The sequence below is a fragment of the Manis pentadactyla genome, chromosome X, assembly GCF_030020395.1.
Source record: "Manis pentadactyla isolate mManPen7 chromosome X, mManPen7.hap1, whole genome shotgun sequence".
Classification (NCBI taxonomy): Eukaryota; Metazoa; Chordata; class Mammalia; order Pholidota; family Manidae; genus Manis; species Manis pentadactyla.
Window position 1 is genome coordinate 10,259,738 of NC_080038.1, and position 115,659 is coordinate 10,375,396.

Consider the following 115,659-nt stretch of genomic DNA (forward strand, 5'->3'; position numbering starts at 1 on the left):
GTAGAGTATGAAACCATTTAAAATAGGATATTACTCTGTACATTTTTATTGCTTTTTGAGAAATGCATCTGGCTGTGACACGTTCAAGAATCTAATAAAACCTTTAATCACTGAATATGGAAATCTTTTATAAGATTAAAAGCCCTGCACTTTTAAAACTAGCATCTCAATTTTATTTAATACCACTCACTAATTTTGTAGAAGTCGTACATTTTTAATGAAATGTGATCCTTCACGGTTCAATTGGAATGAACTTGGTATATCTATGTAATAAACAATTTCAAGAGGTTTATAATAATTACCCCAATATCTTCAGATTAATTAGAGAGGTAACAAACTGATTCTACTCTCCTGTATGCTATCATCAGGTAAAGATACATATGGGGATAAAAGATTTTTGCCTCTGTGCAAGCCTATTGTATGTTAACCCAGTGGTTCACAATCAGGGCAATTTTGCCCCCCAGAGAACTTTTGGAAATAATCTGGGGGCATTTTATTACAACTGTAGGGGGTAGGCATAGGGGTCCCATGGCATGGAATAGATTGATAAGCAGAGATGAGGGAGGCAGCTAAACATCTTGCAGCACACAGGACAGCCCCTTACAACAAAGAGTTATCCAACCCCAAATGTCAGTAGTGCTGAGGCCGAGGACCCCTGTCTAACCTAACGGTGCCACCTCCCTTGTGCAGGTGCTTTTAGGCAATGGACCATGCGTTTCTTCCTAGTTTCCCAATACCCGAAACAGCAACTTTGGATCTAGCACATTGGAGACAATTATTTGGCACTGACACCTTGATAAATTTGCATCAGTACTTACATGTAAAAATAAGTGAGTCGGATGTCATATTCTGAGGCAAACCTCCCAGCTGTATGTGTAGTGGTTTTCTCGTTAAATGTTGAGGTACTGACGATCAGGTTCAGTCTCAACTGCTGTGTAGAAGCTTCTTCTTAGGGGTGCACAGTGGACTGTGAGGAGTTCTCGACCTGGACACGTCAGTCTTAGACTGAAAGGAACAGTTTGCATTTACCTTTGTACAGTGCTGGTGCAAATGAGATTTATTTGGACTTGAGCCTTTCCTCTTCTAAAGCTGTTTTCCTCTTTGGTGACCACAGCATTCTGGTATACTCTAAGGAAGGACCCTCCCCCCCACCTTATTGTCACCATCAGCCTAACTTGTCAATTTTGTTCTCCTCTCTCTGTTTTCCTTTATTACTCCCATTCTTCTTATTTGGGGTTGTTTCCATTAACACAACTGATAAGTAAGAAGAAAGGACCATTTAAAGGCTTAAATAATGTTCCTCTAAAGAATACCATTTGATAAACTTGTGGGATACTGGTGAAATGACAGATCAGTCTGTTACAGAAAACCAGTCCCTGTCACCAAAGTCGAATCACAAAACAAAATGACAAGGTTTTGAGGGAAGGAAAGGAATAGTTTATTAATCAGCCAGCAAATGAGGGAGTGTCAGGCTGGTGCCTTAAAAGGCCTAAAACCACTGTCCTCCCAAAGCACAAGCAGTCGGGGCTTTTACAGGGAAGTCGAGGGAGAGAGGCTGTGCTTTTTACAGACACAGAGAGTAGCAAATTGCAAGGATCTAAGCTGACATTCTTGAACCGATTCAATTGCTTTTTGTGTCTCTTATAGGTTCCTCCTCAGATCCGATGAAGGGTTGACATCCAAAATATATAAAGAGCTCACACACCTCAACAAACAAAAAGCAAATAATCCAATTAAAAAATGGACAGAGGAGTTGAACCATTCTCCAAAGAAGAAATTCAGATGGCCAACAGACACATGAAAAGATGCTCCACATCGCTAGTCATCAGAGAAATGCAAATTAAAACCACAATGAGATATCACCTCACACCAGTAAGGATTGCCACCATCCAAAAGACAAACAACAACAAATGCTGGTGAGGTCGTGGAGGAAGGGGAACCCTCCTACGCTGCTGGTGGGAATGTAAATGAGTTCAACCACTGTGGAAAGCAGTATAGAGGTTCCTCAAAAAGCTCAAAATAGACTTACCATTTGACCCAGAAATTCCACTTCCAGGAATTTACCCTAAGAATGCAGCAGCCTAGTTTGAAAAAGGCAGATGCACCCCTATGTTTATCGCAGCACTATTTACAATAGCCAAGAAATGGAAGCAACTTAAGTGTCCATCAGTAGATGAATGGATAAAGAAGATGTGGTACATATACACAGTGGAATATTATTCAGCCATAAGAAGAAAACAAATCCTATCACTTGCAACAACATGGATGGACCTAGAGGGTATTATGCTCAGTGAAATAAGCTAGGTGGAGAAAGACAAGTACCAAATGATTTCACTCATCTGTGGAGTATAAGAGCAAAGAAAAACTGAAGGAACAAAACAGCAGCAGAATCACAGAACCCAAGAATGGACTAACAGTTACCAGAGGGAAAGGGACTGGGGAGGATGGGTGGGAAGGGAGGGATAAGGGCAAAAAGGGGCATTACGATTAGCACACTTAATGTAAGGGGTGGGCACAGGGAGGGCAGTATAGCACTGAGAAGACAAGTAGTGACTCTATAGCATCTTACTATGCTAATGGACAGTGACAGTAATGGGGTATGTGGTGGGGACTTGATGATGGGGGAATCTAGTAACCACAATGTTGCTCATATAAGTGTATATTAATGATACCAAAATAAAAAAAAAAGAGCAGAATGCTCTGATTAAAAAACAAGGAGAGGTTGTCATGTAATAAGAGGGTAGTCAGAATTTCACTAAAGAGGTGATAGCTGGGCCCCAGACCTAAAGATAATCGGAGCCAGCCTGAGCCCAGTGAGGGGAACTGACTTCTGAGGAGGAGCCAGGGCGGAGGGGCTAAGGCCGGAACGCACTTCCCACATTGCAGGGCTGAATGACGCACCCCGCGGGCTGGAGGCAGAGGGCGGCACAAGCACACAGCCAAAGCCGGGTGGGTCCTGGGAATGAAAGCTCACAGCGAGCACATCCTCCCTCTGGCTTCCGCAGGGGTAGTGCTGCTCATCAGCCAGGGGTCCGCGACGCCGCATGTTCAGTACACATGGTGTGGGGGGTCACGGGGAGAACAGTGGAGCCCAGAGAAGGCACATAGTGGATCTGCAGCATCTTGCATGCATAACACTGTGCATAGACCACATATTAATGTACTCCCAGCAGGATCTGGGGCAGCATCCTTACCACCAAACACCCGAATGTGTCTGCATTCAATAACATGAAGGACAATAAATAAAGAGCATTAAGTAAAATACATAAAGATCACAAAGAGCATCATGTCTGTTCAGGTCAGAAATTGCCATCACGTGGCATTGAGAGGTTTTCAAATTTGAGAGTTGTAGACGAGGGACTGTGGATGTGCACTGCTCCAGTCCTGGTGCTCTCTGCCACGGTGTGGAGCAACTGATCATTGAATATACAATGACTACTTGAACATCTTTTCTCTTTCTTCCCAGGGCTTCTCTGGATAGCAGCAAACCTACTGGTCATCAGCAGACAGAACCATTAACCCCAAGTATTTTCTCCACCACCTCCATGATGCACTTCAAGATGCAATTCTCTTCTTCCATCACTACTAAGAGAGCTCAACTACACTTTACACAAATCACTCAGTCTTTCACCTGCTTATTTCTTTCTCTTTCAACTTCTTCTCTGGCTTCTTTAGGAGTGGTCGGAGAGAGGAAGAGGTGTAAAAGGATAGGGCCATATCACAGGAAAGTCAAGAAGGGACAGTGTGTCAAGAGCGGAGCAGGGTGCCCCACACAGGAAAATGAGTCCAGAGATTTAGGAGGGGAAGAACCAAGAAGCTGTGACCTTGACAACCAGAAATTCACTAGCGACTGCCCAGGGAGCAGCTTCCTCAGAGTCAGGGGAATGGAAGCCAGATGCAAAGCTGGAAAATGAGGAGAGGGTGGTGAAGCCATGACAGTGAATACAGACCTCATTTGTACACATCCTAGTTAGCTAAGATCAGTGACCTTTAAAGCTCTTCAGGAGTGTCTAGAAATTCTTTTTACTAATTCTATGTACTTCTTTATTCTTCCATTAAAACCTGCTTTCCTCAAGTACTGACAACAAAATACAGTCAAAGCTGGTTCTTATTCAATTGTGTTTGTTTTTGTTTGTTTTCATTAAATTGCTGGCATTATAACAGTTTGTCTTCTAATATTTTACATCATGAATATACAATATTTCAACTATATTATGGGTTAATGAACTCCTGTGAGCTGGCCTGAAGGCTGTCTTAACATGTATGATGCATTTCTATGGGGAACATCTTTCCTGAACTCCGAAGAATTCACTAGCAAACTAACAGCTTGAACCATTGGAAAAACTGGCCATTACTGTAGGTCAAAAATGAATGCATAGCATCAGTTTCATCTGGTCCAACCTCATCAGTTTTCAAATGCAACCTTGGTACAAACTGAATGTGGCCACAATACTTCAAAGCTCACTAACTACAGTGAGCTATGAACTAATGGTTTAGGATGACAGATGGAGTCCAGGTGCAGTTAAGACCTGAGTCTTAATTGAACTTTTGCTAAATTTGGCACATGAGGGCCACTGGTTCACTGTAGCAAGGCACGTGACCACAGCACCTTCTAGGTTTGCCAGCCCATTGTGGCCAGTGCACACCTTTGTTCTTCACCATGCTGGGGGGTTCTTGCTCCCCAATTTCCCATGGTCTTGGCTATGACCTAGCCCTGTTGTTCTGGGAACTTACTCTCAGGTTGGGTCAAAAAGAAATCAGACACTTGGAAAAAACTAGGATCACTCTTTCTCGGTCTGATTCAAAGTGTCTCCCTTCATCCAACACTCCAGACCCATATTATTGTCATATAATCACTAATTTTCAAAAACTACAAGCGACAGCAAGGAGTAACTATGGAAAAATTACACCTAGGCACACAGCTGTCATTTCTTTACTGGCCAAACTGTCTGTGACTGCCCAGTACCACCAACTATTGTACCCCCGGTACCCTAATGTGTCCTCATAAAGAGGAGTCTAATCCTCTACTTTATGAATTAGTTCTGACCATGTACCCATAACTGATATAAAATGCTTTTTCAAACAATATTGTGAAAATAAAGAGCAAAATGACTCAATAAATAACCAGAAATTTTCCATTCATTCATTCAAACCAAAATCCCGTCGAAGGGAATGATATTCTTAGTGACCATCTGAATCTTGTCATAAAAATAATGAATACGCCCTTTCTAGGACATTCTTTCTCTGTTTCTATTTCCTGAACCTAGCATGATAGCTTGCACAGAGTGGACATTCAATCAGTTCTTGAAACAGATAGGAAGAAAGGAAGGACAGATCTAGGAAGGGTAGTCGGGAAGAAGGGGGAAAAACTGCTGTGCATTTGCTTATGTAATTGAGGTAACTAGGCATGTGATTTCTATGAAGGAGAACATTTTTTATGAAATGAAATATTATGTTAAGGCGCTCCGTGAATTTAAAATAACTGGGGATTTGACCTCTGAGGGATTTTTTTACTCTTTTTGGTTCTTAATTTGTGTTCTCTCCTATTTATTCCTTACGCAGGAATGGTAAATGTGCACCTTTCACTTGGTAACATTCACATCTGGAATCTGATCATGGATCATTCTAAATGCAAGAACTCACTGCATTCTTTTATATAGCGATGTTTTGTATCTGTTAGTTCTTGTGGGAAGCGTGGAAGTTGAAACTACAACAAACAACCCAAAGGCTCCCTGCATTTACATTTCCTCTGTGAAACAAGTCCAGATGTCACCATCCCCGATCATTTCTTCTGTCGTGACTGGGTTTTCAGATGCTTCTGTGTTTCCAGCTTCATTGTAGTTTTGCTAAGGACTAGGAGACGGGAATGACGTCTATATTTCCACTGGCTGTACACCATTCTATTTCCAGTACATATCACCTCACAATGTATTCCCTTGCAGCACATTATGGGATCATCAAATTGATGATTGACTGTTCTCTATGTACCCAGAGTGTTTGTCAAAGGCAGTAGGCAGGAGACATAAGCACCATTTTGCTGTTATAGTGAATGTCAAGTTTATGGCACATCTCTGCTAGCGTAGACAACCTCCCCAACAAGGATATTCAGTGAAGCAGATTTTAAAAAGTGGAATAAATGCCCTCTGCATCTGAATAAACAGGCAGTGAAGAAAATGATCTGGTGATCAAATTGGTTCACCCCCTGCCTTCCAAATAAGCCAACGTAGGAACAGTGTTTCTCAGCCTGCTTTACCCCAGTACTGAGACTTCTCAGACATCTTTTCCTAGTAGCTCACCCAGGAGATTTTAATGTCATGGATATGCTTTCTATCTGCTCAGGTCCTATATAAACCATTTGGGTGGACCATAAGCCACGGTAATACCCTGGCTTTTTTCTGTCTACCAAGAACAATGTTCACCCTCTTACACGTGTGTACCTTGGATCATGCTTGCTCACACTCAGACAAGGCTTCACCGTGCCTACGTGCAAAGCTATTCCAGAGGACACAACTCAGCAGAATGTAAGATAGGAAGCGGTTCTTCACTAAACCATACGTTGCCAACTGAGAAGGCAAATGTCATTCCTCTCCTGAAAATAACAAAGTCCTAGTAATATTAATAAAGCATCTGGTTCTAAAGTCAAAATGGTGTCCAAGCAAAAAAATCTCATCCTCACAAATTCAAACTCCTCCGTGTACAGGGACAGATACAGGCTTTGCTCTCAGAAGGGATAAGACTAGGCATTTGCAAGAGCTACCGTGACGTATTCTTGACTGTAGCCCACGTTTATTGAGCATTTATTATGTAAACTTTCAGCTCTGTGAAGTCAGGGATTGTGTTCAAGTCTGCTCATCAGTGTAGTAAAGGAAAGAAAGAAGAAAGGGAGAAAAGAAGGGAAGGAAAGAGGAAGACAAGGCACTATTCTAAGGGACCTGAACACTGCCTCTAAGAATATTGTATGTAGTGTGAAGACACAGATGTGTAAACAAATGAAATAGTATAATCATCGTCAATGCTAAAAGATGCATAGATACGGTGAGGTTACAAAGCTGCAGTTGATTCTATCTGGTTAGAGGTGGGACCCAAGTGAAGTGGGTTCTGAAAATATGTATGGAGACAAGGCTGTCTGAGGACTTCCGTGGGCCCTAGGGTGCCTTGCCTTTATGGTCTCCTGCCTCCACAGAAACACACTGAGATGCAATGATAGTGCACCGGCAAATGACAGCAGTATCTGGGCAGTCTAGGAGCACATAGCTGGGAGGTCCAGCAAGGACCTCCAGGAGGGCAAGGTGTTTAAGGGAGAGAAACCCTAAGGACAAGCTAGAAGAGTGGCTGAGAGGTTGGGAGCAGTGTGCCAGGCAGAAGACACAGCGTGTTCAAAGGCCTGGAAGTGAGAGATCTATCATGACTGGCAAAAAGGGAGAGAAAGGGGAGAACGGCTGAGAGAGGAAGTGAGGATCATACTACAGTGGACCCTGTGTTAAGGAGTCTGCCTTCATCCTAAAAAGAATAGGAAACCATTTAGAAGCTTCTATGTTAGGAACCAACTGGATCAGGTTTGCATTTTGGATGTTTATTCAGGTTGTGTTGCAGCCAATGGGCTAGGGAGGATGCGGTGGACATTCTGGGGCTCCACCGGGCTCCCTCTTCAGGGCCCATGTACCCAACCCCGGCTGCTGGGAATACCGGCTTCTGAAGGCTCACAGCCGAGCCCTTCAGTGGGCATTGCCCCCAGCCATAGGGCACTGCCTTTCCTGAGATCAAAGCCTGCTACAGAGAGCACCCGTGGCCATGACCAACTAACGTGGGGGTGCAAAGGCCCAGCTACTTTACCTCAGTCAGGGACAGGCCCAGCTCCTAAGCTCCCTGTAGGATCAGCGGGGCCCTCTGGTCATCCAGTTGCTGCTGACTTCTCCCTTCGTCTATCCTCTTAGTTTCTTGTTGCTGCATATTATCACACTCTTCATGGCTTAAAACACACACACACACTTATCCTGTCTCACAATGTCCATGGGCCAGGAGTCTGGGCACAGCTTCACTGGGTCCTCTGCTCAGGCTGCAATCAAAGTGTTGGCCAGACTGCATTCTCATCTGGAGACTTGACTGGGCAAAAATCTGATTCCAAGCTCACTCCAAATGTCAACAGAATTCATTTCCTTGTGGTTGTAGGACCGAGGAGCGCAGTTTCTTGCTCACCGTTGGTTGGAGGCCGTCTTCAGTGATGAGAACCCACCAGCGATTCCTAGAGGCTGTTCATGGTTTCTTTCCTGTGGGCTTTCCCAGCATGGCCACTTATGTAATCAAGCCAGCAGGGAGCATCTCTAGAAGTCTGCTGGCAAGAGAGACTCAGACAGACTATAAAGTAATAACAGGCGTGACATTTCTCCCCTTTGCGTATTCTGTTCATTAGAAGAAGTCACAGGTCCCGCCCTCTCTCAGTGGAGAGGGGATTACACAAAGACAGGAACATCAGGCGATGGCAGACACCTGAGTGTCTGTCTAGCTCAGTTGCCTTCCTCACTGCTTAGAGGTGTATCTCCTGAGAGCCCCCCCAATAAGCCTTCTGCATGCCACTACCCATCTTAGAGTCTGTGTCCAGGGAGAGGGCTGGAGGCAGGGAAATGAGTTAGAGACTGTTGCTACAACATCAACGTTGAGTGACAGCCCTGGAAGATGGGGCAGTAAACTTTCTTTTTGTTAATAAATGTATAATAATTAATGCGAGAATTTAGAATGACACATGGTCTACCTGGAAGTAAAATCCAGTCTAAACACTACAAGGTATCCTGAAGCAAGGATACACCCAGAAGAAAATCATTCATTTCTAGGGCTATAGAGCAGAATAAACATAACCAGGAAAAATTAGGTTTACTATGTTCCACAGTGTGAAAATAAATCTCAGACCACCATCAGTCACATAATCAAAAAGAGATGATTAGCACTTTATTAGGTTAGCAGAGGTTGTACTTTTACAGATTGCAGAAATAGTCAACAAACAGAGCTGCCCTAGAAGAGACGGATGGATAAGTTATATAATAACTATTGGTAATAACAGGATCAAATTCCACCTTGTGCATCAACATGCTCATTTTCATCCATCCTGTTCACAATGATTACTTTTCAGTCTTGCTTACTTAGTCATGTACAGAGTGCTATAAATGATATTCAAAAGGATTCATTTTCAGTAATTTATACACCATATTATAGGTATTTTCTACTAGAAAAATGTTTTTCCTTAGGTCTTCCAAATGTGAAACATATATATATATGCTTTATATATATATTATATATAGATATAATATATATATATTATATCGTAGCCTGGCCTTATCTCTGGAAATGCTGAAATACTAATGCATTTTTAAATCAATAACTATAAACACCACATGACTACATTTACACACTGTGTTCTCAGAGAAATATTTTAGACTATTTTGAGTGGATTATGGTTCCAAGGGTCTTCACGGGTGTAAAGGATTGCCTTTCATTGTCATACCCATTGAAAATTTCTTAAGAAAGAAGGATGATGAAACTAAAAGTATAATCTGCCCTCGATAACGTGTGATGCTCAGCAGTTGTAAAGAACAAGTGTTGAGTGTCTTGGGGAAGCGGAACAGCAGCCCTTCAGAGAGGGGTGAGCCGCTCATCCTCTGTCATGAAGGCATCATTCCTGTGGCCTCCCTTCATGTCCAGGGAATCGCAGGGCATGCCATTTTCAATTGTGATCGTGTTTTCACACTTATCTTCAGTGTCATGCACTTCAGTTGGTCCTTTGTTCTTCCTGAATGCACACAGAAAGAATGATTGGGATCTAGTGGAGAAAGCATGATCTTGGGTACAAACACGGAGAGCAGAAAAGGGAGAGAAATCTTAGAATGGTGAAATAATTGATGATGACGTGTGTTTTCAAATACATGTTAAAGATCATAAAGAGCTGATGAGGTGAAAAGATGCTCTCAAGATAAGAAATCTGCATGGATGATATATACATATTTATCAGAACAAGTCATCTTATTTGGAATACTAAAATAAATACATATAAATATGTATTTGAATGCATATACACGTGTATAGATATGAATATGTTTGTCTACACACACATACATTCACAAACAAACTGTATGAAGGAATATAAAGAAAATATATGGTAAATTGGCAAATTAAAAAGTTTAGCTCTAGAACTTTATAATGGTAAGAAATTTCTCTCATAGGGTATGACATCTAGTAGTCTGCCTATTTCTTAAAAATTTGAGAATCAGGTTGAAATAAGATATCAAGAAGCAAACTCACCACTTTGCAGAAAGGGAGTGACCATTCTAAATTACAGATATCACCGCTTCGCTCTACTCATTACAAAGTAGTTGTTTTCATTTATAAGTCAGGTTTTTGGGACTCAGAAAACATTTTACTAATTACAACTCACAGCTGTAATTCCAGATCATTCCAAAAACTCTATATGACAGGATATATTTTTGTGTTTCTCATTCTCAGTCCCTTTGTAGATCCTGCTACCCAAGTGGTAACCAGATCCTTAATATTTCCTTGGGGTGAGGAAATCTGAAACCTTGAATTCAAAGGTTCCGCCTGCCTTGTGAAAGACCAAGACACTGAGCCAATGATTCCTGACATCACAGGGGGAGGGGGAGAAAAGACAGGTGGGTGCCTCTAGGCAACCGGAGGAAGAGTTTCCCTGAGGCTTATCACAAGTTAGATGTTGGGGCACCATGGAAGCAGGATGGTGGGCACTGAGGCTCCCAGACTTGCCTAAGATTCTCTTGTCCCAGGAATCTGTGGAAACTCCAAAGAGGCAGGCCTGAACAGATCATGTGGCTGGAGTGGTGGGCATTGGAGTGGTGAACAGGATGGCCCCCCAGTGCTGTGGATGTCCCTTAGAACCTTGCTGGGTCTCTTGCAGGTAAGGAGGTAGGGAAGAGGCCCAGTGATGCCCGAGGTAGTTTCCTACTTGTCCCACATGAGAGTGCATCTGAATGTGCCTTAAAGAATACAGTGGAGAAGGCAGGGAAAGGAGAGCGCTCTTGTCTGCACAAAATGACAACTAACATGGAGGGAGTAACAGAAACAGAAAATCACCACTGCAGTAATAATTGATTTTGATGAGGCTCATCAGTGGATCCTCAACCACTGAGTGAGGGAACAGCACAGTCCCATGATCTCAGGGTAGCTCCCCCACAAGCAAAGCAATGGACTAGTTTTAAAAATACATTTGTATTTTGTCAAGGGAGAATTTGGTGAACATCACCAACAATTAGAAAAACTGACAAGTGCCTCTGGATGTGATACACTGATATTGTGTGTGTGTGTGTGTGTGTGTGTGTATTTAATTCATTTATTTATAAAATTCTGTGTCCCTGCCCTGTCACATTCTTACCTGAATGTCTCAAGAGCAACTAATGAGAAAAATCCAAATTTAAAGACATTTTGTAAAATAGTTGATCAGGACTCAGCACAGAGTAGACGACACTCAACTACTGTGCATAGCTGGAGGGACAGACACATGGGTGACTGACTAGCTGGTTAGACAGAAAGATGTACGTATGGATGGACAGATCAATGAATGCACATCAGCGGCTGCCTGGCTGGATGATAAATTAATGGACTAGTGGACAGATGGTAGTTAGGTGACTGGACAAACAATTGGGTGGATGGACTGATGCTGTAGGCAAAGTTCCTCAGACAGTAGCTCAAGGTAGACCTTGAATGAGACCCACCACAAGAAAAGGAAGGAAAGGAAGGAAGGAGGGAAGGAAGGAGGGAAGGAAGGAAAGAAACATATATATATATACATATGCACACACACGTGCACACACACACACACGATACTTCTTATCTCCTATAATGTTACTTTTTCAAATGGAAGGAAGGGAGTACTCATTTTCCTACCTTATGAATTATGGGTTAGTGAGTTAGTATAGATTTTGCCAGGCTTCACTGATGGGTGATTAGATAATTTCTAATGGTTAGAGTTCCCAAAGAAAGGCCAAGTAGCATTCCAATACTGGAGACCCCACTGTCATCATTTGAAAGTATTTTGCCATTGCATATGCCAGTCTCAAATGTCACAGTGTGTCACTACAGGCCCAATGCTGGGTTGGAAGTTGGGGATGACAGTCCCAGAGACCTAGGGAAAGACAGGCTTCTGTGATTTTCCAACCTCAGGGAGAAGACTCTGCACTGGCCATTCCAAGCCCTGGCCAGCAGCCAGCAGCACAGGCTGGGGTGGGCACTGGAGCCTCGGGGGGTGAGGATCAGAGTACTTGGGCCCCTCCTCCTGGGGGCAGGGCTAGCGTTCCCTTCCATGTCCTCCAGAAAGCAAAAGCAGTTGACAGTCTCTAACCAGCAGTCACATCACTTCCATTCTTAGCAGGCAACATTCCTTCAATAACTGTGTTTTGAGAGCCTACAATAGTTTAGAAGAGACACAGTTCTTGTCCTAAAGTGAAAAGAAACGGTTCAATAAAAGGGAAAACCTCCAAATTCCCCTCATCCTTCCTCCCCTATTTGTATGGATTATGAAAGGGGAGTGCTGTTTCAGTGGGGATAAAGCCCTAGTAACAAATGTATAAATTATCATTAAAAAATGTCTAGCTCATGCAATTTCCCCCCAGTCATGCCTCAGTGGGCTTGGAGTGGATAAGAATTCTCCGTAACAGTAAGCAGATTTTGTAAACAGTCCAATCGTACCCTGAAATTTGTGTATATGAGTATGAAACACATATTAGAAAAATCTCAGTGAGTGACGCATTCTGAAGGAGGCACTGAAACGGTGGTCTTCTGAGTAATGATGGCCAGCGTGTTTTTGCCAGCGTCTGCAGTTAAGAAAAAAACATTTCTACAGAGTTAGAAGAAAAGCTGCAGAGTGCTGGCCACATACAGGTCACTGCGAGGGATCCTGCCTGCCCCGCGCCCACCACAAAGGAAAAGACACCCGTTGGGCAGCACAAGGGAAGGTGGGAGAACTAAACGGGAAGGTGCCCATGGCTGAGGACAAGTCTCTCTTCTCTAGGAGGGTTCCTCAACCAACAAGATTCTGAACAAGACGGCTTGGAAACTTAGCAAGCCCAACGGTGTCAGTGGCAAATCAGGGGCATACTGTTATTCTGTGACCTTGCATCCGGTCGTTCACAGTCTTGGCATTGCCGGGCTTCCCAAACTGCAGCGTCAGGAACTCGCTGGCTGATGGACACGATATGCAGATCACAGGTTACCTGACAGTAGTACAGCACTTTGGCACATTTCTCAGTGTGTCATAAACTGCAATCAACTGAGTCACTGCCTGCACATGGCTGTCACTAAGAATAATAAAACCTAACTATCTTTCTGGATCATTCTGACTTGATATTCTGCTACAAATAGACATTATTTTCCCTGAAAAATAAAAATAAGTATTAATGACTTCCGCTCTTTCTGCGACGTCAGGCGATTCACTTCAGGAAAAGGACTTTTGCAAAGTGACTGGAGTGTTGAGGGTGGATATCTCTCATCAATCCAGAGAAAAGAATGGCAGAAGAAGGCAGAAAAGGGGTAGCAGGAGGCCCTCAGAGTGAGAGGCTGTTGAGCACCAGGGTTTGCACAAGAAAAGGTAGTGTTGGCTGAAAGCAGAAAGAGCATTGCTCTCTCCCTTCAAACTAGATGGGGCTGAAGAGCCAAGGCCCAAGAATAAACCAAACAGCAGCAGAGGACAGGCAAATGTGATTTTAAAACAGGACAGAATCATTTGCAACAACATGGATGGAGCTAGAGGGTATTATGCTCAGTGAAATAAGCCCGGCGGAGAAAGACAAGTATCAAATGATTTCACTCATATGTGGAGTATAAGAACAAAGGAAAACTGAAGGAGCAAAACAGCAGCAGAATCACAGAACCCAAGAATGGACTAACAGTTACTAAAGGGAAAGGGATTGGGGAGGATGGGTGGGAAGGGAGGGATAAGGGGGGAAAAAGAAAGGGGGCATTACGATTAGCATGTATAGTGTGGGGGGGGGCATGGGGAGGGCTGTGCAACACAGAGAAGACAAGTAGTGATTTTACAGCATTTTACTATGCTGATGGACAGTGACTGTGAAGGGGTATATGGGGGGGACTTGGTGAGGGGGGCAGCCTAGTAAACATAATGTTCTTCATGTAATTGTAGATTAATGATACCAAATAAAAAAACAGGAAAGAATGAATTATCAGGGATTGGGACTGCCCTTCTCCTCAGTAGGGACACCTGGGGAAAACGGCAGTCTTGCTGGAATGATCTCAGGGAAAGTGGCAGCACACTGAGACCAGTGGGCTTTGGCATCAAACCTCCCTGGTTTTAAATACCGGTACCACTATCTTCTAACCATAAGATTACAGGCACATCACTTTTTATCTGCCATGTAGCAGCAATAATAATAATCAGTATGTATTACATGGCAGAAACCAGACTAAGGGCTTTGTATACATCATCTCATTTAATTGCCATTGCAGTATTATGTATACGATATTATTATCCCTGCTTTTCAAATGAAGGAGCTGAGATATAAATTATATAGAGCAACTTGTCTTTCAGAATGGAACGAGATTGATGGAAGGAGTGGACCTAGAACTCTATTTAATCGCCCCAGGCTTCATTCAGAAAACGTGTTTGATTCCTACTGAGCATGTACATTAAAGAACAGCAAAGAAAAACGGCTATTTGGTGTAACATTTCTGATTTCATTTACACTGCAATTTTTGAGACAATTCACTTAATTAAGATTTTATAAGAATGCAAAGTTTCCGTATATAAAAATATTGGCTGAGCCCCATCCCCTTGTATGAAAAGCAAGATCTGCAGAAATCTAGTGCATTTCTACTTACTACTGACCTTTTAGGAATAGAATATAACCAGGGTTCTGTGTCCTGAGTCCCTGACCTGTCTTTGATTACTACAAGATCACAATCTCCTTGCAGGCAAGGACCAATCATGTTATCCCCGTATGTGTCCTCCATGGTACACACTACAGCTCCTACCACAGAGTGGATGGTCAATAAAGGAATAAGATATTTTTAGCTCTCGGAGCCTTGGCTTCTGGGAAGATGGATTTAGATCATTGTTAAGGTTCCTTCCTAAGATCCTGATATTATAACAGTCTCTTTATATGCAGTATTCATAAATCAATTATATGTACATGCAGGTCTGAAATGGTGCTGTGTCTGTGACTCCTTTTATAGAACAAAGTGCCACGTGACACAGAATTAGCACTTTGTAACTGCTTTCTGATGGTAGTGCTATTAGCTCGTATTGATAAAGCACTTTCCAGTGTAGAAAGCACTTGTGTATATTCTCTCCTTTGTCTTCTCATCATCATAACTATATAAGAAAATATGATCTTCATTTGCCACACACGACCTGCTCAAGATCACTCAGCTGATAAATGCCAGGGCCTGAGACTAGACCCCAAAACCAAGAGTATTCATTGTACTAAAACACACATCATGTCAAAAACATCACCGTCGTGACCATCACGGCCGCTATCGTGCACCATCACCAGCATCATCAAGCTGACCAAAGGGCTAGAACATCCACTTCCAGGCTGGGGCTGGACACAGACCTGACACAGACATCGCCGCGAACTATACACAGCTCTTCGTGGTGGCCTTCCTATCCAGTCAGCACCCTAACTGTTGCTCAAAAGTTCAAAAAAATAGCACTTTCCCAACTTTTTCCCTTCAGCAAATCTCTCATTTCCCCAAACTGCTATTCTCAACTAGATGGTGATAGAGAAGCAACCTTCTCAAATTCTTACACAAGGAGGGGGCAGTTATAAAGGTGTACTGAAGCTGGCCGGCACTAGCTTTCAAGTGAGCGTTAAGTACTCAGAAATTTCATACTTGAGAGGAAATTGGCAAATGCTACAATTGGGGTATATAAATTTTTTATTTTTTAGAGAGCTGGTTAACCAGTTGACCACTATTGTAGTAAACAGTAGGCCTAGTAAGATAATTTGCCTTATAAAATGGGTGCTTGTTAACTAATAAAATCCAAAGCAATGAGACACTGAACTGGAAAATTTTCTACAGTATGATAGCAACATCTGGATGGAAAAGAGACCCTTCCTCAGCATCCCTTAATCACAGAAATGACTTAAGCTGATCTTGGATAATAATAATAATTACTGTTTCTTTAGTGCATATTATATTCCAGGTACTTTATACACATTTATCTCATCCAATCTTCACGGAAGCCCTGTGAGATATTATCTCCCTATTACAGATGGAGAAACAGAACCGTGGAAATTAGATGACTCAACCAAGGTCATTCAGCTAAAGGGGATATAGGCGGTATTTGAGTTCACCTAGTTTGGGCTACAATGACTTCATGCTTGAACCTAGTGGCTCTGAGTAATCAATGCAATGCTGCTGTTGACACAGCTAACAGAACTGTTCAAGCTTTACTTAAGAAATCTCCTCAATAGTAGGTTTAACCATGGATATGTCTTAGATGACATTGGCATCTTCTCCATAGAAGCAGAATGCTTACTTAGATGACCCCATGGTCCCTCCTGGTCTTCTAAGTTTAAGATTTCCTATCACACAACACTATGTCTATTATTATCTAACGTATGGATCAGACTGTTGAACAAATCTTTGTCTTCCTGAAGACTAAGGCCTTTAGAGGCAACACCTATCTCTCCCATGATTAGAAAGGTCTTCGCCACAATGATCAGGCTCCCCCCAGTTCAAACTGCACCCTCTCCTCCCCTTTGAATATTTTGCCCAAGAGAAACCCAACACAGGCTGTATCAAACTTAAAACACAACAAATCAATTTATCTTCAGAAGGTTGTCATAACTGTCCTGACTATATTTGCTAATTATTGATGCTCTTTAGGTTTACACAAGAGATTTGTCCATCTGTGTTCCTCATGTGAACATGAGATGAATTTGAAAGTGAGATTGTGACAATAGCCTCATTTCTCCCAGGCAACAGATGATGATGCCACACGACCAGTTATTATATTACTGTAGAATCTGCTCAGCAGGAGAAAGGTAGCTGATCCCAGCGCAGGCTTGCTCAAAGACCAGAAAGGGGCAGGACAATAAAGTAACAGTAACAGCTAACACTTACTGAGTGCTCACTGTGGACCAGGCTCCACTCTGAGTACTCCACTGAATTAACTCTTTTTATCCCACCACGTTCATTATTTCCAGTACACTTAGATGTCACTCCAGCAAAGTTATCTATGCCCAGACAGCAAAGACTTAACCAACTTGACTCTAGCACCACAAACCATATTTTCCTGGGCTTGGCTTCCTGACTCATGACCGACCTGTGCTTCCTGATGTGCACACAGTTGACGGGTTATATACAAGAGCAGAATCTAGGAGAAAAAGACTTTGAATCTAAGCAGTCTATCTCGAGAGTCCACTCTCCTAACTCCTACTCCATCTATATCATACTAGTGAGAAAACTGGGAACCAAGGAGATGAAGTGTATTTATAAAGGTTACCATCATTAGAAGCCACAGAATCAGAGCACTTTTGGAGTGATACAGAACTTAAAAGTCTAAGGAGGTGAAAGACCTGCACTCTGAAAACTATAAGACACTCATGAGAGAAATTAAGGAAGACACACAGAAATGGAAATCTAAAAAAACGTTGAAAATCTTTAATGTTGGTATTCAAATATTACAGGAGAATATTTTCTAATATTCAAAAAACAAAACAAATTATCAACTGGTATGAACAGTCTTTACATTATATGTCATGCCAAGATGAAGAAAATCAAGCAAGTACGACTTGAACTTGATCTTAAACTTAGTGTTTAATTTTTTTTTTGAGAGGGCATCTCTCATATTTATTGATCAAATGGTTGTTAACAACAATAGAATTCTGTATAGGGGAGTCAATGCTCAATGCACAATCATTAATCCACCCCAAGCCTAATTCTCATCAGTCAAAAATCTTCTGAAGCATAACGAACAAGTTCTTACATGGTGAACAAATTCTTACATAGTGAATAAGTTCTTACATGGTGAACAGTACAAGGGCAGCCATCACAGAAACTTTCAGTTTTGATCACGCATTATGAACTATAAACAATCAGGTCAAATATAAATATTCGTTTGATTTTTATACCTGATTTATATGTGGATCCCACATTTCTCCCTTTATTATTATTATTATTTTTAATAAAATGCTGAAGTGGTAGGTAGATGTAACATAAAGGTAGAAAACTTAGTTTAGTGTTGTAAGAGAGAAAATGTAGATGATCAGGTGTGTGCCTGTAGACTATGTGTTAATCCAAGCTAGACAAGGGCAATAAAACATCCACGGATGCAGAAGATTTCTCTCAGAACGGGGGGGTGAGGTTCTAAGCCTCACCTCAGTTGATACCCAATTTCTCACCTGATGGCCCCCCTGCGACTGTGCCTGTCTTAGGTTGTTCCTCCCTTGAGGAATCTTACCCGTCTCTGGCTAACCAGTCATCTTCCGGGGCCATACAGGGAAATGTAAAGTTGGTAAGTGAGAGAGAAGCCATATTGTTTGAAAAGGTTAGCTTTTTACTTCTTTGCAGATTTATGCCCTGTGGCTTCTATGCCCAGCATTTGTCTTGAGGTATCTTTAGCACTTGCAGGAATTATGATACTCGGTAAATTTGATATGAGGCACGAATTCTATTTAAGGGTTGTAATTAGGAAGGAAGAAGAAAGCTATAGAGGTAGCAGATGGAAGAAAACATGGGAAGATTGATTATTTCTTTGACATATATTCTTGTAGAGTAACTTAAGCATGTATAGGTTTTAAACTACTAATTAAATTGCACACACACATTAACATAATAGGAATACAGTAACATAACCAAAGCAGATCTATAATTACCAGCCATCTCCAGTGAAGTCAAGACAACCAGTTAGGCACCCTATGCATTTGTGAAAATTTGTCTATGATATGATGGATATTGTCCAACTGTACTTGAATAGTCTGAGAGAAATCAGACAAATTAAAACAGCCCATTCCTGGGGACTGTTTACATCCCATATGTTCTTTTAACAGTAGGTAGTCTGTAGTAGTAAGATTTTGGAGCGCTACAACTTGCATTTCTCCTAATTCTTGGTTGAGTTCCAACAGTGCAGATCCTGTCAAATTTGTTGTTTTACTGTATGCACAGGCCAGCTTAGATATCTCCTTCTTCATTCCAATGTTAAGTCCAGGAACCGATGGGATGAATGCAGCTACACCTGCAGCATCGCCTGGATCTTTGTTGGGGTTTTTTGATGATCATCTTCTGGTATGACTCTTCCAGAGAGTGCTGATGTTGGAAGTTCTTCTTCATATCGTATCTTAGTTCATTTTCTGGGTAGCCCAATTAGGCTTTGATCCTCTGTATAAACACAAACAGACCCTTTGCCCACACTTTGATCTGCCCTTTATACCATTGTGTAGAACTCATTGGAGGTCACCACACAGGAACTGCTTTTTTTTTTTTTTAAGAGAAAGGAATATTATCAGAAAAGTGTACCTCCATAGCTGATCAACTGACACCCTTTAAGTGTTCAAAATTAAGGATATTTAAAGCATGCATTAATCGTTGATTTACAGTTAGTTTTATCCTATCATGGAGTAATCCACCTTTTCTTTCTTTTTTCTTTTTCTTTTTTTTTTTGTTATCTTTAATCTACACTTACATGAAGAATATTATGTTTACTAGGCTCTCCCCTATACCAGGTCCCCCCCTATAAACCCCTTTACAGTCACTGTCCATCAGCATAGCTAAATGTTATAGAGTCACTACTTGTATTCTCTGTGTTGTACAGCCCTCCCCTTTCTCCCACCCCCCCATGCATGCTGATCTTAATAACCCCCATCTTCCTCCCCCCCTTATCCCTCCCTACCCCCCATCCTCCCCAGTCCCTTTCCCTTTGGTACCTGTTAGTCCATTCTTGGGTTCTGTGATTCTGCTGCTGTTTTGTTCCTCCAGTTTTTCCTTTGTTCTTATATTCCACAGATGAGTGAAATCATTTGGTATTTCTCTTTCTCCGCTTGGCTTATTTCACTGAGCATAATACCCTTCAGCTCCATCCATGTTGCTGCAAATGGTAGGATTTTCCCTCTTCTTATGGCTGAGTAGTATTCCATTGTGTATATGTACCACATCTTCTTTATCCATTCATCTACCGATGGACATTTAGGTTGTTTCCAATTCTTGGCTATTATAAATAGTGCTGCGATAAACATAGGGGTGCATCTGTCTTTCTCAAACTTGATTGCTGCATTCTTAGGGTAAATTCCTAGGAGTGCAATTCCTGGGTCAAATGGTAAGTCTGTTTTGAGCATTTTGAGGAACCTCCATACTGCTTTAAACAGTGGTTGAACTAATTCACATTCCCACCAGCAGTGTAGGAGGGTTCCCCTTTCTCCACAGCCTCGCCAACATTTGTTGTTGTTTGTCTTTTGGATGGTAGCCATCCTTACTAGTGTGAGGTGATACCTCATTGTAGTTTTAATTTGCATTTCTCTCATAATTAGCGATGTGGAGCATCTTTTCATGTGTCTGTTGGCCATCTGTATTTCTTTTTTGGAGAACTGTCTGTTCATTTCCTCTGCTCATTTTTTAATTGGGTTATTTGATTTTTGTTTGTTGAGGTGTGTGAGCTCTTTATATATTTTGGACGCCAAGCTTTTATCGGATCTGTCATTTACAAATATATTCTCCCATACTGTAGGGTTCCCTTTTGTTCTATTGATGGTGTCTTTAGCTGTACAGAAGCTTTTCAGCTTAATATAGTCCCACTTGTTCATTTTTGCTGTTGTTTTCCTTGCCCGGGGAGATATGTTCAAGAAGAGGTCACTCATGTTTATGTCTAAGAGGTTTTTGCCTATGTTTTTTTCCATGAGTTTAATGGTTTCATGGCTTACATTCAGGTCTTTGATCCATTTTGAATTTACTTTTGTATATGGGGTTAGACAATGGTCCAGTTTCATTCTCCTACATGTAGCTGTCCAGTTTTGCCAGGACCATCTGTTGAAGAGATTGTCATTTCCCTATTGTATGTCCATGGCTCCTTTATCAAATATTAATTGACCATATATGTTTGGGTTAATGTCTGGATTCTCTAGTCTTTTCCACTTGTCTGTGGCTCTGTTCTTGTGTCAGTAACAAATTGTCTTGATTACTATGGCTTTATAGTAGAGCTTGAAATTGGGGAGTGAGATCCCCCCTACTTTATTCTTCTTTCTCAGAATTGCTTTGGCTATTCATGGTCTTTGGTGTTTCCATATGGATTTTTGAATTATTTGTTCCAGTTCATTGAAGAATGTTGCTGGTAATTTGATAGGGATTGCATCAAATCTGTATATTGCTTTGGGCAGGATGGCCATTTTGACAATATTAATTCTTCCTAGCCACGAGCATGGGATGAGTTTCCATTTGTTAGTGTCCCCTTTAATTTCTCTTAAGAGTGACTTGTAGTTTTCAGAGTATAGGTCATTCACTTGTTTGGTTAGATTTATTCCTAGGTATTTTATTCTTTTTGATGCAATTGTGAATGGAATTGTTTTCCTGGTTTCTCTTTCTAGTGGTTCATTGTTAGTGTATAGGAAAGCTACAGATTTCTGTGTGTTAATTTTGTATCCTGCAACTTTGCTGTACTCCAATATCAGTTCTAGTAGTTATGGGGTGGAGTCTTTAGAGTTTTTTATGTACAATATCATGTCATCTGCAAATAGTGACAGTTTAACTTCTTCTTTACCAATCTGGATTCCTTGTATTTCTTTGTTTTGTCTGATTGCCATGGCTAGGACCTCAAGTACTATGTTAAATAGCAGTGGGGAGAGTGGGCATCCCTGTCTAGTTCCTGATCTCAGAGGAAAAGCTTTCAGCTTCTCGGTGTTCAGTATAAGGTTGGCTGTGTGTTTATGATATATGGCCTTTACTATGTTGAGGTACTTGCCCTCTATTTCCATTTTGCTGAGAGTTTTTATCATGAATGGATGTTGAATTTTTTCAAATGCTTTTTCAGCATCTATGGAGATGATCATGTGGTTTTTGTCCTTCTTTTTGTTTATGTGGTAGAAGATGTTGATGATTTTCGTATGTTGTACCATCCTTGGATCCCTGGGATGAATCCCACTTGGTCATGGTGTATGATCCTTTTGTTGTATTTTTGAATTTGGTTTGCTAATATTTTATTGAGCATTTTTGCATCTATGTTCATCATGGATATTGGTCTGTAATTTTCTTTTTTGGTGGTGTCTTTGCCTGGTTTTGGTACTAGGGTGATGTAGGCTTCATAGAATGAGTTTGGGAGTATTCCCTCCTCTTCTATATTTTGGAAAACTTTAAGGAAGGGGAATGGGTATTATGTCTTCCCTGTATGTCTGATAAAATTCTGAGGTAAATCCATCTGGCACTGGTAGTTTTGTTCTTGGGTAGGTTTTTTATTACCACTTCTATTTTTTGCTTGTAATTGTTTTTTATAACTTTCATGTGTCTTCCTTGGTCAGTCATGGAAGGTTGTATTTTTCTAGGAAGTTGTTCATTTCTCCTAGATTTTCCAGCTTGTTAGCATATAGGTTTTCATAGTAGTCTTTAGTAATTCTTTGTATTTCTGTGGGGTCTGTCGTGATTTTTCCATTCTCATTTTTGATTCTGTTGATGTGTGTTGATTCTCTTTTTCTCTTAATAAGTTTAGCTAGAGCCTTATTTATTTTCTTTATTTTCTCAAAGAACCAGCTCTTGGTTTCATTGATTTTTTCTATTGTTTTATTCTTCTAATTTTGTTTATTTCTTCTCTGATCTTCATTATGTCCCTCCTTCTGCTGACTTTAGGCTTCATTTGTTCTTTTTTTCCCAGTTTCTATAATTGTGATGTTAGACTATTCATTGGGGACTGTTCTTCCTTCTTTATGTATGTGTGGATTGCTATAGACTTTTCTGTTAAGACTGCTTTTGCTGCATCCCTCAAAAGTTGGGGCTTAGTGTTGTTTTTATTTGTTTCCATATATTCCTTGATCTCTATTTTAATTTGGTCATTGATCCATTGGTTATTTAGGGGCATGTTGTTAAGCCTCCATGTGTTTGTGAGCCTTTTTGTTTTCTTTGTAGAATTTATTACTTGTTTTATACATTTGTGGTCTGAAAAGTTGGTTGGTAGAATTTAAATCTTTTTGAGTTTACTGAGGCTCTTTTTGTGGCTTAGTATGTGGTCTATTGTGGAGAATGTTCCATGTGCACTTGAGAAGAATGTGTATCTGGTTGATTATGGATGTAGAGTTCTATAGATGTCTATTAGGTCCATCTGTTCTAGTGTGTTGTTCAGTGCCCCCGTGTCCTTACTTATTTTCTGTCTGGTGAATCTATCCATTGTGGTTAGTGGTATGTTGAAGTCTCCTAAAATGAATGCATTGCATTCTATTTCCTCCTTTAGTTCTGTTAGTATTTGTTTCACATATGCTTGTGCTCCTGTGTTGGATGCATATATATTTGTAATGTTTATATCTTCTTGTTGGACTGACCCCTTTATCATTATGTAGTGTCCTTCTTTATCTCTTGTTACTTTCTTTTTTTGAAGTCTATTTTGTCTGATACTAGTACTGCAACACCTGCTTTTTTCTCCCAGTTCTTTGCATGAAATATCATTTTCCATCCCTTGACTTTTAGTTTGTGCATGTCTTTGGGTTTGAGGTGAGTTTCTTGTAAGCAGCATATAGATGAGTCTTGCTTTTTAATTCATTCTATTACTATGTCTTTTGATTGGTGCATTCAGTCCATTTACATTTAGGGTGATTATTGAAAAATATGTACTTATTGCCATTGCAGGCTTTAGATTCATGGTTACCAAAGGTTCAAGGTTAGCTTCTTTAGTATCTTACTGTCTATCTTAACTCGCTTATTGAGCTGTTATAAACATTGTCTGGTGATTCTTTATTTCTCTCCCTTGTTATTCCTCCTACTGCATTCTGTATATGTTGGTTGTCTTATTCTGTGCACTTTTGTGTTTCCTTTAACTGCTTTTGTGGGTAGTTGATTTTATTTTTTGTCTTTAGTTACTATTTGGTTGGTCTGCTTTCTTTATTGTGATTTTATTTTCTCTGGTGACATCTGTTAATCTTAGGAGTGCTCCCATCTAGAGCATTACCTTAAGATACCCTGTAGAGGTGGTTTGTGGGAGAGAAATTCCCTCAACTTTTGCTTGTCTGGGAATTGTTTAAACCCTCCTTCATATTTAAATGATAATCGTGCTGGATACAGTATTCTTGGTTCAAGGCCCTTCTGTTTCATTGCGTTAAATATATCATGCCATTCTCTTATGGCCTGTAAGACTTCTGTTGAGAAGTCTGATGATCGCCTGATGGGTTTTCCTTTGTAGGTGAACTTTTCCCTCTCTCTGGCTGCCTTTAAATCTCTGTCCTTGTCCTTGACCTTTGCCATTTTAATAATTATGTGTCTTGGTGTTGTTCTCCTTGGCTTCCTTCTGTTGGGAGTTCTGTGTACTTCCGTGATCTGATTGATTATTTCCTCCCCAAGTTTGGGGAAGTTTTCAGCCATTATTTCTTCAAAGATACTTTCTATCCCTTTTTATCTCTCTTCTTCGTCTGGTATCCCTATAATGGGGATATTGTTCCTTTTGGATTGGTCACACAGTTCTCTTAATATTGATTCATTCCTGGAGATCCTTCTATCTCTCTCTTAGTCACCTTCTATGCGTTCCTGTTCTCTGGTTTCTATTCCATCAATCGCCTCTTGCATCTTATCCATTCTGCTTATAAACCGTTCCAGAGATAAGTTGCATTTCTGTACTCTCCCTCTGGACGTCATCCCCTAGCTCTTGTATATTTCTCTACAGCTATGTCAGTATGGTTATGACCTTTATTTTGAATTCATTTTCTGGAAGACTGGTTAGGTCTATCTCCTTCTCAGGGGTTGACTCTGTGATTTTGGTCTGTATGTGATTCTTCTGCCTTTTCATCGCGATAGAAATAGTTTGCGTACCTGGTGCATGTGACGGCTGGGAGAACGTCCCTTCTTGCTGGTTTGTGGCCTTCCTCTCCTGGGAGAACAGCGACCTCCAGTGGCTTGTGCTGGGAAGCTGCATGCAGAGGGGGCTTCTGAATCTTGCCTGGCCACTATGAAATTTAGCTCCGCATTTGCTCTGGGCGTGGCCTGCCTCAGGCTGCTGATCCAATTTGGCTAACCTGTTTCGGAGGGGGAACAGCCAGGAGGCTGATTATCTCCATGAGGGGCCTCGGAGCTGCGCTGCTGCCCAGGGGGTTAGGGCACCTGGAGTTCCCAGGGATTCCCAGCTGCTGGGATAAGTTTCCCAGGACACTCCTGTCCAGCTGTGGGGTCACTGTAACTTTAAGAGTTTCAAAAAGCACTAGCTTTTCTTTGTCCCAGGGGCGCCAGCTGTGGGGACCCACTCACAGGACTCCGTGTCCTGTTTCCCTAGTTTCCAGCACCGCACGCACACACTGTGTGTCTGTGCTCCCGTGTGGATGGCTATGGCCAGCTATTTAGCAGTCCTGGGCTCCCTCTCTCTCCCCGCTCCGACTCCTCTCCTCCTGCTGGGGATCTGGGTTGGGGGGTGCTCGGGTCCCGCTGGGCTGCAGCTTTTATCTTACCTCCTTCGCGAGGCGCTGGGTTCTGGCAGGTGTGGATGTAGTCTGGCTGATGTCCTGTGTCTTCTGGTATCTCTTTTAGGAAGAGTTATATTTGTAGTTTTAAAAATATACACGGTTTTGGGAGGAGATTTCCACTGCTCTACTCACACAGCCATCTTGGCTCCACCATCCTCCATTACTTCTTTTTTTTTTTTAATTTTATTTTTTTATTGAAGGGTAATTGACAACAGTATTACATTACATTAGTTTCAGGTGTACAACACAGTGATTCAACATTTATATACATGATAATTCTAGGTACCAGCTATCACCATACCAAGTTGTTACAATATTTTGACTATATTCCTTATGCTATACATTACATCCCGGTTACTTATTTATTTTACAATTGGAAGTGTGTTTATATATATATATATATATATATATATATATATATATATATATATATATATATTTTGTGAGGGCATCTCTCATATTTATTGATCAAATGGTTGTTAACCACAATAAATTTCTGTATAGGGGGGTCAATACTCAATGCACAATCATTAATCCACCCCAAGCCTAATTTTCATCAGTCTCCAATCTTCTGATGCATAACGAACAAATTCTTACATGGAGTACAAATTCTTACATAGTGAATAAGTTACATGGTGAACAGTGCAAGGGCAGTCATCACAGAAGCTTTCGGTTTTGCTCATGCATTATGAACTATACACAGTCAGTTCAAATATGAATATTCATTTGATTTTTAAACTTGATTTATATGTGGATACCACATTTCTCTATTATTATTATTTTAAATAAAATGCTGAAGTGGTACGTAGATACGAGATAAAGGTAGAAAACAGAGTTTAGTGTTGTAAGAGAGCAAATGTAGATGATCAGGTGTGTGCCTGTAGACTATGTGTTAATCCGAGGTAGACGAGGGCAATAAACATCCATGTATGCAGAAGATTTCTCTCAGAACATGAGGGGGGAGGTTCTAAGCCTCACCACTGTTGACCACCATTTTCTCACCAGATGGCCCCCTGCGACTGTGCCTGTCTTAGGTTGTCCCTCCCTTGAGGAATCTTACCCGTCTCTGGCTAACCAGTCATCTTCCGGGGCCATACAGGGAAATGTGAAGTTGGTAAGTGAGAGAGAAGCCTTATTGTTTGAAAAGGTTAGCTTTTTACTTCTTTGCATATTTATGCCCTGTGACTTCTATGCCCAGCATTTGTCTTGAGGTGTCTTTACCACTTGGAAGAATTATGATACTCGGTAAATTCGACATGTGGCACGAGTTCTATTTAAAGGTTGTGATTAGTTAGGAAGAAGAAAAGCTATAGAAGTAGCAGGCAGAAGAAAACCTGGGAAGATTGATTATTTCTTTGACATATCTTCTTGTAGAGTAACTTCAGCATGTATAGGTTTTAAGCTACTACTTAAATTGCACACACACATTAACATAATAGGAATATAGTTACCTAACCAAAGCATACCTGTAATTACCAGCCATCTCCAGTGAAACCAAGAAAACCAGTTAGGCACCTTAGGCATTTGTGAAAACTTATCTATGATATGGTGGATATTGTCCGACTGAACTTAAACAGTCTGAGAGAATTCAGATAAACTAGAACAACCCATTCCTGGGGACTGTTCATATCCCATATGTTCTTTTAACGATAAATAGTCTGTGGTTGTAAGATTTTGGAGTGCTACAATTTGCACTTCTCCTAATTCTTGGTTGAGTTCCAACAGTATAGATCCAGTCCAATTTTTTGTTTTACTGTATGCACAGGCCAGCTTAGATATCTCCTTCATCATTCCCATGGCAAGTCCAGGAACTGGTGGGATGAGTGAATCTACACCTGTGACAGTGCGTGGATCTTTGTTGGGGTTTTTTTTTTGCTCATCATCTTCTGTCATGAGTCTTCCCGAGAGTGCTGATGTTGGAAGTTCTTTTTCATATCGTATCTTAGTTCATTTTCGGGGTAGCCAAATTAGGTCACTGTCCATCACATAGCAAACTGTTGCAGAATCACTACTTGTCTTCTCTGTGTTGTACAGCCCTCTCCTTTCTCCCACCCCGCTATGGATGCTGATCTTAATACCCCTCTTTTTCTGCCCCACCTTATCCCTCCCTACCCACCCATCCTCCCCAGTCCCTTTCCCTTTGGTACCTTTTAGTCCATTCTTGAGTTCTGTGATTCTGTTGCTGTTTTGTTCCTTCAGTTTTTCCTTTGTTCTTATATTCCACAGATGAGTGAAATCATTTGGTATTTCTCTTTCTCTGCTTGGCTTGTTTCACTGAGCATAATACCCTCCAGCTCCATCCATGTAGCTGCAAATGGTTGGATTTGCCCTTTTCTTATGGCTGAGTAGTATTCCACTGTGTATATGTACCACATCTTCTTTATCCATTCATCTATTGATGGACATTTAGGTTCCTTCCAATTCTTGGCTATTGTAAATAGTGCTGCGATAAACATAGGGGTACATTGGTCTTTCTCATACTTGATTGCTGCATTCTTAGGGTAAATTCCTAGGAGTGCAATTCCTGGGTCAAATGGTAAGTCTGTTTTGAGCATTTTGAGGAACCTCCATACTGCTTTAAACAGTGGTTGAACTAACTCACATTCCCACCAGCAGTGTAGGAGGGTTCCCCTTTCTCCACAGCCTCGCCAACATTTGTTGTTGTTTGTCTTTTGGATGGCAGCCATCCTTACTGGTGTGAGGTGATACCTCATTGTAGATTTAATTTGCATTTCTCTGATAATTAGCGATGTGGAGCATCTTTTCATGTGTCTGTTGGCCATCTGTATTTCTTTTTTGGAGAACCGTCTGTTCAGTTCCTTTGCCCATTTTTTAATTGGGTTATTTGTTTTTTGTTTGTTGAGGCATGTGAGCTCTTTATATATTCTGGACGTCAAGCCTTTATTGGATGTGTCATTTTCAAATATATTCTCCCATACTGTAGGGTTCCTTTTTGTTCTATTGATGGTGTCTTTTGCTGTACAGAAGCTTTTCAGCTTAATGTAGTCCCACTTGTTCATTTTTGCTGTTGTTCTCCTTCCCGGGGAGATATGTTCAAGAAGAGGTCACTCATGTTTATGTCTAAGAGGTTTGTGCCTATGTTTTCTTCCAAGAGTTTAATGGTTTCGTGACTTACATTCAGGTCTTTGATCCATTTTGAGTTTACTTTTGTATATGGGGTTAGACAATGGTCCAGTTTCATTCTCCTACATGTAGCTGTCCAGTTTTGCCAGCATCATCTGTTGAAGAGACTGTCATTTCGCCATTGTAAGTCCATGGCTCCTTTATCAAATATTAATTGACCATATATGTCTGGGTTAATGTCTAGATTCTCTAGTTTGTTCCATTGGTCTGTGGCTCTGTTCTTGTGCCAGTACCAAATTGTCTTGATTACTATGGCTTTATAATAGAGCTTGAACTTGGGGAGTGAGATCCCCCCTACTTTATTCTTCTTTCTCAGGATTGCTTTGGCTCTTCGGGGTCTTTGGTGGTTCCATATGAATTTTTGAATTATTTGTTCCAGTTCATTGAAGAATGTTGCTGGTAGTTTCATAGGGATTGCATCAAATCTGTATATTGCATTGGGCAGGATGGCCATTTTGATGATATTAATTCTTCCTAGCCATGAGCCTGGGATGCGTTTCCATCTGTTAGTGTCCCCTTTAATTTCTCTTAAGAGTGACTTGTAGTTTTCAGAATATAAGTCTTTCACTTCTTTGGTTAGGTTTATTCCTAGGTATTTTATTTTTTTGATGCAATTGTGAATGGAGTTGTTTTCCTGATTTCTCTTTCTGTTGGTTCATTGTTGGTATATAGGAAAGCCACAGATTTCTGTGTGTTTATTTTATTTTATTTTATTTTATTTTATTTTATTTTATTTATTTTTTTTTTTGTGAGGGAATCTCTCATATTTATTGATCAAATGGTTGTTAACAACAATAAAATTCTGTATAGGGGAGTCAATGCTCAATGCACAATCATTAATCCACCCCAAGCCTAATTTTCGTCAGTCTCCAATCTTCTGAGGCATAACAAACAAGTTCTTACATGGAGAACAAATTCTTACATAATGAATAAGTTACATGGTGAACAGTACAAGGGCAGTCATCACAGAAACTTTCGGTTTTGCTCATGCATTATGAACTATAAACAGTCAGTTCAAATATGAATACTCATTTGGTTTTTATACTTGATTTATATGTGGATACCACATTTCTCTCTTTATTATTATTATTTTTAATAAAATGCTGAAGTGGTAGGTAGATACAAGATAAAGGTAGAAAACATAGCTTAGTGTTGTAAGAGAGCAAATGTAGATGATCAGGTGTGTGCCTGTAGACTATGTGTTAATCCAAGCTAGACCAGGGCAATAAAACATCCACGTATGCAGAAGATTTCTCTCAGAACGGGGGGGTGAGGTTCTAAGCCTCACCTCTGTTGATCCCCAATTTCTCACCTGATGGCCCCCCTGTGACTGTGCCTGTCTTAGGTTGTTCCTCCCTTGAGGAATCTTACCCGTCTCTGGCTAACCAGTCATCTTCCGGGGCCATACAGGGAAATGTGAAGTTGGTAAGTGAGAGGGAAGCCTTATTGTTTGAAAAGGTTAGCTTTTTACTTCTTTGCATATTTATGCCCTGTGGCTTCTATGCCCAGCATTTGTCTTGAGGTATCTTTACCACTTGGAAGAATTATGATACTCGGTAAATTTGATGTGAGGCACGAATTCTATTTAAGGGTTGTAATTAGGAAGGAAGAAGAAAAGCTATAGAAGTAGCAGGCGGAAGAAAACAAGGGAAGATTGATTATTTCTTTGACATATCTTCTTGTAGAGTAACTTCAGCATGTATAGGTTTTAAGCTACTACTTAAATTGCGCACACACATTAACATAATAGGAGTATAGTTACATAACCAAAGCATATCTGTAATTACCAGCCATCTCCAGTGAAACCAAGAAAACCAGTTAGGCACCTTAGGCATTTGTGAAAACTTATCTATGATATGGTGGATATTGTCCAACTGAACTTGAACAGTCTGAGAGAAATCAGACAAATTAAAACAACCCATTCCTGGGGACTGTTCACATGCCATATGTTCTTTTAACAGTAAATAGTCTGTAGTTGTAAGATTTTGGAGTGCTACAATTTGCACTTCTCCTAATTCTTGGTTGAGTTCCAACAGTATAGATCCAGTCAAATTTGTTGTTTTACTGTATGCACAGGTCAGCTTAGATATCTCCTTCCTCATTCCCATGGCAAGTCCAGGAACTGGTGGGATGAGTGCATCTACAGCTGTAGCAGTGCGTGGATCTTTGTTGGGGTTTTTTGATGATCATCTTCTGGCATGAGTCTTCCAGAAAGTGCAGATGTTGGAAGTTCTTTTTCATATCGTATCTTAGGTCATTTTCTGGGTAGCCCAATTAGGCTTTGATCCTCTGTATAAACACAAACAGACCCTTTGCCTACACTTTTATATGCCCTTTATACCCTTGTGTAGAACTTGTTGGTGGTTACCACACAGGAACTGCCCTTTTATTTTTGCTTTGTTTTTGGTGTCACTAATCTACACTTACATGACGAATATTATGTTTACTAGGCTCTCCCCTATACCAGGTCTCCCCTATAAACCCCTTTACAGTCACTATCCATCAGCATAGCAAAATGTTGTAGAATCACTACTTGCCTTCTCTGTGTTGTATAGCCCTCCCTTTTCTCCTATCCCCCCATGCATTTAAATCTTAATACCCCCCTACTTCTCCCCACCTTATCCCTCCCTACCCTCCCATCCTCCCCAGTCCCTTTCCCTTTGGTACCTGTTAGTCCATTCTTGAGTTCTGTGATTCTGCTGCTGTTTTGTTCCTTCAGTTTTCCTTTGTTCTTATATTCCACAGATAAGTGAAATCATTTGGTATTTCTCTTTCTCCGCTTGGCTTATTTCATTGAGCATAATACCCTCCAGCTCCATCCATGTTGCTGCAAATGATTGGATTTGCCCTTTTCTTATGGCTGAGTAGTATTCCATTGTGTATATGTACCACATCTTCTTTATCCATTCATCTATCGATGGACATTTAGGTTGCTTCCAATTCTTGGCTATTATAAATAGTGCTGCGATAAACATAGGGGTGCACTGATCTTTCTCATACTTCATTACTGCATTCTTAGGGTAAATTCCTAGGAGTGCAATTCCTGGGTGAAATGGTAAGTTTGCTTAGAGCATTTTGATGTACCTCCATACTGCTTTCCACAATGGTTGAACTAGTTTACATTCCCACCAGCAGTGTAGGAGGGTTCCCCTTTCTCCACAGCCTCGCCAACATTTGTTGTTGTTTGTCTTTTGGATGGCAGCCATCCTTACTGGTGTGAGGTGATACCTCATTGTAGTTTTAATTTGCATTTCTCTGATAATTAGCGATGTGGAGCATCTTTTCATGTGTCTGTTGGCCATCTGTATTTCTTTTTTGGAGAACTGTCTGTTCAGTTCCTCTGCCCATTTTTTAATTGGGTTATTTGTTTTTTGTTTGTTGAGGCGTGTGTGCTCTTTATATATTCTGGACGTCAAGCCTTTATCGGATGTGTCATTTTCAAATATATTCTCCCATACTGTAGGGTTCCTTTTTGTTCTATTGATGGTGTCTTTTGCTGTACAGAAGCTTTTCAGCTTAATATAGTCCCACTTACTCATTTTTGCTGTTGTTTTCCTTGCCCGGGGAGATATGTTCAAGAAGAGGTCACTCATGTTTATGTCTAAGAGGTTTGTGCCTATGTTTTCTTCCAAGAGTTTAATGGTTTCATGGCTTACATTTTTGGTCTTTGATCCATTTTGAGTTTACTTTTGTATATGGGGTTAGACAATGGTCCAGTTTCATTCTCCTACATGTAGCTGTCCAGTTTTGCCAGCACCACCTGTTGAAGAGACTGTCATTTCACCATTGTATGTCCATGGCTCCTTTATCAAATATTAATTGACCATATATGTCTGGGTTAATGTCTGGATTCTCTAGTCTGTTCCATTGGTCCGTGGCTCTGCTCTTGTGCCAGTACCAAATTGTCTTGATTACTATGGCTTTATAGTAGAGCTTGAAGTTGGGGAGTGAGATCCCCCCTACTTTATTCTTCTTTCTCAGGATTGCTTTGGCTATTCGGGGTCTTTGGTTTTTCCATATGAATTTTTGAATTATTTGTTCCAGTTCATTGAAGAATGTTGCTGGTAGTTTCATAGGGATTGCATCAAATCTGTATATTGCTTTGGGCAGGATGGCCATTTTGACGATATTAATTCTTCCTAGCCACGAGCATGGGATGAGTTTCCATCTGTTAGTGTCCCCTTTAATTTCTCTTAAGAGTGACTTGTAGTTTTCAGAGTATAAGTCTTTCACTTCTTTGGTTAGGTTTATTCCTAGGTATTTTATTTTTTTTGATGCAATTGTGAATGGAGTTGTTTTCCTGATTTCTCTTTCTGTTGGTTCATTGTTAGTATATAGGAAAGCCACAGATTTCTGTGTGTTGATATTGTATCCTGCAACTTTGCTGTATTCCGATATCAGTTCTAGTAGTTTTGGGGTGGAGTCTTTAGGGTTTTTTATGTACAGTATCATGTCATCTGCAAATAGTGACAGTTTAACTTCTTCTTTACCAATCTGGATTCCTTGTATTTCTTTATTTTGTCTGATTGCCGTGGCTAGGACCTCCAGTACTATGTTAAATAACAGTGGAGAGAGTGGGCATCCCTCCCTAGTTCCCAATCTCAGTGGAAATGCTTTCAGCTTCTCGCTATTCAATATAATGTTGGCTGTGGGTTTTTCATAGATGGCCTTTATTATGTTGAGGTACTTGCCCTCTATTCCCATTTTGCTGAGAGTTTTTATCATGAATGGATGTTGAACTTTGTCAAATGATTTTTCAGCATCTATGGAGATGATCATGTGGTTTTTGTCTTTCTTTTTGTTGATGTGGTGGATGATATTGATGGACTTTCGAATGTTGTGCCATCCTTGCATCCCTGGGATGAATCCCTCTTGGTCATGGTGTATGATGGTTTTGATGTATTTTTGAATTCGGTTTGCTAAAATTTTGTTGAGTGTTTTTGTGTCTACGTTCATCAGGGATATTGGTCTGTAGTTTTCTTTTTTGGTGGGGTCTTTGCCTGGTTTTGGTATTAGGGTGATGTTAGCTTCATAGAATGAGTTTGGGAATATCCCCTCCTCTTCTATTTCTTGGAAAACTTTAAGGAGAATGGGTATTATGTCTTCCCTGTATGTCTGATAAAATTCTGAGGTAAATCCATCTGGCCCGGGGGTTTTGTTCTTTGGTAGTTTTTGATTACCACTTCAATTTCGTTGCTGGTAATTGGTCTGTTTAGATTTTCTGTTTCTTTTTTGGTCAGTCTTGGAAGGTTGTATTTTTCTATGAAGTTGTCCATTTCTCCTAGGTTTCCCAGCTTGTTAGCATATAGGTTTTCATAGTAGTCTCTAATAATTCTTTGTATTTCAGCGGGGTCCGTCGTGATTTTTCCTTTCTTGTTTCTGATACTGTTGATTTGTGTTGACTATCTTTTCCTCTTAATAAGTCTGGCTAGAGGCTTATCTATTTTGTTTATTTTCTCGAAGAACCAGCTCTTGGTTTCATTGATTTTTGCTATTGTTTTATTCTTCTCAATTTTATTTATTTCTTCTCTGATCTTTATTATGTCCCTCCTTCTGCTGACCTTAGGCCTCATTTGTTCTTCTTTTTCCAATTTTGATAGTTGTGACATTAGACCGTTCATTTGGGATTGCTCTTCCTTTTTAAAATATGCTTGGATTGCTATATACTTTCCTCTTAAGACTGCTTTTGCTGTGTCCCACAGAAGTTGGGGCTTAGTGTTGTTGTTGTCATTTGTTTCCATATATTGCTGGATCTCCATTTTGATTTGGTCATTGATCCATTGATTATTTAGGAGCGTGTTGTTTAGCCTCCATGTGTTTGTGAGCCTTTTTGTTTTCTTTGAACAGTTTGTTTCTAGTTTAATGCCTTTGTGGTCTGAAAAGTTGGTTGGTAGGGTTTCAATCTTTTGGAATTTACTGAGGCTCTTTTTGTGTACTAGTATGTGGTCTATTCTGGAGAATGTTCCATGTGCACTTGAGAAGAATGTGTATCCTGTTGCTTTTGGATGTAGAGTTCTGTAGATGTCTATTAGGTCCATCTGTTCTAGTGTGTTGTTCAGTGCCTCTGTGTTCTTACTTATTTTCTGTCTGGTGGATCTGTCCTTTGGAGTGAGTGGTGTGTTGAAGTCTCCTAGAATGAATGCATTGCATTCTATTTCCTCCTTTAGTTCTATTAATATTTGTTTCAGGTATGTTGGTGCTCCTGTATTGGGTGCATATATATTTATAATGGTTGTATCCTCTTGATGGACTGAGCCCTTTATCATTATGTAATGTCCTTCTTTGTCTTTTGTTACTTTCTTTATTTTGAAGTCTGTTTTGTCTGATACCAGAATTGCAACACCTGCTTTCTTCTCTCTGTTGTTTGCTTGAAATATCTTTTTCCATCCCTTGACTTTAAGTCTGTGCGCGTCTTTGGGTTTGAGGTGAGTCTCTTGTAAGCAGCATATGGATGGATCTTGCTTTTTTATCCATTCTATTACTCTGTGTCTTTTGATTGGTGCATTCAGTCCATTTACATTTAGGGTGATTATTGAAAGGTATGAATTTATTGCCATTGCAGGCTTTAAGTTTGTGGTTACCAAAGGTTTAGGGTTAGCTTCTTTACTATCTTACTGTCTAACTTAACTCGCTTGTTGAGCTATTATAAACACAGTCTGATGATTCTTTATTTCTCTCCCTTCTTATTCCTCTTCCTCCCTTCTTCATATGTTGGGTGTTTTGTTGTGTGCTCTTTTTAGGAGTGCTCCCATCTAGAGCAGTCCCTGTAGGATGCCCTGTAGAGGTGGTTTGTGGGAGGCAAATTCCCTCAACTTTTGCTTGTCTGGGAATTGTTTAATCCCTCCTTCATATTTAAATGATATTCATGCTGGATACAGTAGTCTTGGTTCGAGGCCCTTCTGTTTCATTGCATTAACTATATCATGCCATTCTCTACTGGCCTGTAGGGTTTCTGTTGAGAAGTCTGATGATAGCCTGATGGGTTTTCCTTTGTAGGTAACCTTTTTTTTCTCTCTGGCTGCCTGTAATACTTTGTCCTTGTCTTTGATCTTTGCCATTTTAATTATTATGTGTCTTGGTGTTGCCCTCCTTGGATCCCTTGTCATGGGAGTTCTGTGTACCTCTGTGGTCTGAGAGGCCATTTCTTCCCCTAGTTTGGGGAAATTTTCAGCAATTATTTCTTCAAAGACATTTTCTATCCCTTTTTCTCTCTCTACTTCTTCTGGAGTACCTATAATTCTTATATTGTTCCTTTTCGATTGATCACTCAGCTCTTTTAAAATTCTTTCCTTCCTGGAGATCCTTTTATCTCTCTCTGCATCAGTTTCTCTGCGTTCCTGTTCTCTGTTTTCTAGTCCATTAATGGTCACTTGCATCTCGTCCATTCTGTTTTGAAGTCCTTCCAGAGCTTGTTTTATTTCTGAATTCTCCTTCCTTAGTTCTTGCATATTTCTCTGCAAATCCATCAGCATGGTTATGACTTTTGTTTTGAATTCTTTTTCAGGTAGACTGGCTAAATCTATCTCCCCAGATTCCTTCTCAGGGGAAGATGTAGCAGATGCTGAAGCTGTCTGGGTTAGTCTTGTCTGGATCATATTTTTTTGCCTTTTCATGTTGACAGGTGCTATTGACTGTCAGCTGGGAGGGCCAAAATTTTCACTTGCTACTGGCCTTTCTTTACTGGGACAACTGCGACCCCTAGTGGCTTGTGTTGGGTAATTGCGTGTAGAGTGGGTCTTTGTGTCTTGCCTGGCCGGAAGGGAGAAATTTCCCTTTCTGTGGGCGGAATTTGTCTCAGGCTGCTTCTCTGCTTTCGCAGCGCCCGGTGGGGTAATGGATTGGGGGGCTGCTTGACTGTTTGCCTCCGTGAGGGGTCTCAGAGCTGTTGCCCAGGGGGTTAGTGCACCCGGTTTTCCCTGTAATTTCCAGCTGCTGTACTGTGACCTGGGTTGTTTCCGTCAAGCTGTTAAGTCCCTGTCCCTTAAGACTTTCAAAAAGCCCCCGCTTTTCTTTGTCACAGGGGCATCCGCTTCAGCACCTGCTCAGAGGTCTTACTCCCTGTTCCCCCAGTATCCAGGGCCCCCTGGGCACGTACTGTGTCTGTGCTCTGGCCCGGATGGCTGGGGCTGGGTGCTCGGCAGTCCTGGGCTCCGTCTCCCTCCCGCTCTGCCTGCTCTTCTCCCGCCAGGAGCTGGGGGGAGGGGCGCTCGGCTCCCGCCGGGCCGGGGCTTGTATCTCACCCCTTTCACCAGGCGCTGGGTTCTCGCTGGTGTAGCTGCAGTCTGGCCACTGTCCTTCGTCTTCTGGTCTCTCTTTTAGGGCTAGTTGTGTTTGTTGTATTTTCAAAAGTATCTATGTTTTTGGGAGGAGATTCCCACTGTCCTACTCACGCCGCCATGTTGGCTCCCTCCATTACTTCTTGATCTCATCTCCTACTACCCTCCTCGGGGTTTATATTGGCTTCCATACCATCCTATATATGTGCCAGACACACTCCCACCTCAGAGTCTTTGCACACGCAATTCCCTGCCTGGAACACTCTTCCTTCCGAAAGCCATATAATTGATACTTTCAAATCCTTCATCCCTTTGTTTCAGATTCCATTTTCTCAATAAGGTCTTCCCTCAACAACTTATTTAAAAATTTAATGCCAGCTTCCCAGGGGCACTCCAAATTCACGTTATCCTGCTCTACTTTTCACTGAACTTATTCCAGTTTTTAATATAATTTGCTCACTTATGTGCTTGCTTTTTATTGTCTGTCTCCCCTAACTCTAGCATAGCTCCCACAAGGATAAGGGCTTTATTTTACTCCCCTGACGACCCCAGAACAGTTCCTGACATTGACTAGATGTTTGATTGATGTCCTGAAGGGTGAAAGAATTAAAGAGTGATGGATCTGATGAAGGGTGGTTGGAGGAAATCACTTTGTCAATGACCTTCCCAACATCTCTTCTGCCCACTCCAATCCATCCTGCACTGTGCTTATAGCATCATGAGAAATCTTCTGTGCTTCCTCCTATATATACAGAAGAGTCTCTGAAAGCCTTCCAGTCTCTTGGAAATGCATATTCTTCAAACTAATCTCAAATTATCATCCAGCCCCCCTGGGCATCTTCTTAGCCAACAAATATGCACAGCAGACTTGGGATGATAGGGAATTCAGAAACACTTGTTTTCATGAAAAACAAAACAGGATTTTGCTTCTGTTCTGTTTCTTACTGTTTACAAACAAAAGGTAGTCTTTGGTGTCCCCTGCAGTGAGATCAGCAGTATTCTTAGGAGACAGACAGAGCTTCTGTCTTCCAGACAACTATGTGAAACACACCATATAGTGGGTTTTGTGGAGGAAGAAAACAGAGTGTGAGGGTGATGGCAGGCCCTCTGGAACTCATGTCCCCCATAGCTCTGGGCAGGAAAGTGGGCAGGACACACTTCCTCTGGGCCAGGTGTCATTGGACGATAGCCTTGGTGTTCTGCAGACAGCATGCAGGACATTCCCCAAGGCATGGCCCTGGCCCTGGTGGTCAGCCCCAGCTTACCAGTGCAGCTCTGCCTTGCCTCTGCTTCCCTGATGGCTCTTTGTGGCGCTAGAACAAGGAACAGATATGCAGAGTTCTCTGGGCACCATGCTAACAGCACTCCCACCCCCACCTTGCCCCTTGTGCTGGACGAGGTTCATGTCCACTTGTCTGTACAACTCCCTGGGTAGTCAGGCATTCTCTTGGCCTTGTTGCAACCTTCTCTTTGAAAGACAAACCAGATTGCTCTTTCTCTTGAACAGACATTGTAGTTGGCATTGTCTTTCTGGGAATTATTGTCTTTTTTTTTTTCATCTAGATCATAAAAAAGAACGGAGCCCTTTTTCACATGTTTGCCCCACTTCCCCTGACCCTGGGATTGATTATTGAAAAAAGCCAACACTCTTCCCCTTTCATCCTCTCTGGCCTTGGCTCCTAAGCTCCCCTTCCAGCCCCCCAAAATAATTGTCCTCCTCATCCCTGACATTATCCCTTCCGTCTCTCCACCCCTGTCCTTCCTGTTAAAACTGTCTCTCTGCTCTGACACATGGTTCAGATGACACTCCTTCCTGAAAATTAGAGCCTCTGCCTTCTAGGCTCCCATTAGGTCAGGGCTGTGATCATATCTGGCTTTGATTAAGTATTTGTTTAATTTTTCTAAGTGAAATAAGCCAGAGTTGGGAAAAATATATGACTCGCCTTATATGAAGTCTCTAGAATAGGCAAATATGTAGTGATGGAAAGCAGAATAGAGGTTCCTGGGAGCTGGGGGTGTGTGTGTGCAGGGAGTTTCTTTTGATGTGAATACAGCTGATATTGGGATGTTGAAGATGTTTTGTATACGATGGTGATGTTTGTGGTGATGGTTATACAACATTGTGAATGCATTTGGTGTTACTCAGTTGTACACTTAGAAGAGGTTAAAATGATAAATATTATGTATATTTTACCACAGTAGAAAAAAAGTAACTTAAAAACCAGAGAAGTTGTTTGTTTAAATAGTTTTTCCTTGTAGATTGCAAGCTTGTGGGGATGGGGAGAAAACAGGCCTTTCCATCTTTACTCAGCACATGATGCATCAGATTATCACTTCAATTCAAGAATGGAAGTCAATGCAAAGCAGCACAGAATTAAGGCAAGGCTTCCCCATACCTCTTAGCAATTTTGAAATTTAATTGTACTGTATAATTGATTTTATCAGAGAATCCTCTTTAGTTAGAATTCCTTGCTGAGACTATCTTAATGTTTAATGACATTAAAAAGCATTCAAAACTGCTTTCTATTTTATTTTTTAGATTTATATTATAGGCAGCATTCTAGCAAATTCAACTTGAATAATAACTGTCATTTCTATAACAACTAAGAGCTGATTCTGAGGTTTCTCTCAGGCCCTGTACCATTTGAAGTCACAGGAAGAGTCAGCTTCTTATGCAGTGTCACTGCACAACTGGTATTCCTGCTCCTTGACTTCTGGATTCTTTCTTGCATAAGTTGAAGGGTGTACATTAAACCATAATCATAAACATTTCAGTTCATATAATCCTTGTACTCTGCTGGTCTGCCATTGTAAATTATGTGGTTTCATGCTAGACATAGTCTTACAACTTAGAAAGGAGCATAAAGTTCTTCACCTGAGCTCCTGACCAAGAGAAGGGTAGAGATACCGAGAGAGAAGTGAAGCATTTATGTGGAGGAATACATAGGCACTGAGAAAGTGTCAGGTTACTGGACTTCTTGGCTTTGCTTCTAATTTTGAAAAATTGGTAGTTTTCATATTCTGTCAATAAACTATTGCCCGAGGCTATTTCATATAGTTAATTATTATAGAGAAGAAACTATGAATTTAGAGGCTATTTTCTTATGTAAAATAAAATCATGGATCAGTTTCTAAGATATCTAGGATTTGCTTAAAGTACTCCAGGGAGGAATATAAATAAAACATGGTGGGGAGCTAACAGATAGGTGTTGAAATGAAGTATTGGGTGCCTAGGTGATGGTATGACAGTATTTTCAGTGTTTGTGTAAGTTTGAAGTTTGCCAAAATAAAAAAATGAAGGAAAACAGAAATAGATTCTGAATTGAGGTGGCCAGTGGGCAATTATTCTTTAAGCCTGCTCAGTTAATTCAACTAATGAAGGTACTTGAAAACAAGGTTCTCTTACTTGGCTTAAGGCGCTATCAAGATAATATCTTGAGAATTTATTACAAGTCTGTATTTGAAATCCAGACTCAGACTTTTACATGTCTTAAACAAGGTACATTTTGATACACCCACACCCTCCAAAAATGTATGTATACAAACACCCACATAAAACTGTAAAGAAAATAGATTATAAGTTGGTTTGAGAATTTCAAATATCTTCAGATATACTAGAGGTGCCACTGGCCTGAAGATCCATGTAGAAAATTAGGCCTGCAGGTGAGGAGCCCCCACAGGACTCATGAACATCCTGCCAGTCCTGTCGTAAAGTGACTGTGCAACTCTGCTGAGTTCAGTGTGTTCACGGGCTAAGCAGTGCCTACAATGCAGGGTATGGCACCAGGCTGAAAGGCTGGCTATCTGACACACTTCATTTTACAATACTTGTCTGACCACATGGCTTGTCAATAGCTAGGTATAAGGGGTTCTGCCTGGAGCGCTCAGTTGATACTTACAGGCTAGTCATAGAAGGAACTGCTTCCTGCATTCACTTGACACTCCCCAGGTGTAATTTTTCTCTGCTTTCCCTTAGGTCTGGCCTTCTGTCCTCTAGCTCAGATCTAGCAGGGTCAAGGGCACAAGTAGAGGGGTGAAAAGCTACTCCACAGTCTGGTAAAACCCATGAAGTACCTGAAGAGAGGAGAGGATGAATCAACATGTGTGCCTCCTGGTTCAGTGTGGCTGGGTTCAAAGATTTCTCTTGGAATACACACTTTCTTGGAAAGATGGTATAAATGGGTACAAATGAGTGAATTTCCAGTTGGTAGTGACTTGAGTCCTTCATGCCCCATAAGTTTCTCATTCAGTGCCTTTTGGTACCTGTCCTCTCCCCACCTTTGCCAAACTGTTGAGAGGCCTCCAGTAGGCCAAAGACAGACTCTGAGGAGGCACTATGGCCTGCAGAGAACTGGACTGTTGTGTTTCCCTTCCCATATGGTGTGTGTTTCAAGCAGCTCTGGGGAGGAGAAACTGCACACCCAGAAGGTGGAGTTCATGCCTTATTCAGCTTTGCATCCCAGCACCCAGCACAGTGCCTGGAGCAAAGGAAGTGACCCTAAATGTTGCAATGGAAATGTCGACTGGCAGAATTCCCATGCCTGTGAGCCTAGGTTAGGATCATATTCAGGTAGGTGCATCTTTGAAATCAGACAGGACTTTGGGGGTCCTTCAGCTCTTTTAGGTAGGGCATAGTAGGAGACACTCCTGTTAAAAGACAAGCATTTAAATGTATTTCCAAAGTATAAATGACCCTACAAATGGGTGATGGTGGTATCTAGGATAAGGAAAATCCTTCACATGTCTGAGAAATGGGTGATGGAGACATTTAGGAAAAGGAAAAAACCCTTCACATGCTGGAAGTCACTTGAAATAAGAATGAACTTCTCCATCACAAGGAAACCTACTGAGGGTGTCAAGCAGCCACGTGCCAGGTACTGTGTCCCTAAGGGATGTAACTGTGAGACAGACACGGTCCCTACCCACATGGAGCTTAGATGTTGGGGAGTTGGATTCCTACAGTACATTCCTGATCAGGTATTTCACTCAACCGTGACAAGCACCATGGCCAAGAAGAGGGAGCTGGGCTCACCTGCTGAGTGCATGGCCAGGGGAGGCTTCGGGGAAGTGCAGTTGGATGTGATCATCACAGAGTGGAGAGGGCCTACCCCGCACAGATGGAGGGGTGTCAGGGAAAGGCGGAGCATCTGCATGAGCCCTGAGGCTAGATGGAGCATCAGGAGGCAGTAGAACCAAGTCCATGTGGCTGGTGTGCAGACAGGATGGTGAAGTGGGTGTGAGGCTGAGAGGTCAGCAGGTCCAGGGCACATGGCTCTGCCACTGAACCACGCTCATGGTTGCTCAAATGGCACCCCAATCAGCTGTCTGAATGCAGCTCCTGTAATCATGACAAACACTTCAAAATCTACAGTGGAGTGAAAGTGCAATCAAGGGAAAACCTATTCTCAATTCTGGCCTTAATTGCTCACTAGGTTAGGGATAGGAGTTTTGGGGAGAAGTGTATCAAGCCACATGGGGGCAGGGTGTCAGCAAAGAAGCAGTCAGAGTCAATATTACCATAATTTGGGAACACTATGGTGAATACCTTGGGAAGTGTGGTCTTCTGAGACTTTCACTGAGAGTTAGAGATCATCATGTAGTCACAAATGCATATACAAATGGAATCTACCTGTAGATTAGCTCAGGATTAACCTCCATTTTCCCCATGATCAAGGGACATAGTGTTAACTCATGACTGGCAGTCAGATTATATTTATGGTTAGAGTTCAAAGCTGCCCAGGACTGTTTTGGCAGCATGTGTCCTTATGGGGGGAAGGAGGCTGAGAGTTGGGGGTGTTAAGCAATCCAAGTGCAGACTGAACTTTCCGATCCAGGCTGCTTGGAAGAAGCATTAATCTTTGGTTACTCCTTATGTGTAAATACCGTGCTGGAAAATTAATTACATAGTGTTTTAATTCTTGTGGGTAAAGAGTCATTTCTCGGGACCTCTAATATTTGCCAACCCTAAGGGAAAGGCAAGGTGCCTTAGTCAGGCACCCCATCCTTCCAGGGAGGTGACCTGTGAATGTGAGGAATGAGTGGGTGAACTGTTGCCTCTCACTTGGGCCCCCACCACATGCTGTGCACTGACAGTCTGCATGTTATCCTACTGAGAGGTTTCCACACAGTCCATAGTCTCTGCTGTTCACAGCTTTTCTTCCTCTGTCATCCTGACTCTAGGTTATTAGGTTCCTGCAAGTTATCTGGGAACTGATCCAGGTTTCAAGCTGAAGATGGTGCTGATGAATAGCCTGCAGGTCATTCTTCAAGCCTCTGCATGCAAATCACTGGGGAGAAAGTTCCAGATTTCAAGGTCTGTGCCAGTGAGGACCTGCAGCCTCTACACCTGCACTTACAGAACCCGGAAGCGAACCTGTGATTACAGTACACAGCTGGCTGCCTTAAACACAGTGACAGGTTTGTTGTGCAACAATCACTGCCTTGCGTAGCTGTGATGTCAGTGGTAGTCCAGAGTGCAGTTATGTGCCTTAAGATCTGTGAGAATAAGTCCATTTCTCTGTCTTCTAAAAGGCATGTGGAGAGTGCTTTCTCCCCCAGCTTCACTGAGATATAACTGACATCTAGGATTGTGTAAGTCTAAGGTGTATATACAATGTGGTGATTTGATACAGGTATATATTGCAAAACGACTACCACAATAAGCTTTGAAAAGTTGTTTATTGACCAATTTTAACCTGTTAAAATGATATCATGCAAAAATAGGACAAGGGGGACGACCCAGTTTCGAACACTTTGGAACCTGTTGTTTATTCTTTCTTGTTAGTGATAGCCTTTTTACTAAGGTTGATCCACACACTGCAAATTATTTCTGTTGTCTCTTAACATTCTGGAAGTTGCCTATGAATGATTATAACCAGGTTGGTGGTGTCACACTCTGGAGTACTCTTTCCCAAGTTACTAGTTGCAGTGTTATTTCTAGCTGACCAGCTTGCCAATGTGTGTTCTGCTGTAAACAGAACACACAGGTGCAGCAATGTTTAGCAGCATTTCTATCCTCTAGCCAGTAGGAATCATTGTTGCCCAACCATCCTTCTCCATCCCCCCGTCCCCACCCACCAAGGCTGCAACCACCAAAAGTAATCTCTTCAGGACAAAATTGCTCCCAGTTAGGAACCATTTATATGATGAGATAGGAAATGTATCTATTTCTGGAGAAATGTTTGAGTTTGTGGAGAGATGAAATGGATGAGTACACGCTGGTCTGGGTGGAGGGGGTTCCCCGCTGAGCAAGTTCCCTGTGAAATTGGTGAGACTGAATTAAGGCTAGGGCAAGAAACTGGGGGCTCAAGGGTGTTTTACTCCCACAGCAGTAGGTCTCAGTCTCCCCTCCAGTCTGGGCTCCATCCTAGTTCTCCCGTGAGGCTTCCCGCCTCTGCTATCCAAGCTCCCTGCTCCCATGCTCGGGCTTCATTCTCTGGGAGCACAGGGGCTCCATGGCTCTGACCGCCCTCTCCCTGCTCCCCCTGTGGCCCTCTACTCCTCTGCCCCTAGCTCCAGTAGGAACTCTTTGGGGGTCCCTGGTGCCTGGAGGATGCCTGACCAATTCTGTACCAGAACTCAGAAAAGGAGACTGTGGGTGTTTCCTCTCCCCACCCCTCCCCGGAACTGGTGCTCCTGTGACTGGCCAGCTGCTCTGTCCCCAGTAAACGTCCCATGGATGGGCAAACAGTCTCTTATCTAGATATTCAATGGGCACTATTAAGCCCAGGCGGGAATCCTGGTCAGAAATCCCCACCGCTCCACAGTTCATCATTAAAGTGGAAGTTTTTTATATTTTGCTATTTTAAAGGAATTGACACAGGGTTTTCAAGTGCTGGCTTCCTCCTAGGTGGAGGTTTCTCCACTTTTTCTCTCTGGGGTTACTCTCTCCTGACCCCATAAGCACATAATAAAAATACATAACAAAGGAATGTTTGTCCATGAGTAATACTGAGCTAAATCCAAGGAATTAAAAATTCCCCATAAATATACTTTCTATTGTAAGTTTACTTTATTGCCTCCAACATTAACGTGTTCTCATTAAGATGAGCTGGATGGAGTCTTAATGAATTTCTGGTTGCTGGATGTGGCTTCTTCCAGCCGACCCACCTCCTACTCAGACTGGTTTATTCTCAACACTGGCACTTTGTGGTCTAGGCTTAAAATGGAAAAAAAGAAAAAGGTCCTACTTGTCTAGAACTTAACTTTTACTTTCTTTTAACAGAAAGTTGAAAATTCAACGTCTAAAATCCAATATGCTTATGTTTTTAGGATAGTTTGCTCCTCTTAATGATGACTAAAACAAAAAGTAGTGGGTGCTTTCAGTGTGGGGGCTTCCCTGAATAATTTTGCACATCGGATGTACTTGCTTGTAAGTTACTAAGAAAAATGGGTGACAGTCATCGTTTGATTTTGCTTTGGGCATATTATACCATCCTTTCCTGTTTTCACAGAGGAGAATATTCTGGTCTCTGCTGCCCTGGGCCACTGAGCATGTCTTGTTCAGAGACCTGGTTCCTCCTCTGATTGGTTGTAAAGACAATGTTCATTGTGTCTGGAAGGTCAGTACCCGAGCAGGATGCCCAGTGTACATTTGCGACTGAGAATGACCCAAGAATGATGAGGGTTGGAAAAGATACTGTGGGAGGGGCTTAGCCAGTGCCCACCACAGAGTGATTGACTGTTTAATCAGCACCATGTTTCTCATCACAGTTGCCCCAGTGCCCCCCTGGCATGTTTCAGTCCAACCCTTTTTAAGATCAGGTGAAACAGAATAAGGAGTAACTGGAGGAGAAGGATATGGCAAATCCAGAAAGCAGCATTTCACCAGAGCCCTGTGCTCTGTGCTTTTGCCTTCTCTCTTCCACCCCCAGGTAATCAATGGCTGTCAACTCAAATTGCTCTTTGCTGTTATCTCAAGCAGCAGACAGTAAATGTTGAGAGTCCTAACCTTGGAGACTTGTAATATGATAAAGACAAAAGCCTACACTTACACCTATTACCCAGGATGAAAATAAAATCAGTTTCACTTAGTGTATTGTCAGGTGAAATTTAGGCTGTCATATAAAAAATTTAGGGTCAGAGTAGATCAGAAAACAAAACCCAGCAGTCATCAATGAGAAAATCCAACTAAAAAATGGATCAAAGACCTTAATAGACACCTCACCAAAGTAGGTAAATACCGATGGCAAATAAGCATACGAAAAGATTCTACACATATTATGTCATCAGAGAAATGCAAATTAAAACAATGAGATACCTCTACAAACCTAGTAGCAGAGCAAAAATCTAGAACACTGACCAAACCAAGTGCTGATGAGTTTGTGAAGCAGCAGAAACTCTCAATCATTGCTAGTGGAAATGAAAAATGATACAACCACTTTGGAAGACAGTTTGGCAGTTTCTCTCAAAACTAAATATATTCTTACCATACAACTGAGCAATCATACCTTTTTCTATTTACCCAACGTTGTTCAAAACTTACATCTATACGAAAACCTGCATGTGGAGACTTACAGCAGCTTTATTCATAATTGCAAACCTTAGAAGCAACCAAGATGCCCTTCAGTAGGTGAATGGATACATAAAGTGTAGCACATCCAGGCAATGGAATGTTGTTCCTCAACAAAAAGAAATGAGTTGACTTGGGGAGCCGAGATGGTGGCATGAGTAGGGCAGCGGAAATCTCTTCCCAAAACCATATATCTATTTTAAAATACATCAAATACAACTATTCTTGAAAGAGAGACCAGAATATTCAGGACAACAGCCAGGCTACATCTACATCTGTAAGAACCCAGCACATCACGAAGTGGGTAAGATACAAGCTGCGGCCCAGTGGGACCTGAGTGCCACCCCTACCCCTGCTCCCCGGTGGGAGCAGTGGACTCAGAGCAGGGAGGGAGAGGGAGCCCAGGCCTGCTAAAGACCCAGCCCTAATTATCTGCACCAGGAGTGCAGATACACAGTGCGTGGTGTGCTGGATACTAGGGAAAGGGACCAGTAAAAGCTGTGAGCAGGTACCCACAGCTGGCACCCCTGGGACAAAAGAAAAGCAAGTGCCCTTTCAAAGTCACGGCTGGACAGAAGCATCCCAGCACACTCAGCCCAGCAGCTGGGAATCCCGGGGAACTCCGGGCGCCCTAACCCCCTGGCCGGCAGTGCAGCTCTGACACCCCTCTTGGCAATAAACAGCCTCCTGCCCATTCCGTCTCTGGCACAGCCAAGCAATACCAGAGCAGCAGCTTGAGGACAGCCACGCCAACAGCAGCTGCACAGAGTTTCCTCCACAGCGGAAAACAGGTGTACAATGAGACAAAGTGAGAAAGGGCGAGGAATCCAGAAGTTATGGGCCATACCGGGTCTAAAGAAAGAGGACTCTTTATTGAAGTTTTGACGACGACTTTATTTATACCATTTTGCACAAGGATATGACCATTTTTCATTTGCTCTTTTGATTAATAAGTACAGGCAAGCCTTTTTCTTTCTGTTTCTTGCTAATCTATAGATGGTTAGCCAAGTGTTAGGTGATCTTTTTCGTTCCTTGACCTAAACTTTTCCTAGCAACATGTACTCTTTTGTGTCTCTCGTTTTTATGCAATGCAGTTTCTAAGTAATGCATGTGACCACAGAAACGTGCAGTATGTAGCAGTAACTATGGAGTCATCAGCTAAGGGTGAAATACAGTTCACTCCCTACTACAGTTAGCTAGGCAGGTACCATCATATATATTTCTAATGCAACGGGTACATTTTATCCTCTCATAATATTTTTTCATTGTAGGCATATGGAAGATAAAGATAGAAAGCGTGATTTAGTGCTGTAAGACGGCAAGTGTAGATGATCAGGTCTATGCCTATAGACTAGGTATTAATCCAAGTTAGACAAGGGCAACAAAACATCCACGGGTGTAGAAGATTTCTCTAAAAACTGGGGGCGGCAGTGAGGTTCTAAGCCTCACATCTGTTAGTCCCCGTTTTCTCACCTGATGGCCCCCCTGCGACTGAGCCTATCTTAAGTTGATCCTCCCTTGAGGAATCTTACCTGTCTCTGGCTAACCAGCCATCTGCCGGGGCCATACAGGGAGATGTAAAGCTGGTGAGAGAGAAGTAATGTTCCTTGGAAAGGTTAGTTTTTCACTTTGAAGATTTATGCCCTGTGGCTTCCAGGTGCAGCACGTTGTCTTGAGGTATTTTTAGCACTTGGAAGAATTATGGTACTTGGTAATTTCATGTATGAGGCATGAATTCTAGTAAAGGGCTATAATTAGGAAGGAAGAAGAAAAGCTATAGAAGTGACAGAGGGAAGAAAACATGAGAAGATTAAGTGTCAGACAGGGTTATTCCACTCAGTATTCCCCTATAACTCTATTTCTCTAATTTTCTTATAAAACTCTTCAGCACTAATATCACTAGCATTGTAAAAAAGGGGGCATTCCCACTTAGTGGAGATGGGGCAGTCAATGTTAGACTAACTGCAGGTTTTGGTATTCTATGCCAAGATCGCCATCTGGCCCCTGCGTGTTCCATTCCTCAGGAGCACTGTCCTGAGAAGCTTCTGGAAACTTATGTTCTCCTCCTTTCCATGCTGCTTATCAAAGGTTAGCTTAGTCTTTCGCAAAAATGCAAGCAAAAGCAAAGCCAATAGTATAATGGAGAATAACAAAATCAAGGCGGGTAATAGGGGGAGCCAGCTGCAAAGGCCCTTGCTTTGTAGGGGTCTTCCTTCAGCCTGAGCTTCGCTACACAGCTTGAGTAGCAAGGCTCCAGGGAAAGACTCAAGTTACTAAAATCAGGAGTGAAGGAGGGGACATCAACACCAACCTTACAGAAACAAAATGGGTAATAAGGTATGTGAGCACCTCATGCCCCTGGCCCCCCTGGATATTTTTGGCTGTTTGGCTCCCCATAATAGGATGCAGGTCATTGATTTTAATGAGCATGTGAAGGACATAGAATGTTGTAAGGAAGGGCACTGAATTATGCCTGGGCTGAGTCCATGGATGATCCCTGTAAATTATGACCTCCTCTGAATGACTCTCATTGCCACTGTCATGAGGCATTAAAGAGAAAGAGAGAGGAGTCCCGTTGTTCTCCTGAGTGGGCTTCCCACCATATGGCTTCACTTTCTTTCCATTTTTACAGGGCAACACCAGTGAACTTAGTTAAGAATGCTTTCACCAACATTGTGAGTTGTCCCTCCCTATTTTTGGTCCTGCACTTACTTTTCTTGAGAGAACAATAATGATTTAGTAAATTTACAGAGTGGTGCAACCATTAGTACAATCCGATTTTGGAACATTTCCATCACCCCACAGAGTTTCATGCCCATTTCCTGCCTCTATGTTTATTCATATGGGTCCCGTGTATTACCTTTCCCCTCATCATCCTGATCTCTGCTGGCTCTTCCACCTCCACATTAACAGCAAAACAAGGGTGTGAACATTACATTGATAGTTTACTCTAAGCCCAACTCTATGCTACTTGGTTTATATTAATCTAATTTTTATATATTTAATCCTTTCTCATCTTAGAAAACCAAAAGAACAAAATGTCAATAACCTCATATAAACAAGCATATGCCTATTTGATATATCTTATGACTGCTCTGCTTCCAGATTCATAAGCTCCTGTCTGCTTTCTCTGCCCTGTTCCTTGCCAGCTGTGCTTCCCCCTCAGCCTGGCATCTGCCCCACCTGACCCCACCCTTTTCCTCGCTCTTGCTGAGGTTAGCAGAGATGTTACAATAACAAACCCAGCTGACACATCAGTCTGTATCTTTAGCTCCTGGTTTCATGGAGGGTCTCCTAAGTGCCAAGCACTATGCAGGTGCTCAGAATAGAAAGCAGAGGAAGGGATGGTCCCCGCCTTTAAGTAGCTTGTAGTGTGGTGGGGAGACAAGCCATTGAAGAGAAGACACTCAGGCAGAGTGCTAAGAGCAATGAGGGATGTGTGCACATAGGGTCAGGTGGAGGTGCAAGGCATTGTTATGCTTGTATTAGGTGTTACTGGGTGTAAAGTTCAAGAAGGAGGTGGCAGACAAGCAAGTTCTGAGGTAGGCAAGAGCTGACTCACAGTGAGTTCTGCAGACCACGTCAGAGGCAGGGAATCTGTGTGCAGCTCAGCTAGGGACTCTTGCTTGGGTTTCTTAATGGGCTGAAATCAAGGTGTCCGCTGTGGCTGGGGTCTCATCTCAAGGCTCCTCTGGCAGAGGATATTCTTCCAAACTAATTCTCATGGTTTTGGCAGGATTCAGTTTCTCTCAGGGCCTCAGTTCCTTGCTGGCTGTTGGCCAGTGGCCACCCTCACTTCCTTGCCAATGGGCCTTTCCATAGGGCAGCTCTCAATACGGCAACTGCTTCTCAAAATGGAGGTGTTTAATGCCAGAAAAGTAGTGAGAATGAGCCAGGCTGGGAGAGCCTGAGAGAAATGACAGTGGTGGTGACTGTGAAGAAGTGGTGGGACCCTCTAAAGGGGGCGGCCATTTCTCCCATCCAGCCTGTTGGTGCCCGGTGGGAGTGTGTGCCCGACATTGCAGGGCATCTCATTCTCAAGTTCAGCTGGAAGTGTGAATTTTTATGTGAAATCATCCAGCTTTAAATGTTGGCAACAAATTACAAAATGTGTTTAGTATTGTGTGGGTGAATCAAAACACACCTGAAGGCCAGGTCTGCTTCCCACCCTTGCAGCCACCTGTTGGTGACATCTCCTTTCTGCCTTGCTCATCATCTTTGGAGGAGACGGTAAGTGTCCAGGAAGTGTTGCCAGTGTTTTTCTGGGGACAGAAGAGAAAAGCTGGCCTTTTCCTCTGTCCTCACTTAATTTGGGACCAGACCCTCAGTTTCATTCAACAGACCAGACTTAATATTTGTCAAAGTCATGTTCACAATATGGAGCTGGCATAGAAAACAAAGAATCTGGGGGAGGATATTTTATTTTTACTGCAGTACACTTTATTACTGCCCTTTTAATTTAGTGAATTACATGGTATTATTCTCTGCATCTTCCCTGCTCAAAGAAAAGTGGTCATTGGTGTCTTCACTCGCCTCTTACAGAACTCCTTTTTTAGAAGAGGAAATTCTGTATGATATTTTTGAAAACCCATAAGGTAGACCATTGCATGCCATATTCAGTGTATTTGGTCCTTGGAATCATTGTACTCAATCATTAACATAAAATTCAACTAACGATGCAATAAATTCTAAAAATCATTAAGATAGATAAGATGGATGTTTTTCATGTTGTTGTATTGGTTTAACCATGGGAAGACATTGCCAGGGTCTCATTGGATGGAAGAAAGGAGGAACTAAATGTGCTTTAGCAAATTTGAGCAAAAAAAAAAATCTGAGGAAGGGTGACTTTAGAAACTAATTGTGTCTGAATATTTTGCCTAATTTATTGATTTCACTTGTTCCAGAAAACTCTAGTGTGAGCAAAACATATTATCCAACACACTAAGGCCAGTGGTGAAGTGTGTGGATGACTCATATTGTTTACTCTGTCTAGAGGAAGATGGGAGGTCTTTTTTGACTTGCAAATTTCCTATTGCATTTCAATGAAGGGGAAAGAAACACTGGTTATCTTAAAAAATGGAAAAGCAAAATATCAGTGCATAAAAAAAAGAGAATATGTGCAGTTCCTGTATTTGAGTTTTGTGAGATTGGGTTGGATAAATATGCTGGGAGAAATTTGCATTTTATTGCACATAAAACTGGGCACAATAAATGCAGAATATAAAAAGAAGTCGACAATTGGCCTTTAACAATTGTATGTATGTTGGAGTGTAGTTAAATCTAAGTGTCATTCAGAGTGCAGGTCGCCCCTTATACATGTATTGACTGCACGGAAATCAAGTTTACATGCAGTTGTATGCAATGCAGTGTGCACCATTTAAGACAGTTCATAGAGACAGTGTACCTACAGAATTGGCTTTCCCCCAACATCCTTCCATGATGAGAAAAGTTGTCCCTGATGTTGCACATGCCATTTCAGTGATCAAGGGTGGACCACTGGAACAGAAGTACCGATAGAAGCAGTTCCATTTTCACTGGGGGGCCATCGATGCCTGGGGCTCCGAGCATACCGTGGACAGCAAATGTTACCCAGGGGAGGTATGTTGAGAAGCTGGGGAACAGTGACAACTGTGCAGAAGTGGGAATAATTCTGCGTTTCCAGTTCTAAGAAAGTAGCAGGAGTCAGGTGGTTCCTATAAACGCCAAATAGCTCTCCCAGGGGCATATTTGATTACTCCCAGTTTATACATGTAAAAATGATAACTGCCCTGAGCCAGAATAATACAGCAGAAATGAACCTTAAGATCCAGAAATGGCATTCTTCCAGAATTCTAAGCAAGACTCAAATCATAGCCTAAGGTAATAATAACCGAGGCAACAGTGCAGGACCACCCGATGGGGTTAATTAGAGGGAGAGATGGTAGGAGACGACATGAAGGCTGGGGCAATAGAAATAGAACTAAAGAGCAAGATTTAACAAGGATTTCTGAAAAGCAACAGGTCTTGGAGGCAGGCTTATATTCAGGAGAGGAGTGGGGAGGAAGAAGTTAACCATGACCTTGAGGGTCTCACTCAAGAGGTAGGGTGATCATATGTTCATGAATGACAGACAAGGAATGACTTGTATGGAAAAATAGGGCGCACAGAGGGAAATACAATTTCTTAACAACTTTTCCCCTAATTTACTTTTAAATGTTACCTTAAAAAAGAAACACATTTTAAGTGGTTGTCCCTTAAAGAAATTTGGCTTCACCTCCTGCCTAATTCCCACAGAGTGACTCTAGTTCTCTCATTGTAAACACTGCTCCTTCAGATGCAAATGACTTTTGGCTTTGGTGGTTTCATGCAAATCAGGATGGGAATGGACAAATGTTGCTCCCTCACTGAAATGTTATTGCAGTATAATTTTATTTGTTATCGAATAAATCCCTCTACTCCAAAGTAACATTAATTGCTGCTGCTCCTATGTACATTTATTCTCTCATTTTGTACCAGATTGTCATACGCATTTTTCAGTGGCTTTATTTCAGGTGAGGAATCACATGAAGGCATCGTATGTTGAGAAAGGCTCTGTGTTCTGGAGCAATCCTATACGGTCATGTGTCAAACGATCTTTTAACGGTGTTTCAGCTGCACTTGGTGCATTGGAATGCAGCCAAATTTGAAGACTTTGAGGCTGCAGCACTGGCAGAAAATGGTTTGGCGGTGATAGGAGTACTTTTAAAGGTAAAAATAAATCTGACCAACTTTATGTGCTGTATTCTAGGGTGAGATACAATACTGCAACACTAAGTTGTAAGACTATTGGGATAACAATAAGCAATAGTTAAAATACAGTGCAATATAGGAAAATGCACAGTCCAACAGAGCAGTCTCAAGTCACAGCAGCCATTGAGCAATTGACATATGGCTACTTTGTGGAACAATTATTAATGTTAATTAATTTAAATTTCAATTTAGGAACTTATAGTTAAATGGAGGAGGGGCACCTTTCCCTACACGGACATTGAGCCTGTCAGCAACCAGCCTGCTCACTTGTTCTATGTCTAATTTAACTCAGTAATATTTGTAACATTCTAAATTACCAGTTTCAGTGTAGTCTAAATACCATAGTTGGTTTGTTTTTCGGAAATCAACAGGTGTCTGATTTTAATTCAAATTCTGTTTCAGTTTCAAAAGTGAGGTGTCAATTGTTTTTGACATTTTCTCCTTTACTCATGGCTTCTTCTTTAGCTCGGCAAACATCATAATGAGCTACAGAAATTGGTGGATACCTTGCCATCAATTAAGCAGAAGGTAATATTTTTTTTCCTAAACCACTTGAAATACATTTTATGGTTCAGTCTCAGAGTGCAGACACTAACGAGGCACTCTGAATTGGGAAATGTAATTAAACACACTCTAATTCGGTTTCTTTTGAAAACTGCCTTCGAAGACAATTGCCATTTACGATGCATGTGTTGAGAGAGGCCCTGGCCCTGGGACACCTTGCAGGGGATAGAACTGACTCTGTTGGTGGCACTGACTGCAGTGGTTTTGCTACTGTGTGACTGAGCACCCAGGCTCTCAGGAATGTAATGCTCTCCCTTCCTCTGCCCCTGACATCTGCTCCTTCGAAGTCCTTGTGGAAACACTCAAAGGAGCCTTTTCGACTCTACCTACCCTCCAGCAGATGGGGAGCAGGGGAAACTTTGACAGCAGCTCGCCTTGTCCAGCTTTGAACTTATCCGTATCCTTCAGGATGGATACTTTGTCCAAATGCTGAGCTTAACTGTTCAATATTCAGAATTCCAAGGCATGTGATAAGATGCTCCACATCACTAATCAACAGGGTAAAGCAAATCAAGGCCACAATGTGGTATCACCTCACACCAGTCAGAATGGCCACTCTCCAAAAGACAAGAAATAACAAGTGTTGGTGAGGATGTGGAGAAAAGGGAACCCTCCTACGCCATTGGTGGGAATGTCATTTGGTGCAGCCACTGTGGAAAGCAGTATGAAGATTTCTCAGAACACTAAAATTAGAAATATTATACAACCCAGTAATTCTACTCCGAGGAATTTACTGGAAGCAAACACAATCTCTGATGTGAAAAGATATGTGCCGTCCAGCAGCGCGCAGGTTAGGACAAAAGGCAGGCTGGGACTGATAGTTCACTCAAGCTCTTTCTTTATTCAGCATTACAGCATAAGCAAGCGAGCTAGCTCTCATCTATCTCTAACTTTTCTCTGCTTCTACTTCTACTCTCTCTCCCCTCTCACCTCTTCTCATACCGTTCTTATCCCCTCCAGTCTCTCCGGGGGCGAGATTCTACATCAAAGCCTAAGGAAGCTCTGTCAGGTGGATTCCAGGCACACGCTCACAACACAGGACTTTCCTGGGAACGGAGGAACGGCCTTGAGTGCGGTTGCAGCTGGTCAGAGATGACTCACTGCTCTGGCTGGTTGGGCACGGCTCCCAACATCTCCCCCTTTTTTGTTTTTTAAAACAACCAGCCCAACTCAGACTGGGTCAAGGTATGTGCCTGTCTTAGGTTGTATGGTTGAAGGAAATCCTTGCCCGTCATGGGGCCATAGTCCTCTGTCGACCACTCCCTCTCTTAGGTTGGTATTTACAATTCAACCATATCTTACCCGTCATTGGCTAGCATACTTGACTTTAGAACTTAGGATTTTCAAGTGGGGGGAGGCCGTCTGCAATTTCACATGCTGCAGGTCTCTTAAGGCTTGTTGAATGAGTTTCCACATGCTGCGAAGGACACAAAGCCCTAGTAACAGCAATAAAAGACATTAAATGCTTAGGGTTAAGAGAGGTGTGACAGCGTGCCAGAGACTATTCAGGGGTTCTTTGAACATGTCTTTTATCTGGTTTAATATATCAGATGCAGTTTTGGCTGCAAATAAGATATGATTTAAATAGTTCTGTGGTGACCGGGGATATAACTCCCCCCCGCTTTTTTTTTTCCAACTGAGCTTTAAGGGTGCCATGGGCACGTTCTACAATGCTTTGGCCTTGTGGATTATATGGTATCTCAGTTTTGGGTGACATATGCATTACATGGCTGAGATCGAACATGTCGAAAGACAGACATAACTTGAATATATATATATATAGGTTTTAACAAACTACTAGTTAAATTGCATACAAACATTAACAGAATAGGAATACAGATGCATAACAAAGGCAGACTTACAATTACTAGTTATATCTAATGAAATTAAGAAATCTAGTTAGATAGCTTAGGCATTTGTAAAAACTTATTGACAATATGATGGATATCATCTAATTGATTTTGGGTAGTTTGAAAAAAATCAGAGAAATTGAAATAGCACATTCTTGGGAACTGTTCACATCCTACATGCTCTTTTAACAGCAGATAGTCTATAGCAGAGCGACTCTGAAGCACTGCAGCTCGCACTTCTCTCAGTTCTTGGTTGAGTTCACATAATACAGAAGCAGTCAAATTTATTGTTTTGCTATACGCGCAGGCTAGCTTGGATATCTCTTTTGGCATTCTAACCACAAGTCCAGGAACTGGCAGGAGGAATGCAGCTGCAACTGCAATAGCGGCAGGATCTGAAAGTTTCAAGTTTTCATGACAATCAGATGGCAGAGCTCGGAGAAGCCTCTTGCGCTTATATCCAGGTGGTCTATTAGAGCAGGAAGAATGCGTCCCACACCACCTACACTTTGATAGTATGGAGAGAGGGCTTAATACATTTTGTTATTACACAAAAATACCCAACTATTCGGAAGCCTATATCTAGAAGACCATTTTACAATGATTGCACAGTTACAGTAAGAGGCTACATGAGTACAATTAATACATACACAATCAGTAATTATAGTAGTACTAACAGGTAAATTTAATTGGGCATCAGGAGCAAGCACTTTAGGGGGAAGAGCGATGTTTATGCCTGGGATATTAGTAAACACCGTAAGAGAAAGTCTTGTGCCTATGAAATTCTTCTTCAACAGTTCACTGATAGAGGAATTTCTTGCCACACAAAAAGATGACCTGTGCAACTTCTGGCTCACGAGTTGTTGTAACCACAAGTTAGGGGAGGAAAAATTATTTTCTGGAATGAGTGATATATTTAACTACACATAATTACTCTTAAACAATATGACAGGAGTTCTTTTTTGAAACTTTTCACAAGCAGACTAAATCCAAAAATATATCAAAAAAGTCATCCATCATGACTAAGGGGGATTTATTCCAGGGATGCAAGGATGGTACACTATTCATAAGTCACTCAACATCACACACCACATAAAGAAAAAAAGGATAAAAGCCACATGATTGTCTAAACAGAAGCTGAAAAAGCATTTGACAAAACTTAACATACATCCATGAAAAAAACTCTCAATAAAATGAGTAAGTACTTCAACGTAATAAAGGCCATATATGACAAACCCATAACCAACATCATACTTGGTAGCAAAAAGCTGAAAGCTTTACCTCTAAGATCAGGAACAAGACAAGTATGCCAATTTTCACCAACGTTATATAGCACTAGTACTGGAGATCCTAGCCACGGCAAACAGACAACACAAAGAAATAAAAGGCATCCAAATGGTAGGGAAGAAGTTAAACTTTCACTATTTACAGATGGCATGACATTCATTGTACATAGAAAACCCTAAAGAATCCATCAAAAAAGTACTAAAACTGATCATTGAATTCAGAGAAGTTGCAGGATACAGAATTAATACATAGAAAATGCATTGCATTCCTATATACTAACAACAAAACAGCAGAAAGACAAATCAGGAAAACAGCTCCATTTAAAATTGCATCAAAACTAATAAAATGCTGAATGGATCAAAGATGGTGGTGTGAGAGATGAGATAGTGGCTTCCTCCTAAAACTGCATATAATACAAAAATATAATTAATACAACCAATCCTGAAAGAGCAACAGGAAAGAGGACTGCACCAGAGTGCGTACACCTGGGGCAAAGAGCAGACCTCACGGAACAGGGTAACGTACCAAAGCTGTGGCCTGGTGGGACCCAAGCCCTTCCCCCAACCCCAGCTAAGCAGAGGGAGGAAGAGAAACTGACTGGGGAGGGAGTGGAGGTCTGGAACTGCTAAATGCCTAACTCCAGAGACCTGCTCTTGGAGCACAAACCTACATTTCATGGTGCTTGCATGGTAATCTCGTGATTAGGGGGTTGGAAAGCTAAGACCAGCAGAATTCCTGGAGAGACTGAGATTCCAGCCGCTTGTGGAAAGCAGGGATCCACATCCGACTGCTCTGGGACAAAAGAAAGGTGAGCAGTCTGAGAGACTTCCTAACAAGGAAACCCTTGGCAAGAGGGTTGCTAAAGGGGCAAGGATTGCACAGAGCTTACTACTCAGGAAAAAGGACAGGTAGACAAAATTGTCTGGGGGCACTCTGCCCAGCAGGTTAGGACCTTTCACGACCTTCAGGTGCTCCAACTCCCAGGCCTGCTACACAGCTCTAAGGACCCCCTCTGTGATATGCAGCCTACTGAACCTTTCTCCCAGCCAACCGCCACCTGGCTTGCAAACCAGCAAACCCTACCACGGCGTTAGGCCAGCCAGAGGGAAGATCTGTGTACAGCAACTACAGATGCAAAGCATAGAGGCTTGTACCTGTGTGCTTGGCCCACCGGTTTAGGCAGTGGAGACAGGCATAGCAGCCAGGAAGCAGGAAACAGCTCTTTCTGCCCCCAGGCACCAATACCACAACCCTGCATCTCCTGACATTACTTCAGGGGCTGAGCAGCTCCAGAGAGTAGAGCTTCTAGGTACTAGAGGGCGCCATGTCACCACAGTAGAGACCCAAAGATAATTTCCGGTCTTGTTTCATACTAATTGCCCTAAGATTGCCTGGTGATTTATCATAAGGATTAAATTTAAATGCTAGAGTCTTTTCTGTCCCTAGAAATGTCTCCATGACAATGAGGGGACCTCCTAATTTCTTGCAGACATTGCTACAAGAGTATTTCAATGTTTTTTAACTATTTAGAATTCTGGGCAATAAGAGAAAGTGAGGAATTAATGACAGAAACACATTCTTGACAGTTTATATCAGTAGGTGTACCTGCAGAGAGAGGACTAATGATCCACTAGAAAGGTATTTGTATCCATGATAATGATCTTTGCTTAAAACTGCAGTCATCTCACTTTTCCACACACTTCCCGTCTTCCCTGGCTCATCCTGTTTTCTATACCATGCCACACTCTTCCTAGCTCATGATCAAAAGTAGAGCTCATTAGCTCTACCAGTGACATTTCCTCTGTTCCACTAAAAACCGTTTAGATGTCGAGTCTTTCTCCTTAGGCACACTTAACTTGTACAGCCAAGATTACTGAAACAAGGAGTATTTGGCAAGGCAAATATATTGTGAAATTTATTTCAATACTTTCTTGGGCTCACATGTGGCTCTTGGGCTCTGAGTTAGAGCTTTTCATTGGTATTTACTTTGGTGCTCTGAGTGTGTAGCAGTTGAGTGTTTAAGAAGAGGTCAAGCAAACGGATTCTGGCATTAGATAAAGCTGCTTGGCAACTTGGCTCCTGTACTTTCTAGTTAAAGTCCTCTGGTGTATTTTCTTTGTAGAAAATAGTAGTACGTACGTCATTGGATTATTGTGAGGAGCAAACGAAATACCTAAAACACAATGTCTGGTTCAGTTACGATGTAGGACCATATATGCAGTACTCTCCAGACAAAATGTCTTAACAGGGAATGTACCATATCAGTCTACCCAAGTTCCAGAGGTGCAAAGAGCATCTTTATGAAAAGAGAAAGAAAAGTTGATCCTTTCTGGGAAATGCCTATTTGGGTAGAATTCAGATATTTTATAAAATTCAAGATGATGATCCTAGTAGTTAAGGGATTGCTTTCTGTAGATACGGAAAGTGATATTAAAGAGAGCAAGAAAATAGAGAAAAGGGTACTAGATGGTACTTGTTATGTAACAGGTCTAATTAGAATGGGAAATACAAGAGGGATGGACACAAAATGCAGATATCCTTAGGAAGGTTCAGAAGGATAGATCATCTTCAGAGAGGTGGAAAGCACAGACTGAGGCACAGGCAGAGCTGGGTTATTAAGAGGCTGTTTTGACTTGAGTGTGAGAAATTTTTTGTCAGCTTTGCAGTTGGAAGAGACTGGCAACAATCAGGGAAATACAAAAAATTGGGGGGTAGGGGATAGGAAAAATAGGAGGTGGTGAACACCAGAGGTCAGTCCAGGTTAGAAACTGCATAATTAAAATCTCGATAATTTGAGATAGAGGTTTTAGAAGCCTAATGTCCTGATACTCTGCCTCTGACCAGCACCTGGAGGCAGGTAAGACTGGTAATCAAACTTCTTTTTACTTCCCTTATGAAAGCCACACAAATTATTTGGCGGTAAACTGAGGAAAAACAGCAGTTTCCATTCTTTCCCATCCTGACCAAATGAACTTTGACCCACCATTTAACTTCTGTGCAAATACCGCCACCCTGCTTAATGGAGATGTTTTGAAAGTGTTGAGTGTTTCAGGTAGAACAAAAAAGTGTCATGATGCTCAGCTTTTATGGCTTTGTGTGTGCTTGGTTAGTTTCTCTAGCAACAATCTGCTCTCTGGGAACAAATAGTTACTTTGGAATCTTCACAGATTGTTTCAGAGCACTTGACTCCTTGGGCTGAAGAAAAAATTTACTGCTGCCCCAGAACTTTTATATGTTGTGTTTGACTTTGTTAGAGTACTAAGCAGTTAATTTCTCCTGTAATTTTCATTCCCATTTTAAAGATGCCCTGTGATGTCATACTCATGGCAAATGCATGTGCTTTCAATGAAACTTAAAAGGGTATTTGGGATGTTGAGCAATTTCCCAGTCAATTTCAAGCCCAGAGCTGTCCTTATCCTTCGGCACCCCATGTAGGAGCAACGTTACAGCCCATTTCAGAATGAGAGTCTCTCGGAGAGCTGCTAACTCTCCTAAAGTCTGAGTATTAGTCTCAGGTAGTCATCCTGGTTTTGTTGGACTTATTATCACTAGGTTCTAACAATAGGGCAGATGGAAACTGTATAGCTAAGAAACATCCCAAATTAGAAATACCTGAAAGTAAAAATGACACCTGTCATCAAAACTCATTTCCAAGGCATTGTTAAAACCATCACACCTTATTATAAAACCAGACCAAGAAGCAGAACTTTATTTATAATATAAGTGATAACATATGATAGGGCAATGGCTTATAAAAACAATAGCACTTCATTCAGAGTCACTGAGGGCCTATTTTGAACTCAATGATCTATAAATATGGCTTAAGATTATCAAAGCTGGAACTAGAGCCAGGTCTCCACAGTCCCCATCCACCATCCTTTTCATTACATAAAGGAAAGCTGCTCTGTGGGGAGGGCCATGGAGGAGAGATTAAAAACTATCCTTGTAGCATAAGTGAGCTCTTCTGTTCTGGGAGAGTTTGGGGCCTTCCAGTACCACTGTGAGGATTTGCCTGAACATGCTGGTCGATTGACTGGAATATCTCCTTCCCTAGAAACCATTAAAAGTTCACTGGCAAGAGTCTGTCTTGGGGTTCAGATGAATTGCCTTCAGGGCAGGAGATTAGAAGATGTCATCTTGATTTACAGTGAACTAAACTGTAGGGCCTTTAGGTCAAATACCCATGAGCTCTCCTGATCTGTTATTATTGTTATCATCCACATTTTCCTCTTAATTTAAACTGAGCTCGTTGTACAAAGGGTGTTTCTGTTTCGATTTTCAGGTTGTGGTTTATCAATCGGGATCATGAACCCCTCACATGAATTTTCCCCTGGATTCCCAACCTGCGTCTCCAGAAGTCATCGTGGAACACCCATTAAACCAAAATGACAGAGGAGGGAGCCAAGATGGCAGCATGAGTAGCTCAGTGGAAATCTCCTCCCAAAAACATATATATTTTTGAAAATACAACAAATACACCTATTCCTAAAAGAGACAACAGTGGATACAGTACAGCAGCCAGGATACATCTATATCTGCGAGAACACACCATCACACGAATGGGTTAAGATACAAGCCACAGCCCAGTGGGACCCGAACGCTCCCCCACCCCAGACCCCGGAGTGAAGAAAGGAATCAGGGCAGGAAGGGAGAGAAAGCCCAGGGCTGCTAAACAACCAGCTCTAGAAATCTGCACCAGGAGCTCAGACACATGATGCACAGGGTGCTGGATATTCGAGAAACGGAAAAGCAAAACCTGCAAGCAGGTCTCCGCAAATGGTGCGCCCCTGGGACAAAAGAAAAATGAGTGCTTCTTGCAAGTCTTAAAAGGACAGGGTCCCCACAGTTGGATGAAGTCGTCCTGGCACACTGAGCACAGCACCTAGGAATCCTGGGGAACTCTAGGGGACCTAACCCCTTGGGCGGCAGCACAGCTCTGAAGCCCCTCATGGCTATAAGCAACCTGCCTGTCGTTCCCCTAACTGGTGCAGTCGCCGACACACCAGCCCAGTAGTGGGAGAGTATCAGCGTGCACAGGGGGCAGCAGTGCCAGAGGTGCTTGGGAGCGTCCTGCATGAGCCCAGAGTGTCAGCGGCTGAGCAGCTCATGGCCAGCCAACGTGAGCCAGCGGTGGTGGCGACAGAGCGGCCCACACAAGCCCACAGTGGCAACGCCATAGGGGACCAGAAGCAGCCCGCAAGAGCACGGGACGGTGCCAACTGAGCAGCCCGGCAACACCAGTAGCAGCGGTGCCAGAGGGGCATGGGAGTGGCTGACCGACACCTGTGGTGGTGCCAGAGGGTCCCGGGAGCAGCCCGAGGGAGCTGGCGGCGGCAGAGGAGGATCAGCCCAGGAGCAGCAGTGCCCCCAGCAGCTGCCCAGAATCTCAGCCTGGTGCACAGCCGCCCAGGCCAGACCCAAAGGCTGTTGCAGGTGCACAGCCGTCTGGCAGGGGCACCGTTTTCGCAGGAGAGAGTATGGGGCATGCCTGCCACACCCCACAGGACCTGCGCTGCTCTAACAGAGACCCTCTCCACAGCAGCTTAGGCGATTAACCCAGTGGATGCTCCAGGAGTGCGGGTAACGGACACAGGCAGCACATAAGCACAAGGCATCCAGCAAGCAGGAAAGGACTTTCTTCTCCCAGCTGACACACCTGCACCCTGCCTACAGCCACTGCTATCACCATGAAAAGGCAAAAAAATATAGTCCAGTCCAAGATAGTTCAAACAACACCTGAGAAACGATTTGCAGAGGAAGACCTAACCAGTCTCCCTGAAAAAGAATTCCAAATAAAAACCATAAACATGCTGACAGAGCTGCAGAGAAATATGCAAGAGCTAAGGGATGAAGTCTGCAGGGAGATTACAGAAGTGAAACAAACTCTGAAAGGATTTATAAGCAGATTGGAAAAGATGCAAGAGGCCATTAATGGAATAGAAAACAGAGAACAGGAATGCATAGAAGCCGATGCAGAGAGAGATAAAAGGATCACCAGGAATGAAACAATATTAAGAGAACTGTGTGACCAATCCAAAAGGAACATTATCCACATTATAGGGATACCAGAAGAAGAAGAGACTGAAAAAGGGATAGAAAGTGTCTTTGAAGAAATAATTGCTGCAAATTTCCCCAAACTGGGGGAGGAAATAGGTGCTCAGACCACAGAAGCACACAGAACTCCCAACAGAAAGGACCCAAAGAGGACAACACCAAGGTACATAATAATTAAAATGGCAAAGATCAAGGACAAGGACAGAGTATTAAAGGCAGCCAGAGAGACAAAAAAGGTCACTTACAAAGGAAAACCCATCAGGCTATCATCAGACTTCCCAACAGAAACCTTACAGGTCAGAAGAGAATGGCATGATATATTTAATGCAATGACAGAAAGGCATTGAACCAAGGATACTGTAGCCAGCACGATTATCATTTAAATATGAAGGAGGAATTAAACAATTTCCAACCAAGCACAAGTTGAGGGAATTTGCCTCCCACAAACCACCTCTACAAGGAATTTTAGAGGGACTGCTCTAGATGGGAGCACTCCTAAAAAGAGCACAGAACAAAACACCCAATATATGAAGAATGGAGGAGGAGGAATAAGAAAGGAGAGAAAAAAGAATCATCAGACAGTGTTTATAATAGCTCAATAAGAGAGTTAAATTAGACACTAAGGTAGTAAAGAAGCTAAACATGAATCTTTGGTAACCAGAAACTTAAAGCCTGCAATGGCAATAAGTACATATTTTTCAATAATCACCATAAATGTAAATGAACTGAATGCACCATTCAAAAGACACAGAGTAATAGAATGAATAAAAAAGCAAGACCCATCTATATGCTGCTTACAAGACACTCACCTCAAACCCAAAGACATGCACAGATTAAAAGTCAAGGGATGGAAAAAGATATTTCATGCAAACAACAGGGAGAAAAAAGAAGGTATCACAGTACTACTATCAGACAAAATAGACTTCAAAACAAAGAAAGTAGCAAGAGATAAAGAAGGACATTACATAATGATAAAGAGCTCAGTCCAAAAAGAGGATATAACCATTATAAATATATATGCACCCAATACAGGAACAACAACATATGTGAAACAAATACTAACAGAATTAAAGGAGGAAATAGAATGCAATGCATTCATTTTGGGAGACTTCAACACACCACTCACTCCAAAGGACAGATCCACCAGACAGAAAATAAGTAAGGACACAGAGGCACTGAACAACACACTAGAACAGATGGACCTAATAAATATCTATAGAACTCTACATCAAAAAGCAACAGGATACACATTCTTCTCAAGTGCACATGGAACATTCTCCAGAATAGACCACATACTAGGCCACAAAAAGAGCCTCACTAAATTTAAAAAGATTGAAATCTGACCAACCAACTTTTCAGACCATAAAGGTATAAAACTAGAAATAAATTGTACAAAGAAAGCAAAACAGCCCACAAACATATGGAGGCTTAACAACATGCTCCTGAATAATCAATGGATCAATGACCAAATTAAAATGGAGATCCAGGAATACATGGAAACAAACGACATCAACAACACAAAGCCCCAACTTCTGTGGGATGCAGCAACAGCAGTCTTAAGAGGAAAGTATATAGCAATCCAGCCATATTTAAAGAAGGAAGAACAATCCCAAATGAATAGTCTAATGTTACAATTATTGAAATTGCAAAAAGAAGAACAAATGAGGCCTAAGGTCAGCAGAAGGAGGGACATAATAAAGCTCAGAGAAGAAATAAATAAAATTGAGAAGAATAAAACAATAGGAAAAACCAATGAAACCAAGAGCTGGTTCCTCAAGAAAATAAACAAAATAGATAAGCCTCTAGCCAGACTTATTAAGAGAAAAAGAGATCAACACCCATCAACAGAATCAGAAACGAGAAAGGAAAAATCATGGCGGACCGCACAGAAATACAAGAATTACTAGAGAATACTACGAAAACCTATATGCTAAGAAGCTGGAAAACCTAGGAGAAATGGACAACTTCCTATAAAAATACAACCTTCCAAGACTGACCCAGAAAGAAACAGAAAATCTAAACAGACCAATTACCAGCAACAAAATTGAAGCAGTAATCAAAAAAACCCAAGAACAAAATCCCTGGGCCAGATGGATTTACCTCTTAATTTTATCAGACATACAGAGAAGATATAATACCCATTCTCCTTAAAGTTTTCCAAAAAACAGAAGAGGAAGGAATAATCCCAAACTCATTCTATGAAGACAACATCACCCTAATACCAAAACCAGGCAAAGACCCCACCAAAAAAGAAAACTACAGCCAAATATTCCTGATGAACGTAGATGCAAAAATACTCAACAAAATATTAGCAAACCAAAAATACATCAGAAGGATCATATACCATGACCATGTGGGATTCAACCCAGGGATGCAAGGATGGTACAACATTTGAAAATCCATCAACATCATCCACCACATCAACAAAAAGAAAGACAAAAACCACAGGATCATCTCCAAAGATGCTGAAAAAAGCATTTGACAAAATTCAACATCCTTTCATGATAAAAACTCTCAACAAAATGGGCATAGAGGGCAAGTACCTCAACATAATAAAGGCCATATATCATAAACCCACAGCTAACATCATAATGAACAGCAAGAGGTGAAAGCTTTTCCTCTGAGATCGGGAACAAGACAGGGATGCCCACTCTCCCCACTGTTATTCAACATAGTACTGGAGGTCCTAGCCACAGCAATCAGACAAAACAAAGAAATACAAGGAATCCAGATTGGTAAAGAAGAAGTTAAACTGTCACTATTTGCAGATGACATGATATTGTACATAAAAAACCCTAAAGACTCCACTCCACAACTACTAGAACTAACATCAGAATTCAGCAAAGTTGCAGGATACAAAATTCACACACAGAAATCTGTGGCTTTCCTATACACTAACAATGAACTAATAGAGAAATCAGGAAAACAATTCCATTCACAATAGCATCAAAAAGAATAAAATATCTAGGAATAAACCTAACCAAAGAAGTGAAAGACCTATACCCTGAAAACTACAGGACACTCTTAGGAGAAATGAAAGAGGACACTAACAAATGGAAACTCATCCCATGCTCCTGGCTAGGAACAATTACTATCATCAAAATGGCCATCCTGCACAAAGCAATCTACAGATTCAATGCAATCCCTATCAAAATACCAACAGCATTCGTCAATGAACTGGAACAAACAGTTCAAAAATTCATATGGAACCGCCAAAGACCCCGAATAGCCAAAGCAATTCTGAGAAGGAAGAATAAAGTTTTTGGGGATCTCGCTCCCCAACTTCAAGCTCTAATACAAAGTCAATCAAGACAATTTGGTACTGGCACAAGAACAGAGCCACAGACCAGTGGAACAGAAGAGAGACTCCAGACACTTACCCAAACATATATCTCCAATTAATATATGATAAAGGAGCCATGGACGTACAATGGGGAAATGACAGTCTCTTCAACAGATGGTGCTGGCAAAACTGGACAGCTACATGTAAGAGAATGAAACTGGATCACTGTCTAACTCCATACAGAAAAGTAAACTCCACATTGATCAAAGACCTGAATGTAAGTCATGAATCCATAAAACTCTTAGAAAAAAACATAGGCAAAAATCTCATGGACATAAACATGAGTGACTTCTTCATGAACATATCTCCCCTGGCAAGGGAAACAAAGGCAAAAATGAACAAGTGGGACTATATCAAGTTAAAGAGCTTCTGTACAGCAAAGGACACCGACAATAGAACAAAAAGGGTATATGACAGTATGGGAGAATATATTCATAAATGACAGATCCGATAAAGGATTGACATCCAAAATATATAAAGAGCTCACACACCTCAACAAACAAAAAGCAAATAATCCAATTAAAAAATGGCAGAGGGGCTGAATAGACAGTTCTCTAAAGAAGAAATCCAGATGGCCAAGAGGCACATGGAAAGATGCTCCACATCGCTAATCATCAGAGAAATGCAAATTAAAACCACAATGAGATATCACCTCACACCAGTAAAGATCACTGTCATCAAAAAGACAAATAAGAACAAATGTTGGAGAGGTTGTGGAGAAAGGAGAATCCTCCTACACTGCTGGTGGGAATGTAAATTAATGCAACCATTGTGGAAAGCAGTATGGCGGTTCCTCCAAAAACTCAAAATAGAAAAACCATTTGACCCAGGAATTCCAGTCCTAGGGATCAGTAAAACAAGAGGATATAACCATTATAAACATATATGCAACCAATACAGGAGCACCAACTTTCCCCTTATTGGAAAGTTACCACTAATACTTTAGCTTGGGTGAAGGGCTCTAGTTGGGATTGTTATCAGATCACGTTCTGGAATGTTGTCAGACCGGAACCTGTTGGTCTCTTTATCTCGTTTGGTGAGGCCTGAGCTTGTCCATCAGACTCACCCCTTCCCCTGATGCCTGCAGCCTAACACTTTCCTCACCCTAAAGGATCACCTCGGACACTCCCCATGTCCTGTACTTCATTTGGGACATGTGTGAAGATGCTACAGGCTTCAACTTACTGTGAGAGACAAATTCAAAGCAGGAATCAACTCAGTTAAGTGATGACTGAATATGGCATAGTAAAGGATAGGAGTATTTGTATGCTTTCGGAGTTTTGGGGGAACATGCTCTCCTGTTCTGGAGTTCCAGAGCCACACTTTAGGGGATGCTATCAAACACACATATATGGGGGACTAACCCGATTTTTCAGCTCCCGTTTAGGGACATGAGATGAAAGAGACATTCAGTTAATATATATTCCAACAAAGATTTTTAAGCACCCATGTATCAAACTCTGTATTTGTCAGACAACTCAGTAAAACATAGGCTATGTCCTCAAGGAGTGGATTGGTATTATAATATGATGATAATGGCTAACACGTATTGAGACTTTTGCTAATGCCTGCACTGGGTGCTAAGCACTCTGTCTGTACTATCTCATTAAGTCCAATTGAGACAGGGACGTGGATGTAGTCAGAGTAGGGTGAGGGCCTCCAGAGGGGGCAGGGTGGGATATCTGCAGTCAGAGCAATGTAACTACATACAAGGAAACCCCCCTACTAAAACTCTATGTTAAACATTAAGCTCTAGAATCATTCTTCAGTGACATCAGTTAATGTTCCCCAGATAAAGAAGAGTAGCACATGTTTTATTATGCTAATCATTTGTAACCATGTGTAAGATTCACTTTAGCATACTGAAAGGCCCAGGCCTATGTACTGTCCTTCCTCCTACAGATCTGACAAGGTGATTTTGCAGACTGAGCAACTAACTTAGCATTGCAGACCCAGCTGTAAATGGCATAGTAAAAGGCAGGAAGAATTCCATCTTGAAGATAAGATTTCGTTTTAACACCCAGGAAGTTCAAGAGGCAAGATTCTTTAGCAAGCAGACAATACCTCAGCCCACCTTGGGGGCTGGGCAGGCAGCCTTTTGATATTATCCCAGACCAAGGCTCCGGTGTCCCAGAGAGAAATCAAGGCAGGAAATTCCTTACAGTTAAGTTAATTTTAATATTCAGGAACCACTTAACAAGTCCCCACCCTTACGTTTCTTCATGTTCTTGAAAAATCCTCAACTGCCTATAAAACCCCCTAGACAATGCACCACTATGGACTGTCTTGTCCCCTCCTGGCGTGAGCCGGGAGCTCTGTCCGTTCATTTTATCTCTAAATAAAAGCCTGTACCTTGCTCTCCTACCTTGGCTGTTTGTGAAGCTCATTCTTCGGCTCTGCAAACAAGAACCCCGGCATCACAGTGAGGGAGGTACCATTACTATCCTCAAAGTACAGGTGAAGAAACCAAAGCCTCCAGACTAAGTCACCCAGTTAACTAAGATCAGAACCCAGGATTTGCTGAGTATAGAATCTATACCTTACCATTAAAGTACATGGTAAAAATAAATGGAAAACTTTCTATGGGAATCTAGAAGAAGAAATTACTAGCTTTAGCTACAGAATTCAATGTGGGCTTCATGGAAAAAAAGGGATAATTGGACCAAATTTTAAAAGACAGGTAGCAAAGAAATGCCAGAAAGGGCTTCAACAGAGGCATGAGAGAGCATGAAATAGCTTTGTGTGTTTCAGTGACTTCTGTGTTTAGGGCAATGGCAGAGGTGGGTTTGGTGAGGTGTGTATGAGCCAAATTATGAAAGACAGCACATTCAGGAGGGAGGAGGAATTAACAAATGAGTTTCTTCGAGAATTCCTTGGCACCTCTAGAATGTCAGGCTTCTACAAGGGGGTTTACTTGTGTGGATCTTTACAAATACAGCTGAATTAATAGGACACACTCAACTACAAGGAGCCAAAAGTTAAGGCAATAATTTGATTTAGAAAGACAATGACTTTTAAAACATACATGAAGCTTGACACTTTGCTGTTGCCTTAAAGGACAATTTTCAAAACCAGTTGTGTTCATTGTTCATGAGAGAGTAACAACCAACCAAATATTAGTTGTCTAATACTGGTAGTTTTTCTTAGGAGTGAGGTAAGCCATACTTTTAAACTATAGGTATTTGTTTTCCAATGCAGAGATTAAATAATATGGTGTTATAGAAGTCTGTATCTGCTGTAACTACTTAGTAGTCAGTCATTAATATTTAGTGAATATTTATAATTTTATTATACATTATATGATTGAGATATATATTACATATCTTACATATGAGTATGTGTGGATGTATATATATACATGCATATGTGTATACGCATATATACATACATATAATCATATAAGGAAAGAACATGAGTCTGATCAGGACCCTTAATGTGTAATATCAACTAGATGTGTAAGTTTTCTCAAGTCATTTAATTTATCTAAGTTTCTACTTACCTGTGAAATGAGAGGCTTACACTAGATGGATTCTAAGATTTTGAACTATGAAATGAGGAAACCTCTGACTTTGACAAGCTTAAAATTAGTTGAGGACATAGAGCACATCCACAGGAAAACAGACTAAGCCCACAGTAATTTAAAAACAAATCCTACGGAAGGAAGATTTTTTAAAAAAAATCAGAGTTTGGGTAGTTAATAGGTAGGTCAATATTATACCACTAAGAAGTAGAGGAAAGGTGAGTTTAGAAGTTAAATGAGAAAAGGGTAGAAATTCTAACTTAGTAGGTAGAATTGTTTTGGGGGAGGAATATTTTATTTATTTTCTCTACATCATAAAATAACTTATTATCAAGAATACCAGTACATTTCTACTTGAAGTCATATAATGGTCATTCAATTTTTATACCTATTTTGTGTACTGGCTTGAAATCTTCCCAGAGTTAATAGGTTTTATGAATTCTCTAACTCCTTTTAGCTGTATCTGGAAGGTGGTATTGGGAAGTTTTTGAAAGGATTTATCAGAAATTATACATAATTGCTGGGTCTGTCACTATGGGGAGCCACATGTAAATATCACCAAGGTTACTACTATAAACAGTCTGATTCAAATTATTGCAAAACATTACCAGATTTGGGTGAGGTTTCTAGAGGAAAAGAGCAGCCAATCAGTCAAGCAGTAACATTTACTTAGTACCCAATGTGTATGAGTTATTGATATTAGGTGTTGCTAAGTAAACAGAAACCAAAAAGCAGAAGAAAAAAAAAACCCAGAAATAATGCTGATGCACAGCAGGTGGTGGTGAATAAAACTGATGGGATGAGAAAGTACTGGTTTTATTTGAGGGAGAGTGGCTTTAGAGAGAGACAAAGAGAGATTTTGAAGAGGAAAGAATATGGAATACAGAATAAGATGGCCTGGGGTCTGAACCCAACTTAGTCACTTAAGTGCAGTCTTGGACAAATATTTAGCCTCAGTTTTCTTCTGTAAAATGTGTATAAGTTTTATAAATACCTTACTTCTTGAAGTTGCAGTGAGAAATCAGTGAAGCAAGGACTTATAAACTGAAAAACAGAAAACATGTTATTTATTGGCATCCAGTGAGGTCCTTGGTCAAACTGTGTGGTTTATTCTCTATTATGCCTTCTCTGCAGCATTTATCCTCCACAGACACCGACTTTTTCACCGCATGTGTCAGCAAGTTTCCCCTTCCTGGACTATGAGCTGTTCAATAGCACGGATTCTGTGTGCTTTTCATCCAGAAGAAACAATGATTCACACACTGTGAGCACCCAGTAAATTGGTTAGTAATAGTGTTTTGCATATGAATAGTTATTTGAACTTTTTAAGGGACTCTCACGTGACACATTCCCGTGTCAAATTCAACTCGCTATTTCTGATGTCATGTCACTGTTTCAAAAGTTGTCAAGAGCTTCTCATTTTCTACTAAATAGAAACTTAACTTTTTAAAATTGAGCTGTATATAATTGATATATAACATTGTATTCGTTTAGGTGATTAAAGTTTTTACTCCTATCTAAACCCTAAGGACTTGCTACTCAAAGTGTGGCCACCAGACCCGTAGTACTGGTGCCACCTAGGAGCTTTTAGAAAAGCAGATTCTCCAGCGCCATCCCAGACCTACGAAATGAGCAACTGCATCGTAACAAGATTTCTAGCCAATTCATATACACAGCTTTAGTTTCTAGCTAAACTTGAAGTTTTAAAAGTAAGATTCCAAGATTTTGCAAATAAAAGTAATGGATGTCCAATAAAACTTGAAAACAATGGATAATTTTTTAGTTTATCTCAAATGCTTCAGGGGACGTATTTCAACTTAAAATATATATTGTTTACCTGAAGTTCAAATTTTACTGGACTCTGTGATTTAATCTGGCAGTCCTCCGCAGAGTAAGATCTATGTCGCACATAAATTTGAATTCCCCTGCAATAGTAGAGTGCCTTCCTCAACTGCCCAGTATTGTTTGTTTAAGGAATAGTCAGTTGGCCTCTTGAGAACAGAGGTTTCTCTGGTTTTTGCTTAACATTGTACATCGTCAAAGACCAACACAGTACCCTGCACACAATAAAGGACCAGTTAACGTCTCTTTAATGAAAGAATGAGTATGTCAAGAGCAATTTTCAGTTAAGGGACTTGGTTTTGTTACATTTTAATGAAAGCCTGAATATTTTTCTAGTAATTAAAAAAAACTTTAAAGAACCTCTATTCTTACACTTTTTCACATTTTAGCTGGTAGTGTTCAGGGCTTGATGGGAACATAATTGAGGGCTCAGAACGTACTCCGTCGCAGACCGAGTCAATATGGTCGTCGGAGAGCAGATTCCCACACTCAGGATTCTGGCGTGCCCGCAGCGGACAGCAGGCGACACCTCCCCCTTCCCGGGCCAAGGAGGTGGCCGCGCACAGCCGCGCTCCGGCCCCCAGAGCACGGCCGAGGGAGGCGGGTCTCCCGGGGCGTGTGCGCGGCGGTCTGGGCTGCGGACCCCTCCCCAGGCGAGGGCGCGTGGCGCCGAGTACCATCCGGAAAGGGGGACGTCAGGAGGTCGCCGCCGCCGTTTGTCACCATGAGGGAAAAGGCGGATCTGGAGGAGCGGTTGTCTGATGAGGAGAAGGTAAGAGCCGTGGGGGCGGCGGAGCCCGTCTGTCCGGAGCCGGCAGAGCCCCGGCGCATCTGCCCGGAGCGGGGCGGCGAAGGGCACTGGTCTGCGCGCTCAGCCGCCCTTCCTCCCTCTGTGCTGCGCCCTAGTGCCTGCCCCTGTCAGCCACCCGAGGCCCCGCGCGGGGGCAGCTCTGCCGGGCCTGCTCGCTCCGCTCCTTGTAGCGTGTGTGCTCCGAAAATAGGAAGTGGAAGCCGGGCGGCGGCGCCTGGCGCAGCGGGCGGGGCAGGGGGCGGCGAGCGCGGCACCGCCGGGGACCCGGTCCCTCCGCCTGGCAGCGGGGCCCTGCGCCGAGTGTGGGGACTGCGAAGCGCTCTGGTCGGCCTGCGAGCGGCCCAAGGGCAGGGCTCAGCCCCACGGCCTGGCTGGGGAGTGTAGCCGGGTGGGGGTTAAGAGGGCAGAAGTCGCTTGGAAAGCAGGCCTTCACTTCTCCCCGAAGCAGAATGCTTCCTTTCCTGTTTGCGCTTTTTTCCTTGCCCGTGAAAGTCTCTCCTGGTTTTTTTTTTTTTTGCTTAAGTCGTAGGCTTTGCATGTCCCGTGTTCCGTGCGAGGTAGCAGAGTTGCTCACAGAAAGCTCCCCCCACGGCATAGTTGTTTCCGGCCCAGGTTGTCAGCAGCCCCCCTGAGGGCCGATTTGGTGGCGCCCCGTCGTCCTCGTTGGACTTCTTCCGGAGGAGGGAGATTGTGTGGCTGCTTTCACTGTATCTTAGATGATGTGACAGCATTGGAACCAAGTGAACGACTTAAATTCTCAGGCATTTAAAATAAGAAACCTGATCATTGAACTACTTGTCTCTTAATCGCAGTTTTCATTTGGGTGTGAGGCCCCATTCCCCAATACAGGGGAGGGGACCCTACTTATTTTGAGTATTTCCTGGAGTGAACCTTGACGTTTCTCAGACGCAGCAGTAACTGACATACTCTGAATAAGATAGTCACAGCTTTTGATGTGTCCACACTTAATTTAACAACGTTCATGTTTTAAGAGTTCTAAAGCAGTACAGTGAAACACAAACACATCGTGGTGTTTAAGAAATCCTAATGTAAGCCTGATAATATTTTCAGTTGGAATTCTGCCCCAAGTCTCTTTATATTCTGTCTCTGCACCGAAATATTTTGTCACCTTCCTCATGTGAATGTGTGGGTCTCATCTTCAATTTTGGAAATCCTTTTCTCAGCTGTTGGGTGAAGGTGATGATAAAACGACACAATTGGGAGAGCAGTAAGGTTGCTCCATGATCCCTGATTCGCGGACCCGATAGGCAGATCCCGTATACACAAAAGTTGGTGTGCAGTATTCACACGTGTAATATTGGTAAATAACCATGAATTAGTAACTGAAAATTTACACAGGCTCACATGCACATTCAAAATTAAGTAGTGCCAAAAAGTTTTTAAAAGAATGTTATGTTTTTATTTTACCGTTTTGAAGTGGTGATTAAGTAGATCAAGTGACTAGGAATCAAGTTGAGCGAGTACTCAGTGTTCGCCTTAATATAGACCTGTAATGTCTTGTAAAGGCCTAAAGTAGCAAAGTTTTTCAAAATGAGATGACAAGATTCCTTATTATCTGGCACTGTCAGGGTACTAAGTGGGGAGGAGAGTGTCTTACTCTCTAAGCTTGCCCAACATATTCTAAGGGGTAGATGAAGGAAAATTCTACTTTAAAGGAATTTGATGTTGTTTTTAGTTCGAGTTTTTGTAAGACTTTTGTGTAGACATTTACATAGAGATTTCATTGCTATGTCTAGTAATTTAAGAAAAATACTGACCTATCTTCAACTTTTTTTTTGTCATCTTAGTTACCGAAATGTTCTTCTCATCTTTTGGGAGTAGGACGTTAGATATGGGATTAGAAAGGACTTAAAGGTGACATTATTTATTTAGTATTTAAATCATATTACTCTTTCTCCCACCTTGTTTGTAATTTTCAAAAATAAGCTTTTAATACTTACAAGTTTTTGGAATTTTCATTATTGATTGCAGATCTAAGGAAGGGGAAGCTCTTGAGAATTATGTAGTACTATATGCTTCACATATGCCTGGCTCAGTTAGACAATACATAAGTTAATTTGTTGTAAGTTGGGGTAGGTTTTATTACCATTTGAGGAATAAGTAAAATAAGGTTTCAAAAGCTTTAATTCACCCAAAGACATATAAGTAGAAAGTGGCAAATGTGGTATTTAAACCCGAGTTTGACTCCTGTGTGATGCTCCTGTGACAATAAACTACCTTAACAGTTGAAGATAGGAACTGTCTGGGTTTATCTCCTTGTTTTTAAATTGTTGATAGCTTATTTTGAAAAAGAAACAATAGTTCTTTTGTTTTCAGTAAAAATTTTAAATACCAAACATTAAATAGTGTTGGGTTCTAAACTTAGTTTGTGTTTGTTTTAGACCAAAGTTTATTATTGTTTAACACATTTAAGTTTTTTTTATTAAGGTATTATTTATATGCACTCTTATTAAGGTTTCACATGAAAAAAAATGTGGTTACTACATTTACCCATATTATTGAGTGCCCACCCATACCCCAATGCAGTCACTGTCCATCAGTGTAGTAAGATGCCACAGATTCACTATTTGCCTTCTCTGTTAACACATTTAACTTTTATGCAACTAGTATTGTTTCATATATGCCCTAAGTAGAAAGCTTTCATTTTAGAAATTAATGTAGATATCTTTGCTTTTTAAAATCATGTATGTACAACTTCTTTTTGAGGATACCACTATGAAATTTAATAAGCTTTTCACCTTTGGCCACTGGGTTAATAAAATTATCTAAAGAAGCACAATGAAGTTCTTTAGAGTTACTCATTTCCTGTAGCGTACCCCACGGAGCTTTTTACATAGTTACAGAAACTCTAGGCCAAACAGAGTTCAAGTTCTCTATTCATGGGTCAGCTGCATTATACAAGCCTTTTTGTGAATTTGAAGTTATATAAACTTGTGGTATAAGGCTCAAATGAGAAAAACCATTCCCAGACCCCTCTCTAGGTGAAAAATCCAGGAAATCACTCCAAGCTCCAGGAAAAAGAGCCTTTGTTATTGGTTGGAAAGGAGTCTTTTCCCCCGTCGCTCATTCTAACTTCTCCTAACGATTAGAGGTATCCACTCCTATAGCTTTAATTCTGGTATCTTTGTAGTTATATGTCTTGAGTACATAGTTCAGCTCTAACTACTTTCTTGAGCACTGGTCATACATTTTAATCTGATGGTCCTTTTCCCAGGAGACAAAGAGATGTGTTCAAATGGAACCTGCTGATAGTCAGTTCATAAACCTCCTCCCCTTACAGCTACACAAGAAGGAGCAGAAATCTGTCTCATCCTGCACATTTTTCCCTTTATTTCTCTATTCCCATTATTCCAGTCATCCACTATGAGGTTTTAAACCTCAGCTTTATTTTTTTTCTCCTTGTGCTCTGTACCTTAAAATCAGTTTCTAAGTCTTTGTCACTTCCATCATCAAAATGTGTCATACACAAGTAATTTATTTGAGAAGTTAATTCATTTATATTATTTGGTTTATAGCCTCTTAGTTGTCCAGACTGTTGTTATTTCTGTTATTAACTACTGTTGTTTAGTAACAAAATTTTACTATGTATACAGAATACAAATTGTACCTGTTCTGTGACTACACAGATAAGGAAGAAATAAAGTCAAAGGAGGAAGAGTAGGGTTAGAAGAATGTATCATACCGGGTCCTTCCCTTCTGTTATATCTGCCACTGCTAGGCTTTTATTACAAAATTCCTAGACTAATACGTCCAATTTCCTGTATCTAAGCCATGTTTTAATATGTCATTATTGTATTCCCAAACTTACAGTTGCTTGCTCCTCCATCAGTGCCAGCTCTTGAAAATGGTATTCCATTCTAACCTAAATAGTTCTGACTTCCCCTATATATACTGTTGTTTAAGATGCTCTAAATTCAGAGACCTGCATGCTAGTCCAAATCTAGTACCTCAGGTAAATTATTTACTCTCTCAGCCTCAGTATCTTTTGAAATGTGGGGATATAAAGGAAGTATCTCTACTTAAATTGCTGTAAGCATAAATGTTGCCTGACGTATAACAGACACACTATAAAGCATAGCTGTCTTAACTCTGCTCATGTCTTATCCACTTTGAGTGTTGGTACTGCTCCTTGGTAGATCCCAATTTTTAAAAGGGAAAATCGTAACTCATCCCTCAAGATTTAGCTCAGAAGCTAGTTTAATCTCTCTTCTGAGCATTGTAACACATCATTAGTATTCAGTACAGTTTGCCATAATAGTTACTTGCTTACTTGTCCTTTATTCCCCATTTTATTGAAATTCCTAAGTGCAGAAGTAATGTCATCTTTAGCATCTGTCCTAGACTGCATCTGATGAGTACATTGTTTCGGTGAGTAAATGAATAAGGGAATCAATAATTCACAAAATTAAGAGAAAAAGTAACAGTTTTATGAAAAGTAGAGGTAGCATATAAAGGCAGATTTTTGAAGGAAAATCTAGTATTCCTAAACTTTTCATTTCTAAATAGTGCTATAGATTTTAAAGATACAGTCAGATGAAACCCCTGGTGTTCTTTGCGGTACAGGTGGTAAAATTAGCTGTGGTTCAAACGACCTACACATGCTAAATATTCTTTTTAAGTAGTTTACGTATTTCTCCATCACTACACAGTCATAATTTGGCTTCAGAAATTTTGTTTGCAAGTAAAAACAAGGTAAGCTGCCATGTGTAAAATCCGTATTATTCTTATTAACCATAAAGTAAATTCAACCAGTAAGCTATTAATGTAGAAAATAGTCATTCCTAATTTCATTCTGTAGATGAATGACTTCTGTCATTGCAGCAATAAAATGTAAAAATTAATACATGAAGCAAAAATTTGATAAATGCTGTACCATTAGTGGAATTTTTCAGACTTTGCACATTAAAGCAAATTTGTAGTATTTTTTTCAGTGCATTTGGGAGCCATCTATATAAAATAAGGATAGATGTGTAGAATTTTGCATTTTAGTGTAAGAACTTGGAATATAAAAACACTTAGAGATGAGAGTACAAAGTAATTTTTAAAGTAGAAAAGAATGTCAGGGAAACTTGACCTGTGGTTTGGTGCTTTGACCCAGAAGCCTCATTGTGTGAAGTTATAATTTATTGCAAGATATTCATGCATATTAAAGAAAAAATAGGTGTTCCATAGAACCACTTGTATTTGTCAAAAAGGTGAATTTTAAAAATTTTATTTTGAAGGTTAGATGTACAGTCTACATTCTTTCTCTTGACATTTATTTACATACTCCATTGTGAATCTAATGCTGAGAACTTTTCCTGCACATTTTAGTTTATAATGTTTCTTTTGATTGACGATGAATGTAAACAGTCTTAGAACTACCTTCCCATTCATTCATTTACCCAAAAAATGTATTTTATTGAAATCAATAAAAAAACTCATAATTTCCCATAGTTTAAGATCTCTGAAATCAGGCTTCATTGTGACAAGGCTTATGATATTTAATTGGTAGCATTTTTCCTTTTTTAGTGGTAAATAATATTATGCATCATACTTTGATGGTGGATTAAAATCAGCAAGGATATAGTGCAATCGGGATTGGTGGGAGGTGGTTAGTATGGCATCTCCTCACTCATTGTGTTGAGGGCTGTTGGAGGACTTCAGTTAAACTTGGGCTTTTTGTTGTGCTCTGTGCATAAGGGAACATTGTTTTGGGGTGGAGTCTTTAGGGTTTTTTATGTACAATATCATGTCATCTGCAAATAGTGACAGTTTAACTTCTTCTTTACCAATCTGGATTCCTTGTATTTCTTTGTTTTGTCTGATTGCCGTGTCTAGGACCTCCAGTACCATGTTAAATAGCAGTGGGGAGAGTGGGCATCCCTGTCTAGTTCCCGATCTCAGAGGAAAAGCTTTCAGCTTCTCACTGTTCAGTATAATGTTGGCTGTGGGTTTATGATATATGGCCTTTATTATGTTGAGGTACTTGCCCTCTATTCCCATTTTGCTGAGAGTTTTTATCATGAATGGATGTTGAATTTTGTGAAATGCTTTTTCAGCATCTATGGAGATGATCATGTGGTTTTTGTCTTTCTTTTTGTTGATGTGGTGGATGATGTTGATGGATTTTCAAATGTTGTACCATCCTTGCATCCCTGAGATGAATCCCACTTGGTCATGGTGTATGATCCTTTTGACGTGTTTTTGTATTCGGTTTGATAATATTTTATTAAGTATTTTTGCATCTACATTCATCAGGGATATTGGTCTGTAATTTCCTTCTTTGGCGGGGTCTTTGCCTGGTTTTGGTATTAGTGTGATGTTGGCTTCATAGAATGTGTTTGGGAGTATTCCGTCCTCTTCTATTTTTTGGAAAACTTTAAAGAGAATGGGTATTATGTCTTCTCTGTGTGTCTGATAAAATTCCGAGGTAAATCCGTCCGCCCGGGTGTTTTGTTCTTGGGTAGTTTTTTGATTACCGTTTCAGTTTCTTTGCTCATAATTGGTTTGTTTAGATTTTGTGTTTCTTCCTTGGTCAGTCTTGGAAGGTTGTATTTTTCTAGGAAGTTGTCCATTTCTTGTAGGTTTTCCAGCTTGTTGGCATATAGGTTTTCATAGTAGTCTTTAATAATTCTTTGTATTTCTGTGGAGTCTGTAGTGATTTTTCCGTTCTCATTTGTGATTCTGTTGATTTGTGTTGATTCTCTTTTTCTCTTAATAAGTTTGGCAAGAGGCTTATCTATTTTGTTTATTTTCTCGAAGAACCAGCTCTTGGTTTCATTGATTTTTGCTATTGTTTTATTCTTCTCAATTTTGTTTATTTCTTCTCTGATCTTTATTATGTCCCTCCTTCTGCTGACTTTAGGCCTCATTTGTTCTTCTTTTTCCAATTTTGATAATTGTGATGTTAGACTATTCATTTGGGAGTGTTCTTCCTTCTTTAAATATGCCTGGATTTCTATATACTTTCCTCTTAAGACTGCTTTCGCTGCGTCCCACAGAAGTTGGGGCTTTGTGTTATTGTTGTCATTTGTTTCTATATATTCCTTGATCTCTATTTTAATTTGTTCATTGATCCATTGGTTATTTTGGAGCATGTTGTTAAGCCTCCATGTGTTTGTGAGCCTTTCTGTTTTCTTTGTAGAATTTATTTCTAGCTTTATACCTTTGTGGTCTGAAAAATTGGTTGGTAGAATTTCAGTATTTTGGATTTTGCTGAGGCTCTTTTTGTGGGCTAGTATGTGGTCTATTCTGGAGAATGTTCCATGTGCACTTGAGAAGAATGTATATCCTGTTGCTTTTTGATGTAGAGTTCTGTAGATGTCTATTAGGTCCATCTGCTCTACTGTGTTGTTCAGTGCTTCCGTGTCCTTACTTATTTTCTACCTGGTGGATCTATCCTTTGGGGTGAGTGGTGTGTTGAAGTCTCCTAGAATGAATGCATTGCAGTCTATTTCCCCCTTTAGTTCTGTTAGTATTTGTTTCACATATGCTGGTGCCCCTGTGTTGGGTGCATATATATTTAGAATGGTTATATCCTCTTGTTGGACTGAGCCCTTTATCATTATGTAGTGTCCTTCTTTATCTCTTGTTACTTTCTTTGTTTTGAAGTCTATTTTGTCTGATATTAGTACTGCAACCGCTGCTTTCTTCTCTTTGTTGTTTGCCTGAAATATGTTTTTATATCCCTTGACTTTTAGTCTGTACATGTCTTGGGGTTTGAGGTGAGTTTCTTGCAAGCAGCATATAGATGGGTCTTGCTTTTTTATCCATTCTATTACTCTGTGTCTTTTGATTGGTGCATTCAGTCCATTACCATTTAGGTGACTATTGAAAGATATGTACTTATTGCTATTGCCATCTTTAAATTCGTGGTTACCAAAGGTTCAAGGTTAGCCTCTTTAGTATCTTACTGGCTAACTTAGCTCACTTATTGAGCTGTTATATACATTGTCTGGAGATTCTTTTCTTCTCTCCCTTCTTATTCCTCCTCCTCCATTCTTCATATGTTGGTTGTTTTGTTCTGTGCTCTTTCTAGGAGTGCTCCCATCTAGAGCAGTCCCTGTAAGATGTCCTGTAGAGGTGGTTTGTGGGAAGCAAATTCCCTCAGCTTTTGCTTGTCTGGGAATTGTTTAATCCCACCATCATTTTTAAATGATAGTCGTGCTGGATACAGTATCCTTGGTTTAAGGCCCTTCTGTTTCACTGCATTAAATATATCATGCCATTCTCTTCTGGCCTGTAGGGTTTCTGTCGAGAAGTCTGATGTTAGCCTGATGGGTTTTCCTTTATAGGTGACCTTTTTCTCTCTAGCTGCCTTTAAAACTCTTTCCTTGTCCTTGATCTTTGCCATTTTAATTATTATGTGTCTTGGTGTTGTCCTCCTTGGATCCTTTCTGTTGGGGGTTCTGTGTATTTCTGTGGTCTGTTCAATTATTTCCTCCCCTAGTTTGGGGAAGTTTTCAGCAATTATTTCTTCCAAGATACTTTCCATCCCTTTTCCTCTCTCTTCTTCTTCTGGTACCCCTATAATACGGATATTGTTCCTTTTGGATTGGTCACACAGTTCTCTTAATATTGTTTCATTCCTGGAGATCCTTTTGTCTCTCTTTATGTCAGCTTCTATGCGTTCCTGTTCTCTGGTTTCTATTCTATCAATGTCCTCTTGCATCTTTTCCATTCTGCTTATAAATCCTTCCAGAGTTTGTTTCATTTCTGTAATCTCCTTTCTGGCATCTGTGATCTCCCTCTGGACTTCATCCCATTTCTCTTGCGTATTTCTCTGCATCTCTGTCAGCATGTTCATGATTTTTATTTTGAATTCTTTGTCAGGAAGACTGGTTAGGTCTGTCTCCTTCTCTGGTGTCCCTTTGGTCTTGGTTTGCCTGTACTTTTGTCTTTTCATGGTGATAGGAATAGTTTGCAGAGGTGGAATGAGTGACGGCTGGAAGAACTTCCCTTCTTGTTGGTTTGTGGCCCTCCTCTCCTGGGAGAACAGCGACTTCTAGTGGCTTGTGCTGGGTAGTTGCACACAGACAGGGCTTCTGCTTCCTGCCCGGCTGCTATGGAGTTTATCTCCACTGTTGCTGTGGGCGTGGCCTGGCTTGGGCAGCTGCTCTAAGTGGTGGAGTCACGTTTGAGGGGGAGCGGCCGGGAGGCTATTTATCTCCGTAAGGGGCCTACGTGCTCCCTGCCGCCCAGGGGATTAGAGTGCCCAGAGATCCCCGGATTCCCTACCTCTGGATTAAGTGTCCCGCCCTGTCCCTTTAAGACTTCCAAGAAGCACCCGCCAAAACAAAACAACGACCAGAAAAAAAAAAATTTTTTTTAATTTAAATATAATAAAAAATAAAAGATGGCCGCTCGTTTTTCTTCTCCAGCACCAGCCTCTGGCACCCGCTCACTGTCCTTGCTGCCCTGTTTCCCTAGTATCCAGGTCCCTGTGCATGCACTGTGTCTGCGCTCTGGTCCGGATGGCTGGGGCTGGGTGTTCAGAAGTCCTGGGCTCCGTCTCCCTCCCGCTCTGCCTCCTCTTCTCCCGCCGGGAGTTGGGGGGAGGGGTGCTCGGGTCCCGCTGGGCCAGAGCTTGTATCTTACCCACTTCGCGAGGTGCTGGGTACTCGCAGGCGTGGATGTGGTCTGGATGTTGTCCTGTGTCCTCTGGTCTTTATTCTAAAAAGATTTGTCTTTGTTATATTTTCATAGATATATGTGGTTTTGGGAGGAGATTTCCACTGCTCTACTCACGCCGCCTTCTTGGCTCTGCCCTCAGGGTTTAATTTTTATAAGCAAATAAATAACATCTATCCCATAGCATTTCACTTACCATATGTGACAAAAATTGCAAAGCCTCCAAATTTAAATGATTACCTTCTGCTAGAAACTAGGATGAAACATATGGAAAGCAGTAAACCTCAGGAGAAATATTTAGTTGAACACACACTTCACCAAACACATCCCTCATGTCCCGTGTGAGCACCAACCCTTTGGAAAACCAGTGCAGGTGCCCTGGTTTCTCACTCACCAGAATTCGTCTTCTTCACTGTCACAAGCGAAAGTTTATGATGCAATGAACTATCTAGGGAAGAGCAGACTCGCTCCACTTCCCTCTGGATCAGAGGTACTGGTAAACCAAATTCTGTCCTCTTTTCATCACGCTGAGAAATCCTGTCTCCTCTCCTGCCCCCACCTTAGCATCTCCTCACCTGCTCTGTAATTCACTCTTAAAGTAACATTGGTTACTCAGGTGGCAAAGTGTATAAGGGCCTCAGAATCTGGGCAGACGAGCTGGAAAAGTGGGAATCTATATAGAAGCAGTTACACTGGAAGCTCTCACACTAAGTGAAGTGGAATTAACTGCATAGTTATTAAAATGCATCCCCTTTAGAGATTCTAGTTTAGAGGGTCTGTGGGAGGGCAAAGGAATCTACATTGTAAACAAGTGTTTCAGGTGATTCTGGTGCAGGGAGTGGATCTGAAGTCCACTTTGAGGAACACAGTTCTACGTAGTGTCATAGACACTAGAGAGATGAGCATCCATCAAAGCGCAGGAAGTATAAGACAGGGCAAAAATATGTGGCACAAGATGGTGGCTGCAGGCACGGGACCAAGAGGTAGGCCAAGGAAGGAGGCATGGAAGGAAGGTGGGACTGCCGGCATTTGGAGGTAGATGACTGCCGAAGTTTAACTCTGCCTGCCCGGCAAGTCTGCTTAGCTCTGCAGCTTATGAGGTCCTAACAAAGATGTTGAAATCAACTCTGGATGTGAAACATTCATATGGTGTAGAATAGGGAGAAAGAAAGTAGTGGAAGGAGCTAGCTAAAGGACATTGGACTTTTAAAAAAGTCTCTAAAAACAAGAACATAAGTGATATTTTGAAAAATCACCAGTGTTTTCAAAGTTTCAGATTTAGGGCATTATCTTCAAATTGCAGGCAAAATTCTATCCTTATTTTTCTGAATCATGAACAAATAAGATGATGCTCTTTAAATTACTACCTTTCAATATCTTAACTTCTACATTGTCAGATTCCTGATAAAACCAGTAGCGTGACTGCAACAATGATGATGCAGAATATCACCCCAAATACAATAATCCAGATGGGCACAGATGGGTCAGTGGGTGATACAAGAGTGGAAGGAGTTTTTGAAAATTCCAGAGTCTGGTCTTTCAAAAAGAAGACACTCTTGATCCAGTTCCTATTCATTCTAAAATACAGTGATTAAAAACAAAACAAGACGGAAAAAAATAAAGTAACAGAAGGTACAGACCTCTCTCTCCATAATTCCCCCTATCTCTGTAAACAGAGCATCCCCATAGCAAGAGGCTTTAGGCTGACTAGACAGTTCGGGAAGGGCAATTGTGCTGTGGTATTCTTTGCATAAGCTGCAGTGCCGGCTGCCGGAGAGATGCTTGTCTATGCATTACTGCCCCCCATTGGCGCTGATGTCCCAGAAGTAACCAGAAGTCCTGAGCTTCAGGCTCTGCCCACCAGGTTTTATTTCCTGAGCAGTAGCACCTACATTAAAATGACAGAACTCTGTGTGCGGTGGCTTGCATAAATACCGATGGCCTGAAAAGTGTTTAAAAAGTGAGTGATAAACATGAGAAGAAAAGAAAAAACAGGAACGAAAACATGAAGCCAGGAGCAGCTGCAAGTTCATCAATGAGACCTCTCTTTTTTTCTTTTTTCCATTAATTCAAGAAATATTTGCTGAAAACTTACCAAGTAAGATACTGTGTTAGGTGCTGGAGATAAAAGTGAATTGAAAATACCAAGGAGCTTACAGTCTGGAAGGATGGCAGATCAGCCCCTCCACAGCCAGAGTGTGGCGCAAAATGTTCGGTGTGAATGACGCAAATATGGGCACAGTGGGAGCGCAGCCACAGGGGCAAGTAGGGGTTCTTTAGACCAAAGTGTGTAGTGAGCACAGGAACAGAGACATGGTATTATTAATTGTTCAGTAAACTGCAAGTAGTTCCATATGATTAAAGGAAATGGTGTTTTAGGAGTCTGAAAGTCTAGAAAAAATACAAAGGTAAATGTATGATTTCTCCTGGGGAAAACCTGCGTTTTGGGTGATGGTGGCAACTGGGGAGGGATTGGTGGCAGAGATTTATTTGACTGAAACCAAATAAGTGAATTTCTAACCAGAATTTACAAACTAGGTGAGGTGATTTCTTGCAGATATTTTATGGCCTTTACTGAATTCCCACTGGACTGTCTGACTTCATCTACCTCCAGAGCAGCACTGGAAAATGGAAATATCATATGAGCCTCATACATGACTTAAACATTTGTAGGAGCTCTGTTTTTTTAAAAAAGGACAAAGAAAGAGTTTAAATTGATTTAAACAATATTTCTGCCCAATATATCTGAGAAAATATAATTTTAACATGTTATCAATATTGAGCTGGTTTGCAGTTTATTTTGTAGTAATTTTTTGAAACTCAGTGTGTACTTTACACTTAGAGCACATCTAATCTTGGACGAGCTACATTTCAAGTGCTTGCTAACCACATGTGGCTGGGAACTACTGGGTTGGACAGCCCAGGTCATGAACCTGACAGTAATGGCTTGAGAATCTCTGCAGACCAGCATCAAGCTATCAAGAAAGACTTCCTCGAGCAAATAAAAATCTGTGCTAAGGCATGATTATTCATGAATGTGAAGGACAGTCGCAGACAGATCATCTACAGCAGGGGATAATTTCAACATACTTTTAATCAATTATGGAATATTTCCTTTTCTCATACCTAATATTGATAATCTGGGAACACAAACCCTTCTGCAAAACAGTAAACCAGTACTGAAGTACAACCCAGAGTAGAAGGAGAAGTTGCTCTGTGTTCTCTGTCTACCTACCCGGTTGGTTAACGCTTTCGTGTTCTATCACCTCTCAGGATGACTAGAAATTTTGGCTCAGTACAGACTAAACCCACCACTGAAATTTCCAGTAAGTGTCAATCACCACGGATGTCTTCCAACCAAATTGGCCTTGAATAAGGCCAGGCCCTCATGACAGCTAAAACAGACATCTTCAGACTGGTCAGTCAGTCTCTCACCTAATTCCACTGGTGGGGACACTTTGGTAGAGAAGGGAAAAAAACCACTGGATGTAGTAACAGTAAGCCTGAGTTCAGGCCCTCAGTTCTTATTTTTCTAGCATGGTGACCTCGGCAAATCAGTTAAATCTCCCTGAGCCTTGATTTCCTCATTTATAAATCAGGGATGATAGTAACTACTCAAAAATGACAGGTGTTGATATTAAATGCCTCAGATGCATAAGAACATGACTTGTGAATCAGAAAATGTTATACAAATACTTGGTAGAATAAGTATTTTTGCTCAACCACATAGATTCTTCAGCCTTGAAATTCCTATATCCTGCTTTCTAGGGACCATTTCTTTCTTCTTGCTCTATCCTTCCCCTGGTATTGTTTCCTTTATTTTCTTACTATCCTGCGACCTCTGTCCATTCCCTGATACACCCTCACCCTACTGGCCATCCTCACCCCCCAAATAGCTTCTCCTGCTGGGACCTCCAAAACAGACACTTGTTGTGAACATATTCATCTACATCCTGGACCTTCACCTGGAGCACTGACTCTCCCTCCTCACAGTCACTGAAGGCTGGTTTAACCACAGTGCCTTCATTTTCCTTGTAGGCCTCTCAGATCACAGGGATTGAATAAACCCCTTGTCACGGTAAATACAATCTTCCTGATTCTTACTTCCCAAGTAGTGGGTCTTAACAGCTTCCTTAGGGGCAGAGTGCTGAAACAATTCCGTTCAAACCTTCTTGTTCATCAGGCTAAATCACCACCCGCTGGTACAGATGCTCAATGTCTTTGCTTCAGCTAAGTAAAGAGATGACTGCTCACACAAAAACCTTTGGCATTTGATTATATACTCGTTATCTTGAATGTTAATATTTTACAGAGAGCAAATGAGTTCCCTCACTTGATATTTCCCTTGGTAAAGAGAACAATATGCATTTCAGTAACTTGGGAGGAGTCCTTTGTGAGGAGAGTTCTGTGGTTTCAGTCTTTCTTTCTCAGTAAATAGTTTCTTTCCTGCCTCCTTCCTCCAATATACCTTTGCCACCAACATCAATCATGTGTGGGATGTGGAGTTCTGACCCACATAACGTGCCCACTAATGGAAATAAACACACATTGCCTCCTTCCACTTCTGTAAAGAATGCATTTCACTTTTGAAAGGTTGTTATGATCAAGGGAGAAGAGGAGTAGAACTGTCAGTTAAAACTATGAAAAACTTGAAATGGGTTAAAAACTATTGGAGGATCTGGGAAGTGCACTTTTCTGGACAATTTCCACCTTTTATTGTCTTTGAGTTATTTTGCAAATCCACAAATTGTGGAAAATGGATGAAATGTAAATGATTCTTGTGCATAGAAGACCAAGGGAACTGTGTCTGGTGGAACATGGTAGAGTACTGCCCAGTGCAAAGCCTGGGTGGGGCACCTGTTTGTAAATGAACATCAGCATTCCTCAATCACTGTATATGTGTGGTGCCTTGAAGTCTCCTTTGAACTGATTTTATCATTTTGGTAGTTCCCCCATTAATTAATAATAAAAGCCTTGATAGCATTATTTTTAATTTGTATGATAGTCATGATATTGCCTTTTTCCTTTAAAACATATCTTTTAAAAGTAAAGACTGTATATTGACTAAAGAAGGTAAGTCCCTAGAGACCCAAGAAATGTGAATATTTTTCTTGGCTTCTAAATAAAAGTCAAAGGTATGACTTGTCCCTCAAAACGCCTTATACTTGTTAACTCATTTAATCTCCCAACAACTCTGAGAGAGGGGTACCATCATGATTCCCATCTTATAGGTGAGAAGAGGAAAGCAAAATGAGGGGAAGTAACTTGTCTGTATTCAAATAGTTAACAAGAGACAAAACCAGAATTAAAAACCTAAGCATTCGGGCTCCAAGACCTGTGTGATGAAGCATCACACAATAGGGACACACAAAGTGCTGTTACCAAAACATGACACTACCGAATGTTCTTAGCAAACATCAAAAGCAGGGCTTCTCAAGCACAACATGATTGACATTTGAGGTCAAATAATTCTTTGCTGTGAGGGTTGTCCTGTGTATAGTAGGTGGTTAGCAGCACCCCTAATTTCTGCCTACTCGATGTTGGTTGGCATCCATCCCCTGCCAATTGTGATATTGCCAAATGTCTCCTTGGAGGGAACACTGCCGCAGTAGGAAAAGCACAGATCTACACTGACCTCTAATACAAACTAACAAAGTGAAAGCTTTGGCATATTAATAAATGAGTCATTGTGAAGCAGAGTGAATTCTTCAAAATCTATGAAAACAGTTGAATTAGTCAACAAGTTGATTTACCAGCACAAGACATATCTAGTGGTGATTAGCTTATGGCTGACTGTATCTCAACAGCAGGAAGGGTGTGGTTTTTTGAAGGATCTGTAACCACAAACCAGAATGACACCCTCTGGGTTATGTTGCAAAGTAGAACATGGGGAATGCTGCAGATGATGGAAAGAAAAAATACATTTAAGGAAATAGTGTCAGATTGCATTAGAACACCCAATCTGGTGTTACTACATCTAAAGACGCATCTTACCTTGAAATGAAAAGTCATGTCTACCATTAAGAAGCTATGTCTTATTAAGAAGAATACAAAATAGGAAATTTCCTTTGTTTCAAAATCATATAATTAGGGATTATTCCTTAACTAAGAATCTACCAAATTAAAAAAGAATTTCTCAGTAGAGACCATTAGGGATCTCACTCTCCATCAGCATTAGCTAACAGCACGCCTACTTCCCCAGCACGTGGCCTCTCTCTGAACTACAGAAGCCTTTTGTGTTTTAGTTCAAGCGTTCCACCTCTCAGACACAGAAGAAAAATCTGTTGCCCACTCTTGATCCAATCCTTGCTTGCTCTGTTGGCCACTATTTCTGCCCCTTCCCACCTCTAGTATTAGGGCCAGCCCAATAACAGACCTCCAAACTGATATGCTATCAACAGTTTACCAGCAGCCTTTGAAAACTCTATTTGTAGTTACCTGATTTCCAACTGCAAATTGGAACTGTGTCTCATTCTGCTCTGTATACAGGATTACCAGTAGAAATGACAAGAAAGAAATGACATTAGAGTTCAGACTGGAGATGATCTACATATGAATGTAAGAAATATATGAAGGTTCGATTTTAGAGAGTTCACATTAAATCAATATTTTTGGAGATAAAACAGAAATGCTGAATGGCTTTCATCAGTTCCTTATGAACAAACCTGCAGAAATTGACATTAGCAACCATTCCAGAAAAAAGGAAACACATCCCTTTAAAGACTAGTGAAAGTGAACTGATTAGCCTTCCTTAAAGAGCATCCTAGAAGAGTACTATGTTCATTTTACAATGGTGCGAGAGGGTGCCTGCCCGTCAATTTCCTGTACTTTTCGCAACCTGGTAGGAATGATTCCATTTTCCCCCTTACATGTCAGGTACAAAAGGCAATGGCTCCTCAGCTCCTCTGGCCAGAAGCAATCCCCTAGGCCCAGAGTGCCAAGCTTGTTCAGGGGGCGCGTGCACACTGGGACGGTCATGAGTCTGGCGGGCGCTGACCTCGCGTGTGCAGGACCACGTGCCCGGGCGCCCCCACGTGCTGTCCTTGCGCCGCGAAGCCAACTGTCAGCTGAGTCCTGCGGGCCTCCATCCGTGGAACGTCGGAACATTGGACCTTCGGAACGTAGGAAACTGAACAGTGCGCCCGCCGCACCGTCGCCATGGGACAGTACCTGGGCAGAGCCTGGGCCTGACCATCACCCGTGGCCGGGCCAAGCTGCAGCTCTGAGTCCGCTTGCGACCGATCCCCGCGGTCCCGCCCAGCCGGACCCGCATCAGAGCCCAGAGGGATGAGGCCCCCGACGCCCAGAGGCGCTGGCTCCGCAGGCCACCTGGCCCCCGACCCGCAAGACCGCCGCGGGGCGAGCCCTTCCCGGCCGGCGCAGGGCTCTGGTTGGGAGCTGGCGCTGCTCCGCCCGCCGCCCCAGCGCACGCGGAGCCATGACGCCCTGCGAGTCCCCCAGCTGGGGACAGAGGCAGCCACTCCAGCGGCCCGCCCGCCAACCGGTAGCTGCGCCAGGCCAAGGACACCGAGCTGAGGGCCCGCACCCTGCACCCGGGCACTAAAAGGAGCCTCAGCGGACCTCCCTGCCTCGAAGGCCACGATACCAAGGGTCGGCGGCTGAACCCGGAGCCTTCAGGTCTGCGTGGACAGATGTACGGGTACCTGCCTGCGCATCCAGCCCCTGGCCTCTGGGAAGCCTCTGCTCCGGGCGCTGAGGAGCCCCTGCTGACACCACGACCACCGCCTGACCCCTGCCCACCCTCCTTTCCCTCCCCACCCCAGGAAGGCGACTCCCCTTTACTCACCTTGCCCTTATCTGAAATAACAACAGGAGGCAGTTTTCTGTTATACAGTTTGTCCGTGTCTTTTTGGATAGAGTCACAGAGCGGGATCTCATCCACACCACGGTCTCTCCCCCGAGGCCCTGGGAATGCCTGGGGTCAGATAACTGCATTTGGCTGGCTTTCGTCCTCTGCACTGTAGGGGTGTAGCAGAATCCCTGGCCTCCCTGCTCTAGGTGTGGGTGGCATACCCCCATTGTGAAAATAAATATCTGCAGTCACTGCCAAATATTCCTGGGGTGCCGGGTGGGGGGGCGGAGGTGGGAGTATCTGTCAAAAAAAAAAAATCACCCCGGTGGAGAAACACTGAGGGACAGTGCCCTCTACTGGCAGAAACAGTCACACTCGGGCTCCGAAAATGGGTTGTGGGGGGATTTAGCGCACATCAAGATACAAAGTTGAGCACTGTGAAGTGCTGTATGCTTGCCAAAAACATTACCCCCATTGAGAAGAATGTTCTGGGTGTGAATTATTCACGGTTTTGCGTTATCGATAACCAACCAGATCTTGTAACCATAAAAAAAATGATCTGCGTATTTACCCTCTTCAGGCTGGGAAACATTAAAAAGTTAAACAATATCACACGCTGTAAAGACAGAGAACGAGAGTCCCAGGCAGTGCTGCGGTGTCGGGGGGCAGCCATCCGAGAGCAGCACTGGGGAGTGTTCCCTGGAACAAAGCGTGGCTTCCAGAAACTCACGGCGCTTGCACACACACACAGATCGGTGAGGCTGCGGGCAGCACTCTGTTAGAGCAGCGAGTTGGAGCAGCCTGTACACCCACCAGTAGTGGACTGCATGAAGTAGACGCGGTACGTGCTGTCAAGGGAATACTAGTCCACAGATTAAAGGGAACAAATAGGCCAATGGGCTCCTGGGCTACTGGGCCAGAGAATTTTATGTGGGGGGTGGATGCCCTGTGCACTGGAGACTTGGAGCATCAAACCTGGCCTCTCTCGGCCACATGCATTAGGACCACCTCTGGCAGTGACAATCAGCATTGTCTGCAGGTGCTCCCAAATATCCCGTGAAGGACACAATGACCTGCTGTGGCAAACTACTGAACTACAGCTACACATGTGTTACAGAATGATATATATCTCAACACATACTATCAAAGGGAAAAGATGGAGTATTACGTGCAGCACATGCCATATGCACAATTTAGACAAGTACAAAGCCATATTGCTAGCATACTAGAGGAGGCCAGAAACCAGCTAAGAGGTCATTTGGCCACTTTGCCTGTGTTGTTCTTACCAGCTCAAGCTTCTTTAAATACTATTCAAGCATGGATTTGATGGTATTTCCCTTTAGAGAGTCAGAGAATACACTACAAACAAAGCAAAGTCCCTCCTCCCAGAGATCTTGCTTTCTAAGGGGGCGGAGATAGAAGATACAAGTAAATAAATGTGCACACTGGCAGGTGGAGAGAAGGGCTATAAAGAAAAGCAGCAAGAGGGATGCACACACCACCTTCAGCACAGCTGAGGCCCCAAATGCTTTCCTGGCCCCCTTGCCACGGAATTACGCTATGAATTCTAGTTCTCTTTTTGGTGTTTCCATTGGGCTGCAACTTATGCTTTGCTGTAATACCTCAGCAAATAAAACGAAAACATTTTGTCTAGTTACAAATAAAGATTTCCCAAAAGACTCAAATTGTTGCTAAAACATTAAAGCAAAGACTTTCAGTAGAGGCACTTACTATTAGATACAAAAACTCCTGAACTGAAACTCTAAAAAGTCAAGCTTTTACTTTGAAGTTGACTACCTGCCTTTTGCTAGACTTGAAGCAAGGCATTTCAGTCTACATGAGTTACTCGAAAGGACTTGAGAGCTCTGTGCGGCAGGGAGGGCACTCTGGTTGCCATTTTGCTGAGGAAATGCCTTGTTACACGGGACTGGCTTGAGCCTTCAACCACTACGATTACCAGTCATCCCTACCCTCTAAATGCCATGAAACTTGCAGTCACAGATGAAACCCCAAAGCACACATTTACACACACTGCCTGTGCTATGTGGATGGGGTCGGTATCACAGCCAAGTGAGAAACACAACTCTCTTCAAAAGTATCAAGCTCAAAATCACAAAGGCAAATGAAGGTCACAAAAATCAAAGGAAATGGAGAAACTGTCACACACGGGATCAGACTAAAGAGGAGTAAACTCGGGACCAAAGGGTATTCGTTTTAACAAATGGAAATCTGAATAATTCCATAGCTTAATGATATTGAACCAAGGTTAATTTCTTACTTTTGATACATGTGTCATGGTAATTTAACATGATAACACTAGGGAAACTGGTCAAGTGTCTAGAGCAGAGTTTCTCAACTGCAGCACTATTTACACTATAGGCTGGTTAACCTTGCACTCAAAAAATGCCAGCCATCCAAATGTAATTGCAGAGAAATATTTTGTTCAGAGACAGGCAGTTGGACTAGTAAAGAGTGAACCACTTCCTAAAGCAGACAGGCTGTGGGGAGAGTTCCCCCTGCTTCTGGAGACAGCTGCAAGGCAAAGGCTGTAGATGGAGACACGCACATCGGCCTGGGCTTTCTCTGTGTTTGGATGATACATTGAGAAATGAACTGATGTCCTGACTCCACCAATAGTGAGAATCCGAGTCTCAACACAAGGTTTATCCCAGGCAGTAGGGAGCTACTTCGGTGGCCATTTGCACCATAACCCCCCCATGGGTGTATCTCCCCATGGGACTAAGGTGGAACAAGTGGAGAGACTGGTGGGGGGGCACTGTTTTCTTCTGTGCACTGTAGTCCAATAGAAAGGCCCCTGGTTCAACAGCCAGGACATTAAGCATGCTTTATTCACCAAGAACAAAGGTTTCCTGAGACCTAACACTGATTAGCCAATATGGTTAGGAAGAGAGTTCCTACTACAGGGACATTTAGTTCCATGACCTTGCCCATAAATGCCACGTGCTAAGTGAACCCTTAAAGACCAAGGTCACAGTGTCTTGAGCCCACCAGAAGATTGCAAACCAAAGTAGAAGCAGGTAACTCCTGAGATGCCAGAATGTCAAACTCTTTTTAAGATTAAAAATCCTGCACTTTTAAAACTAGCATCTCAGTTTTATTTAATATCACTCACTAATTTTGTAGAAGTTGTGCGTTTTTAATGAAATGTGATCCTTCATGCTTAAATTGGAATGAACTTGGCATATCTAAGTAATAAACAATTTCAAGAGGTTTATAAAAATTATCCCAATATCTTCAGATTTATAAGCGAGGTAACAAACTGATTCTACTCTCTTGTATGCTATCATTAGGTAAAGATACATATGGGGATAAAAGATTTTTCCCTCTGTGCAATTCTGTTGTATGTTAACCTAGTGGTTCACAATCAGGGCAATTTTGTCCCCCAGAGAACATTTGGAAATAATCTGGGGGCATTTTATTACAACTGTAGGGGGCAGGCATAGGGGTCCCATGGCATGGAATAGATTGATAGGCAGAGATGAGGGAGGCAGCTAAACATCTTGCAGCACACAGGACAGCCCCTTACAACAAAGAGTTATCCAACCCCAAATGTCAGTAGTGCTGAGGCTGAAGACCCCTGCTCTAACCTAGTGGTGCCACCTCCCTTGTGCAGGTGCTTTTAGGCAATGGACCATGCGTTTCTTCCCAGTTTCCCCATACCCAAAACAGCAACTTTGGATCTAGTACAGTGGAGACAATTATTTGGCACTGACACCTTGATAAATTGGCATCAGTAATTACGTGTAAAAATAAGTAAGTCAGATGTCATATTCTGAGGCAAACCTCCTAGCTGTGTGTGTCGTGGTTTTCTCTTTAAATGTTGAGGTACCGACGGTCAGGTTAATTCTCAACTGCTGCACAGAAGCTTCTTCTTAGATGTGCACAGTGGACTGTGAGGAGTTCTCAACTTGGACACATCACACTTAGACTGAAAAGAACAGTTTGCTTTTATCTTTTCACAGTGCTGGTGCAAATGAGATTTTATTTTGACTTGAGCCTTTCCTCTTTTAAAACTTTTTTCCGTTTTGGTGACTGTAGCATTTTGATATACTCTAATGAAGGATTCCCCCACCCTTGCCTTATTATCATCAATGCCTAACTTGTCAATTTTGTTCTCCTTTCTCTGTTTTCCTTTATTACCCTGTTTCTTCTTATTTGGGGTTGTTTCCATTAACACAAATGATAAGTAAGAAGAAAGGACCAGTTAAAGCCTTAAATAATGTTTCTCTAAAGATTACCATTTCATAAACTTGTGGGATACTGGTGAAATGATAGATCAGTCTGTTGCAGAAAACTGGTCTTTGTCACCATAGTCAAATCACAAAACACAATGACAAGGTTTTGAGGAAAGGAAAGGAATAGTTTATTATTCAGCCAGCAAATGAGGGAGTGGCAAGCTCGTGCCTTAAAAGCCTTAAAACCACTGTCCCCCTGAAGCACAAGCAGTTGGGGCTTTTAGAGGGAGGTCGAGGGAGAGAGGCTGTGCTGTTCACAGACACAGAAAGTAGTAAATAGTAAGGATGTAAGCTGACAGTCTTGAACCAGTTCAATTGCTTTTTGCACCTCTTATCAGTTACTCATCAGTACGCTGGGACAGGATGGCTTGGGTTCTGCAAAATCTGTATTCTGCATTCTCTCTGGTCCTGACACTCAGAAAACAGGTAGAACAAAGAGAAACTGCCACCTGTTAATAATTACAAAGTTCTGGGGGAGAGTGGAGTTCATTTTCAAGTTAATATTAGAATTAAATTTTAAATCCCAAAGATTTAATTCAGTTTTCCTCTGTTACAAGTCTAATATATATTATATGTAATTTTTTATGAAGATTCTGTAAGTTTATACTCTTTCATTAGCTCTGTATTCTGAATTTACCATTACACTAAGTTCATTTATCTTAAGATGACTAAGAGAAAGTAGAATAACCAAACCTATGATCCTTATTTCTAAGTAAATCCAAGTTAGTATCATTGTTGCGGTAACTAATTGATTTATCCTACATCTACTTTATCTGACTTACCTAATCAAAATTTCATTTTCTTTTTCTGTTTAAGTCTTCTGAAAAAATATCTCACTTCAATTTTTTATATAAATTTTGTACTTGAATTTTATAGAAATACCATATGACCCAGTAATTCCACTTCTGGGAATTAACCCAAAGAAAACAAAATCACTAATTTGAAAAGATACTGGCACCTGTATGTTTGTTGCTGCATTATTTATGATAGCCAGGTCATGGAAACAACAAGTGTCCATCAGTGGATCAATGGATAAAGAAAATAGGGTGCATATATGTGGTGGAATATTACTCAGACACAAAAATAGAATGAAATCTTGCCACCTGCAACAATATGGATGAACCTAGAGGGTATTATGCTAAATGAAATAAATGAGAGCAAGAGAAATACAATATATGATTTCACGTATATGTGGAATCAAAAACAAAACAAATGAACAAACAAAACATAGATAGACTCATAAACACAGAGAATAGACTGGTGGTTGCCACAGGGGATGGATTGGGGGCAATGGGTGAAATACATGAAGGGATAAATAGGTATAAACATCCAATTACAACATAAATTAGTCACAGGAATGAAAGTACAGCATAGGAAATATAGTTAATAACACTGTCATATGTTTGAATGTTTGATAGATGGTAACCACACTTACTGTGGTGAATATTTGGTAAAGTATATAATTGTTGAATCACTATGTTTTACACCTGAAACCAATGTAGTTCTGTATATCAATGATATTTCAAAATTTTGAAAAACCTTGCTTGCTATGAAAAAACATGTCATTCTAACTAAACACCATGCTTAGTGAGATGAATTTACATCCCAGTTCAAGCTTCTTATCTCAGCTTGGACAGGTAACTAGTAGTTCAAGTCCTGGCACTGAATGCCACTGCCTTTTCTCATTTTTAGTCTAGTTCCTGGTGTATAAATGGGCAGTCACTGAAGCAGTCCATAAGTGGGATCCAAAGAGGTAAAGGAATCAATGAATGGTGAATATCATTCACTTAGCAGTATTTACAGAGCATCTACAGATGTGCCAAGCACTATGTTAAGTGCTGGGCATATAAAGTTCAACAACCTGGTCAAAGTCCCTGCTCTTATGGAAGTTATAGTCTAGTAAGCAGCCAACGAATAACACCCCCATATATAGATACATGAATAATTTCACACCATGATACACACTGTAAGGTAAATGAAACAGTGTGATATGATGGAGCAGTAGGGCTGCTACTCAAAGTGTCTTTCATGGAATATTAGGTTTGCATCCCCTGAGAGCTTGCTGAAATGCAGACTCTCAGGTCACACCCCAGAACCACTGAGTCAGAGTCTGCACTGTAACACCATTTCCAGCCGACACCTATGCCCTGTACAGATTGACAGGCTGTGAATACAACATCCTATGTGGTTGTCAGGAAAGACATCTCTAAAGAGATAACATTTTAGCTGAGAACCGAAAGATGAGAAAACCCAGCCTTGACTAGGCAGTGGCCCAAACAAAGGAACAGAAAAGGAAAATGTTCTGAGAAAGGAATGGGCAGGGGAAGACCAGTGTGGGTGGGACAGAGTAAGAGAGGAAACTTGAACTCTCTACTGTCAGATATTTGTCAAAATCCCTATACTGAGAAGTACTGATTTGGAGCGACTACACAAAAACCCTGTGTGCCAGACCTGGAGTTCCACAAATCAGAGACACAAATGCAGCCACTCACCCATCCTGCACCCATGACAGTCACTGTTAATCACAGAACCTTTTCCTTCTGGCCTAGACAAAGCTATAAAACTCAACATGGTTTTCCAGGCAGCCACTACAAATAGCTCAAAGTTGACATGTGAGTAAAACCTATTGGCCATCCTAGGGATAGACTGTGAACATGCTACCCTGGATTAATCCAGACCATTGAGGGCTTGTGTAATTGAATGAACAAAGGACTTGATGGTTCATAGGATTGATTTAATGAACTGTGCTTTGTGATTGTGCCAACAGTTTCCATTGAGGGGACCTCTATTTAACTCCTTTTGACACTGATTTCCCACTTATCTCACTATATCATCTATGTAGAAACAAGATTTCTCTCAGGATGAAAATTCAAGAAAACTATTCCGGAAAAAAACACAACAGAAGGTTCTTATGAACACTGGAGAACCTTAAAATGATTGATGTTTCCTCTTTTCCATTGTCACTTATAAGATTTAGGGGAAAATCTTTGGCTTGCCTTGAATAGCTGTTTTGGACCTGATTGGCCTGCATACTTATGTAATAATCTCATCATTGGCTGCATCATTCTTACTTAGGAAGCTCCTCTTTCTCTGGCTCCTTCAACTAATTTTTTAATTAAAGTGTCATTGATATACAGTCTTATGTTGGTTTGAATCATGCAACACAGTGGTTCAACAGTTACCAATATTATTAAATCCTCACCTCCTCTAGTGTGGTCACTATATATCTCACCTAATTCTTTTATCCCAGTAATGTCTACATTTCAGTAAGCTGCCTCAAATCATTTGTGGAAGAAGGTGAGGTAGAACTAACTGTAAAAAAATCAACTTGGTAATTTATACAAGCTGTAATTGTACCAATTGCTGTGAGTTCATTTCTCAGGCAAAAATGACTCACAATTGAGACATTTTATAAATGATGTAGGGTTTCCAGGGTCAGGGTGAGCTTTAATGCAAGTGTTGTGTTAAAATTTGTTTTTGGAGGGCGGAGCCAACATGGCGGCATGAGTAGGACAGTGGGAATCTCCTCCCAAAACATATATATTTTTGAAAATACAATAAATACAACTAATCCTAAAAGAGAGACCAGAAGACACAGGACAACAGCCAGACTACATCCACACATGTGAGAGCCCAGCGCCTGGTGAAAGGGGTAAGATACAACCCGCAGCCCAGCGGGACCCGAGCACACCTCCCCCCAGCTCCTGGCAGGAGGGAGAGGGAGCCCAGAACTGCTAAACACCCAGCCCCAGCCACCCGCACCAGAGCACAGACACAGTGCATGCGTGGAGGGCTGGAAACTAGGGAAATAGGGCAGCAAGACCTGAGCGGGTTCCAAAGCTGATGCCCCAGTGACAAAGAAAAGTGAGTGCTTTTTGAAAGTCTTAAAGGGACAGGAACTTAACAGCTAGATGGAAACAACACAGGTCACAGCCCAGTGGCTGGAAATTACAGGGAAAACCGGGCACACTAACCCCCTGGGCAACAGCTCTGAGACACCTCACAGAGGTAAACAGCCAAACAGCCCCCCCCGTCCATTACCCCTCCGGGCGCTGCGAAAACAGAAACAGCCTAAGGCAAACCACACCCACAGAAACAGAGATCCCTCCATATAGGCCGGGCAAGACACAAAGACCCAGCCTACACGCTATTACCCAACACAAGCCACTAGCGGTCGAAGTTGTCCCAGTAAAGAAAGGCCAGTAGCAAGTGAAATGTTTGGCCCTCCCAGCTGACAGTCAATAGCACCTGTCAACATGAAAAGGCAAAAAAATATGATCCAGACAAGACTAACCCAGACAGCTTCAGCATCTGCTACATCTTCCCCTGAGAAGGAACCTGGGAAGATAGATTTAACCAGTCTTCCTGAAAAATAATTCAAAACAAAAGTCATAACCATGCTGATGGACTTGCAGAGAAATATGCAAGAACTAAGGAAGGAGAATACGGAAATAAAACAAGTTCTGGAAGGACTTCAAAACAGAATGGACGAGATGCAAGAGACCACTAATGGACTAGAAAACAGAGAACAGGAATGCAGAGAAGCTGATGCAGAGAGAGATAAAAGGATCTCCAGGAATGAAAGAATTTTAAGACCGCTGAGTGACCAAACTAAATGGAACAATATCCGCCTTATAGGGGTACCAGAAGAAGGAGAGAGAGAAAAAGGGATAGAAAGTGTCTTTGAAGAAATAATTGCCAAAATCTTCCCCAAACTAGGGGAAGAAATGGCCTCTCAGACCACAGAGGTACACAGAACTCCCATGACAAGGGATCCAAGGAGGGCAACACCAAGACACATAATAATTAAAATGGCAAAGATCAAAGACAAGGACAAAGTATTAAAGGCAGCTAGAGAGAAAAAAAAGGTTACCTACAAAGGAAACCCCATTAGGCTATCATCAGACTTCTCAACAAAAACCCTACAGGCCAGAAGAGAATGGCATGATATACTTAATGGAATGAAACAGAAGAGCCTCAAACCAAGACTACTGTATCCAGCACGACTATCATTTAAATATGAAGGAGGGATTAAACAATTCCCAGACAAGCAAAAGTTGAGGGAATTTGCCTCCCACAAACCACTTCTACATGGCATCCTACAGGGACTGCTCTAGATGGAAGCACTCCTAAAAAGAGCACAGAACAAAACACCCAACATATGAAGAAGGGAGGAGGAAGAATAGGAAGGGAGAGAAATAAAGAATCATCAGACCGTGTTTATAATAGCTCAACAAGAGAGTTAAGTTAGACAGTAAGATAGTAAAGAAGCTAACCCTGAACCTTTGGTAACCACAAAATTAAAGCCTGCAATGGCAATAATTTCATACCTTTCAATAATCACCCTAAATGTAAATGGACTGAATGCACCAATCAAAAGACACAGAGTAATAGAATGGATAAAAAAGTAAGATCCATCCATATGCTGCTCACAAGAGACTCACCTCAAACCCAAAGACATGCACAGACTTAAAGTCAAGGGATGGAAAAACATATTTCATGCAAACAACAGAGAGAAAAAAGCAGGTGTTGCAATTCTGGTATCAGACAAAACAGACTCCAAAATAAAGAAAGTAACAAAAGACAAAGAAGGACATTACATAATGATAAAGGGCTCAGTCCATCAAGAGGATATAACCATTATAAATATATATGCACCCAATACAGGAGCACCAACATACCTGAAACAAATACTAACAGAACTAAAGGAGGAAATAGAATGCAATGCATTCATTCTAGGAGACTTCAACACACCACTCACTCCAAAGGACAGATACACCAGACAGAAAATAAGTAAGGACACAAAGGCACTGAACAACACAATAGAACAGATGGATCTAATATACATCTACAGAACTCAACATCCAAAAGCAGCAGGATACACATTCTTCTCAAGTGCACATGGAACATTCTCCAGAATAGACCACATACTAGGCCACAAAAAGAGCCTCAGTAAATTCCAAAAGATTGAAATCCTACCAACCAACTTTTCAGACCACAAAGGCATAAAACTAGAAATAAACTGTACCAAGAAAGCAAAAAGGCTCACAAACACATGGAGGCTTAACAACACGCTCCTAAATAATCAATGGATCAATGACCAAATCAAAATGGAGATCCAGCAATATATGGAAACAAACGACAACAACAACACTAAGCCCCAACATCAGTGGGACACAGCAAAAGCAGTCTTAAGAGGAAAGTATATAGCAATCCAAGCATATTTAAAAAAGGAAGAACAATCCCAAATGAATGGTCTAATGTCACAATTATCGAAATTGGAAAAAGAAGAACAAATGAGGCCTAAGGTCAGCAGAAGGAGGGACATAATAAAGAACAGAGAAGAAATAAATAAAATTGAGAAGAATAAAACAATAGCAAAAATCAATGAAACCAAGAGCTGGTTCTTCGAGAAAATAAACAAAATAGACAAGCCTCTAGCCAGACTTATTAAGAGGAAAAGAGAGTCAACACAAATCAACAGTATCAGAAACGAGAAAGGAAAAATCACAAAGGACCCCACAGAAATACAAAGAATTATTAGAGAATACTATGAAAACCTATATGCTAACACGCTGGGAAACCTAGGAGAAATGGACAACTTCCTAGAAAAATACAACCTTCCAAGACTGACCCAGAAAGAAACAGAAAATCTAAACAGACCAATTACTAGCAACGAAATTGAAGCGGTAATCAAAAAACTACTCAAGAACAAAACCCCCAGGCCAGATGGATTTACCTCAGAATTTTATCAGACATACACGGAAGACATAATACCCATTCTCCTTAAAGTGTTCCAAAAAGTAGAAGAGGAGGGGATACTCCCAAACTCATTCTATGAAGCTAACATCACCCTAATACCAAAACCAGGCAAAGACCCCACCAAAAAAGAAAACTACAGACCAATATCCCTGATGAACGTAGATGCAAAAATACTCAACAAAATATTAGCAAACCGAATTCAAAAATACATCAAAAGGATCATACACCATGACCAAGTGGGATTCATCGCAGGGATGCAAGGATGGTACAACATTCGAAAGTATATCAACATCATCCACCACATCAACAAAAAGAAAGACAAAAACCACATGATCATCTCCATAGATGCTGAAAAAGCATTTGACAAAGTTCAACATCCATTCATGATAAAAACTCTCAGCAAAATGGGAATAGAGGGCAAGTACCTCAACATAATAAAGGCCATCTATGAAAAACCCACAGCCAACATTATACTGAACAGCGAGAAGCTGAAAGCTTTTCCTCTGAGATCGGGAACTAGACAGGGATGCCCACTCTCCCCACTGTTATTTAACATAGTACTGGAGGTCCTAGCCACGGCAATCAGACGAAACAAAAAAATACAAGGAATCCAGATCGGTAAAGAAGAAGTTAAACTGTCACTATTTGCAGATGACATGATACTGTACATAAAAAACCCTAAAGACTCCACCCCAAAACTACTAGAACTGATATCGGAATACAGCAAAGTTGCAGGATACAAAATCAACACACAGAAATCTGTGGCTTTCCTATACACTAACAATGAACCAACAGAAAGAGAAATCAGGAAAACAACTCTATTCACAATTCATCAAATAAAACAAAATACCTAGGAATAAACGTAACCAAAGAAGTGAAAGACTTATACTCTGAAAACTACAAGTCACTCTTAAGAGAAATTAAAGGGGACACTAACAGATGGAAACTCATCCCATGCTCGTGGCTAGGAAGAATTAATATCGTCAAAATGGCCATCCTGCCCAAAGCAATATACAGATTTGATGCAATCCCTATGAAACTACCAGCAACATTCTTCAATGAACTGGAACAAATAATTCAAAAATTCATATGGAAACACCAAAGACCCCGAATAGCCAAAGCAATCCTGAGAAAGAAGAATAAAGTAGGGGGGATCTCACTCCCCAACTTCAAGCTCTACTATAAAGCCATAGTAATCAAGACAATTTGGTACTGGCACAAGAACAGAGCCACAGACCAATGGAACAGACTAGAGAATCCAGACATTAACCCAGACATATATGGTCAATTAATATTTGATAAAGGAGCCATGGACATACAATGGTGAAATGACAGTCTCTTCAACAGATGGTGCTGGCAAAACTGGACAGCTACATGTAGGAGAATGAAACTGGACCATTGTCTACCCCATATACAAAAGTAAACTCAAAATGGATCAAAGCCCAGAATGTAAGTCATGAAACCATTAAACTCTTGGAAGAAAACATAGGCACAAACCTCTTAGACATAAACATGAGTGACCTCTTCTTGAACATATCTCCCCGGGAAGGAGAACAACAGCAAAAATGAACAAGTGGGACTATATTAAGCTGAAAAGCTTCTGTACAGCAAAAGACACCATCAGTAGAACAAAAAGGAACCCTACAGTATGGGAGAATATTTTTTGATTATGACAGATCCTATAAAGGCTTGACGTCCAGAATATATAAAGAGCTCACACGCCTCAACAAACAAAAAACAAATAACCCAATTAAAAAATGGGCAGAGGAACTGAACAGACAGTTTTCCAAAAAAGAAATACAGATGGCCAACAGACACATGAAAAGATGCTCCACATCGCTAATTATCAGAGAAATGCAAATTAAATCTACAATGAGGTATCACCTCACACCAGTAAGGATGGCTGCCATCCAAAAGACAAACAACAACAAATGTTGGCGAGGCTGTGGAGAAAGGGGAACCCTCCTACACTGCTGGTGGGAATGTGAGTTAGTTCAACCACTGTTTAAAGCAGTATGGAGGTTCCTCAAAATGCTCAAAACAGACTTACCATTTGACCCAGGAATTGCACTCCTAGGAATTTACCCTAAGAATGCAGCAATCAAGTATGAGAAAGACCAATGTACCCCTATGTTTATCGCAGCACTATTTACAATTACCAAGAATTGGAAGGAACCTAAATGTCCATCGATAGATGAATGGATAAAGAAGATGTGGTACATATACACAGTGGAATACTACTCCGTCATAAGAAAAGGGCAAATCCTACCATTTGCAGCAACATGGATGGAGCTGGAGAGTATTATGCTCAGTGAAACAAGCCAAGTGGAGAAAGAGAAATACCAAATGATTTCACTCATCTGTGGAGTATAAGAACAAAGGAAAAACTGAAGGAACAAAACAGCAGCAGAATCACAGAACTCAAGAATGGACTAACAGGTACCAAAGGGAAAGGGACTGGGGAGGATGGGTGGGTAGGGAGGGATAAGGGGGGGGAGAAGAAATGGGGTATTAAGATTAGCATGCATGGGGAGGTGGGAGAAAGGGGAGGGCTGTACAACACAGAGAAGACAAGTAGTGATTCTACAACAGTTTGCTACGCTTATGGACAGTGACTGTAAAGGGGTATATAGGGGGTCCTGATATAGGGGTGAGCCTAGTAAACAAAATATTCGTCATGTAAGTGTAGATTAATGATTAAATAAAAAGCAGTTCTTGTGTGGTGACCTCCAATGAGTTCTACACAATGATATAAAGGGCATATAAAAGTGCAGGGAAAGGGTTTGCTTGTGTTTATACAGAGGATCAAAGCCTAATTTGGCTACCCCTAAAATGAACTAAGATATGGTATGAAAAAGAACTTCCAACATCAGCACTCTCGGGAAGACTCATGCCAGAAGATGATCATCAAAAAACCCGAACAAAGATCCATGCACTGCTACAGGTGTAGATGCACTCATCCCACCAATTCCTGGACTTGCCATGGGAATGAAGAAGGAGATATCTAAGCTGGCCTGTGGATACAGTAAAACAACAAATTTGACTGGATCTATACTGTTGGAACTCAACCAAGAATTAGGAGAAGTGCAAATTGTAGCACTCCAAAATCTTACAACTACAGACTATTTACTGTTAAAAGAACATATGGGATGTGAACAGTCCCCAGGAATGGGTTGTTTTAATTTATCTGAATTCTCTCAGACTGTTCAAGTTCAGTTGGACAATATCCACCATATCACAGATAAGTTTTCACAAATGCCTAAGGTGCCTAACTGGTTTTCTTGGTTTCACTGGAGATGGCTGGTAATTACAGGTATGCTTTGGTTACGTAACTGTACTCCTATTATGGTAATGTGTGTGCACAATTTAAGTAGTAGCTTAAAACCTATACATGCTGAAGTTACTCTACAAGAAGATTTGTCAAAGAAATAATCAATCTTCCCAGGTTTTCTGCCGCCTGCTACTTCTACAGCTTTTCTTCTTCCTACCTAATTACAACCCTTAAATAGAATTCGTGCCACATATCAAATTTACCGAGTATCATAATTCTTCCAAGTGGTAAAGATACCTCAAGACAAATGCTGGGCATAGAAGCCACAGGGCATAAATATGCAAAGAAGTAAAAAGCTAACCTTTTCAAACAGTAAGGCTTCCCTCTCACTTACCAACTTCACATTTCCCTGTATGGCCCCGGAAGATGACTGGTTAGCCAGAGACGGGTAAGATTCCTCAAGGGAGGAACAACCTAAGACAGGCACAGTCGCAGGGGGGCCATCAGGTGAGAAAATGGGGATCAACAGAGATGAGGCTTAGAACCTTCCCCACCCCGATTCTGAGAGAAATCTTCTGCATACATGGATGTTTTATGGCCCTTGTCTAGCTTGGATTAACACATAGTCTACAGGCACACACCTGATCATCTACATTTGCTCTCCTACAACACTAAACTATGTTTTCTACCTTTATCTTGCATCTACCTACCACTTCAGCATTTTATTAAAAATAATAATACGAAAGAGAGAAATGTGGTATCCACATATAAATCAAGTATAAAAATCAAATGAGTATTCATATTTCAACTGACTCTTTATAGTTCATAATGCATGAGCAAAACCGAAAGCTTCTGTGATGACTGCCCTTGTAATGTTCACCATGTAACTTATTCACTATGTATGTATTTGTACTCCATGTAAGAACTTGTTCGTTATGCTTCAGAAGATTGTAGACTGACGAAAATTAGGCTTGGGGTGGATTAATGATTGTGCATTGAGCATTGACTCCCCTATACAGAATTTTATTATTGTTAACAACCATTTGATCAATAAATATGAGAGATGCCCTCACACACAAAAAAAACAAAACAAAACAAACAAACAATCAAAAATATATATGTATATACAGACTTCCAATTGTAAAAGAAATAACTAACCGGGATGTAATGTATAGCAAAAGGAATATAGTCAAAATATTGTAGCAGCTTGGTATGGTGATAGCTGGTACCTAGAATTATCATGTATATAAATGTCAAATTACTGTGTTGTACACCTGAAACTAATGTAATACTGTGTGTCAACTACCCTTCAATAAGAAATAATTATCCAGAAAAAAAAAAAAAGAACATATGGGATGTGAACAGTCCCCAGGAATGGACTGTTTTAATTTGTCTGATTTCTCTCAGACTGTTCAAGTTCAGTTCGACAATATCCACCGTATCATAGATAAGTTTTCACAAATGCCTAAGGTGCCTAAAGGTTTCCTTGGTTTCACTGGAGATGGCTGGTAATTACAGATATGCTTTGGTTACGTGACTGTACTCCTATTATGTTAATGTGTGTGCACAATTTAATTAGTAGTTTAAAACCTATACATGCTGAAGTTACTGTACAAGAAGATATGTCAAAGAAATAATCTTCCCATGTTTTCTTCTGCCTGCTACTTCTATAGCTTTTCTTCTTCCTTCCTAACTACAAAACTTAAATAGAATTCATGCCTCATATCGAATTTACCGAGTATCATAATTCTTCCAAGTGGTAAAGACACCTCAAGACAAATGCTGGGCATAGAAGCCACAGGGCATAAATATGCAAAGAAGTAAAAAGCTAACCTTTTCAAACAATAAGGCTTCTCTCTCACTTACCAACTTCACATTTCCCTGTATGGCCCCGGAAGATGACTGGTTAGCTAGAGACGGGTAAGATTCCTCAAGGGAGGAACAACCTAAGACAGGCACAGTCGCAGGGGGGCCATCAGGTGAGAAAAAGGGGGATCAACAGAGGTGAGGCTTAGAACCCACCCCCCCCGTTCTGAGAGAAATCTTCTGCATACGTGGATGTTTTATGGCCCTTGTCTAGCTTGGATTAACACATAGTCTACAGGCACACACCTGATCATCTACATTTGATTAAAAATAATAATACAAAAGAGAGAAATGTGGTATCCACATATAAATCAAGTATAAAAATCAAATGAGTATTCATATTTGAACTGACTGTTTATAGTTCATAATGCATGAGCAAACCCAAAAGCTGCTGTGATGACTGCCCTTGTAATGTTCACCATGTAACTTATTCACTATGTAAGAATTTGTTCTCCATGTAAGAACTTGTTCGTTCTGCTTCAGAAGATTGGAGACTGACGAAAATTAGGCTTGGGTGGATTGATGATTGTGCATTGAGCATCGACCCCCCTATATAGAATTTTATTGTTGTTAACAACCATTTGATCAATAAATATGAGAGATGCCCTCACAATATATATATATACACGCACACTTCCAATTGTGAAATAAATAAGTAACCGGGATGTAATGTATAGCATAAGGAATATAGTCAAAATATTGTAACAACTTGGTATGGTGATAGCTGGTACCTAGAATTATCATGTATATAAATGTTGAATCACTGTGTTGTACACCTGAAACTAATGTAATACTGTGTGTGAACTACCCTTCAATAAAAAATTAAAAAAAAAAAAAAAGAGTGTAATGTAACCATAAGCTTTCTATAAGCATACTCACTGGGACTGGAGTCTTAGGTTTCCCATCGTCCTCCTACTCATACCCTTCAATATCCACATCAGAGACTTCCTCACCCAGACTACCTCGGCCCTGGTGCATCTGAGTAAGGAACACAAATAGCACGTCACTTAGGGAAGTGCCTGTGGGATTTAACCAAGGGCTCTCACCCGGAAGGATGCTCCTCACTGATATCCGAGTCAACCCCACAGTTAGTGGGGGCTGTTTACACAGCTTAAGGCATGTGTACTTTCCCCCATTTGTTCTTTGGAAGTCATGGGTAGGGTAAAAACCCAAAGAACAGGAAGGTCCTTTGTCTCCTCTTACTGTATCACCATAAGAACACTCTTCCTTTCTAACACAAGCTTTCCTTAGCTTGTGTTGGACTCTGGGATAGAAAAACTCTCCAGGGGTTTTTCACTCGCCAGTGGAAACCTGACTGAGAAAAACTGAGAGAGGATTTCTGGCTTCAGATCAGGAATATCTTCTGGTACCTCTAGAAAAGACCAATATTAAAATTTTAATTTTATTTTATACATATTTTTCATTTAGATTACAGCACACATAAGGTAAAGTTGCAGGGCAATTATTTTGAACTGTCTCTGAGTGCAGCTGGTCTCTCTAGTCACCTGTCAGGTTGCTCTGATGCCTCTTACACTTCCCTGAAGTTCTGCTGTGCCTGACTCTGCCCGTGGGGAGAGACAGAAGATGCCAGTCACATGACCTGCTACCATCCTACCTTGAAATTACATTTCTAAGCCTTCGTTCCCAGGGCCAAGGGGCACAACCATCCTTGACACCGGTCATATGTCATCACTGCCATTGTTCCCCACCTCATAGCATACTACCAATCACACAAAGAGAAAAAGAAAATCCTACCTCTGTTACCTGCTTTTCTGGTGTGGCAGTAGGAATATCCAGGACAGGCATACTGCTCTCATCTTGAAATACAGAGGCATCTCGAGACATACTGAGGGATGTGCTGTTATCATACAAATCAGGAGGCTGTGGCATAAATCATACAACTTGGCTTCTACTTAGGAAAGGGAGAAATACAGAGAACTCCCCCTTAAAATGTTCACTGCAGAAAAAGGTCATGCAGAATTATCTGATTTAAAGAGAAAACCTAGTTTGGCACAGGTTTATGTAGACAGGTTTTTGGGAACCTTACAAATGTTGCTCATTCTAGCAGAGAGATGTCTGATGCACATGATCAGAAGCCTGAAGCAGAAAACCATCAAAGCTATGGGACCATTCTATATCCTAACAGCCTTTCTGGTCAATAACCTAGTTTCTTCTAAGCCTTGCCTTATTACTGTTTTTAGGTCCAGGGCTTCAATCAGTGCTATTTTGATTGTTTGGTTTGGAGATCTAATAGGAAATGGGATAAAGGAATTTTGACTCCAACAAGAGCATGGAATGGGTTAATAGCTTATGAACTCTTCAGAGGATGCTATGAGGCAAAATGGTGTGGTGAAAAGCCATGGGCTTTGGAATAAACTGCTCTGGGTTCGAGTCCTGGCTCCATCACTTGCAAGCTGAGTAACCTTAACTAATTACTTACTCTAAACCTTGGTTTCCTCAATTGTAAAACCTACCTCACAAGGTCGTTGGGAGAACTAAGAGAGAGAAGTGTTAAGCCCCTTACCCAGTGCCTAGTATTCAATAAATTATAGACCTCTCCTCTCTTCCCTCTCCTGAAGAGAACAGGGATTTAGCAAAAGGATTACTCAGTGACAGGAGGGCAAGCGGGTCAATAAAGAACAGGCTGGAGAAGTAGAGTTCTCTAAAAAGCTGGCTGAGGGCAGAAATATTATACAGCTATTTAAAAATCATGTTTTTAAAGACTACTCAATGAAATAAAGTGTTCGTAACGTGAAAACAAGACAGAAAGCCATACTGACCATTCCACTTTAAAAATGTGTCTATAAAAGCATGCACATGTGTATATAGTCACACACACTCACATCACGGACTTGAAGGACACACACCAAAATGTTCACAGTGGTTGGTTCTGAGTGGCAGACTTGACTTTAGGTAATTTATTTATTCTTTATATTTCCCAACGAACACATAATTTTGATCAACCAAAAATTCACATACATGATACTTTCTTTCATTTAAAAAGCAAACAAGTGAGGCTCATTGAGAAGAGGGTTTTGGAGAAAGAGAGGCAAGACAATTCAAATCATTACAGAGCAGATAAACTAGCTCTGGAACATAAGAGAAAATCAGGAATGAAAGGCTTTGTGGGGAACTGCAAAGTGAGCAGTTTTAGGTAAGGGGTTAAGTCAAATGAATGACACAATGACAAGCTAGGTGGAAACAGTTGAGTGAAAAATGCATTATTGACTACCACCATTTAGAGCTGTTGGTAAAGTATTACTCTTGTGTTTCTATACAACTAGAGTTGTATAATGCCTGGTCAAACTTCTGCAAACACTCTTTGATTAAATATTTGGGTTAGAAGAGTAGTAATGAGTAAGGACAATCACTCATGTGCATCTTCCTCAGGTTAAGAGGTAATGAATTGGGTTTACTATTTTAAAATGTATATATAAGAGTGAAGGCAACAGTGAGAGGGTAAGCTAGAATGATGCAGCAGCAATCTACACTGCACCCTTCCCAGGAGATCCTCTAACTGCACTAAGCAATAGCTACTGCTCAAGCAGGATTAACAGTTTCCAGATTTTCCTCAGCTCTTTCAGGTAGTGTGGGAAGGGAAGGGAAGAAAAGGGAGATGGCTTTTAGGTTTAAGGCTTTGACTCACCCAACGACTAGGTTTACACTGTCATAGACTAGAGCAAACCACGCACCATGGAGTGGCTCGTCTCTCCTGTTAAATGGTGGCTAAAACCCAGGCTTTAACTTACCAGAAAGGGCCCTGTGGAAGCAGTGGGCCTATTAGACCCCTCAGTAACGTAGGTTTGGGGTGAAAGAGAAAGTAAAAGATATATAGGGAGAGTGCATAAATGAGATACAGACAGCAATAATCCAACGAAGATCACATAGGTCACATTATTAGTTCAGAGTAAAACCTCAGTAGAATGAAAAAAAGTTTTCCAGTGGAAATTAGGAGAATTTTGCATTCAAAGATTTGGTTGAGTCTGAAGGGGCCTCTGAGGACTTTGCAGACAACTTTCATACAGATAAGGAAACATTTACTGAATGTCTACTATGTGCAAGGCAAACAGGCTTATTTAATATTTACAACAATTTTGAGAAATATACTTTAGAGAAAAAGGAAACTGGGTTAGAGAGGTTAACTTAGCGTCTCAGGCTCACAAAGCTAGATAATAGCAGAGCTAAGATCCAAACCCAGGCCTGTTTTATCCAAACTTCATGTGCTTCCCACTTTACCATAGTGCCTCCAATCGAGAAACCAAGTACCAGTTGTATTCTGGTAAGTCCATTCCTTCAAATATGCCAGCCCTCTAAGAGTATAGTATACATGAAATATACTTAGTATATATTCAAGGGTCAGAACAGAAAGACTAAACATTTCTTATTAATCCTGCTTTCTAAATATTTTGACATGGAAATTAAGGAATATTATAAATGTTACCTTTTTGAGGAGAGGGAGCCAATCCAGGAAAATGGGTGACATCTGAGCTACACTAAGATGGGGATGAGTAATCAGGCATCTATAAGGCACAGAAACAAAGTGGCCCACATCTATAACTAAGTCTATACTTAGTTATATAGGCTCTAGGATGTCCTAGAGCCCCAGTTCATGGGCAAGAGGGCTCCAGAGACTCAAAAGGATGCCTCTGGCCATAATGGTCAGGAATCTGGTATTCCTAAATACTGCCTAAACAACAAACACCCCACCCCACTCATTCATTCCATATCTGCCTCTCTTGGATTCAACAAGGCCACCAAGACCGATGGCCCTCACTCACCTTAGCCTTTGAGAAGACAAGAAAGCACACAAAAGGCATATGAAGAGGAAGGACAGAGAAGAAGGGTATCTCGGTCAATACATCTGTTATGCTCCCAACTTCCCAAACCAATAAGAAAACTCTAAGAGGAAGTTCCTAGTCCTCAGACTCACCTGGGATGTGTAAGGGCCTGGAGTCATGGGGTCCAAGCTTTCTAAATCTGCTTCCTCCAAAGCTGCTTCTTTAGCTGTACAAATATCCTTCTCAAGTTGAGCCAAATGCTCATCATACTGAGAAATAAAGAAAATTGGTGAATTCATTCAATGTGTGCTTTAGACCCTGGAGATACAAAAGTAAACAGAGCAGACAAAATTCCCTGTCTTTATGGAGCTGCTATTCTAGTGGCAGAACACATATGAAAATCAAAATAAGTAATTGTACAGCTTGATAGAAACATTTAATGCTAAGGAGGAAAATAAAGCATGGAAAGAAACACGGGATGTGGGGTGAGGGTGGGGGTGGAACGTTACATTTTAAAATTCGACAGGCAGGGAAGGCAGACCTCCTCAGACAAGGCAACAAAGGGATTCCAGAAAGCTGGATTCCAAGGGGACCTCCTCTTAGCACCTACCTCAGTCAATGTCTGGTAACAGATGTTCACAATCTCCTGAGCAGTCTTAGTATACTGACCCTCAGGCCCTACAGATGAAAAAAGGAAATGTTATTAATTTTGTAGACTTCAGTTCCAGAAATTGAGATTCTGCAACCTACAGTAGTTGTCCCATTATCCCAGACCCCAAAAATCATGCTTCAGCTTTAACTTGAACTTCTGCTCTGCTTTTGAAGGTGAAAATTTTCAAACATATACAAAAATAGAGACACTTATATAATGAGCTCTCATGTACCCATCACCCAGCTTCAATGATTACCAATACATGGTCAAGTTTGTTTAATTTATAACTAAACTTTCAGACTGTTCCAAAATTATTTTGAAACAAATTCCAGTATTATTTCATTTCATTCATAAATCAGTATGTGTCTTTAAAGACTCTTAAAAAAATAACTATGATATTATAATGGCAGATACATGTCATTATACATGTCAAAACCCTAAAAATGTGCAACATCAAGAGTGAACCCTAATGGGAACTATGGGCTTTGCGTGATAATGATGTGTCAGTTCAGGTTCATCAACTATAACAAATGTATCACTTCGGTGGGGGATGTTTATAATGAGGGAGGCTACATGTGGAGGGGTCACAGGGTAAATGGGAACTCTGCAGCTTCTGTTCAAGTTTGCTCTAAAGTGCTCTAAAAAATAAAGTCTATATAAAAAAAGAAAAACCAAGCCAACTATGTAACATCTAAAATAATTAACAGTAATTCTTCAATATTATTAAACAGCTAGTCAACATTCAAATTTCTCCAACTGTTTCATAAATGCTTTTCTACATCTCATTTATTTGCATCAAAATCCAAGTAAGGTCCACACACTGCATTTGACTGATGTGCCACTTTAAAGCACACGTACCTATCAGGTAATTCTTAACAAAACCATGTAGCTTGCTCCCATATGGCCTTTGTCACAAGTTGCAAACTGGTGGCCTGCAGGTCAATCCAGTTTTGTTCGGTCCACATAAAAAATCAGTTCAGTTTGTGAAAATGGACTGAGGTGTATACCCCTAATATACACGCTTTTTTTTGGTATGTAAATTACACCTTAATAAAAGGGTTTAAGAAACTTGGCTTCCAATCATAAGGTTTCATATAAATATCCAAAGTCTGGCTTCTCTTAAATAATTTAAAGGTGTGGCAACAGAGTCAGCATTCCCACAAGGCACCAGTGGGCTGGAGTGGAGTAGCAGCTGCCCCTTTTAGGTAAGGCAGGGGTTCTCCAAGTCACCACAGCAGAGCCCACCAGGTCCGCTCCACTCATTTATGCCTGGACCCTGAAGGAATGTGAGGTTTTGATCCCTTCCTTAAGGGCTTCCTAATAGTCTTTAATATACTGTTCATTCACCCATTCATTCACTCATTCATTCAGTCATTCATGGATTGAATTCATTTGGATTGAATTCCTTCCTTCCTTCCTTCATAACACATTACTGAGAACCTTCTACGTGCCTGGCTTTATACCCTGAAATGAGTAAGACATAGACTACGTCCTCTGGAAGCTTAGAGTCTAGTATAGTGAGAGAGACTATAAACAAACAGGGTGATACAATGCAGTAGAAAATCATACACAGGGTTAGGCACAGAGGAGGAAGTGGCCAATTCTGGGAGGTAAGAGAGAAAAAGGAATTAAGGAAAGGCTCCACAGAGGAGGTAATCCCTGAATTAAACCTACTGTTTATCAGAATGTAAAGGACAAAAAATATACACATGTGCCTCTGAAGTTTTCATGCCATACCTACTTGATTATTACAAGTGATTATACAATTAAGTCTCTTTCAGTTAAAATCCCTCACAAGTATAGACCATCTAATCTTTAAAAGATATAAAATAACGCTGTGTCCTCACACAGGCTGACTGATTGTAACAAACACACAGAAAGAAAACTACAAAAACTAAAAAACTACAAAAATTAAAAAAACAGAAAGAAAACTAAGTCAACTATCCAGGTATTTAGGACATAAATAAAAGCCAGCCACAGCTGGCTTATAATCAAGAATATTTTGAGTGATGGAAGACTGCAACTCAAGTTTTCTAGAGTTCTAATCTCCCAGGGTCATCAGTAGGTTGGTCCCCAAAATACTGATGGTGACAGACTGCCAAAGTTATCAGAAAAGCTTTCATCTTAACAGTGATGCATGATGCTAGAGAAAACAGACTGTGTACCAGTCACGGGCTGCCTTCACCGAGCCAGTACAACATCAGCTTCAGACAGTGTACTGGATGTTTTACCTATAGGGATCTGCCCCATGGCTAAAATTCCAGCCTACTGATGAACAATTTCGCCCTTAGTATACTTCAGTTTTGAACCTTAAACATGAACTAACACTTCAGTATCTCAATACTCTCATTTATAATACAGGGAAAAATCACTTTCATACATTTGCAAAATTTTCTCTTACGTTAAACCATTCTGAAGATGGGACGTCTTCTCTCCCTATTTTCTTTGTGACACTCAACTCTGAAGAAATACCTAACAATACCAGCAGAATATGAAAAAATACACTGTTTACATAGCTGATACACTTGTCTTGTGTTCTGATTACTAGCTGTTTGTGTATCATCTCAGTTTTTGACAATCCATGCTCTCAAGGGTTACAAGGTTTAAACTATTTACCTCTATGACTCTACTATATATGCAAAGTAGCATTTAAGTTATTTTTGATTAAAGATGGTGGTGGAGTTGGCAAACGACTGTTAACACCACTGAAGAAGGATAAAAATACCCAGATGTTTTCTTATCTCTACCTCTACCAGGAATTCTTGAATGGGGTGGAAATGAAAGAGCAATACATGAACCTCCTGAAACTGTAAACAAAATTATATATGTAATATACATTTTTCTGGATAGAAGACCTGTGGTTTTCCATGAGACTCTCAAAGGAGTCCATAACCCCTCCCCCCACCCCACCCCATATAAAGCTAAATATATCACTCTATTTTCTCCAGCAATCAGAAGCTTCCTAAAATTAGAACAATCAACTTTAGGTGTCACAGCTTATGAAGAAAAGGAGTCCAGTGAAGAGACACACAAAGCTAACAGGGCCTCTGTGGGAATAATAAAGGTACTGGGGTAAATAGCGTGTGGGGAAAAAGATTAAGTAGAAACCTAATCCCAAGTTCCCAGTCCGTACAGGGCTACTACATGGAAAATGAGAACTCACAGAGTAGTTTCCAGAATGACATGAAAATGAGTATGAAAAATAAGGTCATCTATGAATTATCACTGGTCCTACAGGAGAATAAGCTACCCATTTACAAAAAGAAATGTTTTCTGAATATATTTTGCTTCTCCCTCTCTTCTTATTAAATCATGGCAAAGCAACTGTAAATGTCTTGTCAAAGAAATAAATTTGTTTATATTTTGCCTCACTTCAAACAAGGATTGTCAGCAGCCTACATATTATTCAAATCTCAATGTTCTTAAATAGTGTAATTCCAATGACAGCTTGGGAAAGTTGATGTTCTACCAAAGTCAAGAAAACTCCCTCTGTCATTTCTAAGCTAATTTACCTACTTAGTGAGGTAAGGAGAAGACAGGAAAGTTTTAAGATTTGTGGTTCTATTTAGAGAAAGCACGTATTATTGCTATCTGAAAGGTTTCAGAGAAAAAGCCCAGTGAAGTTGGTGAGCAATGCTGTACAACAAGGAGAGGTTTGTGATCACTTCTAAGCTCACATTTCATTTGGGAGCTTTTACACCAATATTAAAAGTAACCTTCCTCCATAAGAAAATGAGTAGTCTGCCAAAACAAGCATAAATTATTAAATGAGGGAGATTATGCATGTGTTCCAATGTGAATCATTAAAACTGAAAAATAAAATCTCAGCATGACAGAAAGCTTTTTGAGAAAAAATAAGTGCCAGATTTAAAAAGAAAAGAAGAAAAAAAATCTGCACAGCTAATTTCTAAAAAAGTAGAATTACCAAATTTAACTACACACAATCCACAGATCAAAGAGATGAGCTTGGCCTCTCCCAATTCATAGATACATTATCTCAATGTAGGTCCAGAAAAAGTAAAAAGAAAAGTGAATCTAATCTTCCAGACTT

General features: G+C 41.2%; 1 protein-coding gene and 1 long non-coding RNA gene across 3 annotated transcripts; both read right to left on the reverse strand.

Annotated features, from left to right (window-relative positions):
- Positions 1–9,290: 9,290 nt before the first annotated feature.
- LOC130681943 (collectrin-like) lies at positions 9,291–88,231 on the reverse strand. Its single transcript, XM_057495820.1, is given in 3 exon segments — positions 9,291–9,781; positions 83,578–83,791; positions 87,997–88,231. Coding segments are annotated over 3 exon segments (606 nt in total). The 3' UTR covers positions 9,291–9,624.
- Positions 88,232–107,067: 18,836 nt separating this feature from the next.
- Positions 107,068–112,476, reverse strand: LOC130681944 (uncharacterized). Of its 2 annotated transcripts, XR_008995231.1 has the most exons (4): positions 111,567–112,476; positions 111,109–111,225; positions 107,943–109,068; positions 107,076–107,156 (listed from the first exon to the last, which is right to left on the reverse strand). It is a non-coding gene; the product is annotated as an uncharacterized LOC130681944 (long non-coding RNA). The 2 variants fall into 2 exon arrangements; XR_008995230.1 differs by lacking the exons at positions 111,109–111,225; positions 111,567–112,476 and having other exon boundaries at positions 107,068–107,156; positions 107,943–108,059; positions 109,012–111,100.
- Positions 112,477–115,659: the final 3,183 nt, after the last annotated feature.